General features: G+C 45.9%; 5 protein-coding genes and 1 pseudogene across 6 annotated transcripts in view; 2 read left to right on the top strand and 4 right to left on the bottom strand.

The window, feature by feature from the left end:
* The window catches only part of LOC125943929 (uncharacterized), a 33,717-nt gene extending 33,228 nt beyond the window's left edge, over positions 1–489 (bottom strand). Inside the window, exon 1 of the mRNA XM_049663505.1 lies at positions 353–489. The gene's annotated coding sequence lies outside the window, so the exon portion shown is untranslated. The remainder of the gene's footprint in view (positions 1–352) is intronic.
* Positions 490–49,914: 49,425 nt separating this feature from the next.
* LOC119445672 (X-box-binding protein 1) lies at positions 49,915–55,975 on the bottom strand. Its single transcript, XM_049663510.1, has 4 exons — positions 55,590–55,975; positions 54,363–54,464; positions 52,438–52,577; positions 49,915–51,037 (listed from the first exon to the last, which is right to left on the bottom strand). The coding sequence occupies exons 1-4, from the start codon at positions 55,790–55,792 to the stop codon at positions 50,661–50,663; spliced, it is 822 nt and encodes a 273-aa protein (XP_049519467.1). The 5' UTR covers positions 55,793–55,975; the 3' UTR covers positions 49,915–50,660.
* A 186-nt stretch (positions 55,976–56,161) lies between these two features.
* Positions 56,162–63,336, bottom strand: LOC119445671 (meiotic nuclear division protein 1 homolog). The gene is made up of 6 exons (XM_037709953.2): positions 63,226–63,336; positions 62,973–63,038; positions 62,248–62,421; positions 61,048–61,155; positions 59,226–59,385; positions 56,162–56,554 (listed from the first exon to the last, which is right to left on the bottom strand). Exons 1-6 carry the CDS (start codon positions 63,226–63,228, stop codon positions 56,451–56,453), a joined length of 615 nt encoding a protein of 204 aa, XP_037565881.1. The 5' UTR covers positions 63,229–63,336; the 3' UTR covers positions 56,162–56,450.
* Positions 63,337–63,510: 174 nt separating this feature from the next.
* On the top strand, positions 63,511–130,300 carry LOC119445670 (uncharacterized). 2 transcript variants are annotated; one of them, XM_037709952.2, is made up of 11 exons: positions 63,513–63,741; positions 63,845–63,939; positions 64,023–64,132; positions 72,116–72,302; positions 76,145–76,249; positions 80,213–80,289; positions 100,919–101,032; positions 101,880–101,982; positions 106,743–106,911; positions 116,240–116,331; positions 129,982–130,300. In XM_037709952.2, the coding sequence occupies exons 1-11, from the start codon at positions 63,699–63,701 to the stop codon at positions 130,132–130,134; spliced, it is 1,248 nt and encodes a 415-aa protein (XP_037565880.1). In that variant the 5' UTR covers positions 63,513–63,698; the 3' UTR covers positions 130,135–130,300. The 2 variants fall into 2 exon arrangements, with proteins under 2 accessions (XP_049519461.1, XP_037565880.1); XM_049663504.1 differs by lacking the exon at positions 64,023–64,132 and having other exon boundaries at positions 63,511–63,741.
* A 3,883-nt stretch (positions 130,301–134,183) lies between these two features.
* LOC119444657 (solute carrier family 22 member 16-like) lies at positions 134,184–135,527 on the bottom strand. The gene has a single exon (XM_037709024.1). It carries the CDS (start codon positions 135,525–135,527, stop codon positions 134,184–134,186), a length of 1,344 nt encoding a protein of 447 aa, XP_037564952.1.
* Positions 135,526–139,233, top strand: LOC125944322 (uncharacterized; annotated as a pseudogene).
* The last annotated feature ends 4,946 nt before the right edge of the window (positions 139,234–144,179 follow it).

Below are 144,179 nucleotides of genomic sequence, written 5' to 3'. Positions count from 1 at the left end.
GACAGACACGAAGTCAAAGCGAGACATTGACGTGATACAACTGCGCAGTTCGTTTGCTGCGATTAACACCTATGCTCCATGGAATGTTTTGGTGGGACGCTTTGGCAAATTTGTTGAGTCCCGAGAGCCTATTTCCTTATCTACCCTGAATAGACTTATCATTCATAAAACAAACTCAATCTCAAGGGCGCTGCGATTATTTCGTTGTCTGTCTTACTGCGTGGACAGCCATGTGCAGTTGCCACAGCTCCGAAAAACACCGCACAAGACCGCCCCGTGAAACAACCCTATATTGCCGAAACATCGACACGCGTGATCATCGTCGCGCGAATGCTTTGGCTCGCATACAGACCTTGACAAACAGCATCCCTCCCGGCCAGACAGGAGCCTTGTGAAGGCACTCCTGCAGCGCATCCAGAGCCCGGCGAACGTCCGCCGCGATGCTCTTGAAACGTAGCATGGTGCCGTTGTGGGCCACGGCCCGCAGAGAGTCCTCAATGCTCGTCGCGGTGCGCTCCACAAGCGGAGGGTCGGTCGGCTCGAAGTCCAACTGCAGCCCCGCTACAGGCGTCGAGAGATCGTCCGCGGTCGACCACGCCCGTAGACGAACGTTCAGCAGTAGCGGGAGGCCGTAGTGCAGAGAAAGCCTGCGTGCCGCGGAGCGTCGTATGCCCACACCCATAGACTGCGGCGTTTCTGAGCGTCGCGCAACGTAGCCGCGTTTCCCTGTAGCGAGCATCATTGTGTGCGCCACTGTCAGAGATTAAACAGCTTTTAAAGGGACACTAAATAGAAACCGGAAGTTGAGCTTTAATGGTAGATTATCCTATCACGATCACAGACATACCATTCTTACTGCGAACAGAGGTTTAATAAGCGAGAAAATAGCGAAAAAAATGAAGGATAGGCGCTGATGCCCCTTCGAATTTCCCGCACTACACGTTCGTGACGTCGGAGATCACAAACGCAGCCCGGCCGCGATTGGTCGAGAGTGATTTATCGCTGTTAAGAAAACGTAAAATGAAATACACCTTAAACGTACATAAACAGCATTTGCCAACTTTTTAAGCCGTTTCAAGCGAGGGACGTACAAGTTTAGCGCAAAATTAAATAAGTGATAAGAAAAATGGCGTGGCGCTACATGCGGTCGTGATAGTTTCGTAGTTTCGTTTTTGCTCCATGCATCATCGCGCGCGCCTGTCCCGCTCTACAGTGTTGCAGTGTTTGGTTGCGTGTTGCGTGGCTCGAAAAACGTTGACTTCGCGGGAAACAGCCAGAAAATGTCTCGTGTGTGTATGTTGAGGGCTGTATCAACGGCGCAAGGCGCTTGCTCAGGGCAGCGGCAGTGTTGACCCGGCTGTGTCCTTTCATGTGGTGCCGCGCGATGAGCCCCGGCGTTCGCAGTGGCTCAGTGCTCTACCGATGATAAAACGGCAAAATAGCCAGAGAAATCGATGGTGTTACTATCTGCATTTCTCGCCCTCTGATTATGTATATAATCCTGCCCTCGGAAAGTATCTTGGCCTACCCCAGAGGCCAGTCCTTTCTCGAGCAGCTGTCCCATCAATGTCGCCTTCATCAAATCCCGTACTGATGCCCTGGCAGCAGCAAACTGGCGGCTCGGTGAGTGCTGAATGACATTAAAAAAACACACGAAAAAAACCATACCAAGTACGCGCACAACTTTCTACGCTTGTTCTATCCGCAACATTGTCGCTTGGCGTCGATGCAAACGAGGCTTCGCTTTCCATCGGCGCGGCCTACGGCTCACCGCCATCGTACGCGGAAACACCTACCGCGCGAGCACGGAGGATCATTTCGTGCTCCGTTTCACTGAAGTCGCTCAAATGCAGTCCTGCTTCCCTGGCGAGCTCTTCGTTGCATGGTTCAGCGTCAGCAACGGTATCCATTGCGGCCACAGAACACCTAAGCAAAAGTCGCAGCGAACGCAAAAGCAGCGACCATGCAGCCTATGATGCAGCGAGCGCATCGGCCGTTTACACAAGCGGTGACGTATCACGACGCCCTCTGATTCGCTGAGAGCAATAGAAATACGTGACGACAGTGCTTCAGCGCCGAGAGAAATTGAGGAAGAGATATTTGGTCTTTGTTTACGAATTTCTCCGCTAATTACTCATATTTTTGCATCCAACAAAAACTGCATGCATTCCTGAAGGTCCCTCTTTTATTCCTGCTGAACTTCCTGTTTCTCTTTAGTGTCCTTTAACAGGAAAGTGTTTAATGCCTGGCTCCACCGAAAATCTGTTCTATGTACGTACTTGACGCAAATCTACGACATGCCGATATTTTGCCGCTTTGTACATACCTAACGGTTAAGAAAGTGGGCATAGCAAAGTTTGTTTTATAAAAGTAATTTTGCTCTTGACCTATATTAGTTGCTACGAGGATATTTAAGCATCATTTGTTTTATCAATGAGTAGACAACATTTATCTTGTAGACAACATGGCTAGCAGTCTGGACACCCTATAAGGGTAGTGAAGAGGGTAGTGTTTGGAAGTGTTTTGTGGTCACAGTGTAAGATATGTATACTCTTTAGGTGAGCACACTCGCGAGGCGCGATCGACCAGGAGTATAGCAAATGCGCGCGCACGTCGGTCCGGTGACGGCAGCGGATATCTATCGGCACTCCGCACTTCTGGCAAGTGTCCCCACATAAAGAGTATACATCTTACACTGCGCATGCGGTCCAAGATCTCGAACTCGATCGCCGCCTTCGGGCGACAGTGTTCCTGGCGCGTTCTTGGCGCTTTTTTGACGGTGATCCCCGATAACCGTCACCGCTCGATTGTGCCTCGGCGGCTCACGCGGTTTTTGAGCGTCTGCAAGCCTTTGAACGTGCGTATGGGCGCCGATGCCGCCGGAGCTCTGACGCCGCCTTTTCGCCACATGCGCACTCACCGTCGCGTCGGATATGCCTATGACGCCTGGTCGCCTCCGTGGTGCTGTTTACGCTGCGCAACAGCACAGGCCTCGCGTGCTTGCTGTCGCTGTAATTGCTTCGCCATTCGAGCGAAAGTGTAATTATTAAAAGGCTGTGCACATTCACGGACATTTATTTGTGAATGAACGACGAAGATGTCACTGCTTCATAGAATACACGTTTTACTTCGGTGTTATGATCAATTCCTCTAATAGAAGGATCAACCAATTTTTCTCTGCCGCCCTATGAACCGATCCTGTCAGCCCGCTGTCCCTGCTCAGAGAACCTTCGCGCGAGGTTGTCGCTCCTTCTTCACTGTCGGTTAAACCGATCAAACGTCGGTTAAAAAATTCACGCAGAAACTCCCCTGAGAGTTCTTTAAGCATGCGTAAGCATTTATCTCCACGCAGCCCGGTGTCATTATCAGTGTTATGAAACTTGACCCGGCCTGTACAAACGACAGCGTTGTGGCGACGCGAACTGGTGCGGACGGCGGCGCAAGGTGCATTGATGACGCAAGCAAAGCACTGCATGGTGGCGGCTCCAGGTGCGCTGATCAGGTTCCGATCAGTATAAGCCGTTGTCGCTCTTTAGCGCCTTATCCTACCCGCCGTGGTTGCTCAGTGGTTATCGTGTGGTGAGCACGAGGATCGCGGGATCGAATCCCGGCCACGGCGACCGCATTTCTGTGAGGGCGAAATGCAGAAAACACCCGTGTACATAGATTTAGGTGCACCTTAAAGAACCCCAGGCGGTCTAAATTAATCCGGAGTCCCCCCACTACGCCGTGCCTCATAATCAGATGGTGGTTTTGGCACGTAAAACCCCATAATTTTAGCGCCTTATCCATCCGCGTCGAACCGTTATGAACCGGGATCAAACGTATTCCTACAGCCGGCAGATGTGTATGACACGGCCGCGCGGACCGTGTCTTGAAAGTTGAAAGCGATCTGCGATGCCCACAGAGAATCCCGACTGCTGATAGCTTCGCGCTCCGTGTTCTCGTCGCTTAGCACTTAGCGTTGAAGAGAGACGCGCGGGCCCGTATCTTGAAAGCGATCTGAGAAATGGACAGAGTGCGGCGCGTGCTGAGAGCTCCGTGAGCACTGTGTTCTCGCCGCTTCGTTGGTGTTGAAGCGAGAGGCAGCACGAAGGACAATTTGCTCGCTGCTGCAGGCGCTATCTTGAAAGCGATCGTCTTAAGGGATGGACGGACAGTTTTTCTCGTTGGGTAAGCATAAAAATGCTTACGCATTTAAAACGAAAGTCTCATTCTCGAAGATTCGGAACTGAAGCCTCAGGCCGCAGCCAACGCTTCCACACGGGCAGTTGTCCTCGTCAAGGCATCCTGCCGAAGACAAGTCCCCGTTTCGAAGCGATGGCTCCATGTGCTGAGGCTTCGCCTTCTTCACCTAATTTCGATAACTGCAAGTCCCCATCTCTCTGCGGGCATCTTGTCTTGCCGTTCGTGAACAAGTTCAGCACAGTCGTCGCCTCTAAACGCGCCGCGCCAAGGTACAAGAGGCTGTCGAAACCAAACAATGGCCTCGGGGATCTACAGCGCCCACACACGCCGCCAATGCTCGGAGACCATGCAACAACACGGTCATAAGCTCAGATGTTAAGCAATACTAAATTTGTGATGCTTAACTGCTAAATTTGTCCCACGTCTCCCCGCATGTATTTAAGGTTAACGTCATATAACCGCCACTGTGATACTAAGCAAATATTGTCGCGAAAAACGTTGGGCACTTTTGTCGCTCCAATCGACTGCCATCGAAACGTTTGTGCAGTACACCTTTAAGACGATCGCTATCTGAGAAAACTAGAGCGCCTTCCAATGCAATTTCTTGCAGCATTTTATTTCGACGCGTTTTCGCAGCTTGCAGCAGCGCAGCGTAAGTCTGTGCTGACCTCGTAATTCGCAGAAATGTCATAAATGTTCACCGAGGTATCTATACCAAAGCAAGCGTTTCCGTCGACCTCCACTATCCACCCGAAGGCTGCACGAAACCATGCGAAAAACGTTTTATACGGTTCTCCCAGAAAGAAAACTTTGCGTTTGAAGTAAGAAAAAAATCTGCCTCCATTCCACTCTGTGAAAGTGGATGTACAGCGAAGCGCAAGTACCTTATTGAAATAATTAAATTTTTCAAAGTAAATTGCGTCAGCAAATTCGTAAAGCACGACTTACACCCAAGCTGCCGACATGATAGCTTCGGATTGTAATTTGAAAATACCAGAAAATTTGCTTAATTCTGTTACGCGGATATTCAACGACAAAGCCCTTTTTCAAGTGGCATTTGAGATCTGTATGTGTGGCTGCTGCCGCTAGGTAGCGGTAGTGTTTTAAGGTAAGCACAGAACGAGTCCACGAAAAATCCCGACCAACTAGAGGCTAAAAGCTTCGCTGTAAAGTTTGTTCTAGTTCGGCATTTCAACTCGGCACCGACGCTATTCCGCGGCAATCACGCAAACAACTAAGCTAACCGGAAGGCTAGCAGATAGTAGGGCGGGAGCTAAATCTTCAACAGCTCGAAGTACAAGTAAATTTAGTTACGCAAATAATTTATCTAATCGTTAACGTCTTGTAAATTCCAGTATGTATGAAGTTTCACAGGCAGAAGAGCGACTGCCTATAAAATGCTGTGGTGTCAGGCTAGGTCACGGGACTGGGACGAATCTTTCTCCAATCAACTGCGATGCTGTCTTTCTTAGAAACCATCGCGGATTTTCTCTGCAGCTTTTTGCTATAACTAGGGTATATTCGCGAAAAATACTGTCACAACCACGAAAAAAAAAAAACTACACGGACCTTGTCTGTTTGTCCTTGTCAGTTTCGTTTTCGTTCCTGTGCGAGCATTCTGCGCTTCCATGCCGTTTTTAGAGTGCAAGACGAACTAGCTCAACATTAAGTCCTCCTAAAGTTTATTCGTACCTTCTAGAGATGAACGTCAACTTCCCTTTCAGAAACCTGTTGCAGCTTTCGACGAACGAGCGGGTGAGCAATCATTTGCCAAACCAAATTAGGTGCATTGGCTTGGCCCAGGGGGGGGGGGGGGGGGGGGTAAAGGCGCTGCACTACCGACCCCAACACCACGGCAACCCCTTCCACGGAGCGCCACTACCAAAGTGGCACAATCACTTCCACTTACTTGAACAGGGTACCCAGTAGGCCGGTAGTGCTGAAGGCTACCGGCGTGTCTCTCCAGTGGATGCCCATCACGTGCGTCAACTCGCGTAGCTGGTGCAGGCCGTCATCGCGACCGCTGCGGTACTCTTCGACGCAGTGGCGGAAGGCGTCCACGGCGCGCTCCGCGAACGTCTCTGTCAACCCTTGGGTCACGCCGTTGAGCAGCCTGTCCTGAACTAGGGCCAGCCGGGTGTCGAGCAGCGACAGAAAGTTGGCATGTCGAGGGTACTGCCGCGCGAAGCCGTCGCACACATAGCTGCCGAACAGAAGTGCGCGTCTTTGTTTTATTCGGCGCGAACAGAAGCGACAGGAGAGGCATGAATGATTTTAGACTGGTGTAAGCATACTCTGAAAAAATGCAGCTTATTCGGTGGAAGACAGTTGAATAGACGCGGAGAAAGTGGTAGACCAACCTACATAACTGAGCTTCGCGGCCAAACAACGCAGCCGATGATGTCAACGCGGACGTCATGCAATATGGGTGCTGCGTTATTGCAGTCACTCGTTTTCAGGCAATAAATTTTCCCGTAAAAGCAAAAAATGGCGGTTGAGTCCTTGCTTAGTTTTACATGCAATATACCGGGTGTTTCAGCGAAGACATTTAATTTTTTTTAAAGGTTGCCTGTGGCAGAAAGCACAATTCTAGTTCACGAGCTGGTCTACTCGAAGAGACGCACATTACTTGCACAAAAAATTGAAATGCATAATCGACTAATTAACACAAATTCACTAATTAAGTGTTTAACTAATTACCTGATGGCCCATATGGCAATTTACAAATTGTAGCCGTGGAGTTCACAAGGCTGAAGCACTAGAAACGAATTCGCCGGATGACACCAGTTTCGAGATATTAATTCCCGTACTTTGCGGAGAAATTCATCGGTGTTCTTTTTATTTCTTAAGAAGCGCCGCAAGACTAAGTTGCATTCCTATGATTATCACAGAAAATATTTTGAACGAACGAATATCTGGAAGCCGGTGTTCTGAGAATTTCAACTCAACAGGTATCACTTTATTACTATGTATAAGCAGCTTGAATTCCTTTACTCCAACCCGCGACAACTCCCAGACAACTATTATTGACGCATCGGAATGTGTTCTGGCGCCTTTTGTTGACACATCTGTCGTGAATGAAATCATTTTAAATGTTGGATAATATTCATTAGAAACTAACTAATTAGGAATAGAACAAAATATATTGGGGATCTTTTTTTGGAAGGACACTAACAACTGCTTTCATCCACATATAATATTCTAGCTTAGCCTTATTTGACATCGTGCATGACAACTATAGGACACCCTGTATACCCAAGTGATGCATTGCTTTAATATTTCCTTACGTACTCACCGCGACATTGCTTGAATTCCTGAGGAGCTTTATTACGAAATTTCCATTTCATTTTTATGCAGGACAAATCACACTAATTCAATTAGTGCCGTGGCCTTTTTCGCCCTGTCTAAAGACTATGCAAACATCGCACGCTCCCTAGATGAATAAATTTGTCCCCTCCGTCATAATAATTGATAAATCCTGTTTCTCTTCTTTCTTTCTTTTTTTAGCGCTAATGACTCGTTATAATATCTCAATGTTCGTGTACGCACCAACAATGGCCCTCCTCCTTGAAATAACACAGAGGAAAGGGAGGAGAAGGGGGGGAGGTGATTATGAGACAGGGGCACGCCGAACTGAGGGCGCCGCACTGCCTCACGAAATTTACCCCTAACAAAAACGAAAGAAGGCAATACTTAGTTCAACGATGTCATAAGGAAGCCGAAATAATGTACTTCACCCATTATTGTCCACGTGGATGTAAAAAATTCACGGCTTCATTGTGGAAAAAAGAACAATAGAAAACGGGCGCTGCCAAATATCGGATCAAGGACCATGATAGAGCGCATATAGTACGATCAATTTGTCCTCAGCAACGTTGAGGCGAACTTGCCAACATCACTTACAAACTAAAGCACGCCTTTTTCGCCAAGTCCGTATTGCTCGCGCTTATAGGCGTATGGCACGGCACACGTAAGCGAATCGCATATTTACGCTCGCTATTATAAAGGGCCATCGAATGACGAATGCCGCGAAAGGGAGTCAATTAGAATTTCGTTGTGCTTCATTTGGGTTAAATTGGCCGATATATCACTATAAGTAGGCTGATTCATGCGGCGCCAAGCATAAAGGAGCAATTTCAGGCCTCCGGAGGAGGCGTTATTTCTGCAAGTAAGCCTAAAATAAGGATTATGACCATGATAACGACTATAAGAATACGCGCATTGACGTTCGACGTAGTTAGCTTTTCACACGCCCCGCAAAGTTACCACGGGAACGTGGTGACTGAGCGAAGTCTATTCGACTTGCGGAAGGTGGGGGCTTCTGTGCCAAGTTTCGGTGGGACACCAGCGCACCCGTAGAAGTCGTCGCAGGGGTGGACCACGGGACTCAGGGAGAGCGCCATCTCGCGCGCGTAGTCGAAGCACCGGGGTTCCTGGCAAGAGGGCCACATGTAGAGCAGGTAGGCCGGCAGCACCACCATCACCACGGCGGTTGCCGCCAGCGTCACAACTGGTACCAGCAGGGCGCCCATGGCCGTCACGAGAGGAGGCGACGGCTCGGCAACCACTACCGCCGCAGACACTGCAGTGCGTCATTAGGCAGGAAGCAGCGTTGAAGTGAATCGGATTTATGTATTTGTTTTATAAGTGTGCACAATAACAGCGTACGTGCATTCTAATTCGGTTCCCAGAAAGGTAAAAGAAAAGAGGACACAAACAACTCACAGGAGCATTTCTGTACAGTTTGTAAAAACAAATTCATCAGGTATGAAAATATCAGCATTGTCGTTATCACTCACTCTGTCAAATAAGCACTGCAATTGAATTATAGAACGCAGATTACAAATTTTGCGCGCTTAATGAGTGCGAAAGCTAATTTTTGTTTTTTATAACGTCGCTGGGACTTTAAGAACGTAACGTTGTCGTTATGGTGTCTAAAAAACTCGCTATCAGGACAGTGCGTCTCCTTGTAATATTTCAACTTTTTACCCAAACCGGTCGGTTTTGCACGGAAGTAAAAAAATTATCCGTCACTTGAGCTAGAGTAGCACGAAGCTGTTACTCTAAGCTCTTAGCAGCGTGTTCCAAATGATCAAATATTGTGGCTTCGCACAGGCTTCTGCTATAGCTTTCTGGTTAGTTCAGGTTTGGTCTAGTTGGAGTGTACTAGGAAGGTCATTCTAACATCGTTTTCTAGAGGAAAAAAGCCATTACTTGATCATGCGTGTGTCGCGTGCACAAATATGGCACCGTTGCCGCGCTACGCATGACGCAATCTGAATTTAGCTTCGCGCGAGCCGTTTGGAGCGGCGTACGTGGCCCAGCGGTACGTTTGTCGATCCGAGCGGGACTGGCCGCGTTTGAGAGAGCTCGCTCAGCCATAGTATAGTATGATCCATCGAACTCAAACCTGTGCTCATCAGGAGTTATAAGGTTTAGGAGTGCGTAATTCGCTGCTGAAATTTGACGGTTGCTTGGCTGTGATGGTAGACGACGACTCCAATGGAGGCAGACGACGAGACCGGCCCATCAGCATCGACCAGGAGTATCAGGTGCACCCTACAACCCGAGTCGGATCGAGACCACCGCACTCGTAGATGGTTGGGCCTCCTGCGCTTGCCTCAATTTTCTGCGGCCACTTCCTATGGAGACGGACACATTCCACCGTGGTAAAATAGAGTTGGCAAGGATCACTTCACCTTTCCAGCAGCCACAGTCGCTGCCCGATTTCCCGCTACAGAGTCCACGCTTATTGCCACGGCTCGTTCTGGAGTAACGAGAACGAGCAGTTACCCCTCCGAGTCCTGAGCATGGGCAACCAGGCGTGCAAAACAAACGGGCCAACTACAAATACGGAGCGAGCACGATTGCAAGATTACACCGATTAGGCTATCTGTAGCTTAAGATCAGCATGTAAACTTTGCAGTGCGTGAATAAATGTAAAGTTGCGTATTTGGTTACGGCATTTCTGTACCTCTTAGTGCCCATAGACATTCTGCAGCATACACAAGACGTTTCAGCTAACTCGGCCACTGCCTCTGCATCCCCGATACAAATCACTGGAGTAAGGTCTTTGTTTTTGTTTTTTAGGGGGGGGGGGGGGGGGGGTTGCCCAGATTTTCGTAGAGATTATACATGGAGGAAGTCTTCATGCTGATTACCTTAAAAAGTGCTCATTCACGAAAAATTGCAATGTTCAGGCGGCTATTCAGAAAGATTCACTAATGAACTTTTTAATTATTCACTAAGTTGTAATATTCCAATCGCAGAATTGAAGCCGGGCAGCATGAAGTCAAGTCTGCCTAGAAGAATCTTAGGAACAGCAGCAGTCTTTAGATATGCGTCCAGAAAATGTGATAAGAAATACATAAGCGCCTCAGTTAACAGTTTCTCAGAAGCCCTCGTCTAGCCTGGTTCTAGACCATCTTAAGTCGAACGCTAGTTTTCAGCAGATTTATTTTTTCACCAGAGTCCTAAGATTTCTATTAAGCAGGCATGACTTCACCATTGTTCGGTTTCCATTTCATAATTGAATAATTGAAAAGTTATTCATTCGATATTTTTATTTAGCTACCTTGACGTTGCGCTTTCGCAATACAAGTAATTACCGCCTTTTCTAGAAGTCCACATGAAAACGTGGAAAAGCTCTGTCACGCGATTTTGTTTCTGTAACAGTAACATTGCAACTCGATCAGCTTAGTTATATTGCTACTGAACGTCACTGATTGCGTCACCGAGTAAATTTTTTTATTCAACCGCGCGGTTCGATGCATGATGGTGTAGCGGCCAAGCTCCATTCAAATGCCCCTAATTGCCGAGTCTAAAGCAAACGTGACCTAAGGACACTATCTCCACGTCATGCCGGACGGGGGAGTACGACCATTAGGTTCGTTATATTTACAATGGCTGGACAGTAACTGCACAGTGCATGGGAGCGAATAGTCCCCTGCGGTACGGCCGCTGGATCAAAAAAAAAAAAAAAAACCGTGCCAGCGGTGGCACGACATCCCCATTCATTTTACACCCTTTGTTGCTAGAGTATGGGCAACTTTGACGCTATCCAGGCTGAATTAATATCATACTTGCCAACATTCCGGCGTCTGTCAGAGAGTAGTGATGCAGAGCATTTATGGTCCACCCTTCGGAACAAATTATTAGAACTACTAGAGAAACATGTCCCTATAAAATTGCTGCGGCAAAAGAAAAATATAAACCGTGGTTTAATTCTGGAGTGCGTAGACTGATAAGCAAAGCTAGAAGGGCGTACAGAAAATGCTGTAATAACAACACTTCTCTCAACCGCCAACACTTAAAGGATGCAAACCGGATGCTAAAACTAGGAATCGAGAAAGCGAAAGAATTATTTTTTGCCCGACTAAACACAGATCTGAAAAAAAACCCTAAAGCTTTCTGAAAATATATAAAAACAAGTAGAACAGACGACATTTCAGTTCCCGCTCTGAAATCAAATGGCATTGCTATAACGACAGACGCTGAAAAGGTTGAAGTGTTTAATCTCTATTTTCAATCAGTGTTTTCGTCGACACAAACGACTGACGCGACCACATCACTTCCTCCTAACAGTGCCTTTGACCATTCCATGCCGGAAATAAACATCGATATACATGGTATCGACTGTCTTTTGCAGGAATTGGATACCTCTAAATCTATGGGTCCTGATAGAATTCCTTCCTATGTTCTAAAGAAATGTCACGGCATTATTGCACAATATCTTTGCATTTTGTTTCAAATCTCGTACGAGACTGGGTTGGTTCCACATGATTGGAAACTCGCGGCTGTTAATCCTATCTTTAAATCTGGGGACAAGAAACTGGTGGAAAATTACAGGCCTATATCTCTAACTTCAGTATGCTGCAAAGTTTTTGAGCATATATTGTATAGTCAATTATTTAAGTACCTTGAGTCGATTAGCTTTTTTACTGCCTCACAGCATGGATTTCGTAACGGTTACTCATGCAACACACAGTTGAATTCCAACACTTTATAGGTAACTCCCTTGACAAGAACGAACATGTAGATGCACTATTCCTGGACTTTAAAAAAGCGTTTGACACAGTATCTCATCACTTACTAAATATTAAGTTAACGTCTTTGAACATACATAATAAAACACAGAACTGGATTTGTAATTATCTTAATGACCGTAAACAGTGTGTAGTTCTTAATGGATGTAGTTCATCACACATAACCGTATCCTCAGGAGTGCCCCAGGGCAGCGTTCTGGGGCCACTATTATTCCTCATATATATTAATGACATTGTAGATGACATACAGTCCCCCATGAAACTCTTTGCAGATGACTGTGTTCTTTACAGAAAAATAAATTCACCCTCAGATGTAACAATCTTGCAGAGGGACCTTGATAAAATAGGAAATTGGTGTCTACGCTGGGGAATGCGTCTGAATATTAATAAATGTAATCACGTCCGCTTTTCAAATAAAAAATTCGAGCCTCAAACCCAGTACAATGTTGAAAACACAACAATAAAAAGCGTCTCAGAGTGCAAGTACCTTGGCGTTTACTTCACATCGAAACTTAAATGGAACGTACACATTCAGCATTGAATATTAATAAATGTAATCACGTCCGCTTTTCAAATAAAAAATTCGAGCCTCAAACCCAGTACAATGTTGAAAACACAACAATAAAAAGCGTCTCAGAGTGCAAGTACCTTGGCGTTTACTTCACATCGAAACTTAAATGGAACGTACACATTCAGCATTCAATATCTAAGGCAAGTAAAATGTTGTTTTTTATTCGTAGAAATTTTAAATCAGCGTCCAAAGATGTTAAAGAAACACTTTATTTTCTGCATGTTAGATCTATCCTCGAATACGCCTCTATGATTTGGGACCCATATAAGGACTATTTGATTCAAGTAATAGAAAAACTTCAAAATCAGGCTGCACGCTTCGTCTCCAATAGTTTCAACCCGTTCGATAGTGTCACTGAAATAAAAGCATTGCTGGGCTGGGAAACGTTACTCACCAGAAGAAAAAAATTGAGACTCAAGTTCTTCCACCGTATCTTCTATAATCAAACAGGCATTGATAGCCGCAACTACCTATCGGAGCCAACTTATGTCTCGAAACAACTCGACCACTCAAAGAAGGTGTGTGAATACCGCTGCAATACTAACCGTTTTGCTGAATCATTCTTTCCCCATACGGTGAAAGACTGGAATTTGTTGCCGGAAGAATGTGTTTCAGTGTCTGATAATCATGATTTTTTTTCGCGCCTGTGTTTGTGACAATGCATTACTGCCTTAACTTTTTTTAAGTTTTCTATTTCTATTACGCTTGAAAATGTTGACTCATTGTATGTTCCACCTTGATGTTTCTGTGCATTGTGCATTTATTCTTTATTTCTGTGAATGATTTAACATATATTTATCTACCTGCCCCCCCCCCCCCCCCTGCGATAATGCCTTCGAGGCGACGCAGGTATTCTGTAAATAAATAAATAAGTTTCGCCAGGCGCTGCTGCGACTTCATGCCCGCTCCTTTGCTTCGCTATGACATGCGATGAAAGAAAGTTGATGCGGCTCTAACCGGTCCTCATAAACTGTGAACAAGATCTTGAAAAGTGGCGCCCTCTAAGTGAACCCCGCTTTTATGTCACTGGGCTGGCATTGAAAAAATACAAGAGGCTGTGGTAAGACAGTCACAGTGATTCTTGTGCACTCCAAAAAAAATGGCAATAACTCATTTCGGACTGCAAAACTGAGTCCAATTGGAGGTCGAATGGTAACATCGAAGGATACAGCAAGGCAAGATGACACAGTAAGTAAGCGTTTATTACAGGCACCAGTCCTGACATGTCATAATCAGTGCTACTATAGAGGAGTACTAATCACGCCATGTTCACACTAAACATGCTAAAACATGGCTCTGGGCACGTTTTTGGGCGCTTGTACAACTATGCATGCACGAAGCAAAACGTTCCGTTCGTCATAACACTTACCAAAACTAACGGTCTTGGCACCCCCCATCGCCCGGTCAGGGTGGTTATCTTCTTTGCAGTGGACAGTCACTGGCCTCAGTGTGTTCCTTCACCCTGCATAAACACCCACAAGGCCACCAAATTTAACAGGCAACCGTCTGACTATGGTCATCCACTTCTAATGCCCGTAGCACAGCCTAGCAGAGTTTAGAGTTCATTCTTAACGCAGCGTATAGAGGTCTAAGCTTAACGTTCAAATGTCACACCCGTGGTTTCACTTGAAATTACGGCAACAGTCCTGCTAGTACTTATGTTTTGATTACTTCTTCGTGAAGTTCAAAGGTAACATCGATACAAGAGAAAAGCTCAGGAGTATAAGTTAAAGGAGCGACCGCCATTCTAGCATTGCTTGTGTAACGTCAAGAAGTGCAGGGCCACCACTGTGTCGTGTGCTTCCGAACATTCCGAAACCATGTGCACGTCGTACTGAACTCATCCTAGCTCCTCAAGCTCTGACATCCAACGGCGCAACAAGGGCGCGTCGCCGTTGCATTGTACCCGCAATTATTTTACTCGCGTCATAATAAGAGCACAAACCAGAGAATGCTTGCAGAAACTATACTGGACGTACAAGCGAGACGCACACGCGAAAATGAAACCACGCGTACACCGCGCACATAACCTTCATTTCGCCACCCGTCAAAGTTTGCCAGATTATTGCACTGTTCAATTGCGATAAAAAAATACATTTAAGTTGTTTCAGCTTGTGCAGGCACGTACAATTTGATGTTCAATGCATAATTCAAGCTCATAACATTGCGTACCTGCCAGCCTGTGAAAGTATTAATTTGCGAAAATCCCGCGAACACGTACGACACCAAGAAGAGGGAGAGAATGGGTAATCAAGTGAACTTGTTTTTTAAGTTTGTCCTAAACGCGTGCTTTTTTTTAGGGATGCAAATGCAGTTTATTAACGATTACTTACTTTTAGTCTTATCGCATAAGCAGCAGCAAACTTGGAACAACAGAGGCTGACAAGCAACACGTTGATTCTTATTTTATTTTCTGGCGTTTTGCGTGCCAAAACCAGTTCTGATTATGAGGCACGCCGTAGTGGAGGGCTCCTGATTAATTTTGACCACCTGGGGATCTTTAACGAACATATTGATTCTAAATCCATGTAATCAATGTGTTAATGAGGAATATGTTCGCGTCTTTTCTGTTGCCAGTATTGTCCTGCTTTAGGTAATATACTCAATAAACTTGATCGGAGCTCGTACTCCTCCGGTATGTGGTGTCTTGCGCTGACACAATAGAGCGCCACAGGTAGAATCCCAATACCTACGTCAATTTCTTTTCTTGCATGCGCTTTTCTTTTCTTTTTTTTGCAATCTTGTACTGCCCCAGCTTTCAACACGTACAGGAGTTTTTCTCGAACGTAATTTATTTTTATAAGACATGATGCAACATTATTAAAATTGTACACCGAGTCCTAATTCGTAAGCTTTGCTAAAAATTCGGGAGTGTCACGGCCCCTTCAAAAGAGTTGGCCCCTTTAAAGGTCCAGAATTCTAGAAATTCTAACTCACGCTTTTCGCACCTGCAGGTATGAAACTTTGTACATACATTGGAAAACACTTGTAAAATATTTTAATCTGGCGCTGAAACTAGTCATAGAATGCCAGACCCGACGTCGTCGACATAATCGTGATGTCATGACCTAGAGCTAAATTTGCTAACGTCGTGTAGTAATTAGGTAGGGTGACGTCACTCATAAGAAAATAAAGAAAAGTGATCCGCCTGTTTTTTGTGGCTGCGCTCACGTGGGGCAGACCCACCGATCGCAGAAGCGAAGCGACAATGGGTTTTCCCTTCCCTTGATTTTTTCGCCAGGATATCGCTTGCACAGAACGGGAAAGCCCTTTACAGAAGCACGGAGGAAATAACCACCGTGACCAATTGTGACCCACGTCCCAGTCAGCGCGCTAACACGCTTTTCATAACCTAATCCAGTATGAATGTGCCAAGTGATCTATACATTCACATATAAGATGTTTTCAGCTTACCAGTCCACCCTGGTCGACTTTTCTTCTTCGTACCTCGGTCAAGCGTGACTCACGTGCCATGAATGTGTGAGGATGATGATAATGTTTTCCTTCAAGTAATGGCACAAACGCACAGTCGACGACAGGCCAAGTACTGGCTGGTATTATGATAACAAAATATTAATGAAAATACAAAGCAGACCAATCACAAATCAAATACAATAATGCATAAATTAGTCAGCCTTGTTTTAAAGACGAGACGTAAAAATAAGTTCGAGATAATAATAATTAACGTAAAGCTAAGGATTTAGATAAAGGGTATTTCACAGATTTTGACACAAAGCGTGTTTCATTTATGTTAACATAGAGGGTGGATTGCTAAAACCGCATGTAACGAAATTTAACGAGAACATGTAACACTAATATCGCTTGTATCCTTGCAACCGTACTACTCACGCGCGTCATGCATTGTGTATCATTGAGTAAAGGAAGAAAGCTAAATCATGCATGTGTCGTCTGCACAGACGGCGCCATTGTTGCGCCACGTATGACGCAATCGGAGCTAAATTTAGCCTCTCACGTGGCGTTCAGATAGGCACAGCTCGCCAGTATACGTTCGTCGATCCGAACGGGACTGATCGCGTTTGAGAGAGCTCATTCGGCCATGGTTGGTATACTCCATCAAACTCAAACTTGTGCTCACTAGGAGCGACAAGGCTTACGAGTGAGCAATTTGTTGCAGAAATTTGACGGTTGCTCGGCTATGGTGCCCCGGCGTTCGACACGTAGGGTAAAGGAACGGCATGAAGAGACTCAGGCAACAAAACCGTGCTGCCGATACGCATCCACCACCTTTGACCATGGCACGTGTGAAGTCGTGAGAAAAATTGCACAATCGAACACTTGTGCACAAATATCGGTTTACACTGTGTCCGCACATGCAGGGTAAACCGAAATTTGTTCAAAAGTGTGGCGATATATATATATATATATATATATATATATTGTTGCACGCACGCGTGAGTGAGAAGAACGATGACCGGTGGACGTGCTTGCGGTCCCGGGTTGAAAAAGAAGAGGACGACGCTGAGTTTATCAACTTAACGTTAGAAAATGCTCGATATTGGTTTTCCCTCTTAACAATCCCGTTAACATATCGCTATCCTATCACCTCGAGACTATACCTCAAGTGGAGTTTGTGAAATATTTAGGTGTAGTATATGACGGTTCCCTCAGCTGGCTCGGCCATATTGACCATATAGTTTAAAAAGGAGTGAGAGCCGTTGGTATGCTTCGTAAGCTGTGCAACAGTCGGTCAGGAATGCGGAGAGATCCACTTTTAATGATATATAAAATGTATGTGCGGCCCATCTTAGAATTTGGATGTGTATTATTTTCCGGTGCGCCAGCTTATAAATTACGTCCCCTTGTTCTGCTTGAGCGGTTAGCCCTACGACTGCGTTGTGGATTACCGAAATGTGTTGCCAATAACATACTACACCAAGAAGTCAGGTTGCCCTCAATATTGTGTAGATTTCGTTTACTGACGGTGCAAACAGTCTTAAAACTGTGTGAATCCCCTATTACAAGATTAGAATACATATTCATTTCCCAGCCTCCACTATTATTCGGAGTACACTGACCTCGTTTTCATACACCCCAGGTGGTCTTCGTACAAACATTAATCAATCCCTTAAATGTACGTATCTGGGAGGTGCCGCCTATTTGTGATGTGCGAGGGAGCCTACAAATCATATATGATGACATCTACCCAAACAACGCAAAACTCCTTTCTTATAATATATTAAACCGCCTATTACAAGCCCATTTATTAAGTTTATCTGTAAGTACTGTCATTGCGACAGAGGCCTCACAGTGTGAAGAAAAATCTGGAATTGGCATTTTCTCTCCTGCTCTAGATTGTTCATTCGCAATCGGGATTCCGGACTTCTTTTCCGTATTTCTGGCTGAATTTCTAGCTGTAGTTCTAGCCCTACGCAAACTAAATTCATCAATATCGGCGGTAGTAATAATAACAGATTCTTTATCTTTATGTTACTCTCTCACAGCAAATAGTGTCACTAACCTTTTACGTACATTTCGTTTTCTAGTGCCTGCCCACATAAATTTGATTAGATTGCTTTGGGTGCCTGGACGTAAAGGATTATTCATGAACGAAATGACTGACAGTCTCGCGAGAGCGGCCCTCAGTGGCCCTGTATTACGATTACTTCCTACAATAGCTTACCTAACGACTACTAGATTCAGGAGATATTCAATTATTCAAGACTTTTTGAACCCAGCTGTAGCTAATTTCTCAGAATATCGACACCTCCTATTCCCTTGGCCCAAAAATTCCTTTCACACCAGAAAAACTGAAGTCATCTTTACCCGATTACGGTGTCGGGTACCAATATTAAACTTCTATCCTAACAGGGCTGGTATGGTGCCCTCCCCTCTATGCCCATTCTGAGGAGAAGATGAAACAATAGATCATTTTTTTTTCATATTCTGCCGCCGTTTTTCTTCTTTAAGGAAAAATACTCTAGAATCAAAATTTACACAGCTTGGTTTAAGCTTTTCTATTCTAAATATCCTTTCTTTAGGAGCCTCCTCTCTTGAAAAGTGCCACAGGGATATTTGCTCAGCCGTGGAGGAACTTATGGGTTAATTGTCGGAGTCATCAGGGAGGTAGTGGCCGAATACTGCACCAGGGAGGCCAATTACTGTTCTGATGAGGGAGTGACTTTGATGAAGCTTAGTGGGCCTGCCTAGTTTGGTTGCACCTGAACTAGTATAGCCCCACTAGCTCTCCCACTAGTATACCCCCACTAGCTCTAGAATTTATAGGGGTAATTAGAGATCGCAGGTAATTGGAGATCGAGGCCTTCGTCCTGCAGTTGACATAAATATAGGCTGATGATGATGATGATGATGATGATGATGATGATGATGATGATGATGATGATGATGATGATGATGATGATGATGATGATGATGATGATGATGATGATGATGATGATGATGGTGGTGGTGGTGGTGGTGGTGGAGGAGGAATTTATAAGTGCTTCAAATAGATTTTCTTGAATTCTTAAATATTTATTTTTGTTCATTTTCTCCCCTTATTTTTACCGATTTTAGTATTAAAAAGATTGCCTAATTCCATCCAAATCTTGGCCAATCCCCCGCAGTGGGTATGGGCCATCAGATAAGGCATATCATACCATACCATACCAACCAGCTGGCCGCCCTTGCGCTCACCTTCAAAACCTACAATAAACGGCCCCCTTCATCCGTAAGGGTGATAAACGGTCTCCTTCGCGCGTAACAGAGTGGTGGAGGTGCTGGGTAAGCGTTCAAAACGACGGAAGCGTCACTGCTGCAGCTTCGTCGAAGCCGTCGACTTGCCGGCCTCCCGCCATCTGCCGTGACCGCCTTCCATATGCCTGAAGAAGGAGCCGCTCCGAAGGCAGCGCCTAGCAGTCCACTGGTGACTGCAATACTACCGAGTTCCACCCACATTCGGAGGAAAAGCGGATATAAGATGCCGACGAGTGGCTCGTCTATTACAAACGGGTGAGCAAGTGCAACGGGTGGGATTCAACCGCTCAGCTCACCAATGTGGTGTTTCTCCCTGACCGACACCGCACTCGTGTGGTACGAGAACCACGAGGACACGCTTACGACGTGGGAACTTTTTGTTGAAGAGCTCAAGGCGTGTTTTTGGGACTCAGTCGCCAAAAAGAAGGGTGCTGAGCAGACATTGTCGCAACGGGCGCAGCTACAAGGTGAGACATGCACCACGTACATTGAAGAAGTTTTAAAGCTGTGCAAGGTGGTCAGTGCTCACATGTCAGAAGAAGATAAAGTCGGACATTTGCTGAAACGAGTGGCTGAGGACGTGTACAATTTTCTCATCGGTAAATAAAGTCCAAGTTCCGTGTCTGACGTCATTCGGCATTGCAGAACCTTTGAAACGCTAAAGATGCGTCGGATTACGCCAAAGTTTGGTCAGTTGGCAAACGTTACGACGGTTGCCAGTGTGGACACGAGCCCTTGCCTCGACCTTCCTTCGACTACCCGACAGATTGTCCGCGAGGAACTTTCCCGCCGCGAAGAGATGTCGCGTCCAACAGCTATTACCACCATGGCATGTACACGTCGCGTAAGGCTATGAGTGCGCCACATTCGGCCCCTCGGCAACCAATGGTTAGCGCAGTGGCCGTAGAGTACAGCGCAGCCCCACAGTCTCGGATGACAACACGCTCTCCGACTCCGCGCTATGACCGTTTTTCTATTTTCTAAGTGAGACTACAGAATCTCATGCTAAATTTTTTCCTTCATAAAATGTAACTTCTCTATGAACAAATGTTTACGTATCTAATATTATAGTACAATGTATATTTGTATCAACTGACGCTTACTTTTATTGAATCTAGTTATTAATTCTGTTTTCACATATATTTCTCAAAATTTTTTGTGCGGTACTGACCCTTTCATTTCACCCTATGTCGTGGCCCCCAGAATGTGTTGCACCATTACACGAAGAACTGCCAACTAGCCTGCTCCAGCCTAGTTTAAGCAAATATAGTAAAATTTCATTTGATCGTGCTCCTAAGGGAAATTTAATTATGTCTCGAGGTTAACTGAGCTTTCAACGTTTCATTTGCAATCGCAAAGCATCTGGCGACAACAACAATAACGAAAAAAGAGCGCAACTGAGGTAAAACCGCGATGTACAGCTTCCTCTGTTTCCATTTTACATTACTATCAAACACTCACTCATTCCCACCAGTGGCGTAGCCAGGGGGGGACACAACACGGGGCTCGTGCCCCCCCTTCTCCGCTCTTGAGATTTGTGTTTGTATTCAGCATGCCCAGCAACCCCCCCCCCCCCCCCCCAACTGAAAGAAATTTCTGGCTGCGCCACTGATTTCCCACCCTAAAATACTGTCCAGTAACTCTATATTCCGGCCGTCACGCAGAAACGCCACAAACCTATCAAAATTGGATCAGTGCGTGAATACTGTGCGTGAATGAATGTGCGACTAAGAAACGTAGCGGCTCTTTCACCACGCTTTTCCACTTCTTGATTTCACATGCACCACGTAGATCGGGTGCGTCATTTCGCTCTCTGTGCAATGCGTGGGAAGGTGCACGTATACGAAAGACCTCTCTAACAACCTTGCCAACGCTGGCTCCAAGGAACACAAGCTATCGTTTACGAGGAGGGTATATTATTGCTCGACCTTGCGTTACATTTCTAGCCGCGATTATCTTTCACTTAGTACCACTGAAACTTGTATTACACATATCACAGCCCACGATAAGATAGCAGAGACGTCCGTGCCAAGGGCGCAGTGGGGTAAGTCATGTGGCCGCCCTGAGCGAAGCAATTACTGCATGAGCAGATAAGGATGTGGCACTTTCACTTAGAGCGCAAGAACCACCCACCTACATAGCCATACATGCAGGCATGAACACAAGCACGCATGCATAAACACAAACGCATACATAAACGCACACGCACACAATGAACTGAGAGACGATATAAAATGGAAATCATCCTTCGCTGTTCGCCTTTCTTCACATTCCCCACCATTTATTTTATTTTTCGTCAATACTTCCGGCTTTCGGCATTTTCAAGGAGCGGCACAACAAAAGACGTCAAATTTCGGTGATGAACACAGGAAAACTGTCGCCGATTTTTTGCATCGACAGCGTCTTACAGGAACTCCGCCAACTGGTGTCCGGTTCTCTCCTCATAACGTGGGTTTGTTCAGGCTATGTGTATTTATAAGGAGTGCTCGGATAGTCAAAGTTCTAATGTGAAACAAATAGCCTGTGCTGTTGGGTTGCAAAATTCACTATTGCGATAGCAATTATATGGACACTTCAAGAGTATTTCTGCCGTCGGCGTCGCCGTCGTTGTCGCCATCGCCATGAGGTTCCGTATAAAGTCCAAGGGCGATAAAATTGGCGCCGCGCGCCGTATGTGCGAGTGAAAGCGCGCGGGGGACGCGCGCTATCACGGAGAACGAACGCACGGCGGAGAGCAAACGCGACTTCACTCACGCGAAAGGCCGTGGTGGTATGGGAGGGAGGGGGCGACGCTGTGCTGTGGCACCTAATGCGTATGTTGCAACCGGGCGCAAGGGGAACTGGCCACTCAATCTCCCACGCGAAAGGAGGAAAGCGGGAAGGCAGCGCGGGAGGGAGGGGGGCAGCTTCTACTTCTGCCAAAAACTGCGCTTGTACTTTGCGCCAATGCGGGCTGTCGCGCGCACCGTATCTTGAAAGCGATCTCCACACGGCTCTGACATTTGTATGCGCTGTGCATTCGGCCGCTCAGTTTCCGTTGAAGCGATAGACCGCACGAACGTTCGCTCGCTGCGGCGGCTGCGCTTGCTGCCAGCGCTTTGACACTGGTTGTCTGCGGTCATCGAGTGTGATCTATTCTTGTTCGTTTGTGTGCGCTGACACCACGCTCGTTAATTCAGTTAGTAAGCGAATGTGTCCAAGTTTATGCAGCCGATAAAACTACTATCCCTACTCCGAATAGTTCTCTACTAATTTGCTATTGCAATTCATGCTTCGCCTTTCGGGCAAAACTGCGACATTTTTTTTTCATCCGTCAAATAACAATATCTCGCCTACGCTGCATGCGAATTTGGTGCCTTGATTTTGGCAAATAAATTAATTATTTCGCTAGTCTCACTATACTTGCATCCCTTCAGAACGATGTACAGTGCTGTAGCATTACACTTATCGCATTTAACAAGCCTGACCCTCTACTCCCTGCATGTATCCTGTGGCGTGATGTCCCTTTCTTTTTATTATACTGTCATTGTCCCTAGTGCACTATAAATGATCATCACCTTTTTAGTTGTTCCTAATTTACAAGCTTCTCAGTTGACCTGACATCCTGTTTACAGCATCACGTGAATCAAGTGACGAAAATAAGAATTTTATTCTTACCCGAGGGCTCACCCCCGCCGCGGAATCTCAGTGGTTATGACGTCACGCTGCTGAGGTCGCCGAGTTGGATTCCGGCCGCGGTGGTTGCATTTCGATGGGGGTGAAATGCGCAGACCCTCGAGTACTTAGATTTAGGTGCGCGATCAAGAAAACCAGGTTGTCAAAGTTATTCCGTAGTTCTCCACTACGGAGTAATCAGACCATGGTTAGGGAAACCATAATTTCTTTTTCGTAGAACTTAGCGCTTCACTTTCCTAGAGTTTGGAAGTGTAAAGACATTGATCCGATATTCTCAAGGGATTGCTTTTATCCAATATACGAATAATATTCAATTTCAAAAATTCGCTATTCGTACACCGCTACGTTTTTTTTTTTAAATGGCCTGTTTCAGATGTCGGATTTTTGCCACGTCAGGTGCATTGCATCAAGGTAGGAATTAATTGTACGACAAGTCGGAATGTTCACAACATGTAATATACAGGTTATTTAATGACATTTTAGAAAATTTGTTGAAGGCACACGTTGTCCTTCAGTAATTGAAGTCCGGAAGTAATGAAGTCATACCTATATCCCTCGACTAACATCAGTTTTTCATATTCACCCCGCCCCCTCCCCTTGCACTTTAAACCGTGCCGCAAAATACGATACCATTCGCATAGTTCTCTCCTGTAGCGCTCGAGGGGCCGTAGTCGGAAAATATTAAGTGCAACCCCAGTGCTTTTTCTGCCAAGGTTCGAGGGTAAGATGTCTCCAAACTCGCTATCCCAAGAATCTCACTAGATGGGCATACATAAAGCATTGGAACACTTTGAATTCAGTCGTTGTAACTGCGCCCTATACCCAGCAAATAAATTGTCAAATTTCTTAATTGGCTAACTGCACATTGCGATGGAGAAGGAAAGGTCAATTGAGGTATGCCAGTAACTGACTGGTGTGACGAAATTATAGGAAATTTACAGGCGTAAGATAGGATCAACTGGTGCAAGACAGGGGTTTAAGTGTAGCATACTTGAACGAAACAGCGCAAAAAACAGGACACAGCGAATACCAAACTGGCACACATGCAGAGTGTGTCTGTGCTCTGTGTGTGTATTTGTTACTCGCGGCGACCCGTCTTTCGCGCTGTTTGGTTCAAAGACGTTGCAACTAGTTCAGATTCAGACCTTAGCATAATTGTACATCGCCTTCGTCCTGCAATGTACATATATAGGCTGATTATTACGATTATGGTGACTGCGATTTGTTACATAATTCGCACCACTTCAAGTAGGCTAATAATGGTCACCCCGTGGAGCAATAAACCTTTGATTAGGCTAATTGATTCATTCTGATGCAACAGACTGGGCCACAAGTAAAAAATTAAAATCCGCCTCCATTCCGCGCTGTGAAAGCGGATGTACAGCGGAGCTGTTGCCGACGTCAGAGAAGCACCACCACCACCACTAGCGACGTACATCAAGCGCCCCCGCATGTGCGCGGAAAATGAGCATACATCCTTCTTCTAAATCCACTGCCAACCGCATGCAAGTGCCTTATTCATGAATAGTTTGTCGGAACGGAATGAAAACAAAAACGAAACGTTATTTATTATTTCGTTTCGGAGTGAAAATGAAATATTTGTGATCGGTTTTCGGTTCAAGGGAAAGTCAGCAATCCGAAACAACCTACGTCAGGCAAGGCAATGCCAGAATTAGCGCATATCTCAGGCAGGCATAGGGGCATAGCGCGAGCGATAGCCGGTCGAGCGCTCCACTAATCTAAGCCTGCCGCTCAGTGCACTAGCAGATCGGCACGGTAGCAAAACCCAGGGCTTGCGCACTAAGAGCTTATCGTTTCGTTTTCTACGGGCACAGCGCTTTGGTACCGAAGTTATATGATTCATTTGTGTTCGTTTGAGGTCGTTTTATCGAAACAGCGGTCTCTAATTGCGGCGAGTACAGTCGATCACGTGCTGCTTCTGAGATCATGCTCAGTGCCTTGACTCAAGGCACTGAGCAAGATGTCAGAATTCACTTTTTGAGAAAAATTAATACTATGTCTTTATCGTTATTCTGCTTCGAAAATTTTTACATGCGAGCCAAAACCGTTATGATCCATTACGGATCATTTTTTTTTTCGTTCCGGAGCAGAACCGGAACGGAACTTTTTCAGTGGTACGAAACTAAAACCAGAACGAAAAACATTTTGTTCCGACACCCTGGCCTTATTGAACCAATTGAATTCTCCGAAGTAAATTGCGTCAGACAGTTCGTAAAGTGCGACTTACACACAAGCGGCAGACATGCTAGCTTCGGATTGTAATTCGAATATACGAGAATAACGGCATCGTCACGTGACGACATCGCCCGAAGACGTAATCTGCTGACGTCATCCCGTCATCGTCAAGTGATGATGTCACCTTATGACGTCATCTGTTGATGCCTCCAAGTGGCACACTGTGCGCTTCCCGCTTCTTTTCACTGTTTCCTGGATCGGCCCACATTTTTGTGAGCGAGAATCGCCCGCGCCGACACGCAAAAATCCCGACCAACTAGAGGCTAACAGCTTCGCTGTAAAACGTGAACGGATAAAGAAAAGAAACCGACACACAAATACCTGCGCAAGCTTGCAGCCATAGTTAGGAGTCCGTGCAAATCCAGTGTTGTACAGGGTCGTCCACTCTTAGTACGAACACGGCGCAGCGTGGCCGCGTAGGTGATGATGATGATGATGATGATTTATTGGCATCCCCTTTGAAACGGGGCGGCGACAAATAGTCACCTAGCCTGCTTGATTTAATCAGGTATACTATACATGTTCTTTATCTTGCATTTTTGTATACCTATCATTATTTTTCTTTTTCAAAAATTTACCTTGTACCGCTGCCTATGATTTTAAGAGATCAGGTCGCATCCATCTTTTCCCTACTTTTTTTCCACCAGTACTCTAATCGTCTCTTGCTGATCTCTACGGCTGATCTGTTTATGTTTCCTTCCACTTTAAACCCAAGCGCTTCTGGGAGTTGCACGTTACCTACGGTTCTCGCTGGGTGGATCCCGTCGCATTCCATTAGGATGTGCTGAGTGGTCTCTGGATCTTTACTGCAGCATACACATGTCTCATCTAATTCCGAATATTTGTTCCGATATGTTTTCGTCCTTAGGCAACCGGCTCGAGCCTCAAATAGCAAGGCACTGCCCTTTGTGTTATCGTACAGATTTTCCCTTCTAATTTCTTTCTTCTCATTCTTGTAAATCTCCATTGTCATTTTCGTTTCCATTCTTTGCATCCAATTCACGGTCTCTATTTCTCTCACTTTCTTTCTGATGACCCCTGGTTGTCTATTTACAGTTTCGATTATCCTGTACTTGGTTGCCAACTTCCTTGACCTCTTCCTCCATTCTGTGTCCACGCTTTTCATGTAGAGATACTTGTGCACTTTAGCCGCCCATTTATTTTCATCCATGTTCCTGAGCCTTTCTTCAAAACTAATTTTGCTTTGTGCTTCTCTGACTTCAAAAGAGGCCCAACCCATGTCTCCATGCACTGCCTCATTTGTCGTATTACCGTGTGCTCCCAAAGCCAACCGGCCTACTGATCTTTGGTTAACTTCCAAACCCGCCAATATATCCGATTTTAAGCATATAATGGCATTTGCGAATGTTAGCGCTGGCACCATTACTCCTTTCCAGATTCCACGCACCACCTCATACTTATTGTGGCCCCACAGTGCTCTGTGTTTCATTAATGCTGCATTCCGCTTCCCCTTTATTTTCAGATTATCTTGGTGGTTGCTTAAGTAATTCTTTCCTTCGTTTATGTGTACGCCGAGGTACTTATATTGCTTCACTATGGGTATTACTTGCTGTTGAATTGACACCACGAAGTTACTCGTGTGCTCATTAAAGATCATAATCCCTGATTTCTCTGTGCTAAACTTAAGGCCTAGATTTGTCGCTGCGTTCCCACAGATATTCGCAAGTATCTGTAAATCTTTTTTATTGTCCGCTAGTAGCACAATGTCGTCTGCGTACATCAGTCCAGGGATCTTCTGTTGCACCATTTGTCCATTACGCATGTAGGATAAATCAAAACCTAATTCGCTGTTTTCCAGTCGTCTTTCTATGCCCTTGACGTAAAGCGTGAACAACAATGGTGACAGAGGGCATCCTTGCTTCAATCCTTGGTGAATTCCCACCATTTCATTTCCTTTTCGGCCTTCCCATGCCACTTGTACTTGGTTGTCTCGATATATCTCCCTCAGCAGCTCCACGAAATCGTCATCTATGCCTTCGTATTGAAGAATATCCCACAACAATTCCCTGTCTACGTTGTCATAAGCTCCTTTAATATCTAGAAATGCTATCCATAAAGGTCTTTCTGAGCTACTGAAATCTCTATGCACTGAGTTAGTACAAACATATTGTCTTCTAAGCGTCTGCCTGGCCTGAACCCATTCTGTAGTTCCCCCAATACACCGTTTTCTTCCACCCACTTCGACAGTTCTAATTTTATGGCTTGCATTGCCATTCTATATATCACCGACGTTACTTTAACTGGCCTGTACGAGCTCGTCTTATCCTTATCTCCTTTGCCTTTGTAGATAAGATTCATCTTGCTTTCACGCCATCCAACGGGAATATTCTTTGTTCTAATCACTTGCTCTATGGCATTAGTCAGCAGTGCCTTGCTTTTTGGACCGAGGTTTTTGATTAGCTGTATTGGGATTTCATCGGGTCCTGCTGCCGTGTTGTTAGGGACATTTTCTGCTGCCTTTTTCCAATAAAGCTTTCTATGCTGAATTTTGATCTCTCAGGCCTCTCTGTTGTTGCTGGATCTGTTATCTGAACTACGCTTTTTCTCGTACCGAAGTTATGCCTGATAACGTCTGTGATGTACCGCAGCGCATCATCGCCTTCATAGATGTTACCGTCTTCATCCCTTATAGCCGTTTGCGAGTTTCTAGTTGGAGCTCCGAGTGCTTTTATATGGTTCCAGAATCTTTTTGGGGCGCCTTTGTCTCTTTTGTGAATGTTATGCACCCAACGTTCACTTGCGCATTTAATTTTCTCTTGCACGAGCTCACTCGCAACCCTTTTCTTTTCTCGGTACGTATTCCATCTAAGGAGCACCTCTTCTTCTTGTAATCCCAACTTTTTGGCTTCTCGATGAACCCTAGATGCCTCTTTACGCTCTTCTATAGCTTGTTTAATTTCCTTGTTCCACCACTTACGTGGTTTCCTCTTTCCAATCCAACAATTGTATTGCCGTGTCCGCCTTATTTCATGCTGCATAACCTCCACCAGTTCCTTATATTCCCAGACTGCTGTAGGAAAAGCCTCAATTTTCTTCTCTATGTTGTTTGCGATCTCTGTTATTTGCTCGTCATTCATTTTTAAAAACTCTGAGGCTATTGGTTCATGTTCTGCGCTGGTATCTCTCCCAAACTTTAATGCTAAACGTCTATGATCGCTTCCCAGGCTATTTTTTCCATTTTCGTCTATTATCATTTGGTCCAGTTGTTCGTAGACCATTTCTGAGACTAAGGCGTAGTCGATACATGACTGCCTGTTTCCGCATTGCCACGTTACCTGTCCATGACACTTATTCTCCCTGTTAACTACTATAAGGTTCTGTTCATCACACAAATCCAGCACTAGAGAGCCGTTGTAATCAGTATATCCGTCTAAATCGTCCATGTGCGCGTTCATATCTCCCACTAATATCACCTGGCCCGAGTTACTGAACTCATTAATATCGCTTCTAATGCAATCGACCAATTCCTTATTTTTTTCCCTGCTATCATTACCTGTCCACAGGTAAGCTACTCCCAGCCACGTCTTTTTACCTTGCCATGTACCACTAATCCATAAATGCTCTTTACATGTCTCGTTTACCCTTCGCCACTTCAGACCTCGCCTAATTAGTACGCCTACGCCTCCGCCTTTCCTTGACCCGGTCATTCTGTTGCACCCTTCCCATACAAAGTTGTCAATAACAGGCGGCTGCTCCAAATCTCGTAGATGCGTTTCGGTCAAGGCGTACACACTAATCGCTTCATCATTCAGTTGCGTTTGAATTTCCAGCCATTTTTCCTGCTTACGACCACCCTGCATGTTAATGTAGCAAATTTTACCTTCTCTATTCTTATCCTTTCTGCGTGCCTCGATGCCAGCGCCACTGTTCAGGGTGGAGACAACTCCGCTGGCGTTGCCATATTGAATCACACGAGCTCAGACTCGGCTACGTTTGCGTTCATAAATAGTGTTACTCGCGGCGCGCTTCCAAGTGCTTTGCCTTGATGAGGATTTTTTTAACACGAAAGTGTTTTATGCCGGGGTCCACCAAGACTTCAATGACGTATTTCCGTCACGGAAATACGTCATAGAACATAATACAAAGAAAGAAACCAGAAGAAAAAGTTCCACAAACATGCAAAATTTGGAAATCGAACCCACGACCTCTCGGTCCGCGACGATAGATCGCCGAGCGTTTAACCCATTGCGCCACAAACGCATTTGCAGAGAGCTACACAGACGCGCCTTATATATCTAACCAGGCGTTGATCTAACACTCCTCCGTGTACCCGCGCTCTTGCTCGGGGCTGTGCCGCCGCCTACGAGCAGAAAAAAAAAGTACTGCATTATGACACTAACGCGCACCGACAGTGAACGCTTCGGTGGTCTCAGCACTACGACGCCTCGATGCCAGCATTCGAAGGGACGCTGGCATCAAGAAGCACTACCAACGCCACCGTACTCAGCACAGCGGAGCGTGGCCTCCGCAATTAGCTCTGAAAATGTTTCTGAAGTTGATCGCGGAGGCTGCAATTACGACGCGCTGTACGCGCTGATTTGACTCGGTGACGATTCAGTTACGTGCTTTGTCTTGCGCGTTGTATTAGTGTGTCAGTTACGTGCTTCGTCTTTCGCGTTGTGCTAGCGTGTGCAGCGTAGTGCAGCTATCATATGCACGACGGTTGCTCATGGTCATCGACGTTGGTAGTCGTGATGGAGGAGACGTGCCACCAGGCCTCAGCGTGGGTGCATCAACGCCTAAGGGCGCTTTAGCCACAAAACTCCAATAGACATTATATATCAATGTGCAATAAACATTACACTACTTCTGTGAAGACACGTTTCACTTTCGTGTTCTATACCGATTCCTATATAAGAGGGATCAACCACATTTTTTTATCGGTATCGCATCTGCACATCTTCATAACGAATAGTCGTTAACTCGTCGAAGGTGGAAGACGTAAATGTATGGCGCCGGGAACATGCCCCAAGTTGCCTAATTCAATCACATTTAATATGCCGTGTGTATGTTTGAAATGCGCACAATTCTTTTTGCGCTTCAATGCTTGGTACATAAGGTTTGTGACCCCCTGTGTGTGGAACTTTTTCTTTTTCGCTGTTGTATTTTGGCTTACACGTCACGCCTCCTTTACCGTAGCCAGCCACTCGCGCACGGCGGTTAGTTTCCCTTGCGTTGCGCGTGCTCTTCGCGTTCGTTGCAATTATTTGACGATATCTACGCGCAATTTTGCTTTTTTGCCCGCAAAACTGTGTGCTGACAGGATTAAGCTGGTGTAAAAATAACTGCGATGTGAAAATAAGGTTTAGTTAGTGCTGTAGAGAAAAATGTAATGTAACTTGCCTGTGTCAATCTTGCGTAGTACACACAAGAAACCAAACGACGCACAAAATACATTTATTTAGTAATGTCTAGTACAGTCAATCATGAAAGAGATATGTAGATGAAAAATTATATGTACTGTGTGGCGCCTGAAGGTTATGTTGAAAGTCGATCGAGATAAAAAAAATTCGCAAGGTAGGCTCGACACACACAATTCGGGATAGGGAGAGTTTTTTTTAATTTATTCATTACATTGGGGGGAGGGGGGATTTCAAGTGAGTACATCAACCTTATTACACACAATATAAATCGACAACAAGAAAACGCAACCGCGGGTAATATGAATCAAGATATCCAGCCAGAATACATCAGCTACCAACGAATACGTCGCATCAGCCAAACACATCGATGGCGAGTACATAACATTTTATAAATAGCCATTAGAACACTGATAACTACATTGAAAAAATAAACAAGACTGCATACATATCGCGTACAAAAACCGTAAATGAAACTAAGACAGTCAAGTGCAGATTAGCAATGTTTTTCACTTCGAAAATATAGTCCATGATGATGTAGGGCTGTTGACTTTAACAGACGGTGCCCATCCTGTCGATTTCCCTCGTACTGGTCCTCTTCAATGTGTTTATAAGTACAAGTAAAACAACAAAAGTGATTATTGATATGAAAAGTTGCCTTGTAAATACAGAGAACCCATTACAGTGCTTAAAAATAAATTTTCGCAGAAGTAATGCTGTATTACCTCGCTTCACACGTTTCGAAGAAATGCACAGGCTACAACAGACACTATGCCAGAAAGCGCCGACACATTTGGTCCCATGATGCCCCTTGTGGTGAAACGACGACAACGACGACATTGACTACATGTGCGGCGCGTCGCGGAAAGAAAGAGAGCACGAGGTGGCGCGGCGGAGAAAAAAAAAAGAAGAGGTAGAAGGCACTAGCGCAGCAGAGGCGTTGGAGACGGCGTTCGAAGAGCCAGGGTTCGAGAGGGTTGCTCGGGTGAACCGCTGGGCAACCTCCTGACCAGTTGCGTTCCTGCGGATGTCGGTGACCTGTGCGGCGACTACCTGGCCGCGAGACTGTTCCCGGCTAGTACTGTTCCTGGTCGTCTGATCGCATGCCGATCCTCAACGTTCGAGCCGCCGCCACCACTAACCCAGCATCGCGGCAAGTCGACCCACTACGCCTTGCTCAGCGACCAAGTCGTCCCACCATGGTCTCCTTCTACTGAAGACGACGAGGACGCGAGCAAGAACCTTGTAGCGTAGGGACGTAGCATGCATGGGTTACATGTACTTTAGTCACTGTGTGGTGTGTGCGTCGTGCTGTTTGTATAGTGTTTTACAGAGTGCTTAGTTCTAATATATGTTATCTTCAAACCTAAACGTCTACGGCTCCATCCTTCACCGCACCGCACGTCAACAAACGTGACGGTCCGCAATCATCTCACTACATTTCTGGCGTCCGCGCGACAGGACAAAACTCTCTTTAACACCTTTTGAGAGTCTCACTTTGTTTATGTGCGGTGGTTGAAGATGGATGCCGAAAAGCTGATAGGTCTTGGTAAAGAGTTAGGAATGTCAGGAAAGGCACTCCAGCAGTGGATAGAGAAGGAGCGCGAGAGAGAAAGCGAGAGATATACGCTACAGCGTGAAGCTGCTAAGGAGGATCACGACAGAGAGTTAGAGCGGCAAGCCGGAGAACGCCAGTTACTTGAGCTAAGGCTACGCGTGCAAGAGTCGCAACAACCTAGTCAAGCAGGTACAGCTGAACCAAACGAACGCAGCGCGAGCAGTCAAGGTTTTCGGAGTCCGCACAAGCTAATTCCAGCTTTTAATGAATCCCGGGATGAACTCGACGCTTATATTCAAAGGTTCGAGCGAGTAGCCGCTGACCAAGGATGGCCTCGTGACAGGTGGGGTCTATCCCTGAGTTTGTGCCTAACAGGGGAGGCTCTCACTGTTGTCGGACGCATGTCTGCGGAAGATGCGACTGACTTTGCAAAGCTGAAGTCAACATTACTTCAGAGGTTCCGGTATATACCGAAGAGGGTTACCGAATCAAGTTCCGAGAGGCCACACCCGAAAATGGCGAAACAGGACGCCAATTTGCAGGCAGACTGCTTGGTTATTTTGAGCATTGGCAAGAACTGGCCAAAACCGAAAGGACATATGACGCCTTGAGAGACAGGGTCGTCTCGGAACAATTTTTGCGTCGATGCGACCAGAAGCTCGCGGTATTTTTGAAGGAACGAGGCTTTAAAGATTTGAGCAATTTGGCCGCAACAGCGGATCATTATCTCGAAGCCCAAGGCCGGACACACCTGGCGAGAGGCAGAGAAGAGAACGCGTATGTGAAGAGCGGGACGGTGCCAAAAGAGCCAACGAGCGCTCAAGGAAAGCCCCATTGCTTCATATGCAATAAACGAGGCCACAAGCCGTCTGATTGCTGGTCTGGAGCCACAGGGAGTAGGCCCGTGAACAATGTGAAAGGGAAGAAGCCACAGAGCTTTCCCAAGAACACGAAGGACTGCAACGAGGCTTTGTGTTCCAGTTATGAACGTGGTCAAACAACGCAAGAAAGCACCCTGCGCGAACAGTGCCAAATTTCAACAGACATTGAAGACACCCGATGTGACAAGATTGGGTCGGGTGCGGAAAGCCCCGTCGGTCCGATACGTCGAACAGCACGAATGCCGACAGCGCAAGGTTATCTGGAAGGTCAGCCTGTGACCGTTCTCAGAGATTCAGGCTGCGACACTGTCATCGTAAAACGCGCACTTGTTCCAGCCGAGAAACTTACTGGGAAAACGCGGACTGTTTATTTATTAGACAGTTCCGCTCAGCACCTTCCAGAAGCGGAAGTTGATATCGACTGTCCGTTCTACAAGGGCACGGTACTTGTCATATGCATGGAACGGCCGCTGTATGACGTTGTGTTGGGCAATATCAACGGCGTCTGCCCCTCTCTCGAGTTGCCTGGAAGCGAAGCCGCGCTAAAGCCTGAAAAACGTACTGATGCCTGTATACATTGCAAGGACAACACCGAACCTGTTTGCGATGATGATGTGGCTGCTGTATCACGATCCGGTGGCAAAGAATCACCAAAGCTGCCAGTAGTCATGCCAAGCCCGTTGGACGTTGGTCCCGAAAGATTCGCAAAAATGCAAAAAGACGACCGAAGCCTCAGTGGTTGCTTCGCGGACGTTGGCAAGACTAAAACGACACGATCAACCACTGCCATATTCGTCATCATCAATGACCTTCTCTACCGGCGGTACAAGTCTGCGACACAGAGAGAAGTGGAACAGCTGGTTGTTCCGAAGGACCTTCGAGCATCCGTCCTGAAGATCGCACACGAAGGCATACTGTCCGGTCACCAAGGGACAAAGAGGACGGCGGATAGGGTTTCGGAAGAATTCTACTGGCCTGGTGTGCAAGCAGAAGTCACGCGGTTTGTGAAGTCCTGCGACATTTGTCAGAGGACCGTCCCAAAACATCTTGTAGGACGTGTGCCTCTGAGAAACGCGCCAATAATCAATACGCCTTTCCAGCGTGTCGCTATCGATATCATTGGACCCCTGTCACCCATATCGGCCAGTGGTAATCGATATGTCCTAACTATGGTGGACTTTGCAACCCGTTATCCAGACGCGGTTGCGTTGCCAAGCATCACCACTGAAAGAATTGCCGAGGCATTGCTTGAGATGTTTTCCAGGGTCGGAATTCCACGAGAAATAGTAACCGACCGAGGTACACAATTCACCTCACAGCTCATGAAAGAGTTAAGCCGTCTGCTGTCTTTTAAACAGCTACCAACCACGCCTTACCATCCAATGGCGAATGGTCTAGTGGAGCGCTTTAACGGAACATTAAAGCAAATGATCCGAAAGATGTGCCAAGAAAGCCTGAAAGATTGGGACCGATACTTAGCCCCACTGTTATTTGCCTACAGGGAAGTCCCGCAGGCAAGCTTGGGTTTCTCGCCCTTTGATCTGCTCTATGGACGCTACGTACGAGGACCAATGGCAATCCTCAAGGAGCTGTGGTCGGGAAGCCAACTACATGACGAGACAAAAACAACGTACGGCTACGTTGTGGAGCTGCAAGAACGATTACACCGAACGTGCGAACTTGCCCATGAGGCACTTCGAAGGTCAAAGGCGACCCAGAAGGAATATTATGACCGGAAGGCGAAGGTTCGACACCTTGCCGTGGGAGACAAAGTATTACTTCTGCTCCCATCCGACAACAACAAACTAATACTGACCTGGAAGGGACCATTTACTATTATTGACAAGAGAAGCGACATCGACTTTGTCGTAGACTTAGGCACACGAGAAGGTACCTTCCACATCAATCTCCTTAAAAAGTACGAGGAGCGGGAGTCGTTGCCGCCGACAAAACACCAAGCTGCTGCCGCGGTCAACACTCGCGAAGGTGTTGAAAATAGCGACCCTCCATTTCTTGTACTCAAGCGGAAAGAAACGTACGAGAACGTAAAGATTGTCACGGACTTGCCAGTAGAGCAAGGCGATCAAGCAAAAGATACGATGCGTGCACTCCAAGACATATTGTCGGATGTTCCTGGCAAGACGCATCTTGTAGAATGCCAACTAAGACTGACCACGGAAGCTACAACCCAGGGAGGCACGCTACTCCACCATAGAACGGGAAGGCCTCACCCTTGTATGGGCCATCCAAAAGTTCCACGTGTTCCTCTACGGAAAGCGTTTCGTTTTGCAAACATACCACGAACCACTTTCCTACATTAATTCCGCTAAGCATGTAAACAACAGAGTGCTCCGCTGGAGTTTGCTAGTCATGGAGTATGACTTCACTGTCGAGTATATCAAAGGCAGTGACAACATTGGTGCCGACTACCTCAGCAGAGTCTCGTAGTCCCCGAAATGACACCGACTATTGTTTATGTATGTTTTGATGTTACTGCTTTTTGTGTATCGTGTGCGTGTGCTTTAGGAATGTATGAACAGTGCGAACAGTCTGTGTACTTTCAAGTGTGTGCGATAAGTGCTAGCGAAACCAGTAGTGAAACGACGACAACGACGACATTGACAACATGTGCGGCGCGTCGCGGAAAGAAAGAGAGCACGAGGTGGCGCGGCGGAGAAAAAAAAAGAAGAGGTAGAAGGCACTAGCGCAGCAGAGGCGTTGGAGACGGCGTTCGAAGAGCCAGGGTTCGAGAGGGTTGCTCGGGTGAACCGCTGGGCAACCTCCTGACCAGTTGCGTTCCTGCGGATGTCGGTGACCTGTGCGGCGACTACCTGGCCGCGAGACTGTTCCCGGCTAGTACTGTTCCTGGTCGTCTGATCGCATGCCGATCCTCAACGTTCGAGCCGCCGCCACCACTAACCCAGCATCGCGGCAAGTCGACCCACTACGCCTTGCTCAGCGACCAAGTCGTCCCACCATGGTCTCCTTCTACTGAAGACGACGAGGACGTGAGCAAGAACCTTGTAGCGTAGGGACGTAGCATGCATGGGTTACATGTACTTTAGTCACTGTGTGGTGTGTGCGTCGTGCTGTTTGTATAGTGTTTTACAGAGTGCTTAGTTCTAATATATGTTATCTTCAAACCTAAACGTCTACGGCTCCATCCTTCACCGCACCGCACGTCAACAAACGTGACGGTCCGCAATCATCTCACTACACCCCTTAACTCTACTACACCTGGGCATACCGTGCAAAGGCATTTAGAGACCGTCACGGTACCCACTACGATCGGGAATGAGCACGAATGACCATCGGCTTACGAGCACCACCCTACAAATATATTAGTCTAAAAAATCACCTACATAAAGTAACAACCTGAGATCCGCAAGATATCTGCTGAGAAATCAGAGAAAATCACAATGCTTCGCTTGCCACGTACACAACAGCCGCTCTCCCCAGAAGAAGCACTGCGTTCTTTAGTCCCAAATAACTAGTAGCGAAAAAAGAAACTGAGAAAAAAAAAGAAACAAGAGACACACGATGTGTGCTTCCCGTGATAATGTAAAATAGGTGGTTTACATGACGATTTGTAGCTAATGTAAGACTATTTCGCGGCGAAGCATTTTCGTCAGTCCTTAAAATAAGGGTACTACTCGCATAGACTGCGCCGATCAAAACGGAAAAAGCCTATGCGACGCGCGCTCGCAAACCATAGGCTACTCAGCCAGCATCGGTGCAGTGCTTAGTTCGTGAGCGAACGTAGGTACGTAAGCGAGGATCAGAGAATACTTTCTTATTTAAATGAAAAACACGGGGCGATAGTCTAAACTTTCTTGATGCTTACCTCGCAAATGTAGGAGCTATCCGTTGCCTTCCAGTGATACCACTTTACTTGGGCTTCCCATCTCTTCCTTCGCTGTGGGTCCCGGGGGAAGCGTAAACAACGAAGCCCTTTACGCGTCGATCCGGTGCACTTGGGAACACAACAGCCCGTCATGTCGACTCGATGCACTTGACAAGCTTGTCATTCATGCGGCTGAACACTGTCCAGCAAGTAGAAGCGTCAGCGAAGCATCCGCGCGCACTGTGTCTCACTAACTCAGCACCGGCACCAAGCAATCGCAACTGCTCGCTGTCATTCAAGATGGCGTCGCAGCGAGAAAGCGGCGGCGCGGGGGCGGTCAAAGGATGGCAGCACCCTGAACGGCGGCGCTGCAATCAAGGCACCCTATGGCCGCGTAAAACCCCTATATATTGACCCTTTTCGCGGCGATCCCGTGGGCGCTGCCATGTTTGATCACGTGGTGACGCGTCCATTGCTTGCCTCAACTGCCTCCGTTGCCTCCTTGTTTACAATGGAAGTGTAAGACGCTGGCGCGGCTTAGAAAACCTCTGTTTTGGGAGATATCGTAGACGGTGACTGGGTGGACTACACGAAGCTTTGATCACAGCCTCAGAGAACATGCAAAAGCGCTTTCGGAGCTGATTAACCTATGTCCAAACGGCGCAAGCAGCGTATATTGTGCTTGCTCTAAAAGCGGGGTGAATATGTATTCCATGCTATCCAAACATTCCGCTCATGAATTGAAACAGGATTAGTGTGCCTTGCTCTTTGTTCTATCTTTGGCAAATATTTTGAAGCAGCAGCTTGTCAGTTTGACTCAAAGTTCCTCGGTGAGGCCACTATCTGATTATGTTCTGTCTAATCGCCCGCGAGTGTGCTCAGTTCCGATAGATATGTTCTTGCTGCGCACAAGGCTTGAAACGTAGCTGTTTTGTACATTGTAATACCTTGTAACAAATATATATTACCGCTAGTAACTCGATTACTCTTGTGGACCCTCACGAAACATTCAGCTTCGACCATAATCCGTGCGCCATCGGTGTAGTCCATCATTTATTATCGTATGTAGTGCGCATATATTCAAGTATGCGCCCATTCAATTATTCTTGATACGTCGGCGATAGAGTGCGCCTAAGTTTTCCTGCCATTTCGGATAGATGTGTATAGATAACGTGCGCGAAACTTACTATGACAGGAAGCGGCGCTGCTCCCTTTGTCATTGTTTAACAAGTGGTACTCACTCTTGCCAGCGTTCTGGGGCTGAAGCCCTTCCTTTGAAAGCTAGCGATACAATGCCGGCGGATGAGCAAATTTCTGTATCCCCGAGGAAAGCCGTACATATCGAAGTGTCGGTAACACGTTCGGATAATTGCAGCAGCGGCCCGCGAACTTGGCCACGCAGATTCATTCCATTCCTTAACATGTCAGTCACTATGTTTGCAGCTAACTACTGCACACGTCTTCAATCCGCATGATTCAATCTAGCTTTGTTGGAGCACAGTGCGTTAGCGAAAACTCAGTTGCATTTCCGACAGCTGATCGCACAGAAGGTATAGAAGCGGTAATGGTTTCGTATTGGTGCGCGGTCGCTGAGGAGAGGTATGGCGCGTAAAACCCCTTGATGTTAGAAAGTAGCGACACTTTCCCCCACGCACGCGCTTTCCTCCTCAATTCTCCTCGGATTTCTCCCCCTCACCGGGCCGGCGCGGCGCTGAGCCCTCCAGTGGCTCGCTTCAGCCGCATTAGAATCAATGCGCGCGCTTGTTTATTCGGCCCTTTGAAGCGTTCTATGGGAATTTATCCCTTGTGAAACTGTCCTGACGAAAGTACGTTTTCGATAGAACGTCGTGCCATTTTTTAGGACGCTTCGATAAATACAAGCGGAAGCGCTCCGAAAAAATGAGTACCATGCAGTGGCTGAGCTGTTTACCTCTACGTCGCCACTTGGGTTGTCCGTAACGCGGAGGTGTATTGGGTGCATACAATATAAGCAGCGTAGAGTATAAACGAAAATTTGGTTCACAATCTTCGCTCTTAAAAGGCTCAGAGGAGGTAACCAAGAAGAAATGTGATAGTTTACTTAAAGTGAATTCGCCAAAATGAGTGGGCCAAAAGCCTTTGTACCAATGCCACTGTGCGAAATACGTGCTGTGTTTGCGAAACAGCCAACATAGAACTTTACACACGCGCCTGTATTCCGTCACTATGAAACGACGAGAAATTACATTCCATCACCTCTGGGAGTAACCTAAGTCTCTCTCTCAAAAAAAAAAAAAAAAAAAAAGGCTGATTGCTTACACGGAAACTGCTAAGACTGGCACTTGATAATTAACTTACAGACTTCAAGATGTCAAGTTTATCAGAATTGAGGGAGATTATCAGAAGCGCGTGGCTTGTACTTAATGAGCATGCGCTAATAATACATAATACCACTTATCTACCTATATATTGCGGTTCATGCCTTCGCAACATAAAGTACATAAAGAAAAAAAATTCTCGCAGTATTGAAACTTTGCAAAGATACAATAAGCACGCAATAAGAGTAAAATAGTTCCTTGGCTTCACAAGTATCAGGCGCAAGGATCACACGCACACACACACAGGCGCGCACACACATACATACACACACATACACGCACACAAGCACGCACATACACAAACACGCACACACACGCACATAACTACAAAATATGAGTTACAGGCATTAACTCACAAATTACATACATTTGAAAACTAATGCACGCGCGAAAACACAAAAGGCTTTGTCACGGCTCGAAGAGTCAACGAAAATTTCAGCCGACTCACTTTAAAAAAAACTATATGCACAGTTATCGGTGCTCTGTATTAAACTTAACGAAGAGTCCGGCTATGCGAAGAGCATTAAAATCTCCATGCAACTTCATCCACAAATATGAGGAAAGCCGCAACATTCACCTCGCAAAGAACGGCGTGCTTAGAAGGGGCGAAATCTCTTCTCCCGATGGTATGGAGCCACTGCTTCCGACGCACGGCATTCCGTTCACCTCGGGGGATATAAAATAAGGCTTGCCCTTTCTCTGGCCTGCTGCTGCATTGAAACGCGCAGCAGCAATGCATTTTCACGGAGAACGAATCTCAGATTCCTACTAAAGGATGGAAAAACTTGGGAAACACACGTTCGGAGCGGCAGGGCGACCACCACTTGGACTGCTCATGGCGAGCGGGAGAAACTAAAGGCGCGCGAAAGCAAGTTTCGCGCCGTTTTCGTGACGTCAGGGTCACCTGACGGGGTAGTCTCGAGCGCCGCAGCCATTCAGCGTGGCGGATGCGCTGCCTCCGCGAAAGAGGGGGAGAAAAAGAGGAGGTTGACCGCGCCGGCGAGGGTGTTGCGGCGTAGATGAAAGCGTGTCGCTACTTTCTAACATCAAGGGGCTTTAATGGCGCGCCGCCGTCAGCGCCATCTCGTTTCTCTAAAACAAACTGTTCCGCGAAAAGGGTCAATAAAAAGTAGTGACACTCTCCTCCTCCGCCTTCCCTCCTCCTAGTTTCTCCTCTCTTTCGCGCTCCTTTTTCGACCGCTGCGCCGCCTACACCACTTGAAACACGTGCACTTGTTTATCTTTCACCGCTGATCAGATTCGACGATCGCCGAATGTGTTCGTCGCTATCGTCGTGCTCCTCGCCAGTCGGTAGGCGCTTCTCGGGCGAAAATGGCGATGGAGCGTGATCGTAAACAAACGCAGCCAGCGCCCGGGGGCTCTACGGTCCACGTGATGCCATTAGGCCAATACCGACGCGGCGTCGGCCTCGGACAGGGTGTGCGAGGAGGTGGCGGCATTCTTCAAAGCATGACGCAACTTTTTATATATAGGGGTTTTATGGCCGCGCTCCGCGGAGCGCCAGCGCACACGGCGCGGCCGCGCAGCGAAGCTAAGCGGCGCAGTCGCACAAGGGCTTGCAGGTGGGGCTTCGTGTCGTGTGTCGTCTGCTAAAGCACCGGCGCACGCCGTGCTTTAGCAGCCGACACAAAGCCCCGCCTTTAATTCCCTAAGCGCATGCGCCGCTTAGCTTCGATGCGCGGCCGCGCCGTGTGCACTGGCGCTCCGCGGAGCGCGGCCACGCTGCGCCGTGTTCGTAATAAGAGTGGACGACCCTGTACGTTGTCCTTTTTTCTGCTTCGACGTTTCTTTTTTAAGTGAAATTCCATTTATAGGTTTCTCATGGGGCACCGCACACCGATATACACAACCGCATGGATAAGTAGACCCCGCGTCCAAAAATGCACTAAATATAGGGCCGTGGTGCCATCAACTGCAAAGTGAAGCTGCCAAGCCATTTCTATCTTATATTGCAAATGACATTACGCTAGTTATTTCATTGTCACAGGCAAATTCTGACTCGTTACCGAGACGGAGAGCTGCAAGAACGAGATCGCTATACGCGGGGTCCTAATATCCGTCTCACGTTGCAACTGCTACCTATTAGGCACGAGCCACATACGCAGCCAAACACGCAAGAGTAAGTGGCGTGGTATTGCCGCCTTTCTGTGCATTTAGAGCGCAGCTCTTAGGCGCCTGTTCCTGCAGCGAGCGTCCGAGCCGGCGGCGTAACGGAACGAACGAGCACAGCGAAAGATGAATGCGAACGCGGACCGCAGCGGGGGATTATAGACGCGAGGAGGAAAGCGGAGAGGAGGGTGTAGCGGAACCATGAGGCGGAAAGCGGAGGAGGGTATGGCGATAGCGTGAGAAGAAAAGCGTAGTGCGGTGACGATGGCTACGAGATGGCGCCAGAGTAGCGCGCGTCTTCCGGGAGGTCTGTCATTGGCGGCTGCTGTTAATCGCGCGCCGGCTCTCGCAATGTGCAGATTAGCGAGGCAGTCGCGCCACACTTCGCTCCGTTTGCAACGTGCCGCATGAAACACGTATAGAGCCGCGCTCAAATTTCGCATTAGGGAGTATCGTGATCGTCGGCGATTTATTATTTTTTTTCTAAAGCTGAGCTTTTCTTGCCTCTTCTTCCCACTGTGTGGGTGCTGGAGTCTAGCTGCTGATGCTGTCTTGCCGCATATACAACTTGGGCCCGTGGGTATGTGCCGATGGTTATGTGCCCCGAATAGACAACTCGGATCACTGGATATGCACAACTGGGCCTGTGGCACGGGTATATGTGAACATTTTTGGCCAGTTCCACCAGAATGGTTATGTGGCACTGCGCAGTTGCGCGAACAGACAAGCAAGAGAAAATTCAAGAAGTGATATGAAGTAGGCGACAGAAGATCGAAAAAGTCGACAACAGAAGCGTACGAGTACGGAGAAAGTTAACCAAATTGGGAACAGTGAGCAAGAGCCTTGAGCTGCACAGAAGTAAAGAAGGCTTATAAGTGAAGCGAAGACACCTCAATAAACGACAAAGAAAGCTTCGCTTATCACCGATTTCCAATGTGCGCAGGATCCGCCGATCTCCTTGCTTTCTTTCTTCCTCTTTTTTTTTTTTTTTTTGCGCAGAGCACACGCGCACGAGCGCACGTCACGACCCAGATCTTATTTGTTTTAGTTGTTTGTTAGGAAACGCACCTGGAGAGCGGTATCTTCTCTGCTGCACTTTCTGACGTGAAACATGAAAAAGTTCAACTCCCTTAGCAAGGGATTCGGCGGTAGGTTTAAAGACTTCTGTTGAATCTGCGGCCGCACATTGCTGAGGTCAGTACGACTTGTTTGTTCAGCGTTGGCATTGTTCGAAATGCTAAACGAATAGCTTAGGGTCTGCAGACGACAGTGGAATGTGCCAAGTAAAAGTAGCGTCGAGGATTGATTCGAAATAAGAATTCGGAAGAGAACAAGTAAAGGACAGGGATAGTTGAAGAATGTCATTATATAGAAGCGACGTAGCATATATTGATGGGACATATTCCTTAGACCTGTGAAGAGTTGCCATGTGCAGAGTGAATAACTCCTTGACGTCGAGTGGAGCGTCACCTTCGGCACCTTTCAAACAATCAGCACAGCCTGCTTGGAGAATATATATGTACCAGGTGTGTGCGTGTGTCTCTCTGTGTGTGCGTGTCTCTCTCTTTCTCTCTCTCTCTCTCCCTCTCTGTGCATCTGCGTGTGGACCATACGGAATTTTTAAATATCGCTTGTGCCAAATAGCACTATTCTAACCTATGAACTGGATTTCTCGAAGTGGCAGACATTACTTGCACGAGAAATCGAAATGCATAATCGATTAATTACTAAATTCCACTAATTAGGTTTTCGATTAATCCCATTAAGGTGCATATTGTAATTTGCGAATTGTAGGCGTTGAGATTGAAAGGCATATTCATTGGAACAAATTCTGACGATGGCACTGGTTTTTATATCTGGGGTGATCATTTCTAAGTTTCCCGGAATTGTTTTAAAAATCGCTTGTGGCATATAGCATAGTTCTTGTCCTTGCGCTGGATTATTCGAAGAGGCGGACATTACTAGCACGAGAAATGGAACAACCATATTCAACTGATTTACAAGAGTGCACTAATTAATTTATTGATTACATTACAGCACATACTGTAATCTAAGAATTGTAGCCGGTGAGGTGACAGGACGTGTCCCCTTGAATCTCCAGGATGACACCAGTTCCGCAATATTATTCCCAAAATTGTGGGATGAAATATTTCTTTCTGTGCTTCAGTGCATCAAGGAGTGTTTTGTTTAAAAAATCCGCATCCATTCCGCCCTGTGAAAGTCGATGTATATAGCGAAACTGTTGCCGACGTTAAACAAGCACAACTGACATTAGACGATGTTACAGACAAGCACCACCACCCCAGCGACGTTAGAAAACCACAGACTGCTGACGTAATGCTACAGTGTGCTACGTAATTCGGACAGTGTTTGCCATAATGTCGATTACGGTCGCAGCACACACTGTGCGGTCGATGCAACGGTCAGAGCAGCCACACATCAAGGACAGATACGCTGTGTGTGTGCGGCATATATCCTCATTCTTCTAGGCCCTCCGCCAAGCGCAAGTGCTTTATTGAACTAATTGTAATTTTCAAAATGAATTGCTCCAGAAAATTCGTAAATTACGACTTACACACAAGCTGCAGACATGATAGCTCTGGACTGTAATTCGTATATACGAGAAAACATAATTCTGTTACGCGGAAACTCAAAGACAAGCCACTTTTCCAGCTGCCGTTTGAGGTCTGTCTGAGTGGCCCCGGCCGCTAGAGTGGCGGCACTGTTTTTTGATGAGCGCGAGCCGACGGAAAATCCCGACTAGAGGCTAACAGCTTCGCTGTAAAAGTAACTGGAACGACAATGCATTTTTTACGGCTACTTTGATAGCGCATATCTCCAAAATGATGTCACTCTGGAAATTCGTTTCAAGTGGATATGCCTTGCAAGCTCAGCGGCTACAATTCGTAAATTGAAACATGTGCCATTAAATAAATGATTAAGAACTTAATTAGTCAATTTCTCGGTAGCTAGTTGAATATGTGTTTCGATGTCTCGTGCTAATGATGTCCGCCTCATCGAATAAACTAGCTCAATTGGATTAGAATTATGTCATCTGCAACGGGCGATTTTTTCATATTCCGAGAAACTTAAAAATGATCACCCCGTATATGCACCGCCAAGCTTGCATTAAAGACAAACTGTAGTTACACATAATTTTTTTCTAACGAAGCGCCTTTTTATGCATTACTAGGATGCAGATGTGTTTCGTGGCACACTTTGGAACTAAATTTTTCGAAACAATTCCTCCTGTCACCCCACGTATACCTGCGGAGCGCATCGTACCATGCGTTACAGACAGACGGACAGATTTCCGGAGGAAGAAGCCCTAGAATGCTTACGCATTAAAATGATCACCCCACACACGCAGTACAGCAGACGCATTCGAAACCATGCATGGATTGGAACGAATTTTCAAGTGGTACGCTGAACCAAGGTCGTATTTTATCACCAGAAAGAATAAATTGAACCTAATACACTTCAATAACGCAAATACTTGTCCCACTCAGCGTTAATCAACTCGTGCCAACGATAAAGGTTGCTTGTCTATGTAATACCTCCACATAAGCTATTTAAGAACAATAAACTGAACTGAACGGTGTTATTCCTGACAAATGCGATGTCGACCTCCGCAGTAAACGCGAATCAACTGCGGCTAGTTTCGTGAAACAAATTTTCTGACTAGATGCATGATTCCAAACAAATAACTGTAATTTTCCAAATCGACTCGGGCCCAAATCTTGCTATCCACTTGCCCTTCCGCCATATAGCTTGAACGGACTACGACATTCAAGTGCCCCCTGTGAAGAGCGAGCATGCACCTCAAAAATATTAACAGATATCTTCTCTTTTTTTCTTCTAAACTCTCTTTCTACACAGCTGCAGCGAGCGTACAGGTCGCACGCACCGGCACTGCACACAGTATACCGATCTACTGAAGCCGCCTCTTGTCGCGAGATGATAGATGGATTGACGTCGCAGAACACAGCTGCTACGATATCCTCCCCTCCCGCGCCATCTAGCTTGTGCGTGGCTGGCTGCCCTTGGAACACGTGTGCGGCAGAGAACAATAGGACGATTTCATTTTATGCCCGCAGGCGCAGCAGCCATCTTGAACGGTTATACGAACGATACCTCAACGCTGTGCACATCGACGTCGGCAAACACTGAACGCGTCTGCACAACCATTTTAACGCGTAGAATCGACTCCAGTTCCATGCTTCGATTGTTAGAAGACGCTTGAATGGCGGTATTCCAACGCTTCTTTGGAATAGTTTCACCGCAATGCGCCATCAGAAAGTTATCGCATAGAGGCGCGCAGTCAGTTGATGGTGAAATCTTTATTTGAAATGATGGGCCTGTGGCTTAAGATAGGAGTAGCGGTCAGGTGAAGAGAAGGTTGTGTAATGTGTGCCTCCTTAGCAAACGCGAGCAAAGCGTCAATTTTTCTGGTGGCGCCTCCTTGCGGTGCTGCCCAGTCGTCGACACTCGTCTAGCTATGACACCACCCTGAGGGGTTGGGTGCGATTTTCCCTAATGCTCGCTGGCGGCACGGCATGACCAAATCAGATGCTTCAGGTCAACGTTTTCCATCGCAGGCCAGTTGGGCCATCAAACTTGCATTTCTCTGCACCTGCTTAAAACATCTGCTGTGATGGCTGCTTTAGCTCATGCTTTGTGCACAAGAATCTAAGCTGCTCTGGGAAGGCAAGGCTTTATTCAATATGAGTTCTGTAGAAATCCGCCAGCTGAAAATTTTTCCCGTAACGAAAAATTTAAGGGTGGGCGAATATTCGAAGCGCCGAATACGAATACAAATAGTGTTTAATATTCGATTTTTTATTAGAAAATGAACTATTCTGCTTTTCTCCAATATTAAATATCAGCAAATATTTCGCAACAACCAACCCTTAATATTCTAGCTACTGTTCTCCGTCAACTAAACACAGTGTCGCAAATTATCAAAAGTGCCACGACAAAAGTTTTGCAGTGCAACGCAGAAACAAATTGTGTAATGCCAGCTCTAGCTGTTTTCGGTTTTGCGCCGGAAGCGTACATGACCTGTGATTTTTGGTTGTAGCCGTCATTTAGTGTTTTTGGCACTCTAGTCATGCAGCAGCAGCATCTTTTACGCTACAACCAGTGATGTCATCCTCGCAGCAGGTCCTTTTTATTGCGATAGCAACTATAAGACACTCCAGGCGAATCTCCGCCGTTGTCGTCGGTGTTGTCGTGATGTTTCGCATAAAGTCCAAATGCAATAAGATCTCGACCGCGCGCCGTATGCCGTAGGTGCGAGGGTGAGCCGAGAAGGATGGTGGCCTGATGCGGCGGCGTCTTGCGCATGCAAGGAAGGCGGGGAGGGTGAGCGCCGTCTTCTCATGCGCGCATGGGTTGGGGGAGAGGGGGACGCGGAGATGTGTGCGCGCTAGGAGAGGGGGAGAGGGCAGGTTAGTGCGCATCTCCTCTTCTACTCCGACTGCGGCCGCGGGCGCCCTATCTTGGAAGTAATCTGCGGTGGGGGCTCGAAGCCTAAGCGACCCGAGATAGCTGATGGTTCGTGTGCGAAGTGCTCTTGCGCGCCTAGCGAAAGGCAGCAGGAAGGGGAATTCGCTCGCCGCTGCTGCTGCCGCTCTTCACGCCAGCGTGATTAGTAAGAATCAGTGAGAATGCTTCAGACTGTGAAGAAGACTGTACTTCAAAAGCGATAGTGAGTCAAAAGCGATAGTGATATTACGGACAAAGAAAAGCGTAAAAAATCACCAGCCCTTCCCCTGTCGATTAAATGGGGGCAAGCGAAGCTTGTCGTGTATGTATTTGACCTACGTGGTGATTTTTTTTCTCTCTCTCTATCTATCTTTCTTTCTATCTCTATATTTCTTTCTTTGTCTCTCTTTCTCTCTCTCTCTTTTTTCTCTCTTTCTTCCGTTCTCTCTCTCTCTCTTTTTTCTCTAGCAATGTAGTGAAGCCAATATGACGCCTGCATTTACGTATCTGTTCCATATTCGCCGCCATGGCGGTGAATGGTATCGTCTAGCACTCCGAGGGCTAGATCTAGCAACCATACAACTACACCTGAGGACGGCCAACGCGGCAGTCAGCATTACATGCGCAATGCGAAAGGGTTCGGCTCCCACCTGCGGAAAGTTTCCCGTTTGTTTCGTCCCTGGTAATTTTATTTATTCGTTCTACATTTCAATGAATCTTATAGCCCCTTGTACTTCCCGCCTTCATTGTTATCTTCAGGTGTTCGTAAATTATTACAAAAAAAAAATCTAGCCCTTTGGTGTCGTCTATTCTCGCTCACCCCGCGGCCTTCTTTCCCCCCCCCCCTTTTTTTTTTTTTTTTTTCTCACGGACTCCAAGCAAAGCTTATATTTTACTTTGATTAGAAGTAAGAGGATGTCCGGTATTCCACTTGATAGACGTAGGTTGTTTTTATAAAATATTTCTACTCAATTAGATTAAGAAATGTCATTATTCCAACACCTCTAAAAATGAAATTAATAAAAAAAAAAACTAAGACCGAAGCAATCAGATGATGATGACCAAAAGTCGAGAGAGGGCTTTCTTTCCCAGTTCACCTGGCGAGATACTGCCGCTGGGGTCACTGGGGACTGGTTTGCTCCATCGGTTAATGGTACTAGGCATGTGGGTAGCATGAGATTGCACTGCCCCTACACTAGGCCTGTTACAAACAGCATTGAAACCATTGCTAGACGCACATATGCACGACTATCAAGATGGCCAAGTCACCATTTCTGGTTACACTTTCCACGGTGAGCCCAGTTTTACTTTGCCAGACAACTGTTCATGCATACTAAAGAGCCAAATAAAGCTTTGCTTTAAATGTTATGCAGGTTCAACGCAGTGTAGGAATGTTATGTGAAGCATTTTGCGAGTATCTGGCTGTCTAGCCTAGTTTCGGTTTGCGCAGTGTTACAAGGCAACATGTATCTGCATAAAGCAAGTGATTGTGTGGGACGACGTTGGCATGATAACGACCATGGAATGACAACAAAGGCAGCATGACATCTATGCCCACGCACATTGCACGAGACAAGTACCTACCTACTACAAAGTGGTTTGCAAGAGGCAAAGTTTCACAATCAAATGAAACAAGTGCTGCTGTAGTTTTTCTTGGAAAGGATTACATGACACACTTTTCTCCTACTCCAAATAATTTGGTTGCCCAACCAAAATGTCTGCAGTGCATTTGCTTCTGCCAGCCAGTGAATGTGCAGAGCTTGGTGCGATCCCTTTATACTTAGGGTTATTTTTACACCCCGAAAATTTTTCAGGGGAATCTGGTTAAACCCAATTGCTCCTTGGATTCCAAAATGCCTACTTTTTTTTTTCTTTTACGCTGCATGGAGTTTGCGGTGGCCACGTGCTAGCTACCCTGCCCTGGGACAACGTAGTTAGATCCTGTTGGCTTAAGTGAACTCCAGTGACTTATAGTTTATTTCACAAGTTGTGTGCAGCACTGTGGACGCTACACGGTTCTCAAACACCCGCCCAACAAGCGCGCCTAATTCTTAACTCAACGTGTCATTCTACGGAAGCCGGCTGTGTAAAAAAATTGATGAACAGCTTTTCATGAATAAAATGTTTAATTTCCTACAAATTATCAATGCTCTTTACTGTCATTATTACTTCTTATTTCTAAACAAACGGCGAACCTCGGAGTACTTCCTAGAAAACCCCGAAGTCCTCCCAATTACCAGCTTGAAACAGATCACTAGATTTAACGCATCAGTGTTAAGGAGCTCGTGATACCCTCCAATAAAAAAAAAGAAACACAATGTAATGTATTACTTAGAAAATTTGTAAATTTAACCCGAACAAACCCTAATTTCGGAATGTTTCCTCAAAAACCCCCTTTCTCCCCGATTGTCAGCATAAGAAACAGCACCACAATTTTACCCCCCAAATTGAAAAAAAAAAAATTATACTTTGTCCAGTCCAAAATTATACTCATCTGTGCCAGCCTGGATTGCTTAAAGGCAAAGTGGGACTGGTGAAACAGCTTTTGGAGTCGGTTCAAAGGAGAAACAAATGCTTGTAGCTGAAACTACAAATACTGAGCAGCCTTTAATAAAACAAAGGATCTGAATTTTGTAGCAAAATTTTTACAATATTTTTTTAGGATTAACTCCTGCAGTGCTTTTAGAAAATCCCTGAAAGTTATAAAACCCAACTTCATTAGCAATGCCTTTATCTTGCAACGATTAAGGCCCCGAAATGACAAAACTCCTGTCGACTTAGTCTTTATATGGAGCATTCCAACCCAAGAAGGAACAAACAACCACTATTTACAAACAGGTATACGCAAGCCAGCTTTAATTATCATACAAGAGCGCCAACAAAATAGTAGCAGCAGCAACAGTACTGCCAGCAACAGAAAACTTTGTGTGCATATATTACACTATGTACAGCTTTTTGCTTTCTATGAAAGTCCATAAATTAGGGGTGCATGCTGATAGTGACAGAAAAAGATAAAAAGGACACCCTGTCCACTTTCTCCATCCCATTTCCCATGCACGTGCAGTCTTTTTCACTATAGTCCTCTGGTTTTCCGTCACACCAGTGCCGGGAACAGTTCCGACAGGGGGTCCTCCCAGGGAGGAGAGTCATCAAAAAGGCTGTCCTCCCGGAAGCTGCAGTCGCTCAGTGGAGACACTGCAGACTCGTAGCCGGTCTCTGTGCTGTGTGCCGATGGACTGGCAGCCATCTTGAACACTTGTGGCGACAATGACAAAGCCTCTTGTGGAAGGCCCTGTGCGTCACTGCTCTCGGCGCAAGTGAAATCCAGATTGAGGGGGACCGAATTGGGGCTTCCAGGAACCGGGGAAGGGCAGTCGTCGATGACAACCACGGTGTCCTCAACCTCAATGACTGACGCGGGGGACACTGGGGCCGTCACTGAGACTGGGGTGTGGGAAGGGGCAGCTAACGCTGTCACTGCTGCTACAGTTGTTGAGGCATCTTCCATGACGACATCAGCTGTGCCTGCGCTGCTGCCATCTTCCTGTTTGTAGTAGACATGGTCGAAGTGGATCAGTTCTTTGATGGAGTCCAGCTCTTCTGGTGAGGCCCCCACCACACGTGAGGAGGCGCTCCGTTTTCGACCAGGCGACTGCCTGGGCTTCGTTGTTGCTGCTGCCGTTGGAGCAGAAGCAGCAGGAACAGGCAGAGAAGGGACGTCCTCTGTGAGGGGCATGCCTCCTTCAAGCAGGTTCTGGCTGCACTCTTGGAGCAGGGCGAAGAGGTCGTCACACTCGTCATCAGCTGCCAGAAGCCGAATTGCATCATCCAGAGAGCAAGAGCCCGCAGCGGAACCTGGTCCTGCTGCAGAGGTCCACTGATGAGTGATGCATACTCAACGGAACCGCTGCTTGCTCTAGTCTCTGGTGGTGAACACGGCTGCGTAGACCACGAGAAGTAGGAAGGAAAGGAAGAACAAAACAGCAAAATTAGGCAATACCAAGCAAGGTAAAGGATACTGTACACACCACAGCCAATCAGTGCTGCTATGCAAGTTATTTACGAGTTACTAGCATTGCTTCAACACAGCTACCATAGTCCCTGTCAATGTACAGAATATATCATAACTGTGATTTCAAATGCAGCTGAAAATATCTGAACCCCTTCCTGCTGCCCCGAACATAATTCAAATTGAGTAAAACACTACACAAACTAATCTAAGATTAGGCAGCTTGGAGAGCCACCACAGATAAAGCATGCTTAGGCCACACAAACTCAAGAAACCAAGGTCTTGATGTGCTGACTACGCTGTCTCGTGACGAAGTAGGAAGCTGTGGAAGCCAATTTTAGGAAACGATAATGACAACTGTAACGTAGGTTTGAAGAGACTCTAAAGAAATATTTTGTCAATTTGGACTGGTTGATTCTTTCAAACCACTACATGTATTACTTTAGTGGAAAAAGGAAAAAGTTTCACGTCCAAGTGAAAACACCAATGATGTGCGTTAGTGTGACGTTACAAACTTCACAGTATTTTCCCATAATTTCATCCCCTTTGGGCAATGTAGTACACAAAGTTATCTAGGTTTGAGTCTGCTTAGTGAGGCTGAGAACTGCTGTTGCAAAAGTGCAACCTACTTATCTATAATCAAGCTGAGATTAATATTTTTTTTCAGTTGCTCGCTAAACAGATGTAAACCAAAGTTCATCTTATTCAACCTGTCAGCACCAGTCAATTTTATCAGGAAGCCAAAGCGCTCACTGTTATGGCATAATTTCAACTAACAGAAAAGCATGTTTAAGGTCAGCTATACTTTGCATCTTGGCAATTCCATAAAAACGGCAACTGTTACTAACATCTTCTACAAATTAATAAACTTTTAAGCTGTGGCATCAGTTCATCCCATGCCTATGGCCTTTCGCTGTGCCATGGCAAGTAATGACTGCAATACAGCCTGCACTATCTTGTACCGTCACAATAATGAATGTGAGCAAGCTAACACAGCGCACATAATATAGACATCAGTGCATCTGCATATTATTTTTTTTATTATTCAATGGCTGCACATAAGCCTGCCATTCAATGCCACTGCATTAGCACGTGTGCTGTCATGACAAGCCACAAAACTGCAGCCACCTACTGGGAAAAAGCCATGCCCCTCGCACAGCTGCTAGTGATTACAACTAATGCACAATGTAGTTAAAGAGCATAAACAAGAATGTCACTGTATACAGACAACCGTAACATGTCTAACAGATACCACTCCAACAACGGCTACAGTACCAAGTCTATCTGTCTACTCACCTCGACTTTGATAACTGGTGCAGCTTTGGATGAAGTGGTAGGTGGTAGTGGTGGTGGGTGTGGAAATGGGTGTGGGAAGTTGAATGGTGGGCTTTGCCTCGAGCCTTTCAACAAGTCGCTGGTTCTCCCTCTGGCATTCTTCCAGCCTTTGACGCAGGAGGCGGTTCTCCTCCATCAGGGCTACCCTCTGTTGACAAAAAAAGCAATGTCAGTTTCTACAAGGCTATTACCAAAAATGAGCTTCCACCCTCAATATCAAGTAGTGGTATAAGCGTTAATTTCACTGTGAAATCTTTAAGAGCCTAATGCAGTGAATATTTGGTGCACTATGTAGCTATACATAGATTCTCAAGGTAAGCCGATTAAAAGAACACACTGGATATTGCCACATAAAGTAAAAAGTGGTGCTGCTATTCAATGTTGGAAGAAACCCATTCCAAGTGAATAGAAGGGTTGGTTGGTCAACATTTATTAACCGCATACTTTAATCAGACAGTAACCTAGCTGCACAAACTTCGAGAAGCAGATGAGCTGGAAAATCATTATGGTGCTGCAGCACAACAACAAAAAAGGACACATCTTAGGCCCCCCCCTTCGTATAAAGGTGTCCAGAACCACCCCTCGGGATTGGTGAAAGAACATAGCGGATAGCATACGCTGCTGTGAACATCTCGGCCAAGTTTTGCAGTTGTGTGCGGCGCATGGAGCTCGCAAGCCCCAGAGCGAGAAGTCACCTTTCTCTCAAACGCTCTCTCTTAAGTCTCTCAATAGCTGACATCAATCAATGAAAGGTATTTGAATCAGTGCGCTTCTTCCTACTGTCACTGTGTATATTTATTGATGAACTTTAATAAAAAGGCTGAAGTAAACAAAAATCTGCTTTCAAATTTCGATAATAATTATGTACTTCCGGAAGAAGTCGACTTGTCATCTGTTCACACTCGAATGCAGGCCGCCTGCGTAGGAAATTAAACTTTTGGCCACCTCGCTTATCAGTGTTGTATTCGTCAGGTCTCGCTAATTTAGACTACTTTTGAACACTGAACTAGCCTTGAACCACACGAAACTTAAGGTCAGACCACACGCACGCTTACCAGGGCGCGCTCACTCCTGGCCGCTCCTAGTTAGATGCCTTGGCAGACTTGACTTCGTATTGATAGCGCTTCAAAATACGCAAGTTAAATGTAGGTGGTCTGCAGGAAAAAGCCTGTCTGCAGCACGTAGCATGGCCAGACTGAAGTATATACTCAAGCCCTGTCATAAACAAAGCAAATGCTGCGCATACGCACTACAGCTGCATGTGGCTGCGGCATCTTCTTCCTGGCGTTTTACGTGCCAAAACCAGTTCTGATTATGAGGCACGCTGTAGAGGAGGGCTCCGGATAAATTTTGAGCACCAGGGGTTCTTTAATGTGCACTACAACGCAAGCACACGGGTGTTTTTGCCTTGCCTTTCGCCTCCATCAAAATGCGGCCGCACCGGCCGGAATTCGATCCTGTGATCTCGTACTCAGCAGCGCCTTAGCTGAGGTGCTGCGGCAAGTCCGCTGGCTGAGCACAAGGGCACATCTTACCGTTATCGCAGGTGCCAAAATCGGAAAGTGGTGGCATCTACGTGAGCATCCAAAATCAAATTTGAGCGTTGTGGGCATGCCCCACACTGCCGTAGTTCTTGCAGTGCAAGGCATTGAAGAAGGAGCGGAAGCACTGTGAAGGTGGTGTTTGACTGCCAATAACTCTGATTCTGCTGAATGCATTGAAGTACTTTTTGCGGCAAAATATTCCTGAAATAGCCTATTTGAACTTCAAGTGGATTTTGCCACTTTCATAAAAAGTGGTTTAGGGCCCAATTCACACAGGACCATGTAAGCATTCACAATCCAAAAAGTGTGACAGTAAGTGCCAAGCAAATCCAATGATGTGTAAATCTTATGACGTGGAACGTATGCTGAAAAGAAAAACAAGATTACTTACAGTCTGCCTGCAGCTGAGTGACCTGCTCCTCGAGTTCATCCATCCTTGCTTTTTTCCGATCGCGGGCACTCTGTGCTGCCACACGGTTCTTCAGTTTCCTGGGAGCGGCCAAATTTGCATCGTTGAGCACTCAAGCATCCCTTCTAATATCCGCCATAACCAAAAAAAAAAAAAAAAAAAAACAGAAGTCAGGATGAAACTGAACAAAAAATTTGAAAAACAATGCCCAAAAATGCCGTTACGAACAGACTAGCCAGTGTCCACACAGCTGCGCGGTGTATGATACGCGATTAGCAGGATTAAACAATTATGACATTAATTTATGGCATTGAATGCAACGACCTATATCTCGCAACGCTCATCGAACCGCACACTACAGATACTCGTACTTTCGGATGACTGCGATGCGAAACCATCAATATATACAGGTGAACTATTGGTGGCAAGCTATATGAAAAATTCACTGGAAATCAGCGGCGATAATTTTATTCAAATGATGTAACGGTGTCCACAAGTGTGCCGCGGGGCTACGCTCGCAGCGCACTATCTTATTACGAAGGTCAAAGACCCGAGGCACAGCGCTTTCGCAATCTCGCAACTGTCAGGTAGCCCGCAACCACGGTATACATCTTACACCGTGCCCACAACCCACCCTCAAGTCGTCGTGTCCGAGTCAAATCAAGCAACATCTCGCGGAACGCAATCGAGATGCGGCGGAAGCGTCGACACTTGCGGCTGATGCAACAGCAGCCGGCGGCGTCGCCATGGATACGGTGGCAACGAAACAAAATACCGCTTGACGTCACAGATCAAGCAACGACGCCTGCCAACGCGTATCCCTGTCGACGTGGCGACGCCGAGGTCAGCGCCGACACCATTTCGACTCAAGCAAGCGATTCGGAAACTCTTTTAGCCTGTTCGCGAAGCAGGCTCGAGGATGGGGCGCAGAAATTCACAAGTAGAATAGGGAGGGCACCTACACCGACTAAAATTCAGCGATCGAGGAAACGTAGGCGAACAGCAGGTTCGTGAAAGCCAGACTGAATGCGCGCTAGGCGGCTGATGGAAGCCAATTCGCATACTTGTTACACACGCCGTTCAGAAAATCTAAAGACAACTTTCCCACGAACGAAGCGGAGGCAAACAGGTTTGTCGCATTGGGGCGGAACATTCTCGACGCAAGCGATTATCATTCCCCACAGAAACGAAACATCGCCGCTCACCTTCTCATTATCTTTTCCTCCCGCGTCAGATGGTCGAGCCGCTGCCTTTTCCTCACGGGCGCAGCGGTGACGACGGGCTCCGCGACGGTGACTTCCATCTCGGACTTCACGTGCCAATCTCGAGGTGCGATGATTGTGGTGGCTGCTTTCTCCGAAGAACGGTCGCGAACTGCCGTGATCACGATTCTCTTGGGAACGCCCATGTTGATGCGGGTTTACGGGGTTGTGGGACGCGAGCACGTCGAACACTTCAGAGAGACATCACTTCGAGTAGGTACGATACAAACAGAGCCGATCGCTGCATAGCCGAAACTACGCCAAAAGTCGTGAACGCCCTACGACACCATTCCGCTGCTTCGACGAGAACCGGACTGCCAGCAAAGCGGCGGAGGAAGCGTGGCGTTGCCGGATTGGACGGGCCGCGACTTCTAGCGTGCCCTCCGATTGGCTCGCGAGCAAGTGATGTCATGAGGCCAGCTGTTTACGCTGCGGAAAGTCGCGGTTTGTTTTTGTTTCGTTTTTTTTCGCCGCGCGCCGGAGATCAGCGAGCGTCGAAGAGAAAGCCCAGTTTCTGCTGATGCAAGTTGACTATGACAGTTGCTTCATGCCGCGCAACATTCCATCGACGCAAGATTCTGCTTCCGCGAATTCGTGTTTGCGACCTTGATAGCAGTAGCAGGCAAACAATAAAACACGAAGCCACCTCGAAACAACCTTTATTTTCACTTACGTGTCAGGTCACTTCTGACGCGCAACAGCTGTTGCAAAGAGGGAAAACAGTTAGCCACGCGTAGCGAAGGTGACGAAATTCTGTGAAATGTTGGTTCCATATGTACAGACTGAGCTGATGGTTATCAAAGCTTAAACGTAGTCCAGTTCTTCCGGGATGCCAAACTGCTTGTTGAGCACCGATTCCTCGATGAAGAACTTGTTCTTTACCCAGGACTTGATAGAAAAGATGTTATCTGCAAATATACATTGGAATGCTTATGAGTACCTGACAAACGCATCACACTTGGAAAGCCGCCTAAGAGGAGGTGTGCGAACACGACCTCGTATCTCACTCTGCCGGGTTATATATTTTTGTCGGCTTTAAACTGCGATTACGCTCGTAACTAGTTAAGCATTATATGATCTTCACGAGTTTTTGTGTCATGTTCTCACGCTCGCGCGTGCGTATGTGGTATCGAGGCGCGATAGCGGAGTTCCTTGTCCCGCGGCGAATATATCGTCTTACGGAAATTGTTTATTCAGGCTCCGAGCGGCTAGGTTCCCGACGCGGCTTCAAAGGCCGTGGACGACTTTTATGCGAACGGAATCGCGCTTGCGTACGTCGATATCGCGGAGAGATAGCCAAGTTCCTCGTCCCGGGGGATATATCACCATTACGGAAATTGTTTTATCTCGGCCCACGGTGTCTCAGCATCCTAGTGGAGAAATTTTCGATGCGCATCAGCCTTAAGTCGGCAATCGACACAATTTCAAAACGGAATGAGCTGACGTGTTTTTAGCCACTATGCACCCTCGTATTTTTTTTCCGCCATACAATAGTTGCTGTGCAATAATTACAGCTCTAACTACGGTCAATTGAGCGCAAAAGTCAACCTTCTTCCCTGGCAAAGGGCATTAATGTGAAACACTCAAACAATAATAAATAAGCAAACTTCTATGTGATTTGAAACAGTGCATCAGTCAAAGCACCAGGCATTCACAACTGCTCTAAGGAATGAACTACGCAATGGTTAGCTGAAACTGATTCGTGTGTTTTCTAATGCTCCCAAAACCTACTGACTCAGACTGCAGCATAGGTTGGCAGAATAAAAGGATACTTACTCAGCAATATTTTTGCAGGCCATTCACTCAATCACACTCATGTGCACTCATCGCTACTCGTGCCCACTCGTACTCGCCAACATTCACTAGTGGTCACAGTTGTTCCCCATTCACACTCACATGCCCACCCACTCACATGCATACACTAATGTCCACTCAAACTCGCAGGCACTTACTCCCACTCATTCACAGTCATGTCCACTCAGACCCTTCCTCACTCATGCTCTATCCCACACCTATGTGTGGAGCGAGTATGAGACGGCGAATTTGTGAGTGAGTATGGCAACCGGACTGTAGAAAGTGCAGGCCAGCAAAGAAAATACTGGCAATTAGCCCCAGTAATCACAAACGGGGGGGGGGGGGGAGAAAGTATTCTGTATGTGTCCGCCTAGTGGACTATCAATTGCAGCTGCTGTTGACTGGCTGGAGCGGTACAAGCGAGAAGAAAACTGGCTGGGGGTGTTTGCCTCGTTTTCGCTTGCACCCCAGCCAATCAGCACTTCAGAAGCAGAAGCAAAACGGACAGTCCACTAGCTAGGTGGACACTTACAGGATGCCCCCCCCAAGACTTCATCTCAAAGCTCTTTCTTGACTCCACAATATTATCGTTCCATTGAAGTAGACACCGAGGCTAAAGAATGCTCCTCGGAGAGCATCCCCCACTATCGGTCACACTTAATGTCTCATCGCGGTGATTTTTAAGGTGTGGATTACAGAGCAAATGGGAGTAGCCGATATTCTAGTTGAGATGAAGTGGAAGAAATGAAACTACATAGGCCGTGTAATGCATAGAGGGGGTAAACGGTGGTCTATTAGAGCTACAGATTGGGTGCTAAAGAAAGGGAAATGCGATTAAGAATGGCAAGGAGTAGGTCGTGTGATGAAATGAGCAAACTTGCTGGCATCGACTGAAGTCAGCTAAAGCAAGACTGGGGTAACTCAAGATCGCCAGGGGAGGCCTTCATCCTTCAGTGGACATAAATAAGGATGATCATAATGATGATGAAGAAATCGGACATGTTACGTAATGGTAGCAGGTAACATTTTTACACGGTAGTAGAGTGCCACATCTCATCTTAAAGCTTATGTCATTTTTCTCACTTATAAAGCATCTGCTCTTGGTAAATGTAAGGCTTTGGATAATGTGGAACATGTTACTTAGCTTGCACCAACTAAAATCTCTACTCCTAACCTAACCTTTTTCATCCACATACCTACCAACCTTTTAACTTTAAAATTCCTACAAACCCCGCAGTTATGGCTAGAGGAAGGGGCAATAAAGTTTAACCTGGGCGTGTGCCTTTTGTGGGATACACACATACTTTATTAACGATGTCTACCTTTTCACGCAGCATAGAAGCAGCAAGGAACTAGCGACAGCAGAGGCTGACAAGCAAGTCATTGTTTTTGTTTACAGTGACTTTTTCAGCCACTTTGCTGCTAGTACCAATTTCGCTTGCTTCAGAAATTTATGGTGTCTCGTGCTGCTACAAAAGGCGAACACGGGTACTATCACAATTTCTTGTACGCATTTCTTTTTCTATTATGTGCGGCCTCATCCCTCGACACATTTAAAACATTTTAGCAAATGTAATGTATTTTTAATATAACATGACACAACATTTGTAAAATCATAAAACAAGCCTAAATTCGTATAAATTTAGCGAGAAATTCAGGAGAGTTGCAGGTGTGCATCCACCAAATCTGAGCACCTGAGTGCTTGCATGTTCTGCCCTCAATGAAATAATATTTGTACAGTCAACCACACAGTGCCAAAGCCACTGTGCCGCAAAGGTGACTGACCTGTCCATCGGTTGGCGGCCTCCTTGGCTACGAGTGTCTGCTTCTTGATCTCCTCCAGGACCTCGGGGTCACAGTCCTTGTGCTTCTCCAGCTCGGATGAAACCTCATCTCGGCCGCGTTCCAATTCGCTCAGCTTGGAAATCAGTTCCTCTCGCTCAGACTGCATTATTATTCCATGTGTCACTCACAAGACCTAAGAGACAGGCTGATGATGTGAACTAAGACTAGGGCCGGTACAATGTCAGGATTGCTTTCACCCAATTGCATTCCTTTCTTATTTCCCACCACTCACAACCTCCCAATCCAAGTGTTAATGGGAGCGGAACATGATTGGACCACTGATGGAGCACAAAAAGGAAGAAAAAAAAACATGAAACAGAATTGTTGCATATATTTTGGCCTAAGGTGGTATATTCTTGCAGTTGCAGTCTAGTATTAGCTAGACTGCAACTGCAATGCGATCGTTCTCATGACAACTTGTGGTGATCCCCGAAAGTGAGCAACCTAGAGTGCAACCCCAGTGCAGATGTTCTGTAAAGAATATGTCCGTTATTCAGGCCCACCATAGACCGTTTTGGTTCGCAGCACCTTAATACCTAAGCAATCTGAACACGCACTTCAGGTGAACACATTTTCTTTGCTCATTCAATATTTTAAGCGGTCACTGGCTTCTGAAAGTAGCTGAAAGTAGCTGGCTGCTGAAAGCACGCACTTTAATTCAGTTTGACTTGCCTGCACTGCACCTAGTGGTTAGACCTTGAATTATAAGCACCTGGTCTATTGTACAAGATTTATCAGTTTTTAATTACGCTCTGTGTATTTACATTTGACACTGCAGTACACATGCATATGAGTTAATTTTTTGAACGAGGAGTTTTAAAGGAAATAGCCAAGATGTTATTCTTGCATGCATGCTGCCACTAAGTCAGCCAGTATCTCAATTAAGCCTGCAACACATGTAATCAGTATTATTAAGTGTTGTGGAATAAGCAAGCTGAAGTGAAAACAACAGAAGAACCTAGAGGCACTAAAGATTAAACCGACTGACGCTCTTTTTTCATTTGTCACTAAGAGCTCCCTTGACAACAAACAAACAAACATAACAAAGACTGCATGAAGAAATGTTACAAGGGACACTAAAGAGCAACACTAAATCAGTTTAAACTGGTAATAGCAAAAGCTTCATTTGCATTTGATTATTATTAAAATAAATGAAAGCCAAACTTACCCTTTCTTCAATTTAAGCCTAAACTGTAGTTCTAGTACATCAGTTTGATGATGAGGAAAAGACACGAGACCACGTTAAGAAACAGCGGGACAGAAAAGAGCATCTTTCTGGTACAGCAGTTTTTTCACACGGTTTCATGTTTTCTTCACCGCAATAAGTACGGGCCAACCAGCACAGCAACAACTAGCGATCAGTCTGATGTCACGGAATAAAAAATATCTTCTCATATATTTTATGCAATTTCGTTGCCAAAAAGCTTTCGAACCTTGCTATGCAGTCTTAGTGCCCTTTAGAACGCACTGTAGTCCAGGTACCCTTTTGCCGAAAAACAATTAGCTAAATCCAGGCTCTGTCAAAAATCAATGACGTCCTGACAAGCTGGTGCGGGAACTACAACGTGGCATCACCACCAGTCTTTCATTTTTATGTCTTTCCTGGGTTACCAGACCTCCTCCTGCAGAAAGAGTGACTGTCTTGCTATTGCACAGTTGCAATTTATTAACGCAGCTTAACTTTATACTTCTCTTTAGTGCCCCTTAAACTACCAGCTGCTATTGCCTAGGAGGTCCCGGGACGTTGGAAGCTGCCACTCACCGAATCTTCCCTTCCCACTTGAGCTTTCGCCAGCTGATTCTCGACAAACTTGAGCTTCTTCTGCACGTCCTCCACTTTTGACTTGAGCTCGTCTAATTTACGCTTTCTCTGGAAAGGAAGTTTGCATTTTGCTGCTGTGAGACATTGTTTACTTGTTTATTTTCACACTCTCCATTGCCCAAAGGTCTTTACAGAGAGGAGGGGCAAGAATAGATATGACTATTAGGGGCTGTCTCGAAATTCTTGGTGTTACAGATGGCAGTGATAGAGGCAGGGAGGTGGTTCCAGCCTATTGAGGTTCTTTGTGCACATGATTTTGCTCCAGTCAGGTTGCAAATGTCCGAACACCCAAGCGATAGGAGCAACTGTGGCGTGGCCTTATTCAATTCGATCACTCAATATGCCAGGTCTCACTTATATCTATAATTCAACAAGTTAGAAAAGGTGAGCCAGAAATGAATTCTCTACAAAAAAAAAAAAAACTGAATTTTAGAAAAAATATAATTGTGACCAAGGTTAAGCTACAGTAAATGTGTAAGATAAATAAATAGCGAGGGAACCTGTATTACACCCATTTTTTTATTGATTCAAAATAATGCCATTAATGTTGAACTCATGTACCCATAAGTGCGAGCAATGATATGAATAGTTGATTACTTTTTCACAGCTTTTATCATCCCTCAAAGGACATGACATCAAGAGCAGTGCTGTGCTGCAAATACTGCCAATTTCCGGAAGTTAAAGCTTTTTATTTTCATGCTGTGAGAAAGGACAGATAAGTGCATTGTTATCAAAAGACCAAAGCCAAGGCACTAAAGCGATGCTTACATACAGAGCTCAGCAAATGAAAATGTAGGTGATCACTGGGGGCCAAATAGTCAAAATGTGTAACAAAGGCTCTCGCATTGCATCACATTGGTGTCCCCAGAGCAAACCGGCAGCCCTGCACTCCGAGTATCGCGTTCGAATCGCTGAGCACTGAGCATTCTGCAATCACTATATGAGTCCATTTTTACCGAAATGTTTGAAACTCAAAAAAAAAAAGAAAGAAAAATAAACATCATAACAGTGTTGCTTACACTACATAATCACTTACAGTTACTTGGTGTATAGTAAATCGACCATAGTTACATAGACCATAGTTACCTCATGTTCTCTACAGCACAATGTCACAGTTCATTCTAGATTAACAAGACTCACCGTACTGACAGCTTTGCTTGGGAACGACCAGAAGTAAACTGATGTGCCGATCTTTTCAGAGTCCACCAGGCCGTCATCCACTAAAGACTGAACAACATCTTTAACTGCCTGCGCTATGACACCCTTTTCTTTGGGGCCGATTTTCTCGAGGTCTTTCAGTTGAAACACATCTTTCTGCAAAATAAATATGACATGAAAAATGCAAATGAAGGTACGCTTAAGTGCGTATGTGGTTCAAGACAACTGGGCAATAATGACACGAAATCGCGTGGTACATTACGGGTGTAATTCCTTGTAACAGGTATGGCACCTCCCGGTTGTACCGGAAATGCTAAAGAGGAAGCCGGCCCATAAACTACGCTTATTTGCACGACTTTCAACAAAGCCTAAAGTTAGCTGTGGAATTGCGGCTATGAGAAACGTCATAGCGGAGTGCTTCGTATTAATTTTGACCACCTGGGGTTTGACACGGACCTAAATCAAATACACGAGCGTTTTTACCATTTCACAATCGAAATGTGGCCGCCGAAATATGCAAATGCTTTCGTGCAAGAGAGCGTGATGATCCAATTAAATTTCAAACAGCTTATATCGACAAATAAATAGGCAGCAGAATACCAGCTTTATAAAAGACAAAACAAAGTAGGAATACCGTAGTACATGTACTACTTCGCGTGATCATGATTAACTCGGTCAAACTGAACGTGCGTGACGAATACGCTCACTTTTTCATAGAAAACTTGCAGCATCCGCTGCCGCTTTTCTTCGGCACTCACGCCTTTTCTCTTGGACTGCAAAAAGAATAAAAACAATGAATGTGTTACGGTAATAAAGAACTGGCATCGAAAATAGCGCCGAAAGCACTTTAGGTTTCAGAGTGTGTCACTTACAGAGCAGAGAAAATCACACACTCATACAATAATAACAGAAATTTCGAAGTGATAAAGATCACTACACCATCCTAATAATAAAGCGTACCATTGCAGTCGTCAAGAAAGGGAAATTTTTCTCTGACACAAGCGATGTCGTGTCAACCAAATTTGCCGGGCAAGTCTAAGCAAAGCAAACTCTCACGTCTGCTTGGCGCGCTAACTCACGCACGATCTTCAAACGCCTAAAATTACAAGTTACACTTAATATTATTACACATATACATCAACACTGTTTTAATTTAGCTTACTGCAGTAATATTTTAAACGAAAGTAAAATTACTATAATAAAATTTTGGATTGCGATGTACTTCAGAAGTCGGTCAAAGTCAAGAACATATCGCAGCTTTAAAAAATGGCGGCTCCCGTAGTAGACGCTGTCCGCGCTTAAGGCCGTTCTAAAGAAACCGAGTTTACTCCATAACGGTGCTGATTGTATAATATATTCACAGAGCACTGCCCCCTAAATATTCAAAAAGCCAAGGTACCGTTTTGGCTAGCCTCGAACCATACGGGGGCACCATGGTCGACGAGATAAGGCAAACTTTGAGGAGTCAGCAGTACGGTGCGTTTTTAACATCGCTAAAACGATCTATTTGTAATGTTGGTTTCAAAGCCCACTTGAACCATAGCACACAGTTTCATCAAGCCTTTGCTACCACTTGCAGATGAACAGAGAGAGCGTCGAAAAAAACTTGTGGACGACAGACGAGGAGCGTCAGTGCCTTCTACGAAAGAGTTCGAACCCGTGCCAATCGAAGAGGTAACGCATAACCACCTAATCTGTTAGTTGATCTGGTATACTTCTAGGCTACAAGCACCTTTGGTGTTTCTCTGTCTTTGCAGTTTGAAGCAATGCTCAAGGATTTGAAAGCAGAAAGGAACAACACGCACTATTTTAGGAAGCTGAAGAACTCGCTGGCTTTGGGCGACGAATACGTCAGTAGGTTCCTCAGGTAAAGCACCTGTTTGAGTTTGAGTTTATTTAACCATATGGTACATGAGAAATGTGCATTTGTGGTTGGGTATGACGGGAAAAAAGCTGCATAGAAGCAGCTTGACGAGCCCCATCACCCCTAAAATAAAACAAAAACAACAAGCACAGGCAGCAGAAAACAACGATACATAAAAATACATATACATATGTGGTCTTTCACAGGAAATTGCGTAAAAAAAATTACATAGCACGAAAACCATATGCTCTATAATTGTTGAAATAAACACATCATTTTATATAACTCTGTTATTGATAAATTACTCAAGTTCTCAATTGTTAGTTTCCACCTATTTAGTACATTTGGAAGACAGAAACGAAGAGTTTGAACCCCATAATTTGTTCGAGTACGTGGTACATACCAAATCTCCGTATGTCGAGTTGGACGACAGGCTGTATTAGGTTGCAAGGCAGCTAAATTACGTATGTACATACTGCCTCTGCGTATTTCAGATTTAAAAGTCGACAAGAGCTGGTATTCATAACAATAATCAACTCTCAAGATTCCGAACTTCTTAAACAGTTCAGAGGTGTGCGCATTATAAGAGACACCTTCAATAGACCGTAATACATTTTTTTGCAGAGTGACTAAAGCATTTAACGATTTTTTAGAGCCTGTTGACCAAACTATATAGCAATAATGTAGATGAGAAGAAAAAGGGCATTGTACACTAAAAGCTTTTGAGGGACAGGTAGTATGTGTTGACACCTTCGCAATATGCCTAACACTCTGGAAAGTTTATGACTGATGTGCTCTGTATGGTAATCCCATAATAAGTATTCGCTAAAGATAACACCAAGTGTTTTTACGGATGGGGAAAGTTCGATTTCATTACTGTTGAGAAAGAATTTCTGAGTTGGTTTGCAAAGTTTTGATTTCGCTCGGAATAGTACAGCTTTAGTCTTAGAGCAATTTATGTGTAGTGAGTTTTTAACAGTCCATACGTATATTTTCTTTAGTACTTCATTAGCAGACACAACGAGATTGTCAATGGTTTCACCAGAAAAAAATAAAGCAGTGTCATCTGCATAAATAACATAATCTACAGAGCTGTCAACTATTACAATATCATTAATGAAAATATTGAATAAAAGGGGCCCAAGTATACTTCCTTGTGGTATGCCATTCCTAACACCTTTAGACAATGACAACTCTCTGTTAATAGATACACACTGATGCCGATTTGATAAATAACTTTTTATAAGAGTTGAAACGACACCGCGAACTGCCATAACAATATAGCTTTTCTATCAGAGTAATATGATTAATTCGGTCGAATGCCTTCAAAAAATCTAGGTATATTCCTAGTGTAAGTTTTTTTGCTTCCATGTTCTTTATGATTAATTCTTTTTGATATAGCAAAGCACTTTCTGTTGAAACGCCAGGCTGAAACCCATACTGTGACGACGTGATGACATTGTGTTGATAAAAAAACTTGGACAATCTTGTATATAACAATTTTTCAAGCCCCTTGGAAAATATTGGCAGAATTGAAATAACGGCTTGTCACCCGTTCACCATCGGCGCGAAGTCGACGACGGGGTATACAAGCCGGTTGGTCGTTTTGTACTCGAGCGAACAGAGTGAAAGGGTCAGAGTCGGGAGTAAGCAAAACAAAAATAAAAACAAGCTTTTTAGCGACTGACAACAACACACACACCAATACACAAATTAATAAAAGAAATAACACAAGGAAACTACACACATGCACTTAATACTTCATATAGATCAGTGATGATGACAAAAGAAATATGACGAGCAATTAACAGCGGATATAAAAATTAGGCAGGGCGCAGATGGAATACACAAGGATACACTTAACAGTGGTCCACTACAACAAAGTTCAAAAGAAAACAAATGTTGGCATATGCATGGACGGGCAGCAGCAGCAAGTCCATAAACTGTGAAGTCGGCGCGCAGAGCTTTCCCGAAGAACGCTGGCGAGACAATCTTGTTGAGGTGGATGCGGTTGCTGGGCTGGGGTTCCCGGGAGTCTAGTTCTGAAGACTCTTTCGAGCAGGTTGAGCTAACTCTAGGGGAACTACCCTGAGCTTCGTTGTAGACTGTTGGTTTGTCGTCTCTTATGTCAACTAGTCACTCGGAGTTCAGACGTGGCGAGGTAGTCCAGGCGATACTGGACGGCACTAGCACCTCGAATGCTTCTCAGCAGACTATCGGCTCAGCTTCTAGATTGATTAGCAGCTAAAACCTGCGTTTAAATAACGTCTCCATTCCCTAGTCCCCTGGGTTAGGGAGCGGCCGATATTGGTGACGACCCAATCAAGCTCACCCTCTTCTTTCATGACTCCTCCCAAAGGTCTTGGCCGTGCCCCTTTTAATCAGGGGCGAGGGAACAGGTGATTCTCCCCCGCTGTTAGAGATGCACGCACACACAGACACGCACATCTTTGGGTCCGTAGCTGACTTCTATTCGTTGACACACAGAGAAGCAACAGCGGCAGCCGCCCATACGGTGCCGTATCTTCTGACAATAAATACATTGCTAGCAATTAGTGGACATGGTATGCACAGAGACACCACATATTTCAGTATACTCAGGAAGCCGTTCACCCCCCCCCTCCCCCCGTCGTAGCAACCTTTTCATTGTATGCATGGGGCAAAGAATGCACACGGGTTCCTACAAAAGACTCTCCGGGTATGCATCAAGGTCGCGCCAACAAAAAAATCTCTACACGTCCCTGACATTTTCGGCCGCTTGCCCGAGTGACTGGCAATATCCTCTTTCTTGGCGATTCCTACTCCCACGACCTTTTGGCACCCGTTGATCGGCGCTTCGCCGACTCGAAACTATGCTGCACCGTGACAGCACCCCACAGGGCCCTGCGTTGCTGTGCTGTCGCACGAGGACTACGAGTCCGCTACAGTCATTATGACCTGCACAGGAAAGCCAGGAGCTGTGTAATACAGTGTTTGATACCCTTGAGGACAGCTCACCAATTAGAGTGCGCAAGGCCCTAGTATGACGGGTCGACGAATGAAGGTGTTACTCCTGTTCTTCAGGGCATTGGGCATGTGATGTGAGCTGTGCCTGTGTTGCGTGCTCACCCCTTCTGCCTGGACTCTTTACAGTATTGTTTTGTCTCTCCATATCTGCGTATGATGACCACCGTGGTTAGTGACTATGGTGTTGCGCTGCTCAGCTTGAGGACACGGGCTCGATTCTGGCGGCAGCAGCCACATTTCAATGGGGGCGAAATGCAAAAGCGCCTGGGTACTAAGATTTAGGTGCACGTTAAAGAATCCGAGGTGGTCAAAATTAATCCAAAGTGCGCCACTACAGCACGCCTCATAAACTGAATTAAATTAAACTTAAAAAAAACATTTCATTGTTGTTTTGGCACAAATGTACTCTCCATGGCCAGAAATTGAGGTGCACAAGTTGTTTTAATTTTCTGTTAGGTGGAATGGTGTTTGGGCTTTGCGGAGTTAAAAAAAAAGAAGTGAGCTTGTCATCAGAGAATTGCAGTGGACCCGTGATTTTCCTTCATTAATTCATTTTCTGGTCATGTCTGGACTGCGAGCATGTCCGCAGTGGATGAAAGAAAGCATGAAAACCAAACTTATGCCATATCTACGATTTTAGCCTACTGCTGGGCCTGTTGTTACCAGAGTAACCTGTTTTTTGCCCCAATTCATTAAAGAGCTCAAGGTGGCAGACATTCTTGCCGTCGGGTCCCTTGGAAATTTTAATAAGGAATATCAACATGGGTTACTTACTAATAAAAACACTTCTGCATTTTTTTAAAAATTTTTTTAATACTTTATGTAGATTTCCGTACGCAAATAAAAAACAAGCATTTTTAGGGTTCTTTATTCGAAAAATGGCAAATGGGTAGAAAGTGAATGCAGGAGGCGTTTGCATTTCGCTGAGTGAGCAAGTGCAGGTTTACTTAAAAGGACACTGCAAAGAAACTATAAGTCAGTTTACATGGTTAAAGTATTCGCTTAAAACACTGTTTTCATTCTTTGGTGAAAGAAGCATAATTAGTACTTGAGAAATTAAGGGCTGCACTTTCATTTCTTAAATTATTGCTGAAACCTTGGTATCATTGTTACGTGTCGGATTTAAACATATTTTCTTGCATTTAAGCTATTTTGGTGTGTGAAAACTACTTTTCAAAACCTACTAGGCAGAGTGTTTTGTCCCTTCAGGATGCAATGTAGTCATTCTTCACCCATAAAACATTACCTAGAGCCAAGCTCGTGCGATCAGAGTCCATAAAATCACAATGAGCTGGTGTGGGAACTTTGGGGAAGTGGTGCTGCGTATATTTCATATATTTCATCTTTCCTGGATGATATGGTAAAAATGGCAGTTTTGCTACTGCAGAAGGATCAATTAACAATACAGCTTAACCTAACATCCCTCTCTTTCATGAAAGGCATTAAATGTTTCCGGGTTTAACAGGCATTTCCCGACTAATATTATCGAACAAAGGATTTTTTAATCCACTTTGTACGAGCAGTGTTATTGGTGGTGTTGTTGCTACAGGCAGTATTAGCAGTATTGCTCAAAATATCTCCGTCTGAGCGCCGCTTCCGACTGGCATTCAAAGATGTGCCACTGTGACCCCTTGGAGAGACATTCGTCTGGCTTCCCTGAGATGGTGCATCGAGCTTTCTTGCATGACTTTGAAATTTGGCAGCGGGACCCTTCATTGGCACTGCCCAATCTCAGAGGCCTTGGTATAATGGGGCATTTCACACTTGCAAAGCGCAGAATATGGCATTTCTTCACCTATCATCATCATCTTTCTGAAAGGGTTTGATTAAATGAAGCAGAAGATCTGGTAGCCATAGCATTGGTCTTGGATATTTGCAGTAGTATCGTTCTCCACAACCAAGCAGTACGATGCTTATCAGTGATGCAATTTTTCTATTTTCGCTTCCATTTGAGACATTGCTTAGGCAAATGTGTGAAGCAATTTTGCCAGTGATCATTGCATGTAAGTGCATGGAAAATTATGAATGAAAAGCGGCAGTGCTTGCCTAAAGTTGAACGAAACAGCGGGCTGTCTTTGTAATGAAATGGCAGACTTACTGCTGAGTGCGCCGGATTAATACTATATTAGGCTCATATGTTCATGGTAGCGTTGCCTAGCAACTAAACAGGTTTTGTTTACCACGTTGATTTGTTGCAAGATTTATTTGATAGCCATATTTGATTGGACTATTTGTGCATATGTTAATGTGCAAATAAAAATGACTTTTATTGATTTGTAACTGTAAACTAGCTTGATAATTCCCTTCTGATTCTGGAAGCCAAACACGGCAGGTACAATGCAACACATCCTTTTTTTTTTTTTTTGCAAATTGTATTCTGTTCTTTTTGTCCACAACATGTGACTGGCTGAGTTTAATGATGGTGTAAGTGGAATGCCATTGAAAGCCACTGAGAAAGAGCAAGCAGGAATTTAAATATAGTAATATGTCTGAAAGTATTCCAGCCCTGACTTCCCATCTCTTGTAACTTTCTATTGAAAAGCATGCGCAGTGCAAAGAAAGAAAAAGATTGTACTATAGTGGTTCCCGGTCTATGCTGCATCAAGTTATGGTGCATTCGTTGTGTTCATGTGTGTGTCCGGTATGTTTAAGTATGTTCATTTCTGTAGACTTTTGGTATGTTCGTTATGGTCACTTGTTTTCATACAAATTACAGCAACTCACTGTCATCAGTAACTGCTGTGTGATTACTGGAATTGTTCTTTTTGCAATTTCAATTTTGCGATGTTGTTTTCTTAGTCCAATCAAATATGGCTATCAAATAAATCCTGCAACAAATCAACGTGGTAAACAAAACCTGTTTAGTTGCTAGGCAACGCTACCATGAACATATGAGCCTAATATAGTATTAATCCGGCGCACTCAGAAGTTCCCCAGGGCAGTGTCCTGGGTCCATTGCTCTTTCTTTTATATATTAATGACATTGTTACCGTCGTCTAACCTGGAACACAAATAAGGCTGTTTGCAGATGACTGCGTCGTATTTCGTACAATTAAGTCTGTGGATGATCAGAAGAAACATAACTCTAGCTTGAATAATATATTTGTGTGGTGCGAAGAATGGGGCATGGCTGCAAACGTAGATAAAGACTGTCTCTCTTCGCATAATGCATAAAAAGAATCCCGTGGAGTACACGTATCAAATGGGATCTGTTCCACTAAAGCAAGTTGAGAGCTACAAGTACCTTGGTGTAACGTTCACTAATAATTTTTCCTGGAACCTTCACATTGACAACACATGTTCTTCTGCCTTTCGGAAGCTAACTTATCTGCGACACAAACTAAGAAACGCCCCCTGAAACGTTAAGCTACTCACTTATCTTACTTATATCCGGCCAAAACTTGAATATGCTTGCGTTGCATGGGATGCCTATACTAAAGTCAATGTTAACAAACTGGAGAGACTCCAAGTTCAAAAGTTCGGATTCGCCATCAGGGTTGATGTTGGCTAACGACATTCCTTCGCTTGAACAAAGAAGACAGAAACACAGGCTAGATTTTTTACATAATCTAATTAATCACAAATTGGCTCTGGACCCTTCACTATATGTAAGTCTTCTCTCCACAAGGTATACACGAACACCATTGTCCGGATACACTGACACCTATCTATGCTAGGACAGACAGCTACAAGTTCTTCTTTCCCTGGACTATTTCTGAATGGAATTCGCTGCCCGCCCCTTACAACATGTGAATGCGTTTTATGTAAGTTTTTTTATTGTTTGTTTTGTTTTGTTTTTGTTTTTGCATAGAATGTGTTCTCCTTGCTATTGAATGAGCAAGGCAAGTCGTTGACTGTGAAACTCCCTTGCCTTTGGTGTGCAATTCCCTTGCCTTTTTTTTTTTTTACATCGTTCTGTTAATTGCACCATAGATTGATTAAGGTATTGTGTTTTTGATCTTTTCACAAAGTGTTTCTGTGAGCAATATATCATTGTAAAGTCTATATATATATATATATATATATACAGTTTTTTATTTATATTTTTTATGAATGTATACGAACGTATCTTGTAAATGTCTTGTATTCAATGTCTGCCCATCCTGCAAGGACCACAATGTGGTCTGCAGTATGTACTAAATAAATAAATAAGTCTGCCATTTCATTACAAAGACAGCCCGCTGTTTCATTCAACTTTAGGCAAGCACTGCCGCTTTTCATTCATTTGCACAAAGAATTGAAATGCATAACTGACTAATTAACAATAATTCACTAATTAAGTTTTATCTAATTACCTTATGGCACTAATTGGAATTTACAAATTGTAGCCGGGAAGTTTGCAAGCCGGATCCACTTGGAACGAGTTCTCTGGATGATACCAGTTTCAAGATATTAATTCCAGAACTTCGCGGAGAAATGCATTGGGTGTTCCAGTTACTTTTGTGCTTCAATACGTGAAACACCGTTTTGTTGAGAAAGTAAGTAGAACGACAGTGCATTTTTACTGCAAGTTTGATGGCACATATCTTGTAAATGGTGTTATCCACATAATTATTTTGAAGTGAATATGCCTTACAGTCTCACCAGCCAGAAATTGGAAATTACAATATGTAAAAACTTAATTAGTGATTTTTTGTTAACTAGTCGATTATTCATTTCAATTTTTTGTGCAAGTAATGTCCTCCTCTTCGAGTATACCAGCTCATGGACTAGAAGTGTGCTATCTGCCACAGGCAATTAAAAAAAAATTTTTTGAAAGTGTTCAATGAAACACCCTGTATAATGACGACCATTGTGTTTTACTGATGCCTTCGGTCCCCCCTTATGTAACACTTTGCAAGGAGTTCTTGTGTGTTTATGAATGATGGTGACAAACATCTGTTTAACAATTCATTGAAAGTTGCACCATCGCTTCTGTTGGGGAGCCCCCAGTAAGCATATTTAAATTTTATATCATCACTGCACTTTACTGTCAACCAGGACCAACAATGCCTTGGAGCAACTTTTGTCAGTGGTCCTGCGCAGCTGTGAGGCTTCGTGCCAGCTGGAAGCCCTCGCTTGCCTGACCAACCTGGCCTGTGGTGACCACAAGGCCACTTACCGGGTGTTGCGCGCGGCCGGCCCTTACCTGATCACATTCCTCAACGGTAGCAACCCTTTCCTGCAGGCAAGATCCTCGGCATATGAACTAGTACAAAAACTTTGTCCTTGTTGTTTAAAATTTGTATTTGCCAGCTAGCGCGAAATCTGGAGTGGCTCCTTTTGCTTTTGCATGTTGTTTTGCATCGGGCCAATGTGAAGAGGACCAGTGAGGCAATTACAAATTTGGATAACAGGCATCCGTTACCTTCATAAGCATGACCGTCAATGAGTATGAATGACCACAACCGTGAAGGGCCTTTTCAAGCCGCCGTGACCACATTCTGGTGGGGTCAAAATGCAAAAGCACTGGTGTACTTTCATTTAGGTGCATGTTAAAGAATGCGAGGTAGTCCAGAGGCTCCTACTATGGCATTTCTCATAGTTAATGAATTGCTTGAAATGTTTAGCTCCATAACTTCAATTGGTGGTTGCTTCAAGATGGTTGCTTTTGAGATTTGTGTGGGGTTTTGTTTGTCTTGGTTCTTGCCCAACAAGCATAGTGGTTCCGTATGACCCTCTCCCAAGCAATGCGCCCCTGGAAAGCTGGATGCCTGGCCGGGGGGGCTGCTTGTACTTGTCTCATAAACTGGCGGATGATCATCAGCATCATCAATGTAATTTCGTAGAACTGTCATTAGATGACAGTGTCAGAGTGGACGGGAAAGTGTGGTTGGCTTCGCTTCGTACCGCCAATGTGAAGATATCGTCGACACGGCATGAAACCGTATCTTTCATCGCCCAACAAAATTATTTATTTTCTCGCGCAAACTTGCTTTTTCCGGTTGCTGGATGATTAGGAAAATATTGTGGCACCTTTTGTGTAAAAAAACTCCATAGGCGATTGTATTTATTTGCATAAAAGGTCGAATTTCAGTAGAACAAAATTTCAATATAAGAAACAAAATGCGGATTTTTGCCGACTTCCTTATATCGAGGTAGTAAGGCTGGTAGTTTGATGAGCGGTCTAAATGGCAGTAAACATTCACTTGCTAACTAAGTAAACATGCATGGTGTCAACTTAACTAGGAGGGAGCTCAATGTCACGCAGCCACCTTTCGCAAGCAGTCATTCCGTGCTGCCGCTTCCTTTATCATTCCACTGTGTGGTGCCTCCAAAACTCAGCAGATCACATGGCGCGTGGGAAGAGAGTACCGTACTTTCCGGTCTATAACACGTGCTTTTTTTTCTGAAATTTTCGTCGGTGCGTCTTATACAACGGTGCGACTTATGTACGTTTTGTTTTTTTTTTCCCCGGAAAAGCTGCCGTCAAAATCGGATTCGATGTTATGGCCACGCGAAGCGCGCTGGTTGACTTAATTGTTGCGGGTTCTGTGCCCGCTATCCAGGTGCCGGGTATGTTCTTCTCGTGATCGGGTCATCGGGTTCCAGAGCGCCGTGCGAGAAGGACACAGCAACGCAAGCAGCGGCAGGCCGACTGCGAGTCGGTCGACCCCGAGTTTGTCGTATCTGCAAATCGCTGTCGCTGCGCAAACTACGCAGTTGTGACAGTACAAGCCCCCCTACCTCCCGCGCTGCCTTCCTGCTTTCTTTCCTTGTGTGCGATTCGGCTCACCGTCGGACGCTTTCACTCGCACATACAGCATACGGCGCGTGGGGACGATGTTATCGTCCTTGGACTTTATACGGAACATCACGACAACCACAACGGAAGAAATGCACCTGGAGTGTAAATATTCACGGAGTAAAACGTCACTGTAATTTTTTTTATTACTTACCGAACGAACAGGTGCGTCTTATACACCGGTGCGACTTATATACATTTTTTTTTCTGCGAAAACTGCCATTTTGAGGGGGGTGCGTCTTATACAAAGGTGCGAGTTATAGACCGGAAAATACGGTACACATTAAGGGGGGCCTTCTCGCATTAAGTGCTTGCCCTCGCATAATCAGTGGTGGTGATGTTGGAACAGGCTAATGGGTTAGGCCTGGCAATCGAGTCTGGCAATTGCTTGGCCCGTAGTGCCTGTTCCAGGGTATTTAATTTGTTGCATGTCTGAAAGCCCACTGTCTTGAAGAAATACAAGAGGAAGGTGGGGTATTTCTTTTCGGATGATATGATGGCCTTCTGGAAGCACCAGACGTACACAGTCGTGTGGAAATCCTCTCTCCTTATGGCATCAAGTGGAATGTTTGCTCCACAGTATAACGCATGCAGAACCATATAAAATGCTCCGCATCACCCAGCTTGCCGCAGTCTGCATAAAATGGGGCAAAGCAAGCTTTTGGTCTTAAATGACCAAGCTGGCGTGTACGCCGAACCCGTTCTGATTCGAAAAAGTAGTGTGGCATCAGGACGGGTTAGCCTCTTGATTGCACATGGCTCATGTGATGGCGTAAACATTTTCGAAAATTACAGTTAATATCATTCTTTTTTAGCTGGGAGTTTTTAGGTAGTTTCAGTTTTGAGGGGCCTGCTATTGGGGCCCTTGTGATGAGATCAACTTTTTCGTTTTCGGAAAGACCATCACGTGAATGTATCCACTAAAATTTCACCATTTGTTTCTGGGATGTTTCAGAAGGTCTAGAAATTGGAGACAGATTTTGTTTGACGGCAGACCACACGATAACTGAAGACGGGCGCACTTCAAGTCAGCAAAAACGACCACATTTTGGACAGGACATCTCTTCATTTTCCGCAGTGCAACAGTTACAGCACCTCCCTCTGCGACCGTCGATGAAACTAAGCAGTCTAGCCATCCAGCCCAGCTAAAGCTGAGGGACAGAATACAAAATGCAGCTGCACAACTACTGCATCTATACTGACTGACCTGATTGTGTAAACTTGCAGATGTTTGTGGTTTGTCGCTTCCAAATGTTCTAGCACCAGTGAGCGAGCCTCCTCAGGAGCAGATCACTTAGAAAGTAGTTGAGGAAGAGTGAGGTCTTCAAGCGTCTAGGGTGGATTGACTAGCTGGCTTCATGTAAATTGTTGAAAGCCAAGGACACCGAGTGTATTCAAGGCCGAATAGAAATGGGGGCGAGGTCAAGCACAGATTCTTCAAAGCAAGGCTCAACTGAAGGAATTGTGTTAGAGCCTGAGAGACTTGAAGGCGGAGAGGGAGAGACTCTACTTCATCGACTCCTATTCTGCTTGATGCTGATTTAAGAACACCTAGATCACCTCTCCTGTGGATTAGATCCAAGCGTTGGTATTGGCTTTTCAGTGGTGACATCAGTTGCAGTTAGTACTATAGGATCCATCTTACGAGTGCAAAGTCATCTTCCGGCGTGAGACAAAGGCTGCCAGAGGAGACACCTCATCAACATTCAAACGCTGTCAGCAAGTTCAATTTGGCATGAAATCTTGCAGGATAGTCTTCCATTAATAGATATCCATATTAGGCATCTTATAGGGAACATTTTACGCATAAAATACTAGAAGAAATGCTGAAATTGCACTTAGGGGCATGCTAATAGTAATACATTAAAACCTTGTTAATTGGGATTTCACGGGACCGAAATAAATTTCCAAATTAACCAAATGCAGAATTATCGAGAGTATCAAGAAAACACTAAGCAAATGCTTACTACATCAACACGCTTTTATTTACTGAATGAATCTCCAGAATGAAATTTATTGCACTTCTTCTCTAATTTTATGCTTGATCACGCACACTTGAGGATTTAAACAATCCAAAAATAGCCAAATTTACGAATGCTGACTATTTGATTCGAAGATTTAATTGTATGAGGCATTAGTCAATTCGTTGTTCAAGACTTTCAAATATTTTCACACTCCTAGTTGTGCTGGCTTGAATACTAATCAAGTGCTCCGAGCAACAACCCTGCAGTAGATCATTCCATGCCTGTATGAAAACCCGCGGTTTGTTATGCAACGCAATGCAGGAACAGTCAGCCTGGTGCCTTGCCAACATTGCCATGGATTGCGACCAATGTTGTGACCTGCTGAGGTGCCAGGGGGCAAGTCACGCCTTTGTCAAAGCACTTCAGGTTAGCCACTGCGTACTGTCCACCTGCTTATAGTGAACCAGTTTCTGTTTGTGAGAAACTGTGTTCACACACTGGGCTGCTAACAGACAGAAGAGTGAGAGCCAAGAAGCCAAATACATTGCTAAGGTTTTAACAGGTTTAGCAGCACAAATATCCACACAGACCTGGATATAGCAACAAAGTCGTACTTGCAGCGCATAAAGTTGCTAGTAATTTGCAAATTTTGTTAAGTCGAGGTTCCTGGAACACTCGCAGTGTATAGCATCTTGTCAGTAAGCATATGTCATCGTGTGCTGATGAAGGAAAGATAAGACTTTCAATGCATGCCCTGTGACGGTTTTAGTTTTGTGCACTGCACCACACAATTGATCGGACGCTGTATTTAAAGGGACTCTCCTTAGTTTGAAATCCTTTTTGTTCAAATAAATTTTTTGATCCGCTTGTAATTTTACATCCATCCATCCATCTGCTTGCAATTGAAATTACAAGATTCCACTGTACACTCCCATAAATCCAGGGAATGTGCATTTAACTGCTTTAAATATAAAAGAAACGATACTTAGTGCTATAATGAAGGAACAGCTATCAAAAGAACTTAATGGCAGGCTGTGTCATTGAGCCACTGACAAAGTCGTCATAGGCACATGCTGCTGCACTGAACTCTCCCACCACAGCATGTTTTATGTAGTGTGCAGCACGGCTGCCTTTCTATCTTTCTCTGTGCAGTAGCATAGGAGACTCACAATTATATTTTATTTGCTGGCTAGTTCAAGTCCAGAGGTAAGGACGATCTAGTGCAGTGGGAGAGAATAGCAGGTAAGGTTGACTTTTCCAAGTGGCACAACTAAGAGGCCGCTTAATAGCAGTACAAACAGCAGAACACCAACAACCATTGTAATGGAGGAAGTCTGCACTTGTGAAATTGTTGCTCAGTACCATACATGCACAGCCATTGTTGAGCTGAGCGTGTGTTGGTAGAGAGATTGTCAATGATGATGGCTGCGGACACATTCCAAGAGCAGGAGCTCCTGTCACAATGGCTTCATCGAAAGTGCTTGAATTCATCACAGTTGATCTCGATACACACCAAGCACTACTACACAGACATTTTAAGCATGCTTGGCTTCAGTCCTGATAATAAACTCGGTCTCACTTAATCAGTCATGACCAGAATTCTTGAGTTGGATCAAAGCTGCCATTGGCATGCTCAAGCTCATTGAGCTAGTAGGCACAAAACGTTGACAGACAATTAACCAGAAAATTAACGCAGAAGAGATTGAAGAATGAATAAGTAAACATGATGTAATTGGGGGGGAGGGGGCTTCGTATTACTGTTTTCAATTACAGTTAAACCTGGATATAACGAAATTGACAAATTCCCAAAACACTTTGTTATAAAGACGATTTCGTTATATGCAGGTTCGGCACGAAAATTCGAAAAAAGAAACGCTTACCGTATCTACTCGATTCTAACGCACCCTCGATTGTAACACGCACCCGTTTTCCGTGACCAAAAGTTAGGAAAAAAATTCATTACAGTACCACGCACCTCATGCTTTCACACAGAAATACAACTATCGCTCAAGATTTACTCCCAATACACTAAAGTTGCGATGAACAAAAAAGTCCCAGTTTCGCCCGAAAGGCGAAGCCTCGATTGCGACAGCAAATTAGCAGGCAGCTACACGAAGTAAGGATAGTAGTTTTATCGGCCTTATAAACTTGTAAACATTCGCTGTTTAACTAAATTGGTAGACTAATGCCTAAGCACACGTACTACAGCACGTGCTCGAAGCTATGGGAGCTAGGCTCGAAGTGCGTAGGAGGCGCCCATATTGAAATGCCGATGGCGATATGGTAGCGCAAATTTAGGGACGCACTCAATTCTAACGCGCCGGCAATTTTTGGACCCGTTTTTGGACCTGGGTCGAGGGATGCAGGCCCGCACGTGCGCTCGCTCTCGGCTTGCAGTCGCTGTGAATTCGAGCGCACCAAGCGCGACGCCGCAGTTTCGCATTCCGTCGCAGCGGAGAAGGTGCTTCCAGTTGCTGCTCGCGCAAAAATTACAAAATTTGGGGCAAAATCTCTAGGTTGTCGACGGGGAAAATTCGTTATTTCGAGGAGGTCTCCCGCTGCCACTTCGTTACGTAGAGGTCTCAAATACATGTGCTTCTATGGAGTAACGGCGGGGAATAGAAAAACTTCGTTATATCCAGAAATTCGTTATATGGAGGTTCATTATAAGCAGGTTTAACTGTAGTATAGATCATGGATTTGGAAGTCCGTGTTTACAGTCACTAGCACAGATAGAACTAGTGTAACAGTTCACCTTCAACTCCAATGTCCACTTTCAACTCAATATGCCAGATAGCTTTTTCCTAATAAAATTGCCTTCTACATTGTGCCGGATGTGCAAGGTATTTGAGGACATGGCTTCAAGTTGCCATAGACATTATCCTGTCTGTCTAGGCACTTAACTTCATTTTCGCCTACCCCTTTGTCACCGATCTAGCACATTTATTCCAAGGTATCAGCTTCCAGTCTGACACAGGAGATAAAACCATACACTGCCCTAGTCACCTTACATGCCGATGGCAGTGACTTAGAGATCGCCACCTTTCTTTAATGTCACCAAATCCTTTCTTTTTGGGGTGAGACAACTGACAACAGGCCAATTATTATCTGAGACAAAGAGAAACAAGCGCTGCCAGTGGTCAAACACCATTCAGACGGTCGAGTTTCTCCAGAAGGGGGAGGCCTTGATGAGTGGGAACCCTAAAAAGCCAGTTATATTGGCATTGTGGAGCAGTTTCAAGTTGTAGAGTCTTCAGCGAGCGTCTTCATTTGTCACGCTTTTCACTACCGCGCGCACATCCTGATTCTTTTTTCGTCGATGAGCTGGTCACCAGCAGATTGTCTGTCCATCACGAGATAGCCGGTGCTCTTCATCCTCGACAGCTTTTGCACCGAGTCAAAACGAAACTACTGTTTGCTGCAACCGCTGCGGATGAAACCGCGGCCGCTATCGACGCGATTATGGATAGCCACAACGCAGTTACGAAATCACGGGTCTGTCACATGCACCGATTTAGAACGAAACTACTGTTTGCCACAACCGCTGTTGACGAAACCATGGTGGCTATCGGCACGACGATGGATGGTGACTATATGTACACAGTTATGAAGGCACACGGCCGTGCAATAAACGCAAGAATAAAGGCTTTAAAGGCACAAACAGGCACGAAGCGTTCTGGCATTGCTGTCATTCACGTACGATTTCCGCTGCAGACTCTGCCAATTTGTTTCATTTGGACCCTCACACCGTTGTTGCTCTTTTGCGTCACACATTTGTGGCATTCCACGCTCGCCAAGCTCTGAGAGTTGTCCAAATTAACCAATGGGGGGCCAAATATGTCCAAATTAACGAGAGTTTGATTGCATTAAATAATGCATATGGCTGTCGGGACCAGAGGGTGAGGCCGAATTATCTGATTTTCCAAATTAACGAGGGTCAAATTAACGAGGTTTTACTTACTGTCAGGGATGTGATCACTATTACTAGGTTTCTCAAGATTTGAAACCTGATGTGTCGGCGTAAACGGCTGACAGCTCTTCTGGCGTTGTGCCAAGCTCGCTATCTTTGCACAGTGCCAGGAATTTTTTTTGCCATCTACTTCGACGCGTCTACTATGAAGTCAAGCGAAATCTCGTGAAGGCGGAAAAGTGTATAGTAATTGTCGAAAGTGATCGTTTGAGAGTATCACCCCTGAATAAAGATTATCTTTGCTCTGCAAGGTATGCCACAGTGGCTGATGACCGTTATGCGACACATTTGTCACCAAAATCCGCCACCCATTTCTTATCGTGATGCACTTTGTCTTGCCTATTTACCAAAGCTTCCCCTACAGCAATTCGAACTGTGCGTGGGATCTACATAATTTTTTTTTTTGCCTTTACTTACAGAGCATCTACCCTCAAGTTGTCGAAATGGCAGTGCTTGCACTTAAGGCTTACACGCAGTCCTCTCCAGACGTTGTCCAGTAAGTTTCTGCTCCTTTGCACCCTTTTGTGTACCTTTTCATTCTGCACTGCATGCTCTTGGTAATCAGGCTTGCCGAGCAACGTGTGAGGCATTTGTTTGCCAAAGCCCTACTTTTTAGTTCTTCCTCATGGGTCTAAAACCTGACCTGTGCTGTTCCCAAGAGGTAGAAAGTCATGTTAGCCAGCATAAGTCAGGTTCCAGTGGTTATACAAGCTTTTTAACAAAGAAAAATGTATGAAGTAGTGCGCACGGGCACGATTTGGAGGAGGTGTGATGCTTTTAATCTTATTAGAAGCCCTTCTTGATCATATGCATTTGTAGCATTTCTGTGTCCATCCTGGACTTGTTGGGCCTTTCGTCCTTGTCTGCTGTTGTGCTATTTTACTGGTTCCCAATATACACTCTTTCACCTAAATTAGTGGAATACCAACTAGATGAATCAGCAACCCATCTTTGAATATAAAGTAGTTGGGTAAACATCGTGTCAATGCCGCAGCTACCATTTGCAAATCGGGGGTGCAGGCAGAGCAACGTCAGCACTGTGACATTTCACTTCTTAGCGTAATAAACCGCTGTTTACATGTATGTGACGTGTGGGAAATGCGATGCAATAGTTATTGCCGCATTTATGTTAACGCGGCTACTAAAAAAGCAACAAACTTTCGTCCACTCAAGGCCGCCAGTTGCTTGAGTCATAAGTAAAAATGAATCATATACCCTATTCATCTGTTCATAATATTATTATGATATATCTTGACCACTTGCTCACGAGAGGTGGCCAGCGTCCATTATCTTTAAAGCGAAGCTTTCATTGCCTGTTCCTTCAACCTTTGCGCTGCTGCAGTTGCTGCACTGCTGCAACTTTTGCTCTTGTCTTGCGCGTTGTGTAGGGGGGTGGTTAGAGCGTGTATTATATATATATACATGGCAGCAGCAAGGCAGAGAGGAAAGTAAACTCAAGAAACTCGTTTGGACCTTTCCGTTGTGTCGCATGTACACAATGCCCTCTGGAGCTCCCTGGGTGTTGCTGCATTAGCCTCTTGACAGCTGTACAGTGGAACCTCGTTGATACGATTCTGCGTAATAGGTTTTTTCGGATGATACATTTTTCTTTTGTTTCGCGACCAGCACCTCATAGGAGCAATGTATTTTCGTGCCTTCTTGGAAGCATTCTTGTCGCTGATATGCTGGTTTGTTGCCGAAGATGGTCACCCTGCGAGCATGTGTGTGTGCAAACAGGAATGGCGTGGATGGTTCATTGCCACATTTGCGAGCTCGCATCCTCAGAACCCACGAGAAAGGCCAAGGCATGGTGTCACACGATGGTAGAGGGACAGTGAGACATGTGTCCAGCGGTCCTATCTCTTTGTGTGTTACATGTTGTTTTACTGTTGTGACCAGTGCCATGTCTGGTACGAGAGCTTTTGTGGCTGCTAGAGTAGGAGTTGTCATACAGTATAGACCACTTATAACGTAACCGCTTATAGTGCAGGACCGGATATAATATGGTCTTTTCGGACTCCCGTTAATTTTCCCATAGCACTCTATGTATACGCGTATCGCTTATAGTGCAGTTGCAGGACATGAAATACTGGTTATACCCATGCCACACGGGCGAGGCAAAGTGCACTTTGAGCGAGTGCACTTCGCGGCTAGTGTCATTCGCAGGCTGCCACACGGGAACGCTTAGTGACACTCACTGCAGAGCGCACTCCCGGCGAGTGTGTTCGGCGAACTCACTTCACGGCGGTGAAGTGTGTAGCCTCGTTAGCAATGATTAAAAATAAGTAAAGTATTATTGAAAGCGGAGTCAGGAGTAATTGTTAATAACATTGTTTTAAATTGCTAACGTTACAAGATAATAAAATGTGCCACACCACAAAAAAACAAGAACAGCAAAAAACTACTCTCGCTCTCGGTCTGTTCACGACCACACCGGGTAATGGCTGCGCCGTTTGACAGATCGAATCGTTTTGACTGTTGCTGGTCAAGTTGCCGTTGTTTCCGGCGCTTATAAAGGTGGATTGTATATGTTGTTTTTAACAATATTAAACTGTTTTCGGGCCCACATATTTATATTAACAAATATATGCTTTCCCGTCTGACTCTTGATTGCCATGACCATCAATTTGAAAGCACATTTTTCTTTCTCGTCTAGCAGCGCGCCGCCAAAGTGACACTCATCGCGCTGAAGTGCACTCGCTTAAAGTGCACTTTACTTTGCCCGTGTGGCACGGGTATTACAGTGCGGCTGCCTGGAAGTTCGGCAGTCAACCTAGACGGCAAACGTTCCCCTCAAGCCACAAATGTTGTATTTACTCGAATCTAACGCGCACTTTTTTTTTCCCAATAAAACAGGTCCAAAAATGCCGTGCACGTTAGAATCGAGTACCACCCTAAATCTGTGTTACCATATAGTCGTCGGCATATCGAAATGGCCGCCTCGCACGCGCGTAGAGCCTAGCTACTCTTGAGCCTAGCTACCGTAGCTTCCTCCATGTGCTGCAGTACACATTCTTAGGCAATAGTCTACCGTCTATCTTCACATTCTCTGCGTCTGCTCTATTAGCATGAAGTACCGAGTTCATCATGATGCCGCATTTAAAAGGAAAGTGATCATGTGTGCGGAGACGGACGAAAATCGGGCCGCACCACGGGCGTTTGGAGAATCCAGAACTTGCGTTCGGGACTGGCGCAAACAGAAGGAGAGGATTTTCGCCAGCAAAGCAATGTGGAACGGTTTCAGTGGACCGAAGCAGGACGTAACGTGCGACGATCCACTTCGACGATACGATCACCTTGGCCCTTTCTTGAATGCAATCTGTGACGGGGAAAGTCTGCCGCGCGCCGTGTTTTCGCCGCTTATAGGTCGCGTTGAAGCGAGAGGCATGATAGCACAAAGATCAATTCGCTCGCCACGCTTCATCACTCGTGCGTTTTGACAGTTCGTTTCGGCAGTCAACGAGCGAGATGTGTTCATGTTTGTTCGTGCGCGCATGACACCGTGCTTGTTAATTTATTTAGTAAGCGAATACGGAACCTAGAGCACGGCGACAGTGACGACAGAAATGCGCCTGGAGTGTCCATTATCACAATAAAATAGTTCTTTTGATTATAGTGCGGTACCGCTTATAGTGCGGATATTCGCCACTCCGGTGACTTACGTTATAAGCGGTCTACACTGTTAGGCTGGTGTGTCACTCTTTGTGCCAATCGAGGGTTTAATGATGAAAGAATGGTGCTCAGTTGTGAGAGGCAGAGAGGGGAGGGCTTGGTCCTGGACTAACACAGTGGTGTTTGTTTGAATAAAGTATCAACAGCTCTTCACTTGCACTGCCACCGTGCCCTCGAGTCATCGAGGTGCGCCATCATCTGACCTTGAAGCCAGTGGAGAAAGAAGTAAATTAACTGGCACTGTATGATAATCACCTCCTGCATTCTATGTTCACTGGAGTGTGGACCACAGAAACCTCAATATGGCTGTCAGAACATTGCTGTCGACCCTAACGGATGGAATAGTGAACTTCTCTTTCTCCAATTATACCGTTTATTGTCTTATACAGTTAAGCATCAATATAACGAAATTATCAATATAATGAAGTATTTAACATTTTATCATTTTTGTTCATAGAACACCATGCATTTAGAACCTCAATATAATGAAGTGTGTTTACACACAATTCCAATATAACGAAATTTCGCTGCTGCCGCGAAGAAATGCCGAGACAATAAATGAATACTTCTGCGGACGCAAATGGTCAAATGGTTGAGTTACAAATGGCTGCTTTGTGAATGCACCTCCCAAATCGCGTGTCACGCTTCCAAGAGCAACCACCAAAGCAGAGCGGCATGATGTTCCATATAAAGTCCAAGTGTGATAAGATTATCGCGCTCTGGGAGCTGTATGCTTTGGGTGCGAGGGAAAGCGCCCGAGAGTAAGCGCAGAAGGATGGTGGTTTGTTGAGCGCCGTCTTCGAATGCGTCTTCCCACGTGAGCAAGGGGAAAAGGGGGGAGCGGAGCTAGCTCGCGGTAACGCCACCAAGTGCGCTTGAGGGTAGGAGGGAGTGGGGGACAGGTTGGCGTGTGTCTCTCTTGGCTGTGGCTGCACGCGGCTGTCAGCACGGCTGAGCTCATATGCAGCTCACATGTCCTGTTTTAGACGTAATCTGTCACGTGTGCAAAAAAGTGGACGGGCTGAGATGGCATGACATCATGTGCACTGACTTCCCACGTATACTGGAGGTTGTCCAAGCTCAAGTTTCAGAGACACATTGAAGCGAGAGGCAGATGAAGCATGCGACCCCCAGTACCGGCGCTTTTCATGATAGAGTCATTCCACGGCGGGCGACACCATCAGCCGTGGGCGCAGAGTGGACACGAAAGCGTGGCTGGTTTCGCTTCGTAATACCGATGTGAAGATTTTGTCGTCACGGCATGAATAAATCTTTCGTCACCATCGCTCAAATTCAGCAAAACGAATTTTTTTCTTATATGAATTTGCATTTTGCGATTGCCTGATAATTAAGAAAATCTTGTGGCTCCTTCCATGTAAGCAAAACACATCGGTGACTGTACTTGTTTACATTAAAGGTGGCATTTCAATACTATAATGAAATTTTCATATAACGAAGCAAATTGCTGATTTTACAGACTTCGTTATATCGCGGTTTAACTGCATTTAACTATGTGTTGTTGGACGAATGGGATAGCACATGTAAGGCATATAGTTCTAAAACCTTGTTTCTCATAATTACAGTATAACCCCGCTGTTATGTTCCCGGGTGCTGCGTTTTCCTGGCTGTTACGTCGTTTTCAGCTGGCCCCGGCATAGCACCCTTAGGACCCAACGCATTGGTAACGCCGCTGTTGTGTCACAACTGTGGCACCGTTCCTGCATCATGCGTTGCGAACTGCCGCCCCGCACCAGCCCGAGCGGCCATGTTGACTTTTCATGTCGCTTGGCTTGGTGGCTTGATGATGGGATTGGCCGCCCATAGTGCCGGGGGCGACACCTATGACGTATTTTCGGTTTCCGCCAGCAAAAGCATGGCCTTTGAGATCCCTGTTTGTCATCTAAAGATGGTGTCTATGATGCGTTGGGGCCCTAAAATTGGTTTTGGCGCATAGATGTTCCGTATAAAGTCCAAGGTCGATAATGCCATCGCCGTGCGCCAAATGCTGTATGTGTGAGTGAAAGCGTGCAAGGGGAGCCGATGACTGGGGTTAAATCTCGCGCGTGCGAGAAATAAAAGTGGGGAGGAAGCGCGAATTCTTCCGTCGCGCTTGAGGCACAAGGGGGTGAGGGGGGCATGTTGTACTCTGGCATCAACTGCGTGGTTGCGCCGGCTGCATCTTGAAAGCGATCTGCATTGGGGGCAGAGTCTAGGCAGTGTAGGTGCATCGGCAGCTCGTAGTTTTGTGCGTGCTGTGTGTTCTCGGCGCTCAGCTTGCGTTGAAGCGATAAACAGCATGAAGGGTACATCGCTCGCTGCTGCTGCCGCGCTTCCTCACGCCAACGTTTTGACAGCGAGTGTCCACGGTCATCGAGTGTGATGTGTTCATATTTCCCTGTGCGCGCTGACTCCATGCTCATTAATTTATTAGCATACGAATATTTCCAAGTTTATACGGACGATAAAACTACTGTCCTTACTTTGTAGCGCTTTCTACTAATTTGCTATCGCAATCGATGCTTCGGCTTTCGGGCAAAAGTGTGACTTTTTTTCAAACGTAAGAATTAAAATAAAATTGTGTGCAGTTCACCACTACTATCATTTCTCACTTTGTCCTGCTTTTCGGCTTTTGCATTTCCTGGCTCATACGTTTTTTTTTTACGATCCCGCGAAAAACGTATCAGCGGGGTTCTACTGTATTAGACGTTATTCTTTAACTAAACATCCTTTGATTATTTTAAATTTTCACCTAAGCATTACAAATGGCATCGTATACCCTAAATAGTAATACAGTTAAACCTGGATATAAAGAAATTGACAAATTCCCCAAAAACTTCATTATAAAGAGGATTTCGTTATATGCAGGTTCGGCACGAAAATTCGAAAAAGAAACGCTTACCGTATTTACTCGATTCTAACGCGTCTTCAATTGTAACGCGCACCCGTTTTCCGTTTTCGTCGAAGCACTCATCCTTGGAATGTCACACCAGGTACTGGATGTGTAGACGCGTGTCGTTTCACACAAGCACGGGGCATTGGAAACCAAGAGCGAGCGTCACGATGGCGTCGTAGCGTCGTATAGTGTTACAGTAGAACCCCGCTGTTACATTCCTGGGTGCTGCGTTTTCCCGGCTGTTACATCGTTTATGGCCAGTCCCGGCACAGCTCCAATAGAACCCAATGCATTGGTAACCCCGCTGCTGCGTCGCAACTGTGGGACCGTTCCCGCATCATACGTTGCAAACTGCCACCCCGCACCGGCCCGAGCAGCCATTTTGACTTTTCGTGTCTCTTGGCTTGGTGGCTTGACGATGGCATTGGCCGCCCGAAGTGCCGGGGGCGACAACTATGACATATTTTCGGTTTCCGCCAGCAAAAGTATGGCCCTTGAGATCCATATTGGTGTCCAAGATGGTGTCTATGATGTGTTGTGGCCCTAAAATTGGTTTTGGCTCATAGATGTTCCGTATAAAGTCCAAGGGCGATAACGCAGTTAAGCAGCTGTTGCAGTTCAAAGTACCGTGTCGTAACCACACTGTACAACAGCACCTTTGTAGTACCGTAGGAAAAAAATTGTTTACAAGTAAGACTACACATAAGAGAATTCTTGAACATTGCAGACAGGAAATACTTTCTGTGATCCTGGAAAAAATTTGTCATTATAGTGTAATGTTTGACAAATCCACAGACATCGTACACGTGTCACAGCTCAATTTGGTGGTGCGATACCAGCATAACAAGATCAGCGAGAATGTCATGGGTTTTATAAATGCTCGAGACTCCGAAATTCAGTATGATAGCCCTGGTAGCCGATAGTGGTTCAGAGGAGCAAAAACAAAATGAAGTGCTTTTGAGCCCACACTGACAGGGGCATATCTTTGGAAAATATTGCTGGCTTAGCTAAGGTCTCTGTCTCTAGACCCAAAATTATGCGTCAGTATCGCAACAAACGGCTGTTCAATAATGACCTCTGAGCTATGCGGCGCTGTTAGGGAAATTCGAGAAGATACTGTACATGCAGTTCGATGCCCTTGCTTCAGTCATAGCTTGAATCTTTCTGTATCTAAGACATCAGATATGCGAAATGTTCAAAACACCACAGTGACAATGCGGGAGGTCGTTTCGTGTTTCACTTCCCATCATACTGAAGCTTCAACTTGGTAAACAAATGACAAAGTTATGCAAAACACATTGGGTTGAGCATCATGGCACTCTACTGCAATTTAGGCATCCTCTGGAGAAAATTGCCAATGCCTTCAAATTAGAATCAAATTGTAAAGAACAAAATTATGCTGCAAAAGCAAGGGGACTGCTTAATTCAGTGAAGGATGCCGAATTTATTATAACAACATACAGCCTCTGTGATGTTCTGTCCGTAACACTTCCTCTGAGCCGACTGCTTCAGAAGCCAGATGTGAACATGCGGAGTGCTTGCGACATTTTGGACACAGTCTCGGTCCTTAGAGGGAAGAGGAATCCTTCAAAGGTGAAAGAAGTATTCGAAGAAGTTTTTCGACAAGCTGGAGACGTTGGTGAATGCGTAGGAGTGCAACTATATTTACCTCATCTCATTCAGAGACACGTGGTAACTGGTAAAGTGCGTTCCCACAATGTGGTGTCTTATTTCCTTTCTGGTACTATATACATTCCTGTAATAGAGCCTCTTGTAGAACATCTTAAACATCGGCTGTTGAAGAACGCGCTTGATGTTTATTGTTTGTGCACGCTCTTGCCAAGTTGTGCGAGGGATGGCACTGCTAAGACTAATCTTAATATACTTGCAGAAAAGTGCTTTATGCGTTTGGGTATAGGACAGCAGGAACTGCAAACTTCTCTGATGCTCAAATGCTCAGTTTTCTTTGTGGTCTGCAAAATCAGAATGAGGAAAAGTGAAGGGCATTCTTCTGCCACTGGCAGCCATGGAAACTCTTTAGCAATTTGATGTCAAACTGTATCGAACCATAACGACCCTGTTGCAAATCCTCACTGCATTGCAAGTCAGTGTATCTACAGCTGAGTGCGCTTTTTCCACCCTCCGATGTGTCAGTATTTGGATAAAGTCACTAGGCGCAGCGAAAAATGGCTCAACGGTCTCGCCCTTCCCAGCATTCATCGTGATATAACAATAGACAAGCAGAAAGTCATTGATCGCTTTACACAAGGGACGTAACAGTGTAAAAACCTGCTTCTAATCTGAAACAGTATCTGACATTTGGTACCAAATTGTAGATACGTTTTTAATAATTTCGAACATCACATATGAACACATTCATTTCAATCGTAATAACTTCAACATCCCATGTTTCCTTTTTGATTACTGCTTTATATTAGTACCGCACATTGTTATAGAGATTGTAAATCTGTGCATTTTCTTGCGGTTTCCCATTATTAGATTTCAAATTTTTTACAGTAATGGGGTGCATTTTAACAGGTTCAGAATAAGTAGCACGACAGGGTGTCCCAAATTTAAAAACTGTCAGGGGGACACCCTGTTGTGCTACTTATTGCTTTTAGTTAGACGTTCTTAAAAACTGCGCGAAAAATAACGGGGAAACACAAAAGAAACACACGACACCACGAGCGCACAATTGCGCTCGTGGTGTCGTGTGTGTTTCTTTCCTGTGTCCTCATTTTTTTCATGCAGTTTTTAAAAACATCTAAAGGCCATGAACCAACTAGCCCGCCAGAACGTCCTACTAAAGTACTTAATGCTGACAGAGGTGTGCCTGTCCATGTTAGTTCTGTCATCCCTGGTCTTTTACTGCGCCACAATTTTGGCAAAAAACCATGCACCAACTAGCATGCTAACATGTTTTATTGAGCATTGTAACAGAGCTCTGAGCCATTGTTATACTTTTGCAGATTGCTTGCCATATTTTCCTGTTTATAAGTCGCACCTTTGTATAAGATGCCGACGCCCCTCCCCCCGCAAAACGGCAGTTTTCCCGGAAAAAAAAAGTATATAAGACGCACCTGTTCGTTCAGTAAGTGATTTTAAAAAATTACAGTGACGTTTCCCTCCGTGAACGCGAGTCACGCGCAAGCGAATGGGTGCTGTATATTTCGACTCCAGGCGCATTTCTGCCGTTGTGGTTGCCGCGATGTTCCGTATAAAGTCCAAGGGCGATAACATCGTCCCCGTGCACCGTATGCTGTGCGAGTGAGAGCGTGTGCTGGTGAGCCAAATCGCGCACAAGGGAGGAAAGTGGGAAGGCAGTGCGAGAGAGAGGGGGGCGGCTTGTACTCTGGTAGCAACTGCGTAGTTTGCACAGAGACACGTGCCGTATCTTGACAACAATCTGCAGATGCGAGGACTTCGGGGTCGGTTGACTCGCGGTCAGCCTGCCGCCGCTTGCGTTGCTGCTCCGTCCTTCTCGCTCGGCACTCGGGAACTCGATCACAAGAAGAACCCGGCACCTCGATAGTGCGCACAGAACACGCGTAGCAATTAAGTCAACTAGCGCGCTTCGTGTGGCCATAACATCACATCCGATTTTGATGAAAGTTTTTCCAGAAAAAAAAAACGTGCAGAAGTCACACCATTCTATAAGACATACCGACGAAAAATTCAGAAAAAAAACTTGTTTTATACACCGAAAAATACAGTAGTTGAACCTGCAGCCCCGTAACAGTAACAAAGCAACTGTTTCTAAACCCTCAGGTATATCTATCTTCTTGCGCATGATGTGTTCTTGATGTACAGTAAAAGCTCGATGATACGAATCTCACGGGGTCACGAAAAATATTCGTATTAGCCGAAATTCGTATCATCGAAACACAATTAAAACTACTGTCGAATCTCGATAATTCGAACTCGAAGGGGCCCGAAAATTTGTTCGAATTAAAAGGACGCATTTTTGAAGTATTCGTGCACCATAGCACGATGCACGAACGGTGCGAGTCGTGAAATATCGCGGCGCGCAAGCGCATAGCAAGCGCACTCCACGAAACTGCCCATGCCGGCTAATGGTCGCTTCCCGATAACGACAGAAAACGAAGCTTCAGGGAGCGAGCGGGCGGCGCCGGCACACGGCTGCGCGCGGAGACCGTCGAAGGTGAGGGAGGAGGGCGGCAGGGAAGCGGATTTGGCCGCGTCAACTCCGCCGCTTTGGTGGCTCCCCTCGCCCTCCCTCTCAACTCCCTCGTGGCTCTCACCTTCGACTCCGTGCGCACATCTCCGTGCGCGCCCGCCGCCGTGCTGGCGCCAGCCTATTTTAGCCGCCCCCTGAAGTTTCGTTTTCTGCCATTATCGGGAAGCGAGCGTTTGCGGGCGTGGCAGTTTCGTTGGCCCGACTGCGCCTCCGCCGCTGCTTCCCTCTGCGCTGCTGCCGCAGCGTGCAAGGTCAACATGTGACTAGAAAATAGAGGAGAAGGGTTCACTGCCATTTTATCCGCGTGGCTGAGACGTCGGCACTAGTGTGTGCTAGAATACGGTTGTCTAGAACACTCTAGTCGGCACGTACACGCTTGTTCCGGCGCGATGCACAAACAGCGACCTTGCAATTTGAGAGAGAAGGAAATTTCCGCCGCGGGTTCTTTTTTTTTTCCCCCCGTTCCTTCGCGCGCGGCATTGAGGGGTCTCTCCTGAGCTTTTGCTCTATGGCGGTGTCGGAGCAATGCCGGTTGGAGGCGCCGCCGCGTGATTTGGCGCGCTGCTAAGAGCATTGTCGGTGCGCGGTATGTTCAAAATAAGCGTGTTCGAATTCGCTTGCTTCGCGTTGACGTTGAACGAAAGCACGTTTTTCATGATAGTCTCGCTGTGCAACAATTGTGCTCAGTGTTGACGTTGCGAGGCCTAGCTCCTTAGCCAACTCCGTCCGCTTCCTCTTGGGATCCTCATCGACCTTTCGAAGAATGTCTAATTTCTCTTTAAAGGAGAGTGCTTTCCGCTTGCGAGACATAGCTCGCTGCGACTAGGCAAAATGGCGCAAACACGAAGAACGCGGCCCGAAGCGCAGCAGCCACTCCATCTGACGGCTCGCAGAAAAGGAGGAAAAGTACAAAAGCACCAAAAGCGCCACCGCTTCAAACTCTTCGCGCCCAGTCGCGGAGTCCGCGCTGTCCGGCGCCGCGCCTCCGCACCAAAAGAGGAGAGAAAGCGCATGACTGCGCGCTGTTCTCTTTTGCGGCCGTCGGTGGGGCGGCGTTTATTCGTATCAACCGACGCAGGTTGAAAATCGATTCGTAACAACCGTTCTCTAGCCCGTTGCAAAGTAATGGGGCTCGGCCGGGACCACAGAAAAATTCGTATCATCCGGAAATTCGTATTAGCCGTGATCGTATCATCGAGCTTTTACTGTACTCCCAACTTTGTGCAATTCTGAACATCCTTCGACTACATTCTATAAGATTACTCTCGGTGAAACGTATGTCATTGATGCCTGTGGTCTTGGGTATATCTATTGCACGAAACACGCAAAATGCTTGCATGATACCATTGAAAAAACATGGATAGTATCAGAATGCAATCTTGCATTCCACGTTTTGTCACCGTAGAAAAATGTTTCTGCTAATTATGATGTGCATGTTTCTAGCAGTTTAAAAATACTGTTACGGAACAGCCGCCACATTGTGGCTGCACTGAGGAGAAGGAAGACGACGTGTTCCCGCTTGATATAGCGTCACCATCTTGGCCTCCGTTAGCTTCCCTGTAAATAAAATGTAAATAGCCTTGGGCATCAGCTACACGTAACATTATCAGCTACACATAACATTATAGTAAAAGCTCGATGATACGATCACGGCTAATACGAATTTCCGGATGATACGAATTTTTCTGTGGTCCCGGCCGAGCCCCATTACTTTGCAACGGGCTAGAGAACGGTTGTTACGAATCGATTTTCAACCTGCGTCGGTTGATACGAATAAACGCCGCCCCACCGACGGCCGCAAAAGAGAACAGCGCGCAGTCATGCGCTTTCTCTCCTCTTTTGGTGCGGAGGCGCGGCGCCGGACAGCGCGGACTCCGCGACTGGGCGCGAAGAGTTTGAAGCGGTGGCGCTTCAAGAAATAAATGCTTTTTACGTACATGTGCCTGAGTGAGTTCACCTCTGACTCTTTAATTTAGCTACAGTCGAATCTCGTTAATTCGAACACGCTTATTTCGAACATACCGCGTACCGACAATGCTCTTAGCAGCGCACCAAATAACGCGGCGGCGCCTCCGACCGGCGTTCCTGCGACACCGCCATAGAGCAAAAGCTCAGGAGAGACCCTTCAATGCCGCGTGCGAAGGAACGGGGAAAAAAAAAAACAGAACCCGCGGCGGAAATTTCCCCCTCTCTCAAATTGCAAGGTCGCCGTTTCTGCATCGCGCCGGAACAAGCGTGTACGTGCCGACTAGAGTGTTCTAGACAACCGTATTCTAGCACACACTAGTGCCGACGTCTCAGCCACGCGGATAAAATGGCAGTGAACCCTCCTCCTCTATTTTCTAGTCACATGTTGACCTTGCACGCTGCGGCAGCAGCGCAGAGAGGGAATCAGCGACGGAGGCACAGTCGGGCCAATGAAACTGCCACGCCCGCAAACGCTCGCTTCCCGATAGCGGCAGAAAACGAAACTTCAGGGGGCGACTAAAATAAGCTGGCGCCAGCACGGCGGCGCGTGCACACGGAGATGTGCGCACGGAGTCGAAGGTGATTGAGCTACGAGGGAGTTGAGAGGGAGGGCGAGGGGAGCCACCGAAGCGGCGGAGTTGACGCGGCCAAATCCGCTTCCCTGCCGCCCTCCTCCCTCACCTTCGACGGTCTCCGTGCGCACCCGCGTTCCAGCGCCGCCCGCTCGCTCCCTGAAGCTTCGTTTCCTGTCGTTATCGGGAAGCGACCGTTAGCCGGCGTGGGCAGTTTCGTGGCCCGCGCTTGCTATGCGCTTGCGCGCCGCGATATTTCACGACTCGCACCGTTCGTGCATCGTGCTATGGTGCACGAATGCTTCAAAAATACGTCCTTTTCATTCGAACAAATTTTCGGGCCCCTTCAAGTTCGAATTATCGAGATTCGACAGTAGTTTTAATTGTGTTTCGATGATACGAATTTCGGCTGATACGAATATTTTTCGTGACCCCGTGAGATTCGTATCATCGAGCTTTTACTGTATTTGGTGGAGGCGGATGTTCCCCGTACCCGCCATGGAGCTTCATAGCGGTCCCAACGGCGCCAATGCCCCTTCGGCTCCTGCTGCCGGCACTTCATCTACGCAAACATCTACGCCTGCAGCCCTGACCTACGTCACCGTTTGCCCTCCTCGGGATCCTGGTGTTTTCACCGGAGTCGGCAGTCCTGATGTTGAAGACTGGCTCCGCTTGTACGAACGTGTCAGCACCAGTCACAGGTGGGATCCGATTATTATGCTTGCCAACATTCTTTTCTACCTCGACGGCGCTCCACAGGCATGGTTCCAGACTCTCTTTGAAGAGCTGGGATCTCTTCAAAGAGAAGCTCAGCGGCCTTTTTGGCAATCCGTTCGGTCACCAACTCAGTGCCAAGAAGGCCCTTGCCACACGTGTCCAGACGTCGACGGAGTCCTACGTGTCGTACTTTCTCAATGTCTTGGCCCTTTGTACCAAGGCTGACCCGAGCATGTCAGAGGACAATAAGGGTAATCACGTCCTCAAAGGCATTGCTGACAATGCCTTCAATTTACTGGTGTTTACAAACGTCGCCAACATCGATATGATTCTCAAAGAATGCCGCCGTCTTAAGCATGCTAAAGGGCACCGGGTATCCCAACGCATCACCCGACTTCCCAACACAGCTTCTACATCATCTTGTGACGACCTCTTCTACCAGCCTTCGCGATGTTACAGTGGCTACTGTAGCGATGTGACAACTTAACCCGCATCATTCGTCGTGAGGTTGAAGCAGTACGACCGGCTGCCCCTTCATTCCCATCTTCTGATCACTCTCCGGCAACGATTTCCTTGATTCAGCCATTGTGCGTCGAGAGTTGTCAAACGTCGGCCTGCACTCCGTTTGTCCCATCCACTCGGAACCTTTCTCCACACACGTCCCCACCTCGCTCCTCTTACTCCTCTTATGGACTGCGCCACCCGTCCGAATGGCACAGTGTGGATGACAAGCTGATCTGTTTTAATGGCCGACGCATTGGCCATATCGCTCGCCACTGCCGCAGCCACTGGACTTCTCCGACATGCTATTCTTCTGATTACAACCTCGTCCCTCTAGCGCGTCCTTTTCCTTCGCTCCTTCTGTGCCCGACCCATCATCTGACCCTGCGACACCTCTACACCCCGCGACCCACTACTCCCACTCGCCTTCTCCCTCCTGTCGTCAATCTCGTTCGACCCTGTCACGCCGTGCTCCTTCTCCGACCTGCTCGCAGCACCCCCGCCCAGAAAACTAGACAGTGCAGCTTCTGGAGGTGAAGCTGCAGTGACGACATTGGCACAAAATCCTTGCTTCACCTTACCCACGAACAAAAATCTTTTGGACATTCTCGTCGACAATGTTCCTGTGTGCGCGTTGATTGACACCAGTGCGCATGTGTCCATTATGAGTGCTGCTCTTCGCCGTTAGCTCAAGAAAGTTCTGACGCCTGCCCCGAACCGAGCTGTATGAGTCGCCGACAGAGGGTCCTGTCGCGATTGTTGGCATATGCTCTGCCTGACTCACCATTGCTGAGAGACACACCGTTGTTCTCTTCACCATCATCGAGCATTGCCCTCACGAACCCATTCTCTGTCTGGATTTCCTCGCCAGTCATTCTGCCCTCATTGACTGTTCGGCTGGCTCTGTTCGTCTTGACTTGCCTCTTCTTGCCGACCCTGTGGACCCGCCTCCAAGCCATTTAAGCTGCATGGAATTTATTTGCCTACTGCCTAATTCTGTGACACACGTGGACTTGTTTTCCACACCAGCTGTACCTGACAGCAATCACATGGTCGCAACAATTCCGGCCGTTATGATTGCACTTGGTGTTACCATGCCGCACACTGTGCTGACAAAACTGGCAACCACACCTGCCTTCCCCTTGTCAATTTCACGCTAACCACGCAAGTCCTGCCTCAGGGGATTTCATTGGCTATAATTAGCGCTCTGCAGGATGATCAGGTCGAGCCATTCACAGTCGAAGATTGTTATGACTCGAAGATGTTATAGCAGTGGCGTCGACATCGAGAAGATGGTTTCCTCTGACCTTACACCTGCTCAAGCTGAAGCCCTCTGCCGTGTTCTTGAAGGCTATCACAGCATTTTTTACTTTGACAATCGACCCTTAGGTGAAACGTCAGTCGTGACCCATCACATAAATACTGCCAATCGAGCAATCCATGCATGGCATCCAGTGGTGACATCCTATTGAAACAACTGGCTGTCATTGAATTTCTGACTGCGGAAGGCTGGCGCCAATCAACATTCATCGCCGTCTGACTGCAGTTTACGGGGATGCCTGTGTTGATGTCAGCACTGTGCGGACGTGGCCAAGGACTGTGAAAGACAAAAATCGAGCCGCATCAAATCACCATACAAGCCACAACCTTCCTCAGTCAATTACAGCCCGCTGTTTCAACTGGACGTCACCACTGGATGCCATGGATTGCTCGATTACTCTGGAATGAGAAGAGATAGGAAGGTGAGGCAAGTGACATTCTATAGCTTAAAGATCAGTGCAGTAATGATTAAGAATTCAACATGTTTGCAGTACTATTGGCACAGAAGTGGGCTTGGAGACATTACTTTCCGAAACGCCCTCGTACATCAGAAATACAGTAAAACCTCGTTAATTCAGATTTAACAGGACTGAAAAAAATGTCAGAATTAACCGAAGTCGAATTATCGAGGGTATCAAGAAAACAATAAACGACTGCTTACTACATCAACACACTTTTATTTACTGAACGAATCAGCAAATCCTGTTTCTATTTTGCACAAAAGCAGTGCGGACGTTGCAATGCTCGTCATCTCGGGACTGATTAGCGCTCACAGTGGCGAAGGCCTCGGACTTCCTTCACAACACAGCCGCGGCGCCCATCGCGCTTTTCACTACCGCGCGCACATCCCGATTATTTATTCGGCAGTGTTGCCAGGTTGCCACCCATCACGATGTAGACCATGCTTTTCATCCTTGAAAGCTTTGCACTCATTAAAAACGACACTACTGTTTGCAGCAACCGCTGCGGACGAAACTGCGGCCGCTGTCAACGCGATCATGGACGGCGACCTTGCGGTTGTGAAGGCGCGTGGACAATGCACGAACTGAGTCAAAATGAAACTACTGTTTGTGCGATCACTATTTACGCAATCGTGGATGGCGACTTAGCAGTTATGAAGGCACGTGGCCGACGCGCGCACAGAGTCAAAGCGGAACTACCGCTGCAACTGCTGCGGCCGGTACCACGGTTGCTGTCGACGCGATCATGGATGGCAACTGTGCAGTCATGAAGGCACGCGACCAACGCGGTGCTATGCGTGGCGGTAAAGGCAAGAATAAAGACTTTAAAGGAACAAATAGGCACAAAGCATTCTGGTGTTGCTGTCATTCACGTACGATTTCCGCTGACGACTGTGGCAACACGGACTCTGCCGCTTCATTTCGGTTGGACGCTAGCGCCGTTGTTGCTCTGTTGAGTCGCACTCCTCGCTCGCTGAGTTCCGAAAGTTGTCCAAATTAATAGATGTGCGGCCAAGTACGTCCGAAGTAACGAGAGTTTGATGGCATTGAATAATGCATACACCAGCCGGGACCAGAGGACGAGTCTGAATTATCCGATTTTCCGAATTAACATGGTTTTACTGTATCCTCAACAAGTAGTAGACAATCCAATGCAGCGTGCCTGCAGCTTAGATCAAGCACGTATAATGTGAGAAATAGTGAGAAAAAGAAACTACACTCAATCTGATCCGAATGCTGTTCTCATATACACTATTGGTGTTCCACAGGTTAATGCCATTCTTGACAACTACTTGAATATCATCAGAGTAGCCAACTTGCCACTATCTTCCAGCGGCCACCTCATGTAGTATAGTATAGCAGAAAAAAAGTTTGATTGATTTGGTGGTCAGGGCGATGACACAAGCCCAAGGTTGTCAACCATGTGGAAAGCCTCGCTGCAAGGTTTTTTTAATCGTATAACAACAACAGACACAGCTGAAGCATTGAAATCGATCTAATATAAAATAATGAAATCTTGATTTTGATTCGAGTAGTGTTATGTACAAAATTCACTCCAAAGTCAAGCACAAGCAATGAGCCCTGACCTTTGCCCCCTCAATCAAGGGAGGTCAACCTGGGTCACGTGTGCACACGTGGGCACACGTGGCCGAGGGAATACGATAGAGGCAATGCGTGCTTTTTCACGTTTCTCAGGCGACACAGGCCTGGACTCTCGCTTGTGATAACATTTATGCAACGTGTCCTTTCACCTAGTTCCTCCCATTATCATCCCCCATTGTGACCCTCTTTCTTCCCCTCTACCCCTCCCCTTACATAGAGCAGCAGGCCAGATGCTTCAGTTTCCGGCCGACCTCTCTACATTTTCCAATCACTGAACTACTTCTTCTTCATGACAAGGTGTGCAAACAGGGATATATCGGACAGAGATAGACGCCTTTTCACATGTGGTTCAACAATCATCACATGCATGTGAAAAGTCTCCCGAATTTACCCTTCTCTAGGCATGTTAGACTGCCAGGTCACGCCTTCGAACACGTGAGCGTCATGCTCTTGTAGTCTGGTTTCCAACACACCCGTGCACACAAGCAGAAACAATCTTTTTACATCTACAAATCGGGAGCGTGCATGAAAGAAATTAATGACAGTCCGGGGTGGCGTACATGTCTCCTGGATATGCAGTGAAAGAGGGGAGCACAGATACATGCTTCTTAGTCGAAAATTGAGACGCTGGCCGCTGCTCACTGTTTCTTCCATGTGAGCCTCAGAGGCGAGCGGAAAAACTAATAAATCAGTAGTTTCCTGTGCCCTGTCACTTAAGTAGTCATATTGAGTGACTTATTGCCCCTGTTAGGAATCTGTGCGAGCTGACGCGGTGTCAATTGTCCAGTAAGCATTCGAACAGAGCGCTTACACGAAGGCTCCCTAGCTCAGCTTCCCAAAACTGTCACCCCAAGCATGTACTCGCTTTCTAAACCCTGTATACAATTTTTTTTTTCCAACTGGACCACAAAAATAGTCGGAATGAGTCATGCCTGTATACTGTATATATGCATTTGACCCCGTGTGTTCCTTTTCACAAGTTGCTGCTTTTCTGTCTTCCTTCCGGGCTCCATCTCTATTCAACTTGCCCTCTGTCCTGCTATGACATGTGCACTGGTGCTGTGCCGCAACCGTTTTTGCCCTCCCTCTCTTGTTACAACGGCGACTTAGGTTCCGCTACACTTCGCCCCTCTCCCTTTTCTTCGACTTATGTCTTTCCTCTTCCGCTGTCCTTGCCCTACAAACATGGGACTCAACCTTCCTCTTGCCCTGCAACGTTGCCCATAAGGCAGCTGCAAAGATGTCAATACTCCTGGAAAGAGTCAATCACTGTCACCACTGTTCCTGTATAATTTGATGTATCTCTTGCATGCTTTTCTTTTTTCCCCCTAAGAATGGCCAAGCATGCTGTCTGCTTTATTCTCTATCAGTGCCAAAGGTCCACTTTTTTGTCAACCCTGATGAAGACCGGCCCACCAGTCGAAATTAAATACTTGTTCTATTTATCTTGTAGCATCGCTCAAGTTCCTTGTACATATATATAAATGTTGACTATGCCCCTTACACGCCTCTCTCTCTTATAATTATGTTATGCATTACCAGCAAGCCCAGGTTCCACTGCTGTCAGCATTCTGTGAAAATCTGCAAATTAATTTACCGCATTCTCATGCGTGTGATGTAAAAGTTCAAGATGCTGGGTACGAAGAGGTGACATATAGATCACATGCGTTGTTTGTCCTGGAATGATGCTTCACGGCCGCACACTTGTGCTTGCTGTGAAGCCATATTAAGATTCAGTGGAGGGGAGGTCGCAAGAGTGGTAATGACCAAGGCTACAAAGTTCGTTTTACAGCGAAGGCATTAAGGGATGTTCCACAGCTGTTTTTGAGCAACGGTGAAGGCCAGCGTGCAATGGCATGGGTGATATCAAATGTTAATTTAAGAACAGCCAGAGCCCTGAATTTTTGCTTTGAAGCACATTTATCAAGATTATAAAATAAATGTTCCCTTGCAGTTACTTCACTTGAAATAGACAACAACTTATTTCTGTGGCTTTCTTAGCCAGTAATCTGTAATTTTTGTATCTCTCATCGCGTTTTATCTGCTTCACGTTGGAAGTCAGGTTGGTGTTTGTATGGCAGTTGTGGTGAAAGCTGTTAGATTGGTAGGCTTGGTGTTGCAGCGCAGTGTTGCTGCTGCACTCGAGTGCGGTCGTGACTGGCTGTTTGTGATGATTACGGCACAGGCTGCATAGTGAAAGTGACGTGTTGCTGCAATGTAGCCTGCGTGGGAGCCGTCACTAAGATCATTCACGACCTGCTCAGACGCAGCAGCAACACAGCCATTCAACAGACCCCTAGTACTCCTGAAGGATTTGAGTAGTCGCTTATGTACAGCTTCGCTGTCTTTGATATGTCAGAGTGGCACACATCTGGGAAGGATTTCTTTTTTTTTTTAAGTATTTTTTAACCCTTTACATTCACCTAGTTGCTTAAAGTACAATCCAGTCTACTGCTATTATGTTATTCTCTCTCTCTCTGTCGGTCTGTCTGTCTCTCTCTCTGTGTGTGTGTGTGTGTGTGTGTGTGTGTGTGTGTGTGTGTGTGTGTGTGTGTGTGTGTGTGTGTGTGTGTGTGTGTGTGTGTGGTGTGTGTGTGTGTGTGTGTGTGTGTGTGTGTGTGTGTGTGTGTGTGTGTGTGTGTGTGTGTGTGTGTGTGTGTGTGTGTGTGTGTGTGTGTGTGTGTGTGTGTGTGTGTGTGTGTGTGTGTGTGTGTGTGTGTGTGTGTGTGTGTGTGTGTGTGTGTGTGTGTGTGTGTGTGTGTGTGTGGTGTGTGTGTGTGCGTGCGTGCGTGCATGCGTGTGTGGGTGTGTGTGTGTGTGTGTCGAGGCTGTGCCCAAGCTTTGTGGGAGTGCAGCTTTCAAATCTTGTGACCTGCAATTTTTTATGGCAAAGTGTACAACTACAGATATGTATTGCTTTGCTCCAGTGTTGCAGTGGTGTTTATGCACAGATAAGATACACAAAGAAAGAGTGTCTGATGTCACCCTCTGTGAGTGTTCTGGCTTTTGATAAGCTTCGATGGGTAATTTGCCTCAGAGGAACAGGCCTGCTGCAAAGAAGCTACAGAGCAAGCAGCCCAGAAATGAGAAGAAAAGCGTGTCAAGTTCCATGGAAAAATTTGAGCTTTAAAAATAGATGTGACATTCCTTTCATATCTACAAACTTCTGGACAAGTGGACAATTTGGGTTTCGATAGTTCAATGAGGCTTCTTTGTTTCAGAGACTTGATCACTCGGGGCCTGCTCAAACACCTACTCCCACTGTTTGACCAGGTCTCAGCAAAGCCTGACTTCATCGCTCAGCTTGGGTGGATTACATTTTACGTCCATAGCAAGTGAGACATCCAGCATATCGCTCATTACATCTGTGTCACAGAAATTGCATTGAACCGGTATTCGTTATGCAAAAATTTTACTGTGCATAGTTGCTATTTGTGACATATTTTCTTCTGAATTGCATTTTTTTGGGTAACACCATAGCTTAGTTATTTGTTTTCGATAGATAGAGCTTTCCTTGTTACCCTTAGACTAAGTGTCTTGACTTTTTAAAGCCCTTTTCTTATGTTTCCATTGCTGTTGTGCCTTGCTATTAACCTTAGAATGCTTGCTTAGCATATTTGTGCCATATACGTACAAGTGTAGGAAATGCATCAGTGGACTGCCAACCTAACTGTGCTTAGGTTAGGCCTTCACATTGTCATTGCTGTAGGACATGGCCTGTGACATGACTCTATATGGTTGCTGCCCTTAATCTGTCATCTTTTGGCCCATGTAAATAGGTCATGTGCGTTTGCACTTGAGTTCTTTTTTTTTTTCGTTTTTTAACAAATGTGATCGTATACCTACTTTTTCCTAACGATGCATAAAATAGAGCTTCAACACCTCTATATTGCCCTTAAAGTGCACATATTTTTAGTGCCTAGAAATACAGCTTCGAGTAATTGCTAATTGATCTGTAGTTTTCACTATTATATGCTGTGAACCTCCAGAATATATTGGAAGAAAGCTAGCAAGTGCTTTAGGGATAAGGTTAGCACACCAAAACAGCATTTTCTACAATAAGTTTCTGCGCTCCCCTCGTTTTACTCAAAGTTTGATGCGCAGTGCAGCTGACATTGTTTTTGGAGTCTTTTCTTCCTTCCTTCCAGTTTATTATAATGTATGTTTATTATTCCTTTTCAGTGGCAGTGTTCAATTTGAAAGCATGGACTGCATAGCAAGACTGTGCCACATAGTAGCTAACAGGATGGTTCAGTACAGCTCTGCACCTCAAGAAAATGCCACTGTAAGTAGCATTTGTCTCTGCAGAAGAGAGCCATGCACTAGATTCATTCTGAGTCTTTTTGAAGGATGCTGAAAGTGTAAACAGCTTTAGCGCTTTATATCATACTATTGCCACAGCAATTCGGGTACACACACTCGAGGCGCACCCTCGGTGCCTCCACTGTCATGCTGTCCCGGAATCAACTATGCATGCACGGCCCGCACACGGAGGGTTAGAAGGCCTTTAGAGATGCGCAGTGCATCTGGCTTGAGAATCGACGAAGCTAAGTGGACGCAGTGTCACACTCCCCTTAGTTGGCAGAACCAACTGAGGGGAGCGTTGCGGCTTCTGTTGCTGGCAAGAGCGTTCATTGTGAGCATATGCGTTTGCTGCATTGCGGCAATCCTGCCAGAAGGCTGTTTCTGCTGTGCAGCAGCTAGAAGTTCTATTACGTGCTGTCTCACGCCTTGTCGCCTCCGCATATCGTTAGAGCACGAGCACAGCACTAAACCTTGCCATTGCTGTGAATGCTTCACCTTCGGGTGAAACTGCCTATTTTTTTAATTTTTTTCTGACTTACTTTTACATTATTGCTTTCTTCTTTTTTTTTCACTTTGACTTTATTTGTCATTAAGTTACTGTGTACAACTTGTGATGAGGAAGGGAAAATAAGCGCTGCAGATTAAACAACCTGACCGACCCCGCCTCCCTGATCACTTGACAGTAAAAAACAATGCAGCTTAGTCAAACACGCATGTACTACAAGTATGCGCAGCAAGTAACACGAGCAAGAAACGTGTGAGCAAGTACGAACAAGCAATAAGAGACACCTAGACGTTTATGGCATTACACATAATGAATAACTCCTTCTTTGATATAACACAGATGTTCACACAGACGGTTCACAGACACACAGATAACACAGACGGTTCAGTTAAATAATATTTATTGAGTGCTTGTAGCAAAAGATATTCTGTATGCTGGTAGTTGTAATTGATATGTGTGTGGGCAAATGTGTGGGCGCAGGTCAGCCAGACGTATGAAGGAACCACCCCAGACAAAGAAGAACGACTTTATACACGGGCAGCAAACACGGGACTAGACACAAACTAAATACAGATAGTACTACATTAAACAGGTTTGCCGCACAGTTGTCACTAGCCTCAGTTCAGGTGCTGCAGCCACTCACAGTTCCAACCGCAGTAGTTGATCACAAGCTGCAGCGGTGTGGTAGGGACGGCTGGTGCGTAGCTCAGGCACACGTCGCTGTGGCGGTGACGGGAGCAGGGTTGCAGCCCGGCCTCGGCAGATGAGGAACGGCGATGAACGCCGTAGGGCAGCCTGTCTCGGCCACGACAAGAGCCGGGGCACAGCCCAGCCTCGACAGGCCAGGACGGCGATGAACGCCGCAGCACAGCCTGTCTCGGGAGCGCCAGGTGCCGGGACGAAGCCCGACTATGGTAGGATCCACCAGGGAGCACAGCCTCTGAGTACGTGCTGCAAGCCGGGGCGAAGCCCGTTTTAGCAGGGTCAGGACCGGTGACGTCGGGAGGTGGCCCGCTGCTTGTTCCGCAATGCCCTGCGAGAGACCACCATGATGTCATGCTGCGCTCAGCTTGTCGGCCCCGTCGTACAAACGAGCCGATCTCGCGGGACCCACGCACCAATCCCATGCACACTCGCGCTTTTCAGCCCCGCACTCCGCACAAGCACTGCTTACGGCACCCACGCACTTCAAGATGCCATCCTCCTACTGCATGTGTCCGTTCAAATATGCAAATATTCACTGTGTCGCATCAAGCGATTGAATTATTTTTGGGTAAACTTACAGTGGTTGACAAGTTTGAACAAAGTTTATGAAGTTCAACCTTATAAATAGATAATAGTTGGTAGTTGTTAAGTGCTGTTACTTTTAGAAGGTTATAGCCAGCAGCAGCTAGTGAATATTATGCCAATTACATGTATTTTCCCCTGTGGTGTTATGAATAGTTGTGGCAAGTTATTAAACCCAGTAAAAAAATAAGTTATCTGTTTCGCATTTTAACATCAGTCAAAGCACTTGGTGCTTCTCTATTACCACAGTCATGCACATTGGAAAAAGATTACTTCCCAGCAGAAAAAAAAGGAGGCTTGATTTCTCCTTCTTTAGGTTTCATTCTTTAACTGAAGAGCTTTAACGTTGTTGTGTAGTGATAGATTTCATGGTAATTGCGTTTCATACTTGGCTGTCTTCTTGCACAGGAAAAACAATTAAGTGAGGAAAGCTGAGCTCATCTGCTAGATTACTGTTGTGGAATACAGTCATACCTGGGCATAAAGAAGCCGCATCTGACGCAAAAATAGCTTTGTTATATCTCATATTTCGATATTCGTTATGATCATATAGTAATCGTTACGTGCTGATATCGGCAAGAAATATTTTATACAGTTAAACCTGCTTATAACGAACCTCGATATAACGAATTCCTGGATATAACGAAGTTTTTCTATTCCCTGCCGTTACTCCATAGGAGCACATGTATTTGAGACCTCTACGTAACGAAGTGGCAGTGGGAGACCCCCTCGAAATAACGAATTTTCCCCACCGACAACCTAGACATTTCGCCCCAAATTTTGTCATTTTTGTGCGAGCAGCAACTGGAAGCACCTTCTCCGCCGCGACGGAATGTGAAGCGGTGGCGTTGCGCTTGGAGTGCTCGAATTCACGGCGACTGCGAGGCGAGAGCGAGCGCACGTGTGCATGTGCGCGAGCGTGTGCGAGGCGGGCCTGCATTCCTCGACCCGACGATCTTGCTGTCGCGGGTGTGACCTTTCCCCCTGACCGTGACCATTCAAACCTGACCCGCCGCTTGCTGCAGTTGGCCTAGCCCGCCAAGCCGGCACTCTCCTTCAGTAGCGCACCCAGGATCTCTGCCAGGGGCGGGGTTGAATTTTAGGGGTGGGGGGAGCAAGCACTTTTCATAATATGCAATTGCCTTGCGTTAGCCAGAGGAATCCAACAGCAAATAAAATGCCTAACAATTATAATAATAATGGCACCAAGGTAGAAGACAATGTTTACTTATTCAGCGTTTTACTCAAAGTAATTTAAGTGTGAATTAATAAATGCAAGACAATGGTAGAGCGTTTTTGTTAATCAGGCAAATTCGACCTCAAGCCAATGCCTGAATTGTAATGACAATGTGAACAGAGCACTGAAGGTACACATTGGACTGGTGTGGGTGGACGCGTGGAGGGGGGCGGTAACTCGGCCTCAGGGGGGGGGGGGTTATAACACCCGAACCTCGCCCCCCCCCTTGTCTGTGCGCCACTGTTCTCCTTTTCCAGTTGGTGTTGCCAAAGGAAAAAAAAAACATTTTTTTTCTTCAACGCGCTGGCAGCGTCATTCTTTAGTTACTGCACAAGTTTCTGTGCTTCACTTCACTAACCTGACACTAGGTGACACATATACGACGCCATCATGTCGCTCGCTCTTCATTTCCGACGCCTCGCACTTGTGCGAAACGACACGCGTCCGCACATCCAGTACTGGGTGTGACATTCCAAGTATGAGTGCTTCGACAAAAACGGAAAACGGGTGCGCATTACAATCGAGGGCGCATTAGAATCGAGTAAATACGGTAAGCGTTTCTTTTTCGAATTTTCGTTCTGAACCTGCATATAACGAAATTCTCTTTATAACGAAGTTTTTCGGGAATTTGTCAATTTCGTTATATCCAGGTTTAAGTGTACTTACTTTGACATATCTGATCACTCATTGTACCGATGTTCTCCACATAGAAGTACAACCGTGCTGAAAGGATCAGTCTTACCACGAGCAGAGGCTTGACGACCCAGAGAAGATGAAATAATTATAGCCAAGGAGGGTGGTGGTGCCATTTTGAAGTTGCTGCACCAATTTAAATCATAACTTACAGTATGTTTTTACATCCTGTCTCCTGTACCGAAGAATTTTTACCGCAGTGACACTTGGCAGGACCCACATACTGTCTGCAGGGCTCGCATATGGCCTGCTAATGTGAAGGACCTTGTGGCATGGCTATTGCTGGGGAAGTACCGAGAACCAGACCAGAAAACATCTCCTCAAGTACATACTATATCGGGAACAGACGAAGGCAGAGCAAGGAATGGGACAGGACAGCAAACTGTCCTGTGTTGTTCTGTGCGCTGTCACTGTATGCTCGTGCTGTCCGTACTTGCAATGCCACCACCAACTAGCCCAAATAAACACGTTAGGTGCAAACATATCATTGGCAGGCAGGGGAGAATCGAAATAAAATCCTTACGTTATCCGAGCCCTGCTGCATGTTGCTGTCCTTTTGGGATTATGGAATGTGCAATACATCTTCAGCAGCATTCTGAATCCGCTTCCTAACAAGACCTGAGAGCCAAATCCTTTCTTTATAGACAGTAAAGTTTCATTCGTGCTCACTGCTTCCTTCTGTCCCTTTATTCTCTCTTTTTTCCTTTTTAAGAAACTGTGCAGAGGAAACTACCTTTCACGTTGACCCATCGCAATAGCCCCGTGGCTACAGTGCCATGCTGGTGAGCTAGAGGTCGCAGGTTCAATCCCGGTCTTGCAGCCACGTTTTCATAGGGGCAACATGCGAAAACGCTTGTGTACTTCGATTTAAGTGCTCATTGAAGAACCCCGGGTGGTCAAAATTAATCCATAGTCCCCCCGCTATGGTGTGCGTCATAATCAGATCATGATTTTGGCACATAAAACCCCCAAAATATAATTAAATTTTCATTTTCATTCTCTTCTGTGTTTATTGCAGGCCCTGACCTCCCTGCTGGCATGCCTGGCCAACTGGAGCAGCCGGTGGTGCGACCTGGCCGGGGCAGTGGCTGGCACACCTGGGATGGTGAGCGCACTGGGTCACCTCCTGGAGGCGCCTTATCTGCACCTGCGTAGGGAAGCGCTCTGGCTCATCCACTGCCTCTCAGGTGAACAATTCATTGCGTGCCTTAACTCAAGGCAAACGATGTTTCAGCACTGATTTGTCTCTAATTGCTTAAATATGAGAAAAAGCTAAAATTTTTCCTGGTCAGGACGCACAGCTGCAGTAGATATCAGAACATGTACAATGACCACCGATAAGTTTGTGCATTACTCTAGACCAGCAGTTCTCAAACTGGGTTCCACAGGTGCTCGGTGTGCCCTCCCCTCCTGGCTACACCCCCATGCTAGCGAGGGTGGTTTGTAACACGCGAGCTAAAATCAACTTGGAAGTTCTGCAAGCTGAGAGCCACTTCGAAATTTAGTGGAGTCTGCCTGGTCAACACTTGTTGCCGATGGATGATGATATTGGGTGTTTAAACAGCATGTTCTAATGGAAACACGGGGTGCATTCACACGATTTGTGATTCAGGTGCATCGGCATGGCACAGTTTTGATACAGGCTGGTTCGCCACAGCACTGTGTCAGTTTCTACGTTATCCAGAATAAAAATGTGTGATAAGTGTTTTGATGCGCACAACAGGCACTGCTGCATGCAGGGCGACGTGGGCATTTAGGCTTTGCGTTGCGCTCGGCACATCAAAGACCATTCTGCATTGCGAGTGACTTGTGACAATTGCGTGCAAAAATTAAAATATGCTTTTGTGCATCAAACACTTTGTTTGCGTCAGGATGTCATTTATGGCGCATGGTGTCTATTGTGCCAATGCCTGCTCAGCTGCATGGTCAGCTTGCGCTGCATTACGGACATTACAATGCATGAAGCGGCGTGGCAGAAAAAAAGAAATTACTTGTCTAAGTATTATCATTACTTCTACATCAAGACCAATGGCTTAATAAGATTCAAAGCACGCCGAAGTCAGAGGCCACATGCATAAGTAAGGTCTATGCATGTCCATAAGTAAGGACATGCATAGTGTTGGTGCTACTTTGGTTATCTTGCTCGCGCACTGGTCGATTCAGAGCGGAGGCCCGGTGCCCCCCTCCTCGATACTACCCTGGATCCACTCCTACACTTATGTGGCTACCATGCTTAATTACTTCCCAAATTTCTAGTCAACCTTTATATAGACATGTTCACGCCACAACATGATAGGCAGCAAGATGGTTATAAGCTCATGTACAATTATGTTCACTTTTTAAAATACACAAACCTCAATCCTGCAAGAAGGTCACTCGGTGCAGTTTCCAACTGCAAGTACGACGTAATGCAGGCTCAAATGCACAATAGGTAACTTGGGGCCATCTTCAATAACTGGTGCGGAGCCACCAACTGATTATACCCCGTTTAAATGATCTAGTAATTCGTGCACATTTTTGTTCTCATTTCTGCATAGTCGTATACTGTGTGTAGCCATTAGGTTGATTCATTGCAACACTAATTATGGCAAGCCTTTGCATAAGCACATCAGTGGAAAAAGGGAGGGGTTCCACGGCACTTTGGTAAGGGCAGTGTGGGTCCCCGAGGCCAGAAGGTTTCAGTTTGAGAACCCCGGCTCCAGCCTGTTCAGCACCTCCAAAAAAGAGAACTCCTCCTCAATCTCAGTTGCGAGTTGAGTGTGAAATGCTGTGGTGCGCATGACAATAGTCTCTAAATCACATAAAACGACAATAAATGAAAAAAGCAGACAATAAAGCGAGAGGACGATATAGGAATTCAATTGCATTGTTTGATTCAAATATAGAAATGACAAGAAAACGTGAAATGAAAGTGAAAGAAAAGAACTTGCCACAGGTGGACACCGAACCCACATCTTCTGCATTACACGTGCGGTGCTTTAAAAATTCGGCTATTACGGCAGCTATCCCTTTTTTGGGGCATTTGGGTATGCTGAGCAAGATTAGCCCTGGGAGTGTTAGCCAGCACCTCTCACGGCCATTGTGGCAGATGTGAAACATCCTTTTAAACGCGGGTATGAGCTTCCTCTTTCTTGTTGCAATACTCTGAGGCTGTGTCACTGCCTTCATCTTTCAGTGTGACGACATCGAATTTGCAGTTTTGCTTGTCTCAGCTCTGACCCTCTCTTCTGTCTGCTCCTTTCATGAATACCTGGTTGACATTCTCCATCCGAGTCGCCTTCCTGTCTTTGCAAAGTGGTGACCCCTTCAGAGTAATAAAAACAAACCTCAGGCCATAATTTTTTCATATCGCAGGTGTCACAATTTATTGCAAGTGCTAAGAAAACTTTCATGGCCACCATGTTTTAACACCACTGATGGTGTATGCCAATTATGTGGAGGTCACATTGACTTGATGAAAATCGTGAAAACAGTCACCGTCCTCCTGATTCTCTCGCTTCAACCTTCTTTTTTTTTTTGGTTCCCTGTTTGCACGTACATCTGCTTCCTCTGGTGATTGTTCTCAGTTCTACCTGTAGCAATTTTATAAGCAATATTCCTGTAACAATATGACACTATAACACTATAAACAATATAAATTAAAGGCTAATAACCTGCCATTGGAATTGATAGTTGACTGGCCACAGATATGCAGTGCTAGAAGGCACAACAAGAGGACATCTTGTCTGGGAAGAGATAGGTCTTGCCCCGTCTTCTAGCACTGAAATTCTGTCATCATGAACCCACTATCCCAACAGGCGATTCTTGCTAGTTGGCTAGCTCTTAGTTTTTGGCAGTATGGCATACACGGGTGCTGTATGTGCGCAGCAGCTGCGTCTTAATCACATGGTCGAACATTTCTGCCCGTTTTCACTTCCTGATGCATGCTGCATTAGATTGTGGTGCATGGCAAAGCCTGCAAAATTGAATCTTTTGGATGCCGCCTGGCATTGACGCTTGTGTGGAACGCCTGTCTTGAAAGTGAGAAGCTGCAAATGTATGCGGGGCAAGAGTGGTGGCACCAGTGTCTGGTCAGGGTGATGGGCTGCAGTCGTCACATGGAGCACGCAGCCCGCGATGAGCGAAAGCCAAAACCGTGAGCTTGCTACTTCTAGACAATTGCAAAGTCTGCCATTGAGCAGAGTTAGTTCCTTCAGACCACTTCTGGAACTGTTGGTGTTGCAGCACGCAGATGCACAATCACGCGGCAGCTTTTGCATTTCGTGTGCTCAGAGTAAAGTGCGGCAACAATGATTGTACAGGAGGTGGTGCCATAAATACGGCTGAATAAATTGTTTGAGGACGCAATAACAGTTTTCCCATTGTAAGCCATGCCCTGAATTGAAAAATGAAAGGCCTGCTTGAATTAGCTGGATAATTAGCACACACAAGCTACCTTGGTGGTGGAAAATGACCTATGGCCAAACACCGTAGGTCTAATAAATAATCAAATATTGTGCCACTTTATTGTTGTTGTTTTTCTTTCAGCTTGGAAAAGTTAGCGGGGCATCCTGTATAATTACTCACTCGAGTCACTATTATGTACAAAAACAAGCACAAAGGAAGAATAACAAACAAAAAATGCAGAATCAAATAGACTAATTTAATTATTTATATTTTGGGCTGTGAAGCACAACTGAACTGTTGCTTATACAAGCACTATCTTTTCATTTAAAGGTGCCCTGAACCACTTTTTATCGAAGTGGAGAAAGGCATTTGAAGTGAAAATAGGTTATTTCAGAAATACTTTGCCGCAAAAAGTACTTCAATGCATTCAGCAGAAGCGGATTTATTGGCAATCAAACATGGCCTCCGCTGTGCTCCCGTTCCTTCTTCATTGCCTTGCACTGCGAAGGCTACCGCGGAGTGGGGCGTGGCCATAATGTTCCGCCTTCTAAATGTCACCGTGGCGCGCAGTTAAAATTTCATTTTGGATGTTAGCGTAGAGGCCACAACTTATGATTTTGGTGCCTACGATGTGCTAAACTTAAGCCAAACGCGGTTGTCCTCGGCGAGCTGCAGTACGCTTAGCCAGTGACTCGTGGCGGCACCCCGTGGTGGCCGCGATATCTGCGCTACATAGCCGACTGCAGCTACCAATAGCAGCTGCACATGGGAATCTGCTTTATTACGAAATAAAGTGTCCAGAAAAGAGTGAGGCACATGATTTCTGTTGAAAAGAGACTGTTTGAGAGAAAGGTGACCGCGCTCCGCTTGCGAGCATCACGCGAACCCCCCCCCCCCCCCCCCCCGAAATTAATTTCTGGCTACGCCACTGCAAGGGTCTAATATATGTGTTGCCTTACGGCTGCTCGTGTTGAAAAGTCAGCTTCACCGCATTACACTTGTGTTATGCGGTAGAACATTCAAACGCCGCAAAGGATTATTTGGTATCGTGTTCGATTGCACCGCGCAGGCAATTTTCGGGCAATTTTTCACGTAAAAAAAAAGGCTGGGTTAGAATCGGGTGAATGTAGTAATCAGATATTGTGAGCTATGGTTATTTCTTTAAATTCTTCTTAGGGTAGGTCGAAAATTGGTGTTTTTGACAGGAGATGATGTGTGCTCAACACATTCACTGTCCCCTAAGCTCACCCGAGACTGACGCTGCATTAAAGTGGTCGCTATTGGGGTCACCATAGGGATCAGGCGCCAATTTCAGGGATCGAAGGCCAATTTCACTATCGAAATGTTGGAAGTTTGAGCCCATAGAAATGCATGAGCGCCGGCCGGGATCGAATTAACTGCAAAATCGAATTTACCGGAGTCGAAATAACGGAAGTCTACTGTACCAAACAATACCCACTCGTGGCTAAACAAAATGATATTGTGTTTGGTTGTGGTTATTCTGGGGAAGCCTGGCTCCCTGGGTGATGCAGCGTGTTTGGTATGTTGGGTGCATGTCAAAGAACCCTGGCTGGTCAAAATTAATCCGTAACCCCCCACTACAGCGTGCATCATAATTAGATAGCGGTTTTGGCACATAAAAGCTCAGAATATTTTTGTTTTGTCTAATGTAACAAAGCGAAGATGGATGGTGTTACAATGTCAAGTCCTGAAGCCTTGCACTTGAAATGCAATGTTACAACATGGTAGGGAACCAGGGGTGACTGGCCATGGGCATCGGGAGACCAGGCGGCCAGGCAGGGATGAGGTGCTACTTTGCAGAAACTTAACAATTTATTTTAAGGGTTTGCAACTATTATAAATGTTCAAATAATGAATCGAAGTGTCAAATTGAATAGTCACTACTTGTGCCACTTCCACGTGGGGGGGAAATTAGTGTGGGCGTTTATTACGCACGTCTTCTTCATCTGTATATTATCATCATCATCCTAGGTTGCGCGATCATCTTCAGTTATGTGTGATCATCATCATCGGGTGTGTGCTTTTGCTGGTTCGCTGCCGAGTACTCGGGCCGAATAAACGTCGTGCCAACAGAGACGCCATAATACGAATATTTTTTAAATAGTTTTGCAAAATGTCAACTGTGCCAAATGAACCATAAAATTGGAGCAAAAGGATGGTAAATTTCATCCCCGCAGGCATAGTGTGGACATAAAATGTGAGAATGTACGTACTGGTGCAGACCTAGGGAGCCATACTTTAGTAGGTATGCAGTGATCATTCGCAATCTTAGAAATGTTGTGTGCATGCGAAGAGATTGTTTGTTTCTAGTGCTGCATGTGTGCTTTTACAAACAATACTTCATAATGAACGAGGAGAAGGGAAACAGGCTTGTTTTGTTTTTTAATCACGACCATATAAAACCCACAGGCAGTGAAGCCAAGGAAAGCTTAGAGGTAATTAGCCATGGTTGAAATTGAAACGTTAGAAAATAATGAAGAAAAGGGGAAAGGAATGTGGACGAAAAGGTAACTTGTCACCTGTGGGGACAGAACCCACAACCTTCACACTACGTGTGTTCTCCTAAGTTCGCATGTTACGTGACGGCTTTGGGCGAAAACGGGTGTTCCACATCCGCCCGCCATGTCTCTGAAGGGCACTGGCTGACACTTTTAGGGCTAGATCTAGTACACATAAATACCGAAATTAGTCGATGGATTGATGGTCATCGCTGTAGCACAATTGGGAGTGCATCTGCGTCCACGGAAGTATCCATTTATTGCCTCACTGTTCCTTCAAGTTGGCAGTGAAATTCCGTTATATTCAAATTGTGCATAAACACACTTGGTTATATTGAGGTTCTAAATACATGGTGTTCTGTGGACAAGAAGTTTTGAAGGTTAAATACTTCGCTTTATCGAGAATTTCGTTATACATTTAAACCTACATATAATGAACTTCAATATAACGAAATTCTCGACATAACGAAGTATTGAATTTTTCATAACCTCTCGTCCATAGAACACCATGTATTTAGAACCTCAATATAACGAAGTGTGTCTGTATGCGATTTCAATATAACGAAAACTTCACTGATGCCATAAATGATTTCCGAGACAATAAATGGAAACTTCCGCGGATGCAGATGGTCAAGTGATTAAATTACAAGTGGCTGCTTGCAAACGCACCTCTCAAATCGTGCATCAAGAGCCACCACCGAAGTGCAGCCCCATCATGTTCCATATAAAGCGGAGGGTAAAGGCCCAACCACATCGAGCGATTTTCAAGGAAGAAGCGGTGACTGGCTGCCCGGCGGTGTCTGCCCGGACGCCGGTGGCCAGAACATAGCTGTTCACCACCGATGAAAGGCTTCCGGCCGCTGGCTGACAATCTCAAGCCCGGCTTCATCAGAGGCAAACAGCTACGTTTTGGCTGCCGGCATCCGGGCGGCTGGCCGCCGTTTGTTCGCCAGAAAATCGCTCCTTGTGGTTCGGCCTTAAGCTTGGCACACGTCTCGATTTCTGGCGCACAGCTGAGCGCATACACAGCTGCGCACCCTGCTTAGAGCTAATCTGCCGCATGTGCAAAGAGTGGGCATTCCGAGACGGCATGGCATCATGTAAGCTGTCTTGCATTATGTAAGCATCATGTAGGCATGATGTAAGCTGTCGCGTTTAGTATTGAAGGTTGTTTAATCTCGAGTTTAGGTGAGCCGTTGGAGTGAGAGGCAGATGAAGCATTCAATTCTGCTGCTGGCACTTTTCATGATTAGCGTCATTCCAGTGCGGGCGATGCTATCAGCCACGGAGGTGGAGTGCACGTGAAAGTGTGGATGTCTTCGCTCCATTCATACTGCCGATGTGAAGATATCATTCCACATAGTATGAAGCCGCATCATTCATCGCCGCCTCCCAAATTCATCAAAATGAATTGTTTTCTCATTCAAATTTGCTTTTTTCAATTGTCCGACAATGCGGAAAGTTCTGCGGCCCCTTTCTGTGCAAGAAAAATCGATCGGCGACTGTACTTATTTGCATGCAAGGTCAAGGTCTTCTTATTCTCCATTATTATGATGACTGAAACTTGGTACCGTAATGATACAGACGTGGTTTGTATTGACGGATATAATGTTGTATACCAAAATAGAAAATCAAGAATTGGTGGTGGTGTATGCATGCATGTAAAGACTGGATTTGTGTATGAGTATGATGAAGATTTGTCTCTGTGTACGGAGGACATTGAGGCGTTAACCTTAAAGTATCAGAACTATATGTTTGTAGTAATATACACGCCACCTGATGGCAATATCAATGCATTTATTCAATATCTGGAAAATCTGTTTTCCGTTGTCAATGAGCTTAATTACACAGTAGTACTGGGAGGAGACCTTAACATAGATATGTTGAGCAATACACCTAAACAGGCGAGATTTTCAGACCTTCTTGCTTCCTTTTTCTTAAGAAACGTAATCACCATCCCAACGCGTATGACCAATACCAGTTCTACTTTACTAGACCTGTTCATTACGAATAGTACAAATAGTTCCATACAGGCAGGCGTCTTTGATGCCCCAATAAGCGATCATTTGCCCATATATCTAGTCCTAGGTAACATAACTAATGAAGGGAGTCAAATCCTTCCTGTCGCTTATTTTCAACAAATAAATCCACGAATGCTATCTTCTTTCAGAGAGGAAATTAGCGCACTAAAGTGGAATGGTGTTCTCTCTTGTTCTTCAGCTGATCTCGCTTATGATTGCTTTATTGATACTCTATGTTCTGTGTATAGGAAACATTTTACTTACAAAGCTTTAAAGAGACCAACACGGTGCGGAAACCTTGGATTTCTTCAGCAATACTTAATATGATAAAAGAAAAAAATAGGTTATATAGAGAGTTTCTGAGGAAGCGAGACCCAGATAAATTTAAAGCTTTTAAGGCATACAGGAATAAACTCACTAAAATACAAAAACAAGCTAAACGTAACTACTACCTCATGATGTTTGATGGTGTCACTGATTCTAAGTAATTATGGAATAAACTAAATTCGATCATATCTACTAAACAAGTGACCAACGATATTAGTGAGTTGTCAATCAACAATGAAACATGCAAGGGTACAGTGCTAGCAAACAAGTTCAATGAGTATTTTACCTCTTTGGTTGACAGTACTCATAATTAAGATTCATTAGCTTATTTGTCTCCCGCTCTAACTGATTCTTTGTTTGCTAATCCCACAGACGTCCAAGAGGTCACCAGTGTTTTTCGAAATTTCAAAATGAGTAAAAGTGAGGACATAGATGGCTTAAAATTAGAACCAATAATATTTATTTTGGATCTCATATGTTCTTGCTTAGTACACATTTATAATCTCGCGTTTACCACAGGAGTGTTTCCCCAGAGAATGAAAACCGCTAAAGTAACGGTTATATATAAAGGCGGAGATAAAAGCAATTTAGGTAACTATAGACCAATTTCGATTTTGCCAGTTTTTTCTAAGGGGTGTGAAAAACTCATTTTCATTCGACTGTCTGAATTCTTTAATAAACATTATGTTATTACGTCGTCACAATTTGGTTTTTAGTCAGGCCTGTCAACCGAAAGTGCCTTACTTTACCAAAAGGAATTGATTCTAAAAAATATGGAAGCAAAAAAACTTACCTTAGGAATATTCCTTGATTTCTCTAAGGCATTCGACAGGATAAATCATACTACAATGTTAGAAAAGCTCCATTGTTATGGCGTTCGTCTATGTGTACTTTTATGTACCTGCCATGTGGTTTAATAAACTCAAACTCAAATTCCGATACAACGAAATTTCAATATAACGAAGCAATTTGTCGATTTTACTGACTTCGTTATTTCGAGGTTTAACAGTATCTGGGTTTGTTATATTGAGGTTCAACTGTACAAGAAACTACACTTTGAAGTCTCTCACATCACGGTGACATTTCAGCATGCAATTCAAGAGAGTGAGTTTTGGCCTCAACTTTGTGCACAGGTAGCCAACTTTATTTTCATGATGTGAATGAACATACAGTATTAACAGAATACTTGAACAATTTAAACTGATTATTTGTGCCTATTTAGTGTCCGCAGACAAATTTCTCCGTGTATGTGCGCTTCCCAGGTGTCCTGGCTCAGTATGACCTCACTGATGTCTCTGCTGCCACTAGCGGCATCATTCCATTGCTGACACCAGGAGCTGCATGCATAAATGAGGTGAGTTTGCAGGCTACTCATGGTTATTGCAGCTTGTTTATCAAACAGTTTTAGTATAGCAGGCCAAAAATGTGCATGTACCGAACGCTATGATAAACTTGCAGGTTATGCATGCATGCCGACTTTTGGATTTATTTAGCATTGTTGGCTTTGAATGGCCAGCATATCAACATGGCAGTGCTGAAGCATCCTACTTTGATCCGAATTTGACCTTGTTACTTGCCTTTTATCATGGCAGCAAAACATGAATGCTAAAATAGGCTCTCGCTTAGTCTCAGCTCTCTTTGAGAATCATATATTGGTGACGTTTTGTTGTAATTAGTGAGAAGAGCCGTCTGTTCTGATGATGACAGGTCTAACAAAAGACGCCACTATTTCCATTAAAGTGCTTAAATTTCTGTGTACCAGAAGGTTCCAGAGTATTTGGCAATGCCTATCTGTTTGCCATGCAGAATGCTCTCCTGAATGTCTCATTGAGGACATGCGCATAGTGTGGCCATAGTCCTTTTGTGTGTTGACATAAACAGTCGAAACACTATATTAAATCTGTCTATTAAGAAGACCTTAAGGAGGCTTTTTACACCTTGCATTCTGCGCAGCAAGCAATTTAGCTCACTTCGCAACTTATCTCTACTCATTTTCTGACCCACCCACGTGGTATCTGCTCTAGCATACCTTCCGACTTCCATGATTTCAGAGTAAAATGTCAATTTTTCATAACTTGCTTACGGTTGTACTGATATCAATAATCTCAGGATTTTTATTTGTGTCCACTTTAGGGCCTAACTGATTTCAATAGAATGCATGTACAATTGCCAACCGATTTTTCAATTCCTCTTGATTACTCGGGCCTGCTTGTAGCAGGGCTGCCTAATGTACAACTAGTGATAATGGTAACCAAAATTTGGCTGCCATTATATATGCATATTGTTATGAGCCAGTTGTCCGGTGGGCAAAGAATTTGCTGAAGCGTAGAGCCGACAAGAGGAGGAAGAAGTGAGGCCTGTGGTTCACCATCTTTGTTGTTTCTGCCCCACTTTTAGTCTCATTGTGCACAGTGTAAATAAACCCCTCTTCTGTAAATCTCCCCGTAACGTCTTGGTGGCGGTGTGGGGTACATCACGAGGACATCGCGGAACTTCACGGCGGACATCTCGTGGGCCATTCGACCATGTCGACTGAGAGGCCCACTGCTTCGGCTTCGGCTACCACAGCACCGTTTGTCTTGACCCAACTCCGAGACCCTGGCACCTTCTCAGGCACTGACAACATGGACGTTGACGACTGGCTAATCGAATACGAACGAGCGAGCAAGAACAACCAGTGGGACCTGACTATAATGCTGGCTAACATCATCTATTACCTCAAGGGAACGGCCCATGTTTGGTTCCAAACACACGAGGAGGAATTGACCAGTTGGGACACCTGCAAGCAAAAATTGCAGGAACTCTTTGGGGGCCAGTTGGGCACCAGCAAGCCACCAAGAAGGAACTTTCGTATCTCTAATTTAAGCTGTCGTACGCGAAGAGTTGGCGAATGCAGGCATCCATCTGATCTGTTCTGTAAGTAAACCTACGGTAGGCAATTTCTTTCGACCTCCGACGCCCGCAGTCGACCTTTCTCGGATACCGCAACCCAAACCAGTGGTGCACACATGACGACAAGCCATATGTGCTTTAATTGCAGTGGAATAGGTCATATTTCCCGCCGTAACAATATTTTATCAGCAAGCTTCGTGAGAATTTCCGTTTGTGGCAAAGATAATACTTGCTGCGGCTGTAGAGCAGTGTGCCTGTTCACAGCTTCTCTACAGAGCAAAGTCTTCAAAAACTCATCTTGTACAATAAAATTATTTTTTGTGCTTTTCACCAAATTTTAGTAATTCCTTGCTTTGACTTTAGCATATTTCAAGGTTGGCAGGCCTACTGTAGTTTTGACACTTTGAAGCACCCAGAAATCAGAAATAGATTCTCTTTCAAATTAATTGTTGCCTCTCATTGCATTTTATGGTTCGGTTCATAATCATAGAATAAATGAATGCACTTTTTTTAGAATGAAAATGCAGTGAAAATTTTGATTTCAGTACCTACATTTGGTGCCGAATGTGCAGGTTGTGAAAGACATTGAGAAGTCATAGTCAGGTTTTAGGCCTGCTGAAATCTTGGACAGCACACGGTCATTCTATCTTATGTGTGCCCAGTGTTTTGTCAACCGTCACCAATTCTTTTGAAGAGGATACATAGATATTTCTGAATGGTTGTTTCAGTGTACTTTGTACTACAATGTACAGTGTGCTAAAAGAATTGTTTGATGCTGTGAGTACTGTTTCAATATTGAGTGCGACAGTGAAAGTAGGTGTTGCTCAAGAATTTCTAAAGGAGTACCGCTTGTGTACACCCTTTTAAAGCTTGTACTCTGTGGTGTGGAGACCATGGTTTTTTGTTTTTTTTTTGCTGAACTGATAGGTTTCAATTAATTGTGTGAAATCTTAGTTTATTTTAAATAAAACAACTCAACTCAGTAGGGTTCTCCACTCATCCATTATTTCGATGTGTTCACCCGATACAGTAGAACCCAATTGATACTGTTACGGATGAGGTGCGTTTGATTACAGATGGTCTAATGAGAATGATTGTCCAGGAGAACAGTCACTGGGTTTCACACTCAACACCCAAAACCTGTCGTCCTCTTCGTCTCGCTGCTACCTTGGTATTTCATTCAGATCTGGCATCTTTTCTTTTCATCTCGCTGCAACCATGGCATTACAGTCCTTGTTTCGCAGACAAAGCTTATCGGGTGAGTCAGCACTAGAGTGAAATTGGAGTGAAATTGTTTCAGGTGCATAACTTGTGACATGACATGTTTGACCATCTATATTAAATTGTTGACTGGTTCAGTAACCGTGAAAGGGCCAGTATACTGGGCCAAAAACTTTTGACATAGGCCCCGCCTACGTTGAGGGATCCATGGCCACACCAAGTCACCATTTTTGAATGAAACTGGCTCATGGTGGCGGTCATAGTGCTCTTTGGAGCGACCTTGCGAGGCCAGTGTATGCAAATGGGCGATTTGATGCACTTCCTTAGCACAGCACAAAGTTTTAATGACCGAGTCTTCAGTATGGAGTGTAAATCGGAGGATGGTATCGAGGGAGCTGCACAGCAGTCGGGCGTAGAGCGGTAGAAAAGGATATAGTCCGTGGTTTCGTGCTTTGCCGTATTGTAGGCATAGGGGATAAACGGTAAGACGTCATCCCAGTTCTTGTGATTGGATGCCACCAACATAGCCAGCATGTTAGCCAGGGTGCGGTTTGTGCGTTCCACAAGGCCATTAGTCTGTGGATGGTACGATGTTGAATGGCGGAACTGCAAAGTGCAGAGGCAAAGCAATTCAACGATGTTGGCAATAAATGGACGACCACGATCGCTGATGATTACGTGAGGTGGACCATGATGAATGAATGAATGAATGAACTTTTATTTCCCTTTTTAAGAAAAGGGAGGGGCCGGGATGAACTACAGCACGTAATGAGAAGGCAGCAACACAAGCAGCTGTGGAGGAGGGTACACCTGCGGTTTCTGCATATCTAGTAAGATGGTCACTACAGACATTGACCCAACGGTTGTTGTTTGAGAACCACGGAAACGGTCCTAGCAGGTCGATTCCAGCTTGCCCAAAAGGCATAGTAGGCGGCGTTACAGGGTAGAGAAGGCCGTACGGAGCCCTTGTGGGTCGCTTGTGACGTTTGCACTGTTTGCAGCTGAACACGTATTGTTTAGTAGTATGATGCATTTTTGGCCAGTAATAGCACTCCTGTATTCGATGCACTGTGTGAATTAATTCCAGATGGCCTGATCACGCCATCATTGTCATATGCTGATCATCTCATGTCGTCGTCACGCTATCATCGTTATACCATCGTCATCATTTAAGAATCAACATCTCCTCATGCCATCTTCGTTATACTATCTTTGTCGTAACATCGACGTCACTCCTTCGTCATTACATAATTGTCACTGCGTCGGCGCCATGCCGCCATGCTCATGGTTGACCTTGGCACGCGAGTGTCATAGCAAAGTGGAATGATATCAGAGTATGTCGTATATGTATACGAAGCAACAGAAGTCTCAGAATGACCACTCTAGATGTTAAAGAAATGTCATTTCAGGAATATGGCGCGCCAACATGCTGCTCGAATGCTAATCGCATTACCATCGACAGTCATCGGGAGACAAGTTCTGCCATGATTTCTTTCTTCATTTAGGACGCTGTCAGTGACGCATCAATGTGGTCACGCCATATTAATCGTGACCTTGAGCAAGATGATCGGCACTTTTGAACAGATGCATCAGCCCACAGCGTTTCAGTGAGATCGCAGCTTGATATGACGCTCGCTTCATGCTTGTGCGACAGTTAGGCTAAAATGCCACGCCACTCGTCGGCGTCTGCTAAAGGCATGACAGTTGTGTTCTTCCACAGTTTAGTTTAGGTTAGTCAAAATTAATTTGTCCCAAAACATTATGATGCAAAAAGTAGCAGTGTCAGCTTTTTGGATGTCTGGAAGCGGTTATGTTCAGATGACTGGCTTCAAATATTGAATTAGGATGACTCGTCCTTACTCAGTGCCAAGCACGCTGTCTTGGCGCAGTGCCAGTAATTCCGTTGTGCGAAGACGTGCCGACGTGTCTGGTGCCGATGTAAGCGAAAGTGACCGAGAATATTACTGCTGGCATTTCGGATAGGCTTCATGTGGTCTGTGTGCGGCCAGCGGGCTTCTATTTTCGTGGTTTCACTTATCTCGAAGCTTTGCTTATCTCCAACTTTTTACCGACTCTGTCCATGCCAGGAGCCGCCAATCTGTACTTACAACAAAGGTTTAATAATGCTTTAGTCCTACCGTGTCATAATTTACAAAAAGAACGGTGCAGTAGTTGCCTGGCTAACACAGCCACCAATAGAGTTAGAGTAAACTTCCCTTAATTACACTATGGTTAATTGGATCTTTAGGTGACCGAAGGGCAAAGGATGTGTTCGGGCAAATAGTGCCAAAGGAATCAGCGCTTTGTTCTGGCATTTTTCTGCAACTTTTTTACTTCGATCTACCTGAAAATTATGTCAGTTTCGTCAATCCCATCAGGGTCTACTTAACAGAAGTCGACTGTACTGTGAACAATTAAAAGCTACAACACAACTAGAATCGTTAAAAAATGATGCCACCTTTATTTATGACAGTGGAACAGAAGCCAAAAGAGAAAAATATGCAACCGAGCTAGCTGTCAAGCAATATAAAAAGGAAATGTAATTTATTGATTGTTATCGAGTAGGGAAAAAGCAAAAGTCGGTACATTTGGCCGTCCCAACAAATTCAAATTAACAGAGTCAAATCCACAGTGAACAGGTCGGGACATGGGACAGTTATTCAAAAGTTGGAACTGTCCCAGTAAATTTGGGATGTTTGGCAACCCTACATGTAAGAGGGCACCTTTCAAACTTCCCAGGACCGATAGTGGGTATTAGTGATAGCACAGTATCAAAACAGAACTCGCAGCTTCGAAAAAAATTTTTTCGGCAGACGTGTATAGAGATAGCTATCTATGCACCAAACAAACAGTCGATACTTTTTTTTTTGTTAACAGTTGAGAATAGTTGAGAAAACACCTGGCTGGAGCTGAGATGGAATGGCTGTTACACTGTGGCTTTTTCGGAAGCTCTACAACTTGTCATTTTTGTTTGTGCCTCTGTGTTTATGTGTGTGTGTGAGAAGGTGTATGTGCAATGTGCTTACATGCATAAAATTAATCTTCTTGGCCATGCTTATGACTAACGCCTTCTACGACTTAACATTTTCACCTATGAACTTGGGGCGCGATCTTGTACGCGTTCCAAAATGGAACGGAGGCGTTCCGTTCCATCGAGCCGCACACGATTGGTCCATTTGAACGTCGCGGTTGAAATTGACCAATCGTGTGCGGCTCGATGGAACGGAACGCCTCCGTTCCATTTTGGAACGCGTACAAGATCGCGCCCTTGGTGTTCTTTTCTTCTGCCATCACCTTTGGACATAGTTGTGGGTTTACCCTGGGCCATATTTCTGATAGCGAGAGCTGAAAGCAATGAATCAGTCATAGCCACCATCCTGCCCTTTGTATAGACAAGGCGCATGCTTGTAGACAAAAGGGAGTACTGTGCTGCATAGCATAGAAGTGTACAGACTTGAGTACAGCAGGAGCATAGGCTAAAAGAGCATACAATTACATCAGCTGACCACCTCTCTTTATTTATCTACTGCATTTAACAATGCTATTTCATAACAAACATCAGATGCGAGTGGAAATATGCCCACAAGCTCATGCACAGATGCAACTTGGTGTGACTAGAGATCTCTTATGCCTATGTCAACACTGACAGCAGGCTCTGCCTTTGTGGCACCCTACATTGCAACTTGGCTGTTGACCTAGTGCAGAAGCAAGCTATTTCACGAACCCTGTACTTACCTTATGCCTGTTTAGGGAGACATGCTCATGTCTACCGTATGTAAATGCAAACACCGTATTTACTCTAATCTAGGCCGACTCCGATTCTAAGTCGACACCCCCCCCACTGTCTGAAGCCAGAAAGAAAAAAATGGTGCAGTTTCGCCCGAAAGGCGAAGCATCAATTGCGATAGCAAATTAGTAGAGAGCTATTCTGAGTAGGGACAGCAGTTTTATTGGCTGTGTGAAGAAGCCGCGCCTCCGTCCAGCGGCATCACCAACGCTTGGCCCGCTCTGCTCACGCTGTTGGTCGCTGGTGTTTTTGGAGACGGTGCTCCACGCTGCCTCGCCGTTCTTGGAACTCGTAGCGTCCTTGAAGGACTGCCAATAAACCTCTTCTCAATTGGTGGAGGTTGCTGGATTTCCCCCACCGCTTGCACTCTGGAGCTTCGAACCCGAACGCTTCCGCCCATCATGACCAACAACACAGACCTGCCGGCGCCTACGCCCCAGCCCGTCATCTGCACCGGGGTTCCTCGGCAACGTGATCCGAAGGTCTTCAGCGGTGCAGATGAAACGGACGTGGAGGACTGGTTTACGTCATATGAACGGGTGAGCGCACATAACAAGTGGGACGACGTCGAGAAGTTGACCAACGTCATATTTTATCTTACTGGCGTTGCCCAACTCTGGTTCCATAACCACGAAGTCGACATCCCAACATGGTCAACTTTCAAGACATCTTTCACTCAAGCGTTTGGTCGACCTGCTGTGCGCAAACTACGCGCTGAACAGCGCTTGCGAGCCCGTGCACAGCAGACTAGTGAAAATTTCACTAGCTACATTGAAGAAGTCGTCGACCTTTGTAAACGTGTCAACGCCGCCATGCCCGAAGCTGATAAAGTTCGGCACATCCTCAAAGGCATCGATGACGGCGCATTCCAGATGCTTTTGGCCAGGAATCCGCGCACCGTTTCTGAAGTAGTCACGTTATGCCAGAAGCTGAAGAAGCAACGCGCCCTGACTCGGCAGCCTCTGTCGACCGCCGACTCGCTAGCGAGTCTGGTTGCCGTTTCCGACCACTCTCCCCTGCTGCAGCAGGTTCAGAACTTCGTGCGCGAGGAGGTTGCCCGTCAACTTTCCTTGGCCCGCTTCACTCAGGAGCCGTCCTGTCGTCTGCCTTCACCGCTCCGCACTGTGATTACCGAAGAGATCACTCAAGCTGTTCCCGTCGCTCACCACCAGCCACCTGCGGCCGTGCCTCTTCCCTATACGCAGACAGCGCAGCCTGTCGCCGTGCCTCTTACGTATGCGCAGGCAGTGCAGCCAGTTGCTGCACCTCTTATGTATGCGCAGGCAGTGCAGCCTATTGCCTTACCTCCTACCTATGCGCAGGTAGTGCGTAGGCCTCCCCAGCCACCTTTCTCGATCCTGCAACAGTCTGCACCACCCGCCGCTCCTACTGCTGCTTGGGCGGGGCCGAGTGTCAGCAATCCATGGCGGACGCCTGACAATCGTCCCATCTGCTACGCCTGCTGCACGCCAGGACACGTCGCTCGCTATTGCCTCCGTCGCCTTCCAACTCCCGACGACACAGCCCGGCCATTCCAGTATGGCAGTCAACCCATGCGCCTATCAGCCCCGGGTCCCTCCCAGCGCTAATTTTCTTCTGACCTCCCTGAATTTCCGTCGCGCCGATTCCCATCTCCTCGTCGACGATCGCTCTCCCCAATGCGTCGCCGACCCGCACCCTCCGACCAGGAAAACTAAGCGCCGCAGTTCGCGAGGTAAGAACTGCGCCATCTTCGAACTGCCCAAGTCCTCACTCTTCTCCTGCTAACATGGTCGCAATATCTGTCGAAGGTATTTCTACTTTTGCGCTTGTGGACACCGGCGCCGCCGTTTCTGTTATAGCAGTCAAACTGTGCCGTTCGCTGCGCAAGGTGACCACGCCGCTGTCTGGACTGTCAGCTTCACACGGCAAGCGCGCAGCACGTGACACCTCTCGCAGCCTGTACTGCCCGTGTGCTTTTACAAGGCGTTTTGTACATTGTCGAGTTTATTGTTCTTCCTGTCTGCTCACATCACGTCATCCTTGGGTGGGACTTCTTGTCCCGTCATAATGCCGTCATCGACTGCGCACGAGCTGAAGTTGAATTTTCGCCGCTGTGTGATGCACCATCCCACGACGCTCTTGATCAGCCGCAGAAACTGGTCGTGCGTGAGGACACTGACATTCTACCTGGCTCTTTTGCCCTTGTACCAGTCGTCTGCGATGCCGTCACCGATGCTACGGTCTTCTTTACATCATATGACATCTTTATGAGTCGCAAAGCCGTTCCACTGCCTTTTGCAACGCTTGGAATCGCCGCCGGCATCAGCAATATTTTTGTGTACAATCCACTTTCTGCGTCGGTTACGCTGCTTGTCTGCGAATGTCTCGGCCACGTGAAACAGCTTGACTCTTCGTTCTTTGTTACCGTGCCAGACGAATCTTTCCATCTTGACTCGAACGAACTCCTCAGCCTTTCAACGCTTGAAGAGTTGTCGAGTGACATGTTTTCGAGTTCTATCGCCACTATGCTAACCCCTGCCGAACACTCCGAGCTTCTTCAGCTTCTACACCACTTCAGAAATTCCTTTGATGTTTCTCAGCCGCAATTGGGCCGAACATCGGAAGTGCAGCACTACATTGACACTGGCTTACACCAGCCGTTGCGTCAACGACCATACCGCGTCTCCGCCGACGAGCGTCGCATCACCAACGACCAAGTCGACGATATGCTACGCCGTTGAGTTATCCAACCATCCCACAGTCCCTGGGCATCTCCTGTCGTTCTCGTTCACAAGAAGGACGGGTCTATTCGCTTTTGCGTTGACTACCATCGATTAAATAAGGTCACGCGCAAGGACATCTATCCTTTGCCGCGCATCGACGACGCCCTCGACAGCCTTCAGGGCACGGAATTCTTTTCGTCCCTAGACTTGCGTTCTGGCTAATGGCAGGTTCCAATGGCTGAAGCCAATCGCCAGAAAACGGCGTTTATTACACCTGACGGCCTATACGAGTTCAACGTGAGGCCCTTTGGACTTTGCAACGTGCCTGCCACGTTTGAACGACTCGTGGACAATACGCTGCGTGGCCTCAAGTGGTCTATGTGTCTTTGCTACCTCGACTGATGTCGTGGTTTTCTCGCCAGACTTTCCGACCCACCTCCTTCGCCTTCGACATGTTTTGGCGTGTCTCACCAACGCTGGCCTGCAACTGAACCTCAAGAAGTGCCGCTTCGCTGCACGGGAGCTGACCATCTTAGGCCACACCGTGTCCAAGCACGGCGTTCTACCGGACCCTGCGAAACTACGTGCAGTCGCTCAGTTCCCGAAGCCTACTAACGTCAAAGAACTACGCAGTTTTGTGGGCCTGTGCTCATATTTCCGGCGCTTTGTCCGCAATTTCGCATTGAACATGTCGCCCTTGACCCAGCTCCTACGCGGTGGCGCGGACCTCTCCTCCTGGTCCCCTGCATGCAACGATGTGCTTGCTACACTGCATCGTCTTCTTACCTCTACACCTATTCTTCGCCATTTCGACCCGACAGCTGCAACTGAGGTACATACAGACGCCAGCGGGGTCAGTCTTGGCGCCGTCCTCACGCAACGCAAGCCCGGCTACTCCGTATACGTGATCGCCTATGCGAGTCGTACGCTGACAAAAGCAGAGGCCAATTACAGCGTAACTGAAAAAGAGTGCTTGGCTCTAGTATGGGCGCTTGGCAAGTTCCGTCCATACTTATACGGCCGCCCATTTGATCTAGTAACGGATCACCACGCGCTTTGTTGGCTCGCCACGTTGAAAGATCCATCTGGCCGCTTAGCACGCTGGGCACTCCGAATCCAGGAGTACGATATTCGCGTCGTCTACCGCTGCGGACGCAAGCACACTGACGCAGACGCCCTATCCCGTTCACCTCTACCTCCTGACTTGGCCTGCGGAATCACTTGCGCTCACCCCCTGTCTTCTATTCACCTTGACTCGATTGGCACCGAACAACGCCGTGACCCGTGGATCGCTTCTTTTTGACTATCTTTCTGGGTCATCGACCACCCCTGTATCCCGATCCGTCCGACGCCAAGCTGTTCATTTCGCCATTCGGGATCAGCTGCTTCACCGACACAACTACGCTCCCGAAGGCCGTAGATGGCTACTAGTCATTCTCCGCAGCTTAAGATCCCAAATCTGTGCCTCTTTTCACGACGATCCGCAATGTGGCCACGCCGGAGTATTTAAGACTTACGAACGTATAAGCCATCGCTACTACTGGCGGGGAATGTACACTTTTGTACGAAAGTTTGTTCAGTGCTGCCCTGACTGTCAACATCGCAAATTACCACCTTTACGTGCGTCTGGCGCCTTGGCAGCCACTTCCGTGCCCTGCCAAACCCTTCGATCACGTAGGCATTGACCTCTATGGCCCGCATCCCATGACACCGGATGGCAATCGGTGGATCATAGTTGCTGTGGACCATTTGACACGCTACGCCAAAACTGCTGCTCTACCGAATGCTACAGCGCGGGATATAGCCTCTTTCGTCCTGCATCGCTTCATCCTTCGACGTGGCACACCTCGAGAACTCCTCAGTGATAGAGGTCGCGCCTTCCTCTCCGAGGTCGTCGAAGCTCTGCTTTCGGAATGCCACATAATTCATCGAACGAGCACGGCTTACCATCCGCAAACTAACGGCTCACGGAACGGTTTAACCGCACTCTCGGTGACATGCTCGCGATGTACGTGGCATCTGATCATGGGAACTGGAACCGCGTACTTCCTTTTGTAACGTTCGCATACAACATCGCGATACAAGCTACTACGGGATTTTCGCCTTTCTTCCTCCTATTCCTATATGGACGGGAGCCATTGCATACCATCGACACTCTCCTTCCATACTGTCCTGACGCTTCCGAATGCCCACCTTTGTACGAAGCTGCCCGACAAGCCGAAGAGTGCCGCCAGCTCGCGCCTACCTTTACGTCACAAGAAGAACAGCGCCAGAAGGAAGGACGCGCAGACTCACTGCCCAGTCCCACGTATGCCCCAGGGTCTCTTGTATGGCTGGCTGTTCCTTGCCAAACTCCAGGACTTTCCTCAAAACTCATTCCAAAGTACGAAGGGCCTTACCGCGTCTTGGAACGAACGTCCCCGGTGAATTTTGTCATCGAGCCACTTTCTCCATCTGAGGACATGCGCTGGCGTGGACGTGACCTCGTCCACGTGGCGCATCTCAAGCCCTACCATGACCCTCTGCCAACAACCTCTTAGGTCACCAGGATGGCTCTTTTTCTGCGGGGGCGATTGTGAAGAAGATGCGCCTCCATCCAGCAGCATCGCCAGCGCTTGGCCCGCTCTGCTCGCGCTTTTGGTCGCTGGTGTTTTTAGAGACGGTGCTCCACGCTGCCTCGCCGTTCTTGGAACTCGTAGCGTCCTTGAAGGACTGCCAATAAACCTCTTCTCAGCTGCATAAACTTGGACACATTCTCTTACTAACTGAATTAACAAGCGTGGTGTCAGCGCGCACAAGCAAACATGAATAGATCACACTCGATGACCGCAGACAACCACAGTGAGAACGCTGGTAGCAAGCGAAGGTTCGTGCGGTCTATCGCTTCAACACAAAGTGAGCGGCGAATGCACAGTGCTTACAAAGGTCACAGCCGTGTGGAGATCGCTTTCAAGATACGGTGCGGGCGACTGCTGCAGCCAGGCAGAGTACAAGCGCATTGTTGGCAGAGTAGAAGCTGCCCCCCCCCCTCCCTCCTGCGCTGCCTTTCCGCTTTCCTTCTTTTGCGTGCGATACTGAGTCGCCAGTTCCCCTTGCGCCTGGTTGCAAGATACGCATTTGGTGCCGCAGCACAGTGTCGCCCCCCCTCCCTCCCATACCCCCACGGCCTTTCGCGCTACGGAAGTCGCATCCGCTCTCCGCCGTGAGTTCGCTTTCCATGATGGCGCACGTCCCCCACGCGCTTTCACTCGCACGCACGGCGCGCGGCGACGATTTTATCACCCTTGGACTTTATACGGAACCTCACGGCGACGCCAATGGCAGAAATCTGCTTAAACTGTCCATATAATTGCTATCGCAATAAAAAAAACTTACCTCGAATGTAGGCCGAACAAAAAAGCGAGGACTGCGTTTACAATATAAAAACAGCATTTATTGAATATGAACATGTCGAGCTCATTCTACATCATCATCGCTGCTAGCCTTGTCGCTATCTTCCTTATCACTGCCATTTTCAAACAGTGCACTATATTCAGTACCATCAAGCGCATTAGAGATGCTGCACTTTTTGAAGGAGTGCACAATCAAAGTTCCTGGGTAAATGTCATCCTCCTTGTGGTGCACGCAAAAAGCTTCTCCCATTGCCCCCTCCAACGACGGACGTTTTTCTCGTCCCTCCTTGCAGCGCATGTAAAGACAATCTCCTGTTGCCCCCTCCAACGACGGATGTTCTTCTCATCCCTCCTTGTGGCGCATGCAAAAAGCATCTCCCATTGCCCCCTCAAACGACGGACATTTTTCTCATCCCTCCTTGCGGCACATGCAAAAAGCTTCTCCTGTTGCCCCCTCCAACGATGGACGTTTTTCTCATCGCTGCCAAACTCCCACCCGGCTTGAACGTTTGACGATGCCTCTGCAGCTAGCACAACTGTTTGTTAGAAAGTGGCGGCGCCTGTTTGGTGCCATTACAATAGTGCCACGCCGTACGCTGATACTACACCATTGCCCCCTCCAACGACAGCCGTTTTTCTCGATGCCGAAGTCCCGCCCGGCTTGAACGTTTGATGATGCCTCAAAGGCTGGCACAACTGTTAGTTAGAAAGCGGCACTATAGTGGCATCGCCTGTTTGGTGCCATTACGATAACGCCACGCCACGCGCCGATGCTACACCATACCGATTCTACCAATACGACACAGGTCAAAATGGCCATATCACCATATCACCATATTTATCACCATATTTATCAGTTTCAGTTAAAAACTGTCGCATTTTTCAAAATACTAGAATCTAAGTCGACCCTAGAGTTTCATATATGATTATTTGAAAAAGCTATCGGCCTAGATTCGAATAAATACGGCAAGTGCTCAACACTTATCGCACATTGCTTATTGTTACAGGTCCTCCTGCTGCTTCAAGGCATTTCCACGACACTACCAGCCTTCAGGCACAGTCTCGCAAGAAATGCAGCAATTCGTGCACAGCTGCAGCAAATGACTCCCGAACACTGTGGCGAGTGTCAGAAGCTTCAGGCAATACTCGCCCATCCCTAGTGTGTTTCTAGTATGCTTTCACTACTGTTGATAATGATCGAGTGCAGGCAGAGTGTGTCACAATCCACAAGATGTGCCCCTGCAACATTTGTGCCTTGCTCCCTTTCTTGTACATACATACGCTCACTCTTTTTGTACAATAAAATTCTATATGTAGTGCGGGGAAGTTGTTAACATTAGTGGAACTTAGTCCCACACTACAGAATTTATCGACAAGGTGTTCAATTGTTGCTAGTTCTTGCTGTGTATTGGCAGTCAGCAGCGTTTTTGCACATTTTTATTTTTTGATGGCATCGTACTGCAACTCGATGAAGTCACCTGTGAGGACAGAAAATCACCAAATGGTTGTAATAGGATGTTTGTGAGTACTGCAAAAGGCTGGCTGCTTCTTGCAGTCACAATGGCTTGGACGTAACGTCTCAGTCACTCGCGCCATACATGTCGTACATAAAATGTATTGGCAAAGCTGTACTGAAACAGCGCTGCAAGGTCTCTCTTTCATGTGGCTGCAGGTCCTCGGGACTAACTGCATCTCATGATGATGACCGACAGCCGAAGCAGCTGTTCATGATCGTGCAAGAGATATTGCCGCAGTCATGTCACCCCTGTCAAGTGCAGCTTTGTTTCACTGTGCATACACTTTACAAGCTCTTGTGCTGTTGAAGTGCTTTACTATGGCTATTTATAGCCTCTCTGCTTTTAATGAAATGCTGCTTATAACAAAGTAATTTCCCTATTCTGTCGGCTTCATTAGAATGAGGGTTTACTATACTGTGGGAACCAGCACTGAAACTTTGCCAGCTTACAGCAGCAACGCAGCATAGAAGGGAGTGAGGAAGCAAGACAAGTTTTATTAGAGCATGTTGTGCTTTCACAACTCACCTTTTCAGCACATTACGGACAATGAGTCTTTTCCATGAATACAAAGCGCACTTGCACAAAGCCCCTTGGGGGAGGCACATGCCGACTTCATGTGGAGAAAGAACCTGTTAAATGTTGGAAAGTCAACGTCCAGTTGAGGTCGATGAAAGACAGTCTGCCTGAGCAAGTTAAGGGTGAGGTAGGGGTGGAGTCGCTGCACACTGCACTTAATCGTGCCACTACATGCGTGAAGGGAGTAGGAGGAGCATCTGACTCAAATTTTTTACGGCACTATCTTTGGGATCGGCCAACATTTTGATGTATGATGACGTGTTAAATAACTTTAAAGAATTTCCACAATTTAACATGTCATAACTATAATCCGATTGTGAGGCACGTCATTTTCGGAGAAAAGCGCTTGGGGCCTAATAGTTACAGTGTCAGGCTTCTGTGCTAGATGTCCTCTATTGAAATCCAGCTGTTGAACAATTTTATTCATTGATCTATTTTTAAAAAATCACAATCTCACCATAAGGGCAAAATAATGAGTCCAATAGCAACACATCAAAATGATACACGAAGGAAGGCTTGTAGCTTCAGTGGTGGTATGAATTGATTAAAGAATTGCATTAAAGCTAGGGTTGAAGGCAAGCTCTGGATCTAGCCACACACAGTCGTTCCGTCGCAGCTACGTAGGGTTCGGGCGAAAAAGGCAATGAGCGAGTCAACTCGTCATTTATTGCTGCAGGCAATAAGGCACACTTGCAGAGGGAAGTTCACTCTGTAATAAGTAATAAATAGGCTGGCCTTGTTGCGTGTGATAGTCATGCAAGCGAGGTTACTCACGGGTTACAGCAGGTAAAATCCGTTTCGGCAGGTTCGAGATAAGGGCGCCAGAGCGAGTCTGTCTCCCCCAGTGGTGCTCTTTTATGCCTTTTTACCTTTCACTAGAAGAATCACCTCCTCGCCCGTCAGATGCCTCCGGAAACGCGCGGCGGTTAACGGAAGTGGCAATAGCTCTCCCATAGGCTGCGCCGCGCGCTCTTTTTACTACCCAACGTATTCTAGTACACTGTACCCCTGGCATGGGCGCGGAAGGGGAACGGGAACCTGACGGCGGCGTAGGACACCGCTGCCGGCTAAGGCTGCGTCAGTTCAGGAACTCGTAGTGACTGCTCGATATCTTCTTAGACGATATCAGCAATTGAGGACACTTGAGGCTGCGACGGAGGGAACTACTTCTGCAGCTCCTTCCGCACGACCACTCTGGTGGTCTCGTACGAGTCGTCGGTGCCTAGTGATTGTGCTTCGGCATAGTTTCCCATCAGTGTACAATGCTCGTATTACCTATTCTGCATGTCGAGTGTCTTCTCGATTGTGGTCTCCGAAGTCCGAAGATTGTGGTCATTGTGGTCTCCGAAGCAAATTCGGTGACGGTCATTGGCAGATTCCGTACCAATGTGGCGAACAACTCTTGTTTCATGATGTGCATCAGGAAATGGGCCTTCTTTTTTCTGTCATGTTGGGCTCAGCGTGTTGGAAGATGAAAGTAATTTCTTCCGTGAAAATCATGTTCGCTTTGGTTAGCTGTTCTCGGGCTTTTAGAAAAACTGGTTCTTTCTTTGCATACAATATTTGTGAAGGTCTTCAGGAAGTTCTCACGAAAAGGGTCCCACGTCGCTAGCACGGTCTCTGTTCTCAAACCAAGTCATTGCGGCGTCTTCCAGGTAGCTTAAGTTGTCCTCAGCGTTCCAATTATTGAAGGTTGAGATCTTTTTGAACGTCTCGAGACAGGTTTCGGGCTCGTATGATGAAGATCCACAGAAAATTGGATGCTCCCTTGGCTGATGCAGGACTATGGGTGCAGGAGACGCTTGCTTGCTTGTTCCTTATCTCGTGGCGCTCACCCACTGCACTGGCCAAGAAGCTGGCGGTTAAAGGTTAAGGGGAAGGGGAAGAGAGAAAACTAGAAAAAAAAGTAAGTCGGATCATCATCAGCCTATATTTATGTCCACTGCAGGACGAAGACCTCTCCCTGCGATCTCCTATTACCTCTGTCTTGTGCTAGCTGATTCCAACTTGCACCTGAATTAAGATTACTTATAATTACATATAAACAGCAAATTTATTGGTATTAGACTAATTTTTCACACGCGATCAGCGATTTGATAAGCAATCCAATTATTGATTCAGAGAATTAACGTGGTAGCCTCTTTGTGTGACGGAGATAGTCTAAAATGATCCTGCAGGTTTTCCTGTGGCAAAAGCCCAATAAAGCTCAGAAGGAGAGAATATTTTGAGCAATTAAAGAAATACCTCATTTTTGGAACGAAAGTTTGAAGCAGCTGTCATTGTGGCTGTTGTCTGTCTTCATCTTGCTAATCTTGTTGGGTAGAAGTATGTGCTCCAAGGGCAGGCTTTGTTGTCTGAGGCTTGCTCAATGATCCTGAGAAACGCTAGCGTTGTCTTCTCGCTTTGGGCTTGACTCGCGACTTGACAGAGGCGTCTGGTACATGAACACACAAGCACCACTACCAGATGTCACGTTGTAGTGACGGTGAAGAAAAACAAAGTGCTGATACTGCAAGTCACGAATTTAACTCTTTTTCTGCAAAAAAAATAAAGGGAATCGTATAGTGCAGCAGCGCAACTGCGCAAAGAAGCTAATGACCAAATATTTGTACAATCGGCGCGTACGCTCTGCTGAATCGATACACTATTCCGGAAACTAAAATGAAACGCACAGTTAGGCTGATATTGAAAAGTAAATTGTCCCACTGGCGGTTCTGTCGTGCAGATATACTCCTTCGGTGTTCATTAAGTGATGGTCCTTTCTGTTCTATATCGTCAATTCACTTCCCATAGCCGTCATACTTAGTCGCAAGGAGCGCACGAAAAACTTGTATAAAAACAAAAAGAAAGAAACCTGTTATGAATGCAGCTTTTGTCCACAGGGTTTCATGTTATGAATATAGCTTTTATGACACTGACGCCATTTCTCTTTCTTTTTTTTTCACCTACTGATGACAGAATCACGTGCGGAAAATTACAACATTGTGTAGAGTCGGTAAGACAAAAAGAAGTAGCACAGTTGAATGGGCACACATTTTTTCGCAGTGGCAGTTGAGCGTAGTGTGACGTGGTGAATGAGTGCGCCAGCTTCTGAATGAGTTCTGTCGTGCACTGCTTCACCGGTGTTTGTGGGATGACTTCGCACTGCGGGACTTCAGCGATGCCTGGAGCTGCGCTTTTCGTTCACCCTCGCTATGCACGCTGGGTGACTGCTGATGCTCTATCAAAACTTCAGGGAGCCATTGGATCGCCGCGACGCTTAGTAGTACCATGAAGGCCGACAGCGCGTAAAGCACATGTGGTTGGCTAAGGGCTACAAGAGCAATAGCCACGACATTGCCGACGCTGCCGGCGCATTGCGAAAGGCTGATGCCGGCGTTTCGCATGGCCGTCGGAAAGGTCTCGGCCGTGTAGCAGAGGGCAACGCTCATAGCGCCGGAGACGACCACCTTCATTCCGGCGTGCAGAAAACTTGTCACCATCTGTTGACCGCTGAAGGTCGCTATGGCCTCGAAAATGGCGAAGGCACTCAGGATGACCATGAGACCAGACAGCGTATCCCGGAGTCCGTATCTCCGCATGCTTCCGCAGATCGAGGCATAGTAGGCCATCGACAAGACAACATGTGCCACCTCCCATGGAATGCCTGTGGTCACGTCATTGAGCATGAGGCCGATGTAGGTGGCGTCTAACGTGAACCTGGCCAGGAGCACAGAGACTGCGCGGCGACGCATTTTCATTGTCTGCATGATGACCTCCATCGGAGCTGCCGCGGCGTACTTGTCTAGCTTGCATAACTGCTCTTTGATGGCCATAAATGTAGAGCCTGCCTTTGCTAAATCCACGCCATTTTCCTTGGCCGCCAGCAGTACTATGGCTTCGGCCCGACGCAATTTCCATGTGGCAATGAGCCACGCGGGTGACTCTTCCTGCAAGCAGCACCAGACCACCAGCAGGGCCACAGTTACGATGGTCAGCGCCTCGGCGAGCATCCAGCGTGGTTCGAGGAGGGACAGCGCATGCATCATTGGCGGGACCACGATGCCCGGCACGGCAGTGTCTATGAGCGTGAATATCGAGCGATGCGCGTTGCCAGTGACCTCGTGTATCAAAATAAATGTGGCGAGGAAGGTGACGTCAGTCGCAACGAAAATGAGGACCCGGGTGAAGACGAAGAACGTGTACGTCTCCGCGAAGCAGTTGCCGATAGTGGCGATGAGTTGTCCGAACGCGCAGAACAGCATTACGGGCCTTCGGCCCGCACGGTCGGATACTAGGCCAAGTGCTGGAGCCAAGAGCGCGGAAGCAGCCATGGGCACGACCGAAGACAAGTCGTAGAGATACGCTTGGTTGCAAACCAGGTCGAAACGGCTCACGACGCTGTCTCCCTTGTTCGCGATGTCATAGTCCCACTCGTGGCAAGGAACTGCGGTCCTAATTTCCTCCTGGTTTACCTGCATGAAAGGTGACAAAAATGGACATGTAAGTTCTCGTCGGAGGTCGTTTGAGCCAGCCTTAAATTTTTTTTAAATGAATTTTTGGGTTCTATGCGCCAAAAGCACGATCTGTATGTAAGGTGCACCATATGTATAGTGGGGAACCCCGGATTAATTTTGACCACCTGGAATTCTTTGACATGTGCACGGTACACATGCTTTTTTGCATTCAAACACCATCAGCCATCAGGAGAAGCAACACCGAAGGGAAGTCAAGTTACTAGAAAATTTCACAAGGCGTGAATTTTAATGAGAACTGCCTTTTCGTACGCAAGAAAACCAAGCAGGGACAATATTGCCGCCACCCTGTGAAACTACCAAACCGACGTTCGCCACCAGTGTAGACAAAGACGGACCCAGAGAGGCCCCAAGATTCAAGAAACGTAGAGTCTGTAGGAGAAGAAATAGACATAAGCACCAGTGGCAAGGTTATTCGGACATAGGATATATTAACATGCAAGGTGGAAGGAATAGGCTGAAGTGGGAGGAGATAGACGAGCAACTAAGGCAGGAAAAGCTGATGGTATACGGGTTTGTGGAGACACATCTTAGGGACATGGAGCAACCACCCTGTAATCCTGACTATGCCTGGGAATATTGCAATAGAATAGAGGGCAGCAGGAAAGGGGGTGGAATTGGGACATTCATTCATAAAAGTATGAATCGGCAAAGGGTCAAAGAGGAATGCAAGGAGCATTTATGGCTAAAAGGGAAAGTGGCAGGAGAGCAGACACTCCTTGGCTTTGTATACCTGTGGACAGGAGCAAATGCCAAAGAGTAAAACAAAAAAATACTGGAATGAGTGACATTAATCAGCTAGGAGGAGGGTGCCAGATTATTATACTAGGAGACATGAAGGCGCACATAGAAGATATGGACGGGTACACAGACTCAACAGGCAACATGATGCTGGATATGTGTGAAAGGCATGACTTAGTTGTATGCAACAGTACTGAGAAGTGTGAAGGGCACATAACATGAGAGGTAGGGAGCCTGCAGTTGACGATAGATTATGCACTAATATCACATAGGATGCATGATAGGCTAAAGGTAATGAACGTAGATGAATATGGCTCCAGAAGTCTAGGTAGTGATCACAAACATATTAAGGTGAGTTTTGGATGAGAAAAATGAAAGTAGGTAGGAGGCAAGATGAACAACCAGGTGGGATATTTTACTCGGAAAAGCAGCTAGAAATGGCAACCCAACAAATTGAGAAAGTAATTTCAGAGGATACTAAAACAGAATGGACATATGCAAATATAACAGGGCTATTTGAGCTAGAGCTTGCTAAGGTACGAGTCATGCCCAAAGGGAACAGAAGACGTAAACCCAAGAGCTGGTGGGATGAGGAGGTTAAGAAGGCCATAGAGAAACGTCAGGAAGCATCCAGGGAACATAGATATTCAAAGCAGAAGGGTGAACCAGAGGCTTATGTAGATAGAAAATGGGATAACTTCTTAAACTGTAGAAGGGAAGCATCCCATTTGATCAAAGAGAAGATTAGAAGAAAGGGGACCCAATGGTTGTCAGTCTAAACAAAAAGGATAGAAAAGCAGCAAAGAAATTTTGGAAACATCTCTCAACTCCTTGAGTAATAAGACTAGCCTAGAGCAGAGGTTTATAGTTACAGCTCAAGGTGTTTGGCTAGAAGGAGATGAGGCAATGGAACATATAAGAACAATGATGACAGAAAAATTTTAAGAAAGAAACGTAGCATGTGCTCAATCTGGTCAGGATAGACTGGTTAGTGCAGTGGCTCCACTTGAACAAATCGATTGGGAAAGGGCAGAGAAGAGGGTTCCTAGTAGCATGTCGACAGGTCCTGATGGCATCCCAATTATGTTAATAAAGACATTGGCCCAAAATCTAAGAAAGCATTAAGAGAGGCAGTAAGCAAAACGATAATGGAAGGTAAAGCCCCCGATGTGTGGAAACTGAGCATGATATACAAGGGAAAGGGAGACAAAGCCGACATAAACAACTACCGTCCCATAACAGTGACGTCAGTGGTTTACAGGGTGGTGATGCAGATTATAAAGGACTGACTGCAGGCATGGGTGGAGGGCGAGGAGGTGCTGGTGGAACTACAAAATGGGTTCCAGAAACAAAGAAGGTTAGAAGATAATCTGTTCTCATTGACGCAGTGTCATGAAATAGCAGAAAAGGAACACAGGCCCTTATGGCTCACATTTCTGGATATCAAGGGAGCCTATTACAGTGTAATCCAAAAAGATTTGAGAGACATACTGGGCACTCTAGATGTGGAAGATGGAGTAAGTAATATTTTAAAAGATATCTATAAAAGTAACAAGGTGCTTATAAAATGGGAAAACAAGGTATCTGGGCCTATAGAGATACAGCAGGGGCTTAGGCAGGGGTGCCCTCTGTCACCTTTGCTGTTCATGCTGTATTTACAAGGATTAGAGAAAAAATTGGAGAGGAGCGGACTTGGCTTCAACCTTTCCTATTTCAAGCAAGGAGAATGGATTAAGCAGTCATTACCAGGACTGATGTACGCGGATGACATTGTACTTATGGCTGACAGCAAGGAAGACTTGCAGGGATTAATGGACATCTGTGGTAAAGAGGGAGATAGCCTAGGTTTGAAGTTTACTAAAGAAAAATCGGCAGTCATGATTTTTAATGATAATCAGGGCAGTGAGCATAGGATACAGAGAGGATAGTGGATACTGGAGGTAGTGGATAAGTACAAATATCTTGGAATGTGGATAAACAATGGGGCTGAGTACCTAACATAACATGAAAAATATGGCACTGTGGAATTATAATAGGTACGGAGTGGTGAGAGGGATTTGGAAAGGTGTGATGGTCCCTAGTTTGACTTTCGGTAATGCGGTCCTGTGCATGAGATCAGAGGTTCGAGCAAGGTTGGAAATTAAGCAGCGAGGGGTAGGTAGGCTTGCTTTGGGAGCACACGGAAATACACCAAATCCGGGGGTACAGGGTGACATGAGATGGACGTCTTTCAAGGGCAGGAAAGCTAGCAGCAAGATAGAATTTCAGGAGCGATTGAGAGAAATATCAGAAAAGCGGTGGGCAAGGAGAGTTTTCAGTTATTTGTACATGAGGAATGTTGACACAAAATGGAGGAAGCGGACCAGAAAATTGTAAATCAAATATTTGGACTACAGGAGGGGCGCAAACCAGGAAACAGTGGTGAAGAAAAAGGTTAAACAAGCAGAGAGGGGTCTCTAAAAAAACAGGGATGCAGACGAAATCAGCACTGGGAACATACAGAACTTTCAAGCACGAAATTGCCAAATAAATATCTATGATAATTCTAGGGGAAGCTCTTTGTTGTTGGAAGCCAGGACCGGAGTATTGCGGACTAGGATGTACCGAGTCAAGTACCAAGGTATAGACACGTTGTGCGGTGCATGTGGAGAGGAAGGAGAAACGGCTGAACACCTCATACTTTTCTGTAAAGGGCTTAAGGCTGATTTTTTCAAAGCATTGGGGTTTAGGGACAGTGGAGGCAAAATAGACTTTAAGCGGATAGAAATAACCAAACGGAGGTTATCTGATTGGTGGCTAAAATCAAGGCAGGGGTGAAATTTCACCCACCACAAAGTACAAAATATGTTAATAGTCACGGCTAGGTGGCGTATGCCACCGCCCGATTTAAAAGGTTCAGCCTCATCCATCCATCCATTGCTTCTGATTGGTGCTCGTTTTGCGGCTGCCGAAAAAAAAAGGCAGCGTCTCCTGTGCCGCAGTGCACTCTAGACGAGTCCACACAGACACGGCTCCAGCAACGCACGGAAGTGACGTCACTTTAATAAATTAAACTAAAAACAAGCGAAATATATAAAATCTTACTAGACAATGCGTTGAACTTACATCGATATGAAAGAAAGTTGTCTTACGCATTAATTAATATACACATTTTGATTAAGGACATCATCGCAAAATGTTTTCAACCATACTAGTCATGGGTTCCTGTATAATAATAGTTAGCGTTCAGTATTACAAGACAGCAAAATATTATATTAGCTATTAGGTGCCTGCAGAGAAAGAAAGCAATTTTATTGACCATCTTGCGCGCTGTATTCCCCGCGCGGCACCCGAGAGCCCTAGGGAACAGGCACGCTTCTCCCCCGTTTCCTCTCAGGCGCAAGTCACTTGGCGAGCGTGTGTGCAGCAGACGACAACAAGCGCTGCAAGCGTACACTACATGTCGACGTTTACACAGCCGCATGCTGTGTTTACAGCATTCACCGAACGCCGCAATATAGACTTACATACAGTGTGACGGATACGTGAAACTGCAGCCCTTGCACTGTCACTCGAATGTTACCTCAAAGGGTCGGGTCCATATTGGCTAGCTGTCTACCTTAGGAAAATTAAGTCTGTCACCGCGAGTCGTTTGCGAGATCGAAGCAACCAGTGAAGCTATTCTTGTGTAGTATGATCATCCACTGGCCTCTTGACACCACGTTTGCTGCAGCGCTGTGCGTCTTATTGCCATCATAGCTGCGCAAACATTACTGACTCGGACCGCGGAGAAACCGATGCGGCAGCCACCATTGCGCACGCACTGCACCACAGCTCAGAAGCTTTATTTTCCCGTGTCCCCGGGATTAGCCGCGTCCTCGTGCGTATCGTTCAGTAAAATGAGCCGATTCTCGATAGAGTAATAGTAAACTGGGCCGATCCCGGAGATCTTGAAAATGCATTCAAAACTGTACTGAAAGGTGACTCAGTCGTTGGTCTTCTTTGGTGGTCTTGAAAGGCTAAAACGAAAACGAAGCCGCGCTTTGCCATTGGCAAATTATCAATTAAGGGAACACATTATGAGGCCAGGCAAAGAATTCACCTGGGAGGGTGGGAGCTGCAAATTTTGAACATGTTTCCTAGTAATGCACATTATAAGATTCTTTTATATGAAATGGCTGAACAAAAACAACTCAACTGCAAGTATGTTCCACAATGCCATTATCATTATGAGCTTAAAGCTTTCTTAAATTTCTGTAATAAATCTGCCCCTTGATCGAACTTGATCTAATTATAAATATACACGAGATATTAAAACACTTGCACCCTGAAACACTATAATGATCCTTTAAATTATAACAAAATCTGTCATTGCGCCCGGCATCTTCGTACTGCATTAAAAAAAAAAAAGCCATTGTAATTGCTCTTCTCAAGGAAGCAAGGGATCCATCTTCGGCAGCTAGCTACATGGCTGTGGTACTATACTATAGCTGTCTATGCATTTCTAGAAATTAAGCTACTTAATCCTTAATCAATGCGGCTTTAGGGAGGGCAAGTTGACGATCAACCACAATTGGTATACACTGAGCCCATCAGATTCTCTCTATCTACATTCCGAGATATGGAAAAAGCTTGTACGTGACAACTTTGCGCTGTGGCATCTTGTGAGACTTACCAGAAATGGGCATCTGTGACATGCTGAGCATAGCAAAACTATGTGAGCCCATCTCACCCCGATATTATATTTTCCATCACCTACAAGGCTGTAACACCCAACTCACTACTATTTGAATTGCAAACCTCACACGATGCCATCAAGTCCATCAGTACAGCACCCAACATCACAACAGTGCAAATCACTCTTTGATCACTTACGACAAAAGACTCAATGGGCACGTTAAGTTAGCACGCTCCGAACTCCAAAGGAGCACGTTCGAGTGCGCTCGAGTGCAACGCCTTCGGAGCTTAACTTAATGTCATTTTTCCGGAAGCCGTGCAGGCGCGCTCTCTCGCGCACCGTTTCCAGGGTGGAGCGCGTAGAGCGCGCTCCGTGATTACCCACCGGAAGTCGCTTTTTAGCTGTTAAGTTTAAAAGAGCGCACTCTGTTTGCTAGAGCGCGCTCGAGCGCCTTAACTTAACGTGGCCAATTACTTACTGCAGTGAAGCACCTCAAATAAGTTACAATTAAGAATGCTACAAATCTGTCAATAAATCTACAGACTCTACAACTCCTCACATCTCATTATTGAGGTGCACTGAGTACAAGGGCATAGATGGAATTGGTTCAACCACTTGGGCAGACCAATTGGCTCAATCACCTGCCTCATATGTGACACCTAGCTGTATTCCTTCCATTTGATCGCCATGCTCTCCACTACGCACTGAAATCTAACCTCTGGTGGTACACATATCATCATCATCATCAGCCTATATTTTATGTCCACTGCAGGACGAAGGCCTCTCCCTGCGATCTCCAATTACCCCTGTCTTGCGCTAGCGTATTCCAACTTGCGCCTGCAAATTTCCTAACTTCATCATCCCGTCTGGTTTTCTGCCAACCTCGACTGCGCTTCCCTTCTCTTGGTATCCATTCTGTAACCCTAATGGTCCACCTGTTATCCATCCTACGCATTACATGGCCTGCCCAGCTCCATTTCTTCCGCTTAATGTCAACTAGAATATCGGCTATCCCCGTTTGTTCTCTGATCCACACCGCTCTCTTCCTGTCTCTTAACGTTAGTCCTAAGATTTTTCGTTCCATCGCTCTTTGTGTGGTTCTTAACTTGTTCTCGAGCTTCTTTGTTAACCTCCAAGTTTCTGCCCCATATGTTAGCACCGGTAGAATGCAATGATTGTACACTTTTCTTTTCAACGACAGTGGTAAGCTCCCAGTCAGGATTTGGTAATGCCTGCCGTATGCACTCCAACCCAATTTTATTCTTCTGTAAATTTCTTTCTCGTGATCAGGGTCCCCTGTGAGTAATTGACCTAGATAAACGTACTCCTTTACAGACTCTAGAGGCTGACTGGTGATCCTGAATTCTTGTTCCCTTGCCAGGCTATTGAACATTATCTTTGTCTTCTTCATATTCATCTTCAACCCAATTCTTACACTTTCTCGATTAAGGTCCTCAATCATGTGTTGTAATTCGTCTCCATTGTTGCTGAATAGGACAATGTCATCTGCAAACCGAAGGTTGCTGAAATATTCGCCGTTGATCCTCACTCCTAAGCCTTAATTCCCAGTCTAAGAGCTTGAATACTTCTTCTAAGCATGCAGTGAATAGCATTGGAGAGATTGTGTCTCCTTGCCTGACCCCTTTCTTGATAGGTAACTTTCTACTTTTCTTGTGGAGAACCAAGGTAGCTGTGGAATCCTTGTAGATGTTTGCAAAGATATTCACGTATGCCTCCTGTACTCAATGATTACGCAATGCCTCTATGACTGCTGGTATCTCTACTGTCGGAGTCATGAGGGAGGTAGTGGCCGAATACTGCACCAGGGAGGCCAATTCCTGTTCTGGTGAGGGAGTGACTTTGATGAAGCTTAGTGGGCCTGCCTAGTTTGGTTGCACCTGAATTAGTATAGCCCCACTAGCTCTCGGCAATATTTTTTTTTTGCCAAGTTTCTGCCCCATATCAGAGAATAAACGGGGATAGCCGATATTCTAGTTGACATCAAGCGCAAGAAATGAAGCTGGGCAGGCCATGTAATGCGTAGGATGGATAACCGGTGGACCATTAGGGTTACAGAATGGATACCAAGAGAAGGGAAGCGGAGTCGAGGTCGGCAGAAAACCAGATGGGTTGACTAAGTCAGGAAATTTGCAGGCGCAAGTTGGAATGCGCTAGCGCAAGACAGTGGTAATTGGAGATCGCAGGGAGAGGCCTTCGTCCTGCAGTGGACATAAAATATAGAATGATGATGATGACGATGATGATGATGATGATGATGATGCGTGTATGTGAGTACATCTGGGTATATATATATATGTATAATGCACATGTGTATACATGTATGATTTGTTGTTGCCGAATATTCTGTAAGGGGGCTGCGGGCCTCGTCAAGCTGCCTCTACTGCAGCAGCTTTTACTTACAGCCTCCTCCACCAAGTTGATGGAAATAAAGTTATTATTATTTTAAACTCGCCGTAAAAATCACTGTTGTTCCACTTATTTTTTTACCAAAATGCTGTTTCATACATTGAAGCACTAAAGTAACTGGAATGCCCATGTATTTCGTCCCACACTTTGGGAAATAATATCTCGAAACTTCTGTAATCCTGGATATTCATTTCAAGTGGATGCGTCTTGCAAACTCACCGGCTACCATTCGTAAATTGAAATATGTGTCGTAAAGTATTTAACTAAGAACTTCATTAGTCAATTTTTGTTAATTAGTTGAATATGTGTTTCAATTTCTCGTGCTACTATTATGTCTGCCTCTTCGAATAACCCAGCTCAATGATAAGAATGATGCTACCTGCCACAGGTGATCTTTAAAAATTCCTTAAAACTTAATGTGGAACATCCGGTGTGTGTATATATATATATACATATACATACATATATATACATTGTCTTATGTATAAGACAATTCCTATAGGAGTTCCCTTTTCCTTGTCCCGAGGCAACAGTAAACAAGAAGAAAAACAAATTTAAAAAGTATATTCACAAAGCCACATGATAACAAAACAATGACAGAGCATGGTAGAATAGACGTGTAAAAACCAAAGAAGGGACAAAAGTAAAAAAGTAACAACCAATAACTTCACTCTCGCACACACGTCATCTAGATAATCACATTACTTGGTCACGAAGGTTGCAGAATAAGCCTGACTAATACATTTGTTTATTTCGCTCATTAATTTGTTACA

This window comes from Dermacentor silvarum, chromosome 3 (genome assembly GCF_013339745.2).
Source record: "Dermacentor silvarum isolate Dsil-2018 chromosome 3, BIME_Dsil_1.4, whole genome shotgun sequence".
NCBI lineage: Eukaryota > Metazoa > Arthropoda > Arachnida > Ixodida > Ixodidae > Dermacentor > Dermacentor silvarum.
The sequence above is the reverse complement of the archived record's forward strand: the minus strand, read 5'-3'. Positions and strand labels throughout refer to the sequence as shown.

Excerpts from the sequence above, each read along its gene's own strand:
- LOC119445672 (XM_049663510.1), bottom strand. The coding sequence starts at position 55,792 with ATGGGCGTTCCCAAGAGAATCGTGATCACGGCAGTTCGCGACCGTTCT. Across the intron at positions 54,465-55,589 it reads GAGGAAAAGATAATGAGAAG|GAAACTGAAGAACCGTGTGG; the intron begins GTGAGCGGCGAT and ends GGCCGCTCCCAG. Across the intron at positions 52,578-54,362 it reads CAGCTGCAGGCAGACTGTAA|GGTAGCCCTGATGGAGGAGA; the intron begins GTAATCTTGTTT and ends TTGTCAACAGAG.
- LOC119445670 (XM_037709952.2), top strand. The coding sequence starts at position 63,699 with ATGGTCGACGAGATAAGGCAAACTTTGAGGAGTCAGCAGTACG. Across the intron at positions 63,742-63,844 it reads TTTGAGGAGTCAGCAGTACG|ATGAACAGAGAGAGCGTCGA; the intron begins GTGCGTTTTTAA and ends TACCACTTGCAG. Across the intron at positions 106,912-116,239 it reads GCTCATCCACTGCCTCTCAG|GTGTCCTGGCTCAGTATGAC; the intron begins GTGAACAATTCA and ends TGCGCTTCCCAG.
- LOC119444657 (XM_037709024.1), bottom strand. The coding sequence starts at position 135,527 with ATGCAGGTAAACCAGGAGGAAATTAGGACCGCAGTTCCTTGCCACGAG.
- LOC119445671 (XM_037709953.2), bottom strand. Across the intron at positions 59,386-61,047 it reads AAGTGGGAAGGGAAGATTCG|TCTGAGCGAGAGGAACTGAT; the intron begins GTGAGTGGCAGC and ends ATAATAATGCAG. Across the intron at positions 56,555-59,225 it reads GGCCGCCAACCGATGGACAG|ATAACATCTTTTCTATCAAG; the intron begins GTCAGTCACCTT and ends GTATATTTGCAG.